At 39.5% G+C, this 104446-nt stretch overlaps 4 protein-coding genes across 12 annotated transcripts; 3 read left to right on the top strand and 1 right to left on the bottom strand.

Annotated features, from left to right (window-relative positions):
• The first annotated feature begins 7320 nt into the window (after window positions 1–7320).
• On the top strand, window positions 7321–45297 carry TBC1D23 (TBC1 domain family member 23). 3 transcript variants are annotated; one of them, XR_013956488.1, is made up of 20 exons: window positions 7321–7447; window positions 15385–15496; window positions 15738–15843; window positions 20174–20378; window positions 22512–22635; window positions 24867–24991; window positions 25104–25147; window positions 26109–26212; window positions 27016–27138; window positions 30532–30624; window positions 33093–33263; window positions 33482–33524; window positions 34248–34357; window positions 35012–35154; window positions 36256–36300; window positions 39243–39331; window positions 40861–40996; window positions 41588–41782; window positions 42965–43096; window positions 44414–45297. XR_013956488.1 is itself a non-coding variant. In XM_080614184.1 (19 exons), exons 1-19 carry the CDS (start codon window positions 7413–7415, stop codon window positions 43044–43046), a joined length of 2085 nt encoding a protein of 694 aa, XP_080470310.1. In that variant the 5' UTR covers window positions 7321–7412; the 3' UTR covers window positions 43047–45297. The 3 variants fall into 3 exon arrangements, 2 of the variants coding, with proteins under 2 accessions (XP_080470310.1, XP_080470311.1); XM_080614184.1 differs by having other exon boundaries at window positions 42965–45297; XM_080614185.1 differs by lacking the exon at window positions 41588–41782 and having other exon boundaries at window positions 42965–45297.
• Window positions 45298–46600: 1303 nt separating this feature from the next.
• On the top strand, window positions 46601–60836 carry NIT2 (nitrilase family member 2). 7 transcript variants are annotated; one of them, XM_080613045.1, is made up of 12 exons: window positions 46601–46635; window positions 48244–48362; window positions 51218–51338; window positions 51460–51548; window positions 52065–52158; window positions 52996–53070; window positions 53495–53573; window positions 54190–54288; window positions 55393–55448; window positions 55803–55887; window positions 58837–58980; window positions 59270–59750. In XM_080613045.1, the coding sequence occupies exons 1-11, from the start codon at window positions 46608–46610 to the stop codon at window positions 58976–58978; spliced, it is 987 nt and encodes a 328-aa protein (XP_080469171.1). In that variant the 5' UTR covers window positions 46601–46607; the 3' UTR covers window positions 58979–58980; window positions 59270–59750. The 7 variants fall into 7 exon arrangements, 6 of the variants coding, with proteins under 6 accessions (XP_080469171.1, XP_080469175.1, XP_080469170.1 ...); XM_080613044.1 differs by having other exon boundaries at window positions 46618–46659; window positions 59270–60834; XM_080613046.1 differs by lacking the exon at window positions 52996–53070 and having other exon boundaries at window positions 46618–46659; window positions 59270–60836.
• Window positions 60837–60845: 9 nt separating this feature from the next.
• TOMM70 (translocase of outer mitochondrial membrane 70) lies at window positions 60846–86022 on the bottom strand (the record flags this gene model as incomplete). The annotated part of the gene is made up of 12 exons (XM_080613043.1): window positions 60846–61117; window positions 62246–62368; window positions 62857–62954; window positions 63795–63911; window positions 64613–64720; window positions 65896–66030; window positions 66478–66685; window positions 67847–67995; window positions 69828–69937; window positions 71961–72087; window positions 73317–73490; window positions 85780–86022. The coding sequence occupies 12 exons, from the start codon at window positions 86020–86022 to the stop codon at window positions 60964–60966; spliced, it is 1746 nt and encodes a 581-aa protein (XP_080469169.1). The 3' UTR covers window positions 60846–60963.
• A 2739-nt stretch (window positions 86023–88761) lies between these two features.
• LNP1 (leukemia NUP98 fusion partner 1) lies at window positions 88762–98677 on the top strand (the record flags this gene model as incomplete). The annotated part of the gene is made up of 3 exons (XM_080613492.1): window positions 88762–88911; window positions 96189–96434; window positions 98480–98677. The coding sequence occupies 3 exons, from the start codon at window positions 88762–88764 to the stop codon at window positions 98675–98677; spliced, it is 594 nt and encodes a 197-aa protein (XP_080469618.1).
• Between the last annotated feature and the right edge of the window lie 5769 nt (window positions 98678–104446).

Raw genomic sequence — 104446 nt, 5'->3', positions numbered from 1 at the left:
GAGATGACATAATTACCTATGAGAGACATAGCCAACACAAACTTTTACTTAAGAACCTAAACAGATAAATGAGGATACTACACTCTTACAGGATTAAGGAAGACACAGAAAGCCTGCAGAATGAAAGACAAGGAGTGGTAACATAAAAGCAAGAAACTCGAAGTTCTGAAAAACAGAAGTGCATCCTCTCCCTCAAACAGTTTGGGAGATGCGGCATGCTGGCTATGGGCAAGATACGGACAATTGCAGTACTGTGAGAAGTGCTCTTTCTGTTCATGGAGAGAAGATTAAAAAGTTGGTGTCTTTCACCAACACTACACAATGTCCTTAGTATTTCCTAACATCTCCCTTATAGTTCTAAATGCAATATAAAAATCACATTCAAGACTGGACATAGTTGTGATATGAACTGGAAAAAGGGAGGGGAGGAAACCCTGCAGTTAAATGACTTTGGACATATGTAACACTAAACACTGGTAAGTAGACAATAATCCCTAACCACTCTCTCCATAGATCTCCTCTCAAAGTTAAAGGTTTGCTGATGAAGTTATTGGGCAAGGTTCTTTAGTTTGTGTCAAGTGACAAGGAAAATAGAAGGCTAATCCCTTCAGGGTTTTTTTCGGTTGGGTTTTGGGTTGGGGTTTTTCTGTTGTTTTGTTTCTTGGGGGTGTTTTACATCTATAAACCACATGCAGCAGGGTAAACATTCATGTCTCAAAGTGAGAGTAACTACCTTTAATCTTTAATATGCATTCTAAAATAGTGATTGGCCAAAAGCAAATTAAGAATTACTTTTTTATATATATATATAAGGATATCTATTTTGTGGTTTCATACCCTTTAAGTGAGCCTGAACATCTTTCATGCACTTCATCTTAAAAGCAGCCTCTTCTAACTACAAGTTGCTAAAATCTAAGACACTTTTGAGGGCTGAATTATTAGGAAGAATATTCCATTGGCCAGGACTTCTTCTAGGGCTAGTCTTAAAAGACTTGGCAAAAGATCAGTACCTAGAAAGTACATTTTGAATTCTGCTTTGTACTTACAGCTGTGGCAGAGATGCTTTTTTAAAATAGGTCAGCAGTAGTTGGATAGTAAACTTTTTTTTTTATGAAACGTGATGTTTCACAGAAATAAACTTGATCAACTCTGTCAAAAGTGCTCACTAATGGGCAATTATTTTTGTGTATTGCTGCTTATATTGTACATTGTAAACCCTGATTTCCTACTTTATGCCAACTGATTTTAAAGCATTTTATAGTATGCATAAGATGTGGTACAAATTAACCTTTGATTTTACATCCGTTGTATGTGAAAAATAGCTACACAAAATAAAAGTAACAGATGTTCTTCTTACTTTACTCACAGCTTGTGTCAACTTAATACAGTAACAGCCTCCACATAAAGAACCTGCCAAGAAGTTTACAAAGGTGGGATATGTGGATCAGAGTACATGGTCTGCACAACACTCGCCTGTAATCATTACTTGCAAAACATTCAAAGAATGTTCTTGGAGTAGTGTATATAGCACTTTTAATACAGGTCTGGATTAGACACAGCCTCATCTCAAAGTCAGCTGGTTTATCTACCATGTCAAAAGTTTATCATCCCAGTCCTAATTTGTATCCTGTTTCTAAAGGAAAGCTGCCAGCATTATAAAAATCAGCTGACACTGATCACTCAGCTTGAAACTTCTGGCTGGCAGAATGTGCAGGCTTTTAAGATATTCAGGACTCTTGACATTATATTGAAGGAAAACCCCCTCCAAAACATATTAACAATCAAATAATCAATAAAATAAGGTACTATAAAGCCTTAAAACTAATTTTAGTTGTCTTGCTCTACCACACTAAATTCCACTACCTAGTTTTCCACAGTAAATCTCAACATGCAACCACAGGCTGTAAGCCAGGTATAGGAGCCATATAGGCAAAGAGACAAATCAGCCATAGCAGCGTGCTCCGAAGAGCAATGGCTGGACAAAAGCTGTTTAACTCCTGCTCTTTGACAGTAACACATGGCAAAGGTGAAGTTAAGACACCCCAGTGAGCACATGGGTGATGCTTTTCAAGTACCACAGGTACTTCTTCCCTCCAAAGGCCTTTTAGAACTGTAAGTAACTTAACATCGGCAACAGCAATCAACACACAGTATACAACACCCTTTCACCAAAGAAACCTGGTTTGGAAGAAAACACAATTTAGAAGCTAAATGAATGCAGGGGACAACTGAACTCTGAACTCAGAGAAAGCGGTTTTCTTCATTTTACCCTGCATCCCGCCTTTTAAAATTCGCTTAGATGTATTTTTGTTGAGTGGGTTCCTGTTACTTAAGTACTTTTATTTTCGTTTGCCGCTTCATCCCATAAGTACCCCTCGTCTGAGGGTCAGAGATTAGACATCATCTGGATGCGGAGATTTTGTTTACGAGCAAAACCACCATCGGTACCAAGCAGGGGAAAAAAAAAGCAGGCACGGGAAGAAAAAAAGCGGGTGAGACGAAAACCAGGAGAAGTAAACTAAAAGCGGAGAAGGGAAAGACAGAGGACTGGAGGGAGCGAGAATTGAGAAGGAAGGGGAAAAAATAAAACAACCCCACAAAATCAAACAACGAAAAGGAATGAGCAGAACCAGGTAGAAGGGGACTGGCCCTCAGGAAGCCTGTTCCTAGCCCAGCATGAGGAGCAAGCTGCAGGAGGAATACCTGGACTATTACCTGCCACTGCCGGGGAATCCCACCACGGTTCATCCAGCGTGTCCCCCATGCTGCTGCCGCTATTACCGCCACGCGGGGAGCGTGAGGCGGGGCAGCGCGAGGCGGAGCAGCGCGCGGATACCGCGCCTGCGCACTGGCACAGCCCGCCCGGCGGGAAGGCGGGACCACTGACAGGGGAATCGTCCGTGCAACCCTTTGCCCTACCCGGCGAACCCGTTTCGCCACTTGTGGCATCCCGAAAGTAATCGGTTAATACGAGCTCCCTCCCCTTAGGACCAGCGACCAAGCTCGTGATACTCTTGTGCCGAATTAAGGTGAAATGACACCAACCAACCAGTTTTATGATTTATTAATACAGAATACAAGACATGTCGTTAGATATAGTAACGGAACAATGACTACTTTAACTCGATAAGCAAGTGTTGTGCCATGCGTTTTTACTTAGTTCTAGTCAATATTCGATAAAAAAGAGAGAAGAGGAGAAGCAGAGCTTACACTCGGTGAATCTGAGCACGGTGTCAGCCACTGGGCAGCTCCAGAGTCACCTAAGTAGGAAAAAGCTGGCACAACCCAGAATTTCAAACCAAGAATCTGGTATTCATTTTACATTTAGAATCCAGATTCCGACAGAAGTTCTTTTCAGAGGCATGGGAAGGCATTTACACCCCTCTAGACGTACACAAGCACACACAACTATTTATAACTATTTTTAGCAGGGCCTCTTGCAATAGGATGAAGGTAATGGTTTTAAACTAAAAGAGGGGAAGATTCAGGCTGGATGTGAGGAAAAATATTTTACGAGGGTAATCAAAACTGGCACAGGTTGCCCAGAGAGGTGGTGGGTGTGCTATCTCTGGAGACATTCAAGGCCAGGCTGGATGTGGTTCTGGGCAACCTGATTTAGTTGAAGATGTCCCTGCTCATTACAGGAGAGCTGCACTAGATGACCTTTGAAGGTCCTTTCCAACCAAAACCATTCCATGATTCTAAGAGAGAAAGGGAGAAAAAGAGAGAGAGAAGTATCACCACATGTGGATACAGCAATGTCTCACTGATCCTCTTCACCCAGTGTATTCTGAGTGGTGGGAGCTCACCCTCTGACCTAAGCCTTGCCCTTTTATGCTCATATTCTTTGGAGTGCTATCCATAATTTGCATACAATGTATAGAGTGGTGTTACTATGATAATGATGGGCATAGTTTAGTGAACACATACACAGTTCCAAAGTTGGAATTCTGTGAGGGTGATCGTTGTCCTTCATATTGTGGTGTCTACTATTTGACTCCATCCTTTGAGTTAGCTTGAGTTAAGCATTTTTCACACACCTTATGGTGGCTTATCAGCTTCAAAAAAAGGGGTCACACCAATCCTGTCTACGCAGTATCAAGAGCTAACATCCTTGATGTTTGCTTCATTTGTGCTAATTCTTGCAAGGCCTCCCATGGTTGAATGCAAATGGTGCCTGAGATAAGCTCAGTTTCCTGACTCTCACCCCAACCCATGGCTCAAACACTGCTGGGCTCAGTGCTGGATGTCTTTGTCCACAGTGATTATAGGTACGTATGATCAGAAGGAAGTACAGAAGGAGTAGAAAAAATACATAAAATCATATATCACACAGTAGCTATACCATTAACAATATCTTAACAAAAACATCCCTAAAGTTAATTCTACAAAACTGTCCTGGGTCCAGCTATAGCAGTCATTTTTCTTCTTCTCGGTAGCTGGTGCAGTGCTGTGTTTTTGGCTTTCATCCTGGGAACAACACTGGTAACACCAATGTTTTTAGTTGTTGCTAATTAATGTTTACTCTGACCAAGGACTTTGTGAGTCTCATGCTCTGCTAGGAAGGAGGGGAAACTGGGAGGAAACAGAGACAGGACACCTGACCCAGACTAGCCAAAGGGGTATTCCGTACCACAGCACATCATGCCCAGTATATAAACTGAGGGCAGTTACCCAGAAGGGCTAGATTGCTGCTCTGGTCGAGCTGGATATCGGTCGGCAGGTGATGAGTGGTTGTATTCCCTTCCCTTGTTATTTCTCTTATCATTATTATTATTGGTGGTAGCAGTAGTGGTTTGTGTTATACCTTAGTTACTGGACTGTTCTTATCTCAACCCATGGGAGTTACATTCTTTCGATTCTCCTCCCCACCCCTCCAGGAGCAGGAGGAGGAAGAAGTGGGAGGAGTGAGTGAGCAGCTGCGTGGTTCTGAGTTACCAGCTGGGCATAAACCACAAGAAAAAACAAATTGTGTCCCAGGCTAAGTTTGAGGACTATGGTGCTGGGAGATCAGAGGAAGGTATCTGTCCAAAATAGCAATCACAAGGCAAACAAACACATATTAAAATAGTAATTACAGCAATAACTAAAAGAATAATTGATCCAATATGAACTAACAGACTGTGTATGACATTTTGTCCTTTCTTATTGTGTCTCTTCTGGTGGTATAATTCACCAGTGGCTTCATTGTCTATGTGGTGACAGGGGAGTACCTTTTTGTGTTATTCCTGGGTCTCCAGCAACACAAAGATGGTCACAGTTGTCGACTGCAGCTCTTGTGGTCAATGCAGAGGCTGATGGCCATGCTTCCCTGGGCCACCAGGGCTGGGATTCACATATGCAGCAATTAAACAGATTTCCGCACCCTCATGTCAGTGAGGAACCTCCTCCAGGGGGACCTGGGAGGCACATGCATGGTTTGGGACCGAGTATTTTCCTGCCTTGCAGTTTGGCTGTTTTCTACCCAAGTTTCAAGTGGGTGTTCTGGTCACCTGGGAGGTGGCTCAATTATAGCATCATTATATGGTATTCCTTTTTCTAAAATGTCCCTGGCCCAAGCCTAGGGAATTAGAATTGCTGTGTATCTTGATTCCTGACACCCACCTGGTGTGACAGTTCCACAGAGTAAGGTGTACCCCATCATGGTACAGAGTACTTAGATTCATAAAAGGTTGGATAAAATAATGGATTTTCTGTAGGATTCCATGGCAAGGGTCTACAACTTACATTGGTTCTGAATGCATTGTTTCCCCCCAGGGTTTGGCATCTTTTCATCATTTAACTGATAAGTTTGCGAGGGAGCTTTGATGGTCAAGACCACAGAGATTCGGCCTCTGTGGTATACATACTGAATTCTGTCTTTTCCCACTCTGGGTGGTAGTAAGTTGCCCAAGATTCATTCATTAAATAGGGCATATATTCCCATATTGTGGTATTTTCATTATAAATAAAGGACAAATTTACCAAAGATATGAAAAATTTCAGCCCTTCCTCAGAAGATGGAAGATATGCAATACACAGGCCTTGGTCCAAAGAGTTCCACATTTAGGGCAAACCTTGAATCAGCTCCCATGCAAGATTAGGACTGCTACTTTGCAATCAATACTCCCAGGAGGAAAATGATCCCTCATGAACATTTTACAACTTTTTTTCCTAAGTAACAAAAGTAGCTGTTTAAAATGCTGGCTTTTTTGTTGCTTTGTTTATTTTTTAAAGTGAAAAATATCTATGAAGTGGGAAAAAGAAGAAAGGAATTAAAATTATTACCTTCTCCTTCACAGTATTTTTTTTTCAATTGCATGAATCTGGTTTTATACTGTAAAATACTTACTTTCTTGATCAGGATTATTCATAATCTTTTCTGAGACACAAATAAACATAATTTATTTTTTATTATATGTTACCTTTGAATGAATACTCTTGAATCTTCGGGAGCAGGGTCCTGCACGTTAAGCGGGCGTGTATCTTTTTCCACAGAAGCAGTCCCACTCGAAGTCCGGGCACTTAGGAACTGGAGCTGTGGTCCCCAGGCGAGCAGTGGAAGTCAAACAGACAAATGTAAGGACATGAATTTACCGTAAGGTGGCACTGTTATTCCACGTATAAATTACTTGGATCGTTTTCCTGAAGTTTCATAGAGCATGAGTTTTTTTTCCTTTCAGGGTGTAGACGGGTGAGGAACGTGTGTGAGCGAGGGCTTCAGTGTTGTGCTGCCCAGGGTGGCTAATGAATGCTACCACGTGATTTTTAGTCCTTGGAAGCTTGGGTCTGTGTAAAACTTGTGAATTTTCTCTGACTGGCCCAATACTGACTGTAGGGGAAAATAATTTAATAATCAAACCTATGCATAGCAAAGCAGTTCATCTTTACGAAAACCGAATATACTCAGATTTTTCACAGAATTGCTTCCCAGCCGCGGACGCCGATTTCCAAGCGTATTCTTGATGAAGGCTGCTGCTGCTGACCTGAACTGGCGTCGGGGCCATCCACCACCCGACGCGAGGCAGCACAAGACAGAGCGGGGAGCGCGGTCCCCCTCAGCACCTCCCGCCGCGGGGGAGCGGCAGCCCACCTCGCAGAGCTGCCCCGGGACCACGGAGGGGGCAGCTCTTACCGCCTGTAGGAAAGAGCCCCGTAACCATAGCCTCTACACAGTAACCGCTAAAAGCCATCTGATCTCTCTTCCCACAACAAACCCTACCCATCACATCCCAACTCCCGCCTCTTCTCCTCCGGTAAGCACCGCCTTCCTCGCATGCCAGGCTTTCGCACTTTACGGCCGGCGCCCTCACTTCACGATAGTACAGAGGAAGCCGGAACGGGAACCGGCGCGTAAGGAGGAGGGGTATTGGGGAAAAAAGCGCACCACCCGACTGCACTTTGCGGCCGGGCGAGGGGGCACGTCAACAGCGATGGAGGAAGAGGCGCCGCAGCCGTTGAGCAGCTGGTGAGTTACGGGGTGTCGGTGGCCTTACTCGCTCTCCCTTCTCTCCGCAGTGGGGCCGAGGGGCAGAAGGCGGGAGGGGCCGAAATACCCCCTGCCTGACGCCGCTTCTCCTCCGCCCTCTCCGGAGACCCGCCGCACTTGGGGTGTGGGGCTGGGGCTGCCCCTGGCGCGGTGAAGGAGGAGGCGGTGGTGGCTATGGCTGCGTTGCCGTCGGGCGCTCGGCGGGGATGTGGTGGCTTGGGGAGTTCCCCGGGACAGGGACGGCCCCCTCTGCCCCCACCTGCCGGCCGGGACCGGCGATCCTAGGGCAATGGGAGCCTGAGGCGAGCCCCGGGGCAAGCGCCTCTGGGCGCTCAGTAGCTACATGGTCCCGAAAGAGGAAGGGCCGCCGTAAAAACAAGGGACAGACGGGTCTCTGGCCGAGCCCAGCCTGGAGCGAGGCGGTTGGTCCAGTTTAAGATTACAGGTTTAGTAGGCGGTAGGAGCTACTCGATGTGTGTGCCTGTCTTTCTGGAGTGGAGTTGGTTTGTTCAGTTTAGCTTCCCCTTTCTCTGTGTACCCACTCAAGCACGGGTGACAGCAGTAGGTTCCGACTTGTTTTCTGAATGATTTTGCTTGCCACCCTCCTCTAGTGCAGCTATTACTTATAATGGGTTTTACATTGAGCCTCTAGGATGAGAATAAGCACTATTTCTGGAGCGTGTATAGGATCATTTTGATGGTAACAGTGACGTGATTTTAGTATTCGTTGTATGCGTGTTTACTCAGGATTGCTGAGATTTAAATAAACACTGTGTTTTAAACACTGAAGCTGTTCTTACAGTACCCCACATCTCCATTTCTGTGTTTCTTCACTTTGTTTTTCTCTCTGCACTTCTGCACTGCATGTGATTTTCTTTTTCTGTGGCTCTGTGACACAACATTGCTCTTTGTCCTTTCCAAGTACACACTTTTTAAAACAATTATCTTACAGATTTGCTTTTTATGGTCATTTCCAATCTGGTGGTTTTGCTTTTTGGATTTATTTCATGTGGCGAATTCAAAGTTTTTTGCTAACTATGTTCAATCTTCTTTGCACTTAGATAGCTAACTACAAAAAAGCCAGAATTGACACAGATGCAGGTTGTATTTATTTGTTCTTTGTCTAGGTTGGTTCTACAAATACACCTCTTGGATAAAACAATTAAGTATCATTTACTAACAAATGAAAGTGAATTGGTGTAGTTTTTTAGCCTTTTTTGCTTTCAATTACAGCTTCAGAATTTATGAAGCACTTTCTACAGGTACAGAGTTGCATAAGCATTATTTTTAAATACAGATCTGACTGCTGGGACACGTGATTAAGTTAAGGGCAGACTCATTGACGGTGCAGTCTTGACACTTTGAAATATAACCGTGGATATCTAATAAGAGCTGTGTTGAAATATCTCTGAAAAATACTTCAAACCTCTTTCATGACTAATGTGGAATGTTAGGATCCCGTATCACAACAAACTGCCAAAATTTCTGTTGAGAATGCAGCACAGTGCTGTTTCCAGGCATATTTCAAGGATCACTGTGCAGTGTTGCCATTCTGACTGGCAGCTTCAAAATGTAGCTATAGTAAACTTGATATGCTGCTACTACTAGAAAAGGCAAACTGGAAGGCATTCCTTAGAAGTTTTGGAAGTCTTTATGGGAACAGTTCAAGAAGTTGATGCTTAAATACTACATTAATATGCCAGAATACGTCCTGTTACTAGAGCTGTACCCTGTGAATAATGAGCATAAAGTTGAATTTCCTGTTGCTTAAGAGCTTTGCATGGTTCTTTAGTTCTGTTGTGTTTGGGGTTTTTTTGTTTTGGTTTGGTTTTTGGGGTGGGTTTTTTGTTTGTTTTTGTTATTTTGCTTGCTTGGTTTTTGTTTCTAAGCCAGTTTCAGTGGAATACTTTCTTTTTCATTTATTGATTTAAACTCTGGTCTTGTGTACATACCTGAATGTTGTTGAATGGTTGTTTTTCTAGGTATGGTATGTATCATTTGAATGAACTTTTTAGTGTAAATTACTGTATTGTCATAGTTTTATATATAGGACTCTGCAATAACATTTCACATTAAAAAAAAAAATAAAAAAATAAAAAAAAAAATAAAAAAATAAAAATAAAAAAAAAACCAAAAAAACAGCCAAAACATAAAATGATGTGTATGTATATCTGAACTCCTTTGGGAACAAAACTGGCAGTGCTGATTCCTTGTCCTCTATGCAATTCCTTAGGGGGATCCAAAGGCAGATGTAATTTTGTGTTCAGAGACTGTGACAGCACCTTGAGCATGTAGAATCTAGATATGCTTATTAACATAAAATGCCCTTTTTGTGTTTCCTGGGTCAACATGCATGTGCTGGTGGAAGTGAGTTGGGGGCACACACAAACTGATGATAAATTAAACCCCTCAACATCTGTACTGACTGCTTGGTGGTTTTGTTCAGCAAAAACCAGGAAGATCTGCCGCAGTACAATACAATTCAAAATGAACCAACCCCCTCTACACCATCATCCCAAATTTATGTATGGAGTTATTGAAACATGAGATTATAATCTTTTTTGCTTCAGTAAACACTGGAATTTAGCAACAGTTTTGATTTTAAAATAAGAAAAAATCTCAGACCTTAGTGTTGGGGTTTTAGCTATTTGGCATATTCTTAAAAAATTAATTTGAGAAATTGCTGGTGATATTTGCTGAAAAACGTATCTGTGTGCAAAACTAAGAATGCTGGGAAACACAGAGGAAACAGGTTCAGGTTCTTGTTCAGGTTCTCAAACAGATAAAGATATAAACAGTAACGGATTAATTTCTAAAACCTTTCTGCAGATGTTTCTTTAATACTTGAACTTCAGGGAACTTGATCAAGTAGTATTTTTTTACTTTAAGATCTGTACTTGAAAGTCAAGACCTGAACTAACTAAATATAGCTATAACCACAGATGGGCTTTTCCTGTGCATTTAACTTTGCATTGGAGTAATTCATCTCATAGGTCCCAAAATACACTCCAACTGCTTCAGACAACAGGGTGACAAAACAAGTTACATATATATCTTTTCTGTGCTCAGTATCAGGATTATTAGTGCTTCAAGTCATCATATTTCTTCTGAAAGTACATGAACAAAAAAATTCTTTGCCGTTAAGCATGCGATTAACACACTTAGAGGGGAAAAAAAATAGAAGATGTCATTAGATTAATGTTTTTCTTCAAAATTCCATTAGAAGGAAAAGAATATTCAGTGGTGTTCTGAATACAATAGATATTTTGAGTGAATGTGAGGGATTGACTTTTTGTTTGTTTGTTTTCCGGAGAGAACAAATACTCATTAGTTTTTATTTAATACAGCTCTTCTTGAGACTTTTTTCCAGTAGTCAGGAGAATCCTCAATTAAAAGTAGGAACCTGAGTAACCAGATTATACAAAGTGTATTTCCGGGAGTGGGAGGAAGAAGGTTTTATACAAATAGTTTCCTATGGTGGGAAGTTGTCTTCTTTGCTGTGGGAAGGTTGTATGATGACTATAAAAATAAACTAATATTAGCAATTGACTTTGAAAATTTTCATGAGCCCTGTTCACTTGCCTGGTTTTCTTTTAAGTAAAGGTTTTTTGCTGTTACTGTATGTTAAAACCATGTATGTTATTGTGAGCTTTTTCAAGTAAAGTACTTTGCTTAAAATGGAGCTTAGTTCAGCCTTAGTGACAAAAATAATAAAAATATATTAGAATAAATTAGTCCAATCAGGCACTAATGTGGATACATACAGTCAGTCCTTATAATTGTGATGGCAACATTGTGATATACGTGCCTGTCTTTGTGTGCTACACTTATCAGAAGAACATGAAAACTTGCAGACTGGGTACGTTTGATGTGCTAGGAGACAGTAACATTGTAGAAACTAAAATTGATGGTAAGTCTTGGTAAGGAGTCAACTGACAGCAGCCTTGCTTCTGATTTAGGGAAAACAGGAATAACGTGTGGAGATGTTTAAGGCTACTTCTCACACTGGAAGTGGTGCTGGCCTACTAAAGCATCTAATGAGCAGCTATGATGAGTGTGTCACTTGAGGAGTGTTGAAAAAGATGATCAAAGAAGTTTTTCAAGTGTTACATCAACATCAGATAGTGGTCAGAATATGAGAAGCAGTTTGGTAAACTGTAAGTGGGAGTGTTTGTTTTAACCCTCTTTTAGGCCACTGACTAATATCTTTCACAGCCAATAGTAAATTCAATGTATATGAAAAAAGGGTGATCATCTTGTTTTGAACTGATAAGTGTGGTTTAGGTAATGATTTTGGTACATGTAGAAGATACCCATTGAGCTGTGAAAAAGACACATTAGTATTACAAGTGTGCCCATCAGAAATTAAAACTTTAAACTAGTAGTATTTTATTTTGTAGTATTTTTTCCTCAAAAATGTACTTTGGCTTGGAGGAAGCAGCTCAAAGGGACCTCTCTTTCCTAATAGCAAATGAGCAGATGTAATGGACTTTAGCAGGTATGTTTCAGGCGTTGTAATCTATAGTTTTCTTAATACTAAATGCCTTTTCACATGTATTTGTAGTTTATTGAAACGCTTCCTTCTGTCTGGCTGTTCACATCCCCACAATTTTTAGTCCCTTGATTAGTATCTATAAGTGATTGTTATGAAGTACCTCCTATATAAGTAAAAGAAATAATACTTTTTTTTAAAAAAAAAAGGTGGCTGAAACTGAATTTCCAATAGTCGATAATTTTTATTATCTCCATCTTTCTCTCACATTGTAAGTGCTTCAGCTAAAAATAAAGTAATGGTGAATATCCATGATGTTTGTTACCTGTTGATTATAATATGTCACCAGAATGGCATGAATTTCAGGGATACTTCTGTAAGTATGGAAATTTACTCCAGATAAACTAATAGCAACTTTGTGTATTTTGGCATTTAGAACAGTATGTCTTATGGGAGCTAAACTTTCAGACAATGGCTTGGATATAGGCTGGAATGCTATGCATCTAACCAAAATTTTGAATACCGTGTAGAAATAGGGAGTGTATCCATGATAGAGCAGAAAGTAGAGATGTTCTGGTCTGGAGGAATTTGCCCATAAAGAGAAGTACTGCATTTATTCCAAAGTAAGTGTAATAATTGTCCATAAGAACAGAAGACTTCCTAGCTGATCTTCACTCATGAAAGACAAGGATCCAGATTGCTAGCAGTTTATTGGAATATTTATAGCGCAACATTGAAATTTGGTGAAACACAGCTGGTGGACATGTGTTCAGGTATCAAAATCACTTTCATACTTTGTACTTTGCAAGTTAGCGTGAATAGAATGTTTCTTAGAAAAGATTTTTCTTAATCTTTGAAAAGTCCTTACTTCCCACTTGTAAGCAGTCTTGGGAGTTGACAGAGGAAAGGAGTAGCTAATTGAATTGCAATAGAATAATGCATTTTTCCACCCCTGCTGTTATTTCATTTAACTCAGTGTTGGTAATGCATCACGTCTCTTCATGTGGGAGAGGGGCTTATCGATTTCTTGCTTTTTAAGGTGAAGTAGGAGACATTTGCCTGTCATATGTACAGTGTACAAAGTGTGAATGACAGTACTTATGCAGATTTTGCAAATAGTAATATATTATCAGAGGAAGCACATGTTTTAACCCATGCACAGGTTTTTAACCTGTGAATATTAAGCACTAGAATTTGTACTCTTGGGCCTGTGAAACATTTTTTGCAGGTGTGTTTTTTGTAGTTTACATACATGTGGTTTTAAGTGTTGTTTCACATATATTAAATTATCTGTTCTTCCTCCCCATTCCTCCTTCCCCAAATAATTTTCTTTGGAGGATATAGGAGCAAAATTTAAGTATTGCCATTTAAGACCTTTCTACCTGAAATACAACGTGCATGCAGCTGTTGCATTCATCTCCACATGCCTGTTTAATTCTCGGATAATATTTGTAGCAACTAACTGTATTTTGTGTGCTATAATTCAAGACCTAGTAGTTGCTCTCTGGTTTGTCGTACATAGAGAGGTGCACAGAAACCTGTAATATATCTTATAAGAGCATCTAGCTCTCTTCAGCTGATGTTTGATGTTGTCTTCTGTTGAAGTTGGGTCATCCCAGAGTTCGTGAAATTCTTCTGAGTGCTAGGTCTTTTCACGTAAATGTCCTGGAAATACTTGATTTTTGTTCAGGTTGAACTGATTTGGTAGTTTAACTTCTCCAGCATTGATTGTTATGTACACAATTGACAACAGGATAGGTGATGTAACTGCAAGTGTGCATGGGTGCTCCCCTCCCCATTTCTGCCTCTGGAAAGGGGTAGTCATCTGTGCAGCCTGTAGTTCTAAAAGAAGCGAGCTTTGGGATTTTTCTGTAAAGTACTAAAAGTACAAGAAAATGAGGCAAGTCACGCTTTTTGTAAACTGTGTTTTCTTTCTTCCAGATCTTCAAAATTACTTGAAGAAAATAGACTTAGTTGTGCCCCAGTGTATATTTGAAATATGCTTTTAAAATGCCTCCAAAAAGCACTGGCAAAGAAACTGGCTGATATAATGCAAGCAAAAATGCTTGCTCTTTGAACTTGTAAATATTTTGAGAAGTCTGAAGTAAGGCTGTAGCTTCTGGCTTATTGTTAAGTATATGCATACATTCTTACAGAATGGCGATTTTAATCTTTTGAACAGAAAGGGTGATACGTAGGAAATCAGCAATGAGTGTCTTAAGCTCTCAAGAGACCAAACTTGAGAAGCTTCCTATCAAGAAGTCAGTTGTGGATATATGCAAATTAAAGAAGTAGCCAAGATCTCCACAGCTGACATTCTTTTTCCATGGTAATTTGGAATTGACTACTTAGTGTGTAATGTGGAGTAATTGAGAATTATACTGATAACCCTTTAATATCTGTTACTCCATGTGTATAAATAGGTGTGTTATTCACAAGGAATGTATCTTCATACTTGAATGTCTGTCCTGAATAAGCAGTCATGCTCTTGTGTTTTGCTCAGGCTGTAAACCTTCTGGATGTGTGTTTAACTTCTCAAGTATATGAAGCAAAGCCTTTCTTAAGGCATATGTCAGAGCTAGTAGATAACAGATAAGAAAATATAGAAAGGGAGAAGTTTGCCTGTGGGACCTCTGTATCACTGCCACTGCTGTTTCTCCAGTGAACCTCGTGTTTTGCCACTGCTCTGCTACATGATATTGAAATTCCTGAAATCATCAGATGTGGTTGTCTCATTGACAGCATGGAACCGTTGAAACAGTCTGCAGAAGCTATCAGAGAAATTGAAAGTAATAATTTCTGAATGTGTTCATTGTCTATGAAGTGTATGACCTTCTGTTGTTTACTATGGCAAGTTAAATGTCATTACTGTTTGACTGTCTTGTGAATTTGTGTATTTTGCTTTCTACACTATTATTAACATTTTTTGTATGTTTTAATTCAATCTTGCGTGTATGCCCACACTTGCAGTACTAGAACTAGTTAACTAAATCTGAGTTTGACCAAAAGGCTCTTTCCCATTTTAGAGAAGGATGGGGCTAAAGCTGACGTTTGAAATAAGTTTTCTGGCTTCTAGGTCATCTAATTTACTTTAAAGAGCTCCACCATGTAATTTAGGTGTAATGTTTGCTTTGAATGCATTGTGTGTGAGTGAAAATTTGCTGTGTATCTCTTAAGTTGTACACTACAACTTCTTGTATAGAAACTGAATAGAATTAGGAGTTGAACAAGCAGCCTGAAAAATAAAGGACAAATAACATTTTGCAAATACTTATTTTTAGTAACTGCCAAATTGCCTTAATATATCTTTATGTATGTGTAGGTTTTGCCTGATAGTAGCTTCCAGTCTACGTCTGTTTAATAGATAAACATTGGAAAGTACTGTATAATTTATTTTTAATAAACGTAAAACATATTATTGTAGGGAAAAAGATCTTGCAGATGCTTTAGAAGAAGGTGGCTGTGATCTTGAAACTGTGAGAAACATTATTCAAGGAAGACAACTGCCTGCTGATCTGAGGGCCAAAGTCTGGAAGGTAAATATGATCTTAAATCAAGAAACGGAAAATACTTGAAGTTGTATTTGATTTGAAGTAAATTATTTAATTACTAGGCATCTCTATAAGAAGGGCTGTAGGACTGGAATTTTAATATGCGTGTATGTTGATTCAGTTTTAGAATATTCATCTTTATTGAGTTAAATTACGGAGTTCAGTAATTGGGTTAACTACAAAAGAACACTAAAATGTTTAGAGGGTTTTCTATTTTTGTTTTCAGATTGCGCTTAATGTTGTAGGAAAGGGGGACAGCCTGTCATCCTGGGATGGCTCTTTAGACCTACCTGAACAGAGTATAATTCATAAGGATTGCCAAGACCTAATTGGTAAGTTCAATTACGTTTAGATCACCTATGTGAAAACTTCTGTATTCTCAGTTGTCTTAGGACTTTGTTATTTGACTTAAATAATCTGAATTACGTGTACATTTTGGAGGAAGCTTTCAGGAGGAAGATGAGAGAGCGGAGAAAATCAGTAAGAAATCACAGAATCCCAAGGGTTGGAAGGGACCTCAAAAGATCATCTAGTTCAACCCCCCTGCAAGAGCAGGGTAACCTAGAGTACATCACACAGGAACTTGTCCAGCCGGGCCTTGAATATCTCCAACGTAGGAGAATCCTCAACCTCCCTGGGCAACCTGTTCCAGTGCTCTGTCACTTCCACATGGAACCTCTTAGGCTCCAGTTTACACCCATTGCCCCTTGTCCTATCACTGGACATCACTGAGAAAAACCTAGCTCCATCATCCTGACACTCACCCTTTACATGTTTATAAACATTGATGAGGTCATTAGAAAACAGTAGTTTCCTATCTGTACTCTGACTCTGGGATCACAGTATCACAGTATGCTAGAGATTGGAAGGGACCTCAAAAGATCATCTAGTCCAATCTCCCTGCCGGAGCAGGAACACCTAAATAAGGTTACACAGGAATGTGTCCAGGTGGGCCTTGAATGTCTCCAGAGAAGGAGACTCCAGAACCCCCCTGGGCAGCCTGTTCCAGTGTTCCGTCACCCTCACTGAGAAGAAGTTTCTTCTCAAGTTTAAGTGGAACCTCTTGTGTTCCAGTTTGTGCCCATTACCCCTTGTCCTATCATTGTTTGCCACTGAGAAGAGCCTGGCTCCATCCTCGTGACACTCCCCCTTTATATATTTATATACACTAATAAGGTCACCCCTCAGTCTCCTCTTCTCCAAACTATAAAGACCCAGCTCCCTCAGTCTTTCCTCATAAGGGAGATGCTCCACTCCCTTAATCATCTTAGTTGCCCTGCGCTGGACTCTCTCCAGCAGGTCCCTGTCCTTCTTGAACTGAGGGTCCCAGAACTGGACACAATATTCCAGATGCGGTCTCACCAGGGCAGAGTAGAGGGGAAGGAGGACCTCTCTTGACCTACTAACCACTCCCCTTCTAATACACCCCAGGATGCCATTGGCCTTCCTGGCCACAAGGGCACAGTGTTGGCTCATGGTCATCCTGCCGTCCACTAGGACCCCCAGGTCCCTCTCCCCTACACTGCTCTCTAACAGGTCGTTCCCCAACCTATACTGGAACCTGGGGTTGTTCCTGCCCAGATGCAGGACTCTACACTTTCCCTTGTTATATTTCATCAAGTTATTCCCTGCCCAACTCTCCAGCCTGTCCAGGTCTCACTGGATGGCAGCACAGCCTTCTGGTGTGTCAGCCACTCCTCCCAGCTTAGTGTCATCAGCAAACTTGCTGACAGTACACTCAATTCCCTCATCTAAATCGTTGATGAATATATTAAATAATACTGGTCCCAATACTGACCCTTGAGGCACTCCACTAGATACAGGCCTCCAACTAGACTCCGCCCCATAGACTACAACTCTCTGGCTTCTCTCCTTCAGCCAGTTTGCAGTCCACCTCACCACCTGATCATCCAGACCAAACTTCCTCAATTTAGCTATGAGGATGCTGTGGGAGACTGTGTCAAATGCTTTGCTGAAGTCAAGGTAGACCACATCCACCGCTCTGCCGTCATCCATCCACCATGTTATTTCCTCATAAAAGGCTAGGAGGTTGGTCAAGCATGACTTCCCCTTGGTAAAGCCATGTTGACTCCCCCTCATAACCCTCTTATCCTTGATATGCCTTAAGATGGCACCAAGGATAAGGTGTTCCATCACTTTTCCAGGGATGGAAGTGAGGCTGACCGGTCTATAGTTACCCAGATGAGTGATATTTTGGAAGTTTAGAGTGTTATCTTATTAGTATGTATGGTCAGGAGTCTTCAGGAGTTGAAAAATTTTGTAATTTTTTTCCAAGCCCCATCTTTTAAACCAGACACTTTCTTGATAGGGTCCTTCAAGGTTTTAATTGTCTAATGACTGATTCTTAATCTGAAAAGCAGATGTAGCACCAAAATGCTATAACCTTGAAAGGAAGAAATATACTAAACATTTTGGACTTAAAGACTATTTTTAAGGAAGATATTTTTTTAATAAAAATTCCAGCAAAAATGATAGGTTTTGGTTTTGAAAACAAGATGCTGGAAAGACATTGGAAATAATATTCCAGTATGTCTGTAAGGACCTGTCACAGGATCTGGTTGGCAGCCCATCACAAAAATGGCCAAATCCCTGATACCATGCAACAGTATTAATATCAGTGATGGAGTCAGTGCTGACTCATAAATAAGGATACTACTTCTTCTGGCATCAGTAAGAGAATCTTTTTTAATACTCATCATGCTTTAATTTATTCTTGCATAATTGAAAGTTAAGGCAGAGAGTGTAGTTATTGCATGCATACATGTCTGCCCCTTTTAAAATGCAGTTCTATGTTTTATAGCTCTAGAATGGGGGAATTCTAGAGAGAGGTGAATTCCCACTGTGTTACTGAACCACAGTGCCTTTTCAGGAATATGGAAAAATGTCCTGGTTAGTGTTTATAACATACAAAATTAAGCACTTCAATGTCTGTTAGTTTTCCTTTTGTCTTTATTGGCAAATACTTTGTCATATGTAACAATATTAAATGGATGAAACTAATAAAATTAAAGTTAGTTCAGAATGAAGATTCTCTAGAGATTTCAGTTTGGGGTTGGATTAAATCTCTCTATTTCAATGGTTTAGCAAAGCAAGTAGCATACAAATTCAAAGTAAATCTTCAGATGGCATTTGAGTTTTGTGTATTATTTTATTGTCCTGAGAGGTAGAGAAAAGGAAATGCCAGATATTGGTTTGTTTTGATGGGAAAGTATTAAAGACTTCTGAATTAAAAACTTTTTAAAAGTAGTGAGACTCATAGGCTTTTTGTAACTGAGGGGGAAAATGTTCACTGGGAGTTTAATGCTACTGCATTAATGTAGTGTAGACATCTGTCTGTTCCAGACATAACAAGGTTATTCCTTCTATTACTGTAAGTCAGTTTAGCTATAGTAAAATTGACATTATCTGAGTGGATTTAAACATAAATTTATTTGTGCAATAAATAATTTGTAAGAATATTTAATATTTGTCATTTAAAAATCTCAAGGTATTTAAATGTTAATGTGAAAATCCTATGAACTTACACTAGAGTCTGGTTTGTTTCACTAAAGTCTGTATAATAAATATCAGTGCATTTAACTGAAAGTAAGCTAAGTAGTTATTTCATCATATGAAGGAAGGCATAGTTTGGTGTATGGTACTGACATGTTTTAGTAAGTCTTTGATTCATTGCCTCAAGTGAGGTGGATGCCAGTACTTTTTCTGAAGTGTTGTCAGCGTTTTAAATAAAACTCTATGTAGGAAGATGCTTTGGAAGTAATTAAAACCTAAGCTTTGTGTATGTATTCAACTTAGTGATGACAGTATTTAAGAAGTGTTTAGCTTGTTACCTTAATTACATAACTAGTTTTGTATCATTTTTTTGGGTCAGTCTTCGTCCAAATGCAACAGTATAAATGAAGGGCTCAGAATTAGTCTGTCATTAAATAGGGGCCATCTTTGCCATAAACATTCATTTTATAAAATGTTTATCTTCTGATTAGCAACAGTACCAAGTCAAATTTAAAAGCCAGGTGTAGTTGTAAGTAATCAAATCCTTTCTCTTTTTCTAGTTACCCTAACAGCCCCAAGTTTAAAATATTGTTAGGAATATTACATTGAAATAGAGATTAAAAATGTGTTTTATATGCTAATACTAAAATTTAAGTCTGTAAGATGACCTGATTTCAAACTACTGGTTTTCATAAATTAGCATGTCGGTGGACTTCCGGGGTATTGGAAGTATGCATTGTGGGTTGATCTATGTTGAAATTCAAAGAGGTTGTTGTAGAGTCAAACAAAGTTATGTGCTTAACACATCAAATAGAGAGGCATTCTCTGCATTAAAAGAATCCACCTCTTTTGTTTCATATAGGTCCTGGAAACACCAAACTTCTTTCATCATGATGTTGTGATATTTAAATGCCTTATCATACTGGAGTTATAAAATCATTTGTATTTTAATGCCTTTTTGGAAGCCATTCTGTAAGCATTTAATTCAAGCTGCTTAGTTTTTGTTGGTCTTTTTTTTGCTGCCTTTTTTCTTTTTCTTTTTTTTTTTTCCCCAAGCAGTCCCTATTGGTACAATTGTGCTATGAAATAATCTCATTCAAGTTCTCTGAAAGGCCATTAATACAGTTTATATTGCTGTGCCTATTTCAGACCAGTTGTCAGTGCCAGAAGAGGAGAAGTCAGTACTACTTTTGGATATTGAGTCTGTTATTACTTTTTATTGTAAATCACGCAATGTTAAATACAGTTCTTGTCTCGGCTGGATTTATCTACTCAAACCTCTGGTGCACCTGCATTTGACACGCAGTGATTTGTACAACTGCTTTTATGCTATCATGAATAAATTCATTCCAAGGTAAAGCTCTCTTTCTTTTGTCTACGTACTGTTTTCATTGGCATTAAACCTATTTTCTGAAAGAGTGTGCATGTTGGTTTCAGCTAGAGCAGCACTGTTAGTAGCAAAGTTGACCAATCCCTTTATATGCTGATAAATTGAACCATTTTCAATACCTTACATTTTGAAGTCCAGGAGATACTGAGTTGGTTTAAGATGTAAAGAGCTAGCATGTGACTGATGTAGACTCAATGTGCTTTTTGAAGAACAACTGTTGTTTCATGCAATATCAAAAATAGTTGTTTAGGAACTATCTAATTCTTGTATGTTATATGAAAGCAATTTTCTTTCTTTTCACAGCATTTTTCCTATGTAAAATGCTTCTGTCTCTGTCACTGCAAAGTATTTCATAAGCACTAATTAAGTCTCACAATTTCTTTAGAAGAAGTAGTTAATATTTTCCCTGTTTTCTACTGACTTGGGACTGAAAATATTTCTTTTCTTAGGTTGTTAGATTGTTATTTTATGAATAAAAATGAAAATGGAGTGTCTCATGCTGTTGTATAGGTGCTTTCACTAAAATATTTTTTCATGTTGGAGTAGCACCACGACATTCCAGCAAGGCTACAGGGGCTTCTGGTTAAGATGTTGTGAAATAATATATGGATAGTCTGTAATTAAAGGTCTTTGGTATGAATCCTTGGAGAGGAGATTCTAGCCCAGCTGCTGGATGTGTGCCCATAGTATGGGAAGTGCACATTTAGTGCGGTGGCAGGAAGCATTTATCTGTCCTGTCACTTGACTCATTTAAAATACTATTGGGCTCTGTGAACTGTTTGAGGGTAGTGGCATTACGGTCAGTGGCATTATGATCAGGTAAATCTGATGTCTGTACTTTTTTAGAAGGCTTTCAGAGTGTTTAGTGTTTTGAGTTTCTCTGTAAGAATCTAGGTGGTGTTTCAGCAAGATGTAGGCTGGTTTCTCTTCCCTCCCTCTGCAAAATGACTGGAAGCAAAAGTGAAAGACATAGGAAAGCAATTTATAGTAGACTTGCAAATCTCCACTTAGGTCGATTTGGTCTCAATTTGATGTTTGACTGCTGGACCATGACTACTATTTGATAGAAGTTTCATTTTTAATTTCTTGTTGGTTTTGTTTTTTAAATTACTTTTTAAATTATTTTAAATTGTTTGCCTTGTTTTTAAACTGCGTGTTTGTTATGGGTGGTTTACTGTGGTAGGTACCAGAAGTAAAAAATTGAGGAAAACAGTTCAGAAAAATGTCTAAGGAAGGATGTTCAATTGTCAGTAGAAATTCAGAAATATTCTTTTTGAGTTATTTTTGGGTATATATCTATTGTTCATGTTAAAAGGTGGTAAAGAATGACTGACTGACTGGAATAATTGACCATAATGACCATTCAAACAAAGTAGTGTGCAAGTCTAGATAGGCTAAATTTTCTTCTTTTCACACTTTAACATTTTTTGTCCTGTTAATTTAATGGGAAGTCAGAGTTCTTGTGATAATTTCAGAAAAGAATCCCCATATATAATTTGCTGTGAATGTTTCCATTTCACCACCCTTGTTTAAGAAAGTTGATAATTGTGTTTGGAGATCTGTCTGTCAGGTTTCATATTAGTTTGCTTAAGTTTTTAAGCACTTGAGATTTGTTCCTAGTGTCTTTAAAAAGCCCTTTCTTAATTTTAAATACTGCTTATTTCCTGCTTAATGAATTGACATTTAATTGTTATTCATGTATGAAATAAGAAACTTTCTTATTTCCTTTGGCTGCTGTATTAGAATTATTTATATGGGGGTTTTAATTCTATTTTTAGTTAACAATGTTGATACCATGCAACTCTTGCTTACATATTTAGATCTGTTTAAAGTACTTTTGTATTATATACTCTTGTCAAGTAATGGTAGTGTTCCATTCTTTCTTCTACTTTATTAATATAGTGGGGATTTCAGTCTTCGTGGGTTTTTGGTTTGGTTTTTAACTTTTAGGCAAGTTAACTTCATGATCAGTCCCTGTGACTTACAAGAACAATATAGGAAATTACGTAATCACAACCAATAAAGAATTGCTACTGGAAGTCTGACAATTGAAATGTTACGGAGATATTTATGATTATTTTCACTGCTATTTTTTAGGGATTGTTTTATGAAGGGAAGACCATTTCATCTATTTAGACTGCTTCTTCAGTATCATGAGCCTGAACTCTGCTCCTTTCTTGATACTAAGAAGATGACTCCAGACTCATATGCACTCAACTGGGTAATAAAGTGAAAGTAGGGAAACATAATGAATAAAAACTTCTGTTAAAGTTTAGGTATATGTTACCAGTTTGTGCTAGAGTAGTACAGGAGATTAGAACTGCATATATTGAAATAATTTGCATGTTTTAATGTAGTGTGGGCTTTTTGTCTTCAGTCATTTAACATAAGGTATGAGGTCATGTTAAAGCCATATTTTTGTGGTTCTGGATGTTAATTGAGCCACTGATGTTAGTAACTACTTTGACTAAGGAAGAATGAGAGCAAATGACACACTTGAAAAGTAAGCAACTGTGATGTTAGTTTTTATAGTCGGCAGCTGTATGGTTTTATATATGGATAAACATGAGCCTAACAGGTCTTTTAATGCTAAATTACAAATAATTTTAAAAACCTCCCTGCTAATGGATATATTTGAGTGCATTATATGGTGCTATGGCTTTTAGGATATAGGCACATATATTTTGCAGCTCTTCATTTCCTCCTCGCTGCCTCAAGTTGGGTTAGTTATAAAATTGCTTACCTCAATCTTTCTTTTTTCTTTTTTTTTTTTTTACAATAAAGTTTGGATAGCAGCTACAACATAGAGCAGCAAAAGTTTCATGTTTTAATGCTCCTTAGTATATGCAATATAAAATCATGATACAGTGCTTGCAGAGGCAAAGTCTGTAAATAAATCAAGACTTTGACTCAAGAACTTTTCTAGGCATTTCGTTCATACCTATTGGCTTTGTAAAATTTTTTGTAACTCCATGTACTTTCAGTTTAAGAAGTAAGACTGAAATAAATGAATAAACTGCAAGGTCCCTATTTGTGGGGGTTTTTTATTATTGGTTTTGAGGGTTTTTTAAGATTTTTTTTTTTTGGGCTGCTACCAATTTTAATATAAAAATGTCTCCAGGAAGAATTTCCATTTTCTCAAAATCTGCCTTTTGCCAATCATCAGCCTTTAAAAGAGGAATTGGTTCACTTTTATTACTGAATCTCCCCTTTCTTTATATATATGTATATATATATATACACACATACACAGTTTTCCTTAGCGAATATGAACTTATTAAAAGTTCAATGATTCAGTAGGAAAAAAAAATCTTCCCTTTGAAAGGCAGGTAGGCAAATGAGCTAGTGCAGCTGCCAGACCACAATGTCAGGCTTTCTGGTGTGCAATCTTAGGAAAAAAAAAAAAAAAGAAAAGAAAAATCTTAAGCCTTGTTTAATGAGATTACATTAAAATTCCTTGTTTTATCTGCCAAAAAACTTAATCTATATAGAGGTATTTCTAATGTGTAGCAAAATAGAAGCAACATTCAGAGACTTGTCATTGCCTCATTGTTCAGGGACATTTTGTCTTCAGTTGCGTTTCACTCAGATTTGGATAGATCTTCTTACCTTTTGTTATGGAAGTATACTAGGAAGTGCTGAAATATTCCATGATAGTGTTTAAAAACACATACCAAGCTTTTGAAAGCTGTAGCTCTTTCGATACGGAATTAGTATGCATCACCACATTCGGTAAGACCTCTGAGGCCAGCTAGTATGCATTTGAGTTAGGTATGATTGCAGATATTATCTGGCATGTATGAAAAGAAGTTCCTACCTTTTTTTATCCAGTTTGAACTCTGCATATCAGAGAAGGTGTATTTTTAATTGGGAACATGGGAACAGGCAAACAGTTTATTAAATGATAATGAAAATTTTCTGTCGCAAATGTTTAATTACTCAGCCATAAAGTATCATAATGTAATGTTGAGCAAGTGACATTGTCAAACTAGTGTGCCACCATGTTCAATTAGCTTGATTATACTGTGAAAAATAATGTTGTTGACAGGATCATTTCTAAGTCGTATTTGCTAAGCTGGTTGAATAAATGCATTTTTTTTATTATTGTCTCATTGGAATAGTTGGTATTTAGCAGTGGCTATGAGCTAAACTGTATTCCAGCCTAATTGTGATATCTCTGGTTGAATTTGCAGGGCTGACAGTATACATATGAGTTTGCCTTCACACTGAGTATATTTATTGACAGATAATCTGTAGTATTACTGCAGTTTTTCCATAAAAATTGGTTTTGAGGGTAGGACCATCTTTCAGTACATTGCGCAAATGTATGGTTTAGCATAATGTTGTTGGCTTTGTTTTCCTTTAGATATCTTCTATCTCTGTTTAAAATGTTATCCCAATAAGATTGTTCCTGGTTATTGCTTTTTCTCACGCTATTTTCTGAATTTTTAGCTTGGAAGCCTCTTCTCATATTACTGTTCAGCAGAAGTCACTCAGGCAATATGGGATGGATATCTACAACAAGCAGATCCATTCTTTATTTATTTCTTAATGTTAATTATCCTTGTCAATGCAAAGTAAGTGTATAGTTAATTCTTTGGAACATTCCTTGCTGACACATTTTAATACACTTTTGTTTCATTTTGGTTTTACTGACTTAATCTATGCCTGTGATTTCACTGTTTTCAGGGACGTTATCATAGCACAAGAATCAGATAAAGAAGAAATGATAAGTAAGTACCTCTCTTATGTAATAGCTTCTCTTATTCAGCTGCTAGTGAAATATTTACCACATAGTACAATCCCCATTATTATTTTTAATTACTAAATAACGGAATTATTTATTTCCCTGTGATTTTTCTCATTAATGAATCCACTCACCTACTAATTCCTGTCTTACTATTCCTTTGCTGCATCATATTTACCCTGCCTTTAATATTCCTTTCTTGTGTTTCATTTTAGTACTCCCACACCTAGTTTTATACTTCAGTTTGGAGCACTTGAATCTGACATTTTAAGTCCAGAGCAGCAGTTTTCAAATCTTTCTTTAAATCTACTGCACTTGGTGCATTTTTCCAGATTATCTTTGTATGCAGTTGATTTGAGCCTAAGTCATTGTTCTTGCCTTACCCTCTTCAGGTTTTTTATAGAAATTGCACTAAATTTCTTGTGAGACTATTTCACCTGCCTTTGGGTTTGTTGGTTGGTTTGGTTTTTACATGGCATAATACAATATAATTAATAATCTCTAGTAGTTAAAAACGATCATGCTTGGAATTTTGCATCTTTACCATGTACTGCAGAACTATACCCTAACCATCCTGGATCCATATAACAGTACTGATTAAGTGCTGTGCTTTAGGGGATTCTCTTGGTCAGTTCTCTTTAGAAAAAGCAGTTGACTTGGTATTACAACTGAAAACTAAACCTGTACAGATGTAATAGCATGGTAAAAGATAATTTGCATAGAAGGTTTGAACTTCTAGCAAATAGCATAGGTTTCCTATGGACAAGGGGTATTTCCTCTATCTTCTCTTTCTACCTGGAGAGTGAATCAACATTGATGTTTAATCAAAAAACTCAATTGGGTTATGTCTTGTTAAAAATTAAGTTATTTTATGATGTGAAAATATGTATGGTGCTTCTTTTCTATATATGAAATAATGGTGCATTTATGTTGTTTGTATATCTCAGAGTTCTTAGAAACTTCACCAGCCAATCTTGATTTAGAAGATATAGAAGATCTCTTCTCTTTGGCACAATATTACTGTAGCAGAACTCCAGCTTCTTTCAGGAAGGTAATAAGAAAGTAGTTTTGAAATTCTTTTCTTTTTGGAGTCTGTTTAAGTTTCTGCTGACAATAACTTTGAATATTTCATTGTGATGTTATTTTAATTTTTTTTTTCCTTTTTCATGTTACTCTGGTGGTATTTAATGTTAGGATCTTTGAGAGATAAGAAGGTCAAGTGAAACAATTTAGAGGGAAGCTTCCCCGCAATATTCTCACTTTGTGACTGATGACCTTGTTTTGCAAACTGGGTTCTTGTAAGAACTGATGTAGAGAAAATGCCATACTGACACAACTGCTCTGTAGTAGACTGCACAGCAGTCCTAGCTGTACTTGGAACAGCAAACAGTCCCTTTCTAGAGATAAACCAGTGATCACCTGTGCTGTTCTTGCAGTTCTTCCTTACTCAAGATATCTGACTTCAGTGAATTCATTAAATGAAAGTAATTGATAGTTATTGTCATTCTGTGTACTTTCTCTGATATGTATAGACAGTTATATGAGATCTTTTGGGGGATGAAAAAAATAAAAACAACCAACCAAAGAAACCCAAAAACCAGAGGTATTTCATCATGTTGGTAATGTCACTACCATGCTTGTGAACAAGTGTGTTTGTGATGGAAGGTCAGCCCTTGACATGATTTAAAAAAAAAAATTAAATCAGTTGATGAAATTTTTTATGATTTTCTGAACTAGATACATGTGTACCTGCTTTAGTATTTGTGACATGGTGGATATAGTTTTGCTTTAAGCCCTCACATCTGAAGACAATGGCTTCAGTTAACTTTTTTTTTTTTTTCCTTGCCTTATTAGGACAACCACAGTCTTTTTGGCAGCACCTTGCTGGGCCTCAAAGATGATGACACAGACTTGAGCCAAGCTCTCTGTCTAGCAGTTTCTGTCTCAGAAATTCTTCAAGCAAATCAGCAACAAGGAGTTAGTGTATTGAATTACTATTACACTTTCCTCTCCCCCCCCCCTTCTTATTTGTGTATTAAAAAATATATTTTAAGTGCTAATAGCACGCATGAATATTTGCTATTTCAGGAAAAAGTATTCTTGTCTTGAAGTTGTCTCCCTTGTAAATGATCTGCATACTGCAATGCATTTATACTATAGTAACTAGAGCACAGGGAGCTTCATACAGCTGATTTGAATCTAAGGAGTGGGAGCTTGAAGTAATATCTCACTAATTTGATTTCCTTTCCTAATGTAGTTATTGTAGAGGAAAATTTAAAACCCATTATTTGTAGAATCATAGAACAGTTAGGGTTGGGAAGGACCTTAAGATCATCTAGTTCAACCCCCCTGCCATGGGCAGGGCCACCTCACATTAAACCATGTCACCCAAGGCTCTGGCCAACCTGGCCTTGAACACCGCCAAGGATGGAGCATTCACAACTTCCCTGGGCAACCCATTCCTGTGCCTCGCCATCCTTACAGTAAAGAACTTCATCCTTATATCCAATCTAAACTTCTTCTGTTTAAGTTTGAACCTGTTACCCTTTGTCTTATCACTACAGTCCCTGATGAAGAGTTCCTTCCCAGCATCCTTATAGCCCCCCTTCAGATACGGGAAGGCTGCTATGAGGTCTCCACACAGCCTTCTCTTCTCCAGGCTGAACAGCCCCAACTTTGTCAGCCTATCTTCATACGGGAGGTGCTCCAGTCCCCTCATCATCCTCGTGGCCCTCCTCTGGACTTGTTCCAACAGTTCCATGTCCTTTTTATGTTTTGGACACCAGAACTGTACATAATACTCCAAGTGAGGTCTCACAAGAGCAGAGTAGAGGGGCAGGATCACCTCCCTTGACTGGCTTGTCACACTCCTTTTGATGCAGCCCAGGATACGGTTGGCTTTCTGGACTGCAGGCACACACTGCCAGCTCATGTTCATTTTCTCATCGACCAACACCCCCAAGTCCTTCTCTGCAGGGCTGCTCTGAACCTCTTCTCTGCCCAGCCTGTAGCTGTGCCTGGGATTGCTCCGACCCAGGTGTAGGACCTTGCACTTGGCATGGTTAAACTTCATCAGGTTGGCATCAGCCCACCTCACAAGCGTGTCAAGGTCCCTCTGGATGGCATCCCTTCCCTCCAGAGTATCAACCAAACCACACAGTTTGGTGTCATCGGCAAACTTGCTGAAGGCGCACTCAATCCCACTGTCCATGTCACCAACAAAGATGTTGAACAAGACCGGTCCCAATACTGATCCCTGAGGGACACCACTCGTTACTGGTCTCCATCTGGACATTGAGCCATTGACCACAACTCTTTGTGTGTGGCCATCCAGCTAGTTCTTTTTCCACCAAGTGGTCCATCTATCAAATTGATGTCTCTCCAATTTAGAGACAAGGATGTCATGCGGGACAGCGTCAGACCTTCGCACAAGTCCAGGTAGATGACATCAACTGCACTACCCCATGTAGGGTAGGTCCCATGGACTTGTGCACATTCAGGTTCGTAAGATGATCTTGAGCCAGATCCTCTCCTACAGTGGGCCTAAGGTGTTCATTCTCACAGTCCCTGTGTCTGCCTTCCAGGACTTGAGTGGTGTGGTCAGAGCATTTGCCAGTGAAGACTGAGGCAAAGTAGTCATTAAGAACCTCAGCCTTCTCCGAATCCAGTTCTCCTGATAGCTTCTGGAGAGAGCCCACATTGTCCCTAGTCTGTCTTTTATTTGCAATATACCTATAGAATCTCTTCCTGTTACCCTTCACATCCCTAGCCAAGTTTAATTCTAACTGGGCCTTAGCTTTCCTAACTTGGTCCTTAGCTTCTCAGACAACATCCCTATATTTTTCCCAGGCCCCCTGTCCTTGCTTCCACCCTTTATAAGCCTCTTTTTTCCCTTGAAGTTTCCTCAGCAGCTCCTTATCCGTCCACAGAGGTCTCCTGGCTCTCCTGCTGCACTTCCTTCTAGTTGGGATGCAACACTCCTGAGCTTTGTAGCAGGTGATCCTTGAATATCAACCAACAGTCTCGGGCCCCCATGCCCTCTAGGGCTATATGCCATGGAAGCTTACTAAGCAGGTTCCTGAAGAAGCCAAAGTCTGCTCTCTTGAAGTCCAGGGCAGTGAGCTTGCTGCACACTCTTCTCACTGTCCTGAGGATCTCAAACTTGACCATCTCGTGATCGCTACAGCCAAGACTTCCCAGGAGCATCACATTTCCAACCAGCCCTTCCCTGTTGGTTAGCATGGTTCATCTCCTTGTTGGCTCCTCTGTTATTTGCAGAAGGAAGACAACTGTCTTCCACACAAACGAGGAACCTTCTGGATTGCTTGTGCTGGGCGTACCATCCCTTCAACAGATACCAGGATGGTTGAAATCCCCCATGAGTACAAGGGCCTGCAAGCGTGAGGCTGTTCCTGCCTGTGTATAGAGCGCTTCATCCACAGATTCCTCTTGATCTGGTGGTCTGTAATAGACCCCATAGTAATGTCCCCCATCGCTGTTCTCCCTTTAACCTTGACCCACAAACTCTCTGTTAACTGATCACCTGTTCCCAGACAGAGTTCATACTCTCCCACCTATCCCCTAACATAAATAGCAACTCCCCTTCCCGGTCTGCTGGGCCTGGCTTTTCTAAAGAGTCTAAATTCAGTACCTTTGAGAATAATGCTATTATGAAATTATCTGTCTTCTGTCAATGATAGGTTTAAACAAACAAACAAAAAAAAATAAAGATTCGCGCTATTTCTGTGATAGTTAATTGCAGACATACTTAGATGCAGGGGCTTCACTTTGAGTATTTGAGACCAATAGATGGAGTAATCTAGCATAGCTAGATTACAATGTTTCTTATTGACTACTGGCTTTTTGTAGCAGTTTCCAGGCCTCTTTCATTATGCATGTTCTTCCCCTCTGCTCCCAGTCCAAGTCAAGTTAAGCATCTGTTTATATCCTGTTTAACTCAGTGGGATATAAAGCTATCCTTATGTGCTGTGTTAAGTAGTAATGAGATGTTGGATTGGCACTTCAGAGTTGTCCCTTCTGATGTTTTGTTGATGTGTGCCCTAATACCCACTATATTTCTTCTCAATAGAGGTGAAATAATTAAACTGTATGTATTGCACTTGAGTGATCCTTTATGATGTGCAAGCTGATGTATTAATGGGAAATTGCTATTGGAATACTGTTGGTGGTCCAGTAACTGCAGAAGTTCAGATTAATCACATGAAATAAGGTTTTTCAGTAAATGTTAGCCCCTTTGAGTGGTTCCTGTAGTATTGGAATTAGTATTAAAATATATTTGAATTATGTGCTTTCCCATCAATAATCACATGATTCTACAATTCTGTAATGGACAAAATCCTTCTCTTTCAGGAAGGAGTAAGGTTCTTCGTAGTGGATTGTCGTCCTGCAGAGCAATACAATGCTGGCCATTTATCAACAGCATTTCATTTAGACTCAGATTTGGTATGTATGCTTTTTATTTCCTTACTAGTTTTTAAATCCTGAGTTAAACATAAGGAGAAAGAAATGTCTGTGTTGAAAAAATAAACTATCTTTAGTTTAGTCTCTGTACTGCAGGGTCTAGCTGTGTGCTGAGGTTTCAAAAGTTAGCTTCCCTAAAGGAGCTTGGTAAAACCATCATTTTACTGAATAGTTTAGTCCTTAATTGCATTAGAATTTGGGATTCCAGACTTCCTGTTTTTTAGTTAGAAGTGGAAACCCATACTGCATGAAGCCTAGACATTGCTTGGAGGAGAAATCTCTTTTTAGCATTGTAATTTCTAGTGAAAGGTGTCATTAATTTTAACAAGTAGTGGGTTTTAATTTTTTTTTTTTCCCCAGCCAGTCTTACTATAGCCTGCTTGTAAGGAGCATGTCTTAAAAAGAATTTTGTTGCTCCTTTAAAATTTTTGCAGTACAATATGAGAGAGGAAGTGCATTAATTTGTGAACTGAGAGGTACTACAGACTAATTACTTCAGTAACAACTTTGCTGTAATTTTCATTTGATTATTAATTCTTAACATTCAATCATGTTTTTCTTTATTCTTTTTTTCCCCTAAATCATTTATGCTTCAGCTGTCTTACAGTGTATTCTTCACTTCTAGATTAACCCTCTACTACTCCATTTCAAGCAGCCTGTGGATGCTGCGTGCAATTATTTCAATGCATATATCCATAAAAGGCTTTTTTAACTTTCTTAGTTAAGAAACTCAGTTCTGCATCTATTATCTTTATCTCTCTAATTAAAATAATGCATTATTCAATATTCTTTGCACAAGTATAATTATATAGTAGAGAAAAAGAGGCTCAGGGGAAACCTTACTGCTCTCTACAGCTACCTGAAAGGAGGTTGTAGCGAGATAGCTGCCTCAAGTTGCACCGAGGTTTATATTTACATTGGATATTAGGAAAAATTTCTTCACTGAAAGAGTTGTCAAGCATTGGAACAGGCTTCCCAGGGAAGTGGTTAAGTCACCACCCCTGGAGGTATTTAAAAGACTTGTAGATGTGGCACTTGGGGCATGAATTAGTGGTGGAGAGTTGGCACTGTTAGGTTTACAGTCGCACTCGATGATCTTAAGGTTCTTTTCCAACCTAAATGATTCTATGATACAATGTTCCAGGTTTTAACATAGATCAAAAATTATTTTGGAAGAAACTTTCCCTGTGGTATGTGGGTGTCCTGCTAGCCTTAATTGAACATCATATTCAATAAAGTGGAAATGAGTAATATAAATTACTAAATAGTTTAAAAATATAGTAATACATGAAAGTCCATGAAGACAATTCTTCAATTGGATATGATTAGTTCATATATATTTAAATTACATATTGGAATTAACTTCTGCAGTGTGTGAGTTGGTGTGGTTAGGATCCTTCATGAACCATGCTGGATGAATGTCACCAGGTTCATCTCTAGTTTTAGAAGTTTAATGCCAGGAAAACATTGTAGGGGGAATAATCTTTGAGATAAAAAGTCATTAATGGAACTTCAGTGCATTTTATACACTTGTATATGTGAAGTATATACAACTTACTTTAAGGGAAGGCAATGGGGAAAGCACTTTGGAATCCGTCTCATTTAAAGGTAGTCTTAGATGAAGTAGTGAGATTTAGCACCTGTGCAATAAAGCATTAGCATTTGGCTCTAGGAAAACCCCACTTAAAATTCAGTTTGACTTACTAATGGCTAGATTGTGTATTTGTTACTTTGTATTTAGTCATTTGATGTGGTGTAAAGGGAAAGTAATGCGAATTCCTCTCTTCCTTTTCCCTCCTCCAAATCCAGTTACAGGTCAATATTTCTGTATTAATTTAAAATAGCCCTTCAGGACACCACAGCCTTGACTTGTTGGGAGAGCTAAGAATCCCAGCTATTTATTTGTACTCCTGATTGTAGTTTTATTTTTTCCAAATCTTGATAAGTAAATGAGAAAAATACTTAGCAGTTAGATGACAAGAGGAGGACCTTCCTGGCACCTAGAAATTCTACGTATTTTTAAGGATTTCAAAACTGCAGAGTTTGAATGTGTTGTACCCAAGCGTACGAAACAAGGAAATCGATCCCTCCTGCCATATTGCCAACCTAATGCAACATGGAAGTTGCAAAGACTTTTTTTACTAATATTTGGTGTAAAAAATATTTACTAATATTTGGTGCAAAAATACACTAAAAAATTAGTTAGCTACATTTCTTTCCTGGGGAGAGCAAGGTAGAGTGAGGGGGGGAAGAAAAGGACCATTCTCACTGCTCTTCATCTAACATGAGGTCTCAGTCAGGCTTTTTTGTGCGCGTGTATCTTATACAATGCTGGTATTGCCTTCTTTGTGCTCAACAAATTATAACAATTTTTAATGTCTCTATCTTTTCACAAGTGGTGTTACAGTATTCTGGTGTCAAGCAGCACTTTTGGTTTGTTCGTTCCACAGATGCTTCAAAACCCATCAGAATTTGCACAATCTGTAAAATCCCTATTAGAAGCACAAAAACAATCTATTGAGTCTGGCTCCATAGCTGGTGGAGAACATCTCTGCTTCATGGGAAGTGGCAGGGAAGAAGAAGATATGTATATGAACATGGTGCTAGCACACTTCTTACAGGTACAACTAAATTGCTGTTGATTTTAATAGCTGAAATAAAGCATGTCCGCACATAACATCAGTACTAAATGGCAAAATACTTTCCCCTTAAAATCTTAAGTGTTTTTACATAACTCAAGGTTACAGTTTTTATGAAATGAACCCATGTGTCATTACCATGCTTGCAAAACTCATTTCACAGGTGTTTGCTTCAACCAAAAATATCTTTTCTGTTGCAGAAAAATAAGGAGTATGTAAGCATTGCCAAAGGAGGATTTATGGGTAAGATTATTAATAATGAGCTTTGGCTTGAGAAAACTTGATGTATTAATGCTGTTGATATTTTTATTAGGCTTTGGCTAAAAATCAGCTAAAGGAATAACAAATAGTTCTCATTTGTCAGTTTTTTGCTTTGTGCAAATCAACACTGTGCACTTGCACGTTTGTGGTTAACTGTTATGGCTTACCCACATTTCTGAATGGAGAAAAATTTAATACAGGATGTGAGGGAATGCCCTCGTTCTAACTTCTTGTCCTTGATGTTTAGTCTCTGTAGATTGCAGATCTGTATGAAGATGTTACTTCATAATTACTATTAACTTGTTTTTTCTTAAACCATCAGTTCATAATTCTGCAGTTTATGTTTCTGGAGTCAATCAGGTTCTATAACCTGATTGTGGAGAGATTTGTGCTACAATATAAGTATAGAGACATTACTAGACAATATGTGCACTGTCATAGCAGTTATCTTTAGGATCAAAGCAGTGATTCATTTTTAGTTGCTGCTGTATTTTAACTATTTTCTTTACTAAAATAAAGATTATCCTAATGCCATTTCACTACTGAAAGAAAAGCCAGGGATTATTATAGTAGTATCTGGATTTATCTGCTTTATTAAATCATGTGAAGCAAAAATTGCTACTGATTAGTCTTGGATATACAGCATTTTCATCAACAGACTAGTTTCAGTGTAGTTCTGAATGTTTTTTAATGGTCTTTTAACAGCCCTCCAGCAGCACTTAGCAGATATCAATGTGGAAGGACCAGAAAATGGATATGGCCACTGGATTGCTAGTACCTCAGGCTCAAGAAGTAGCATAAACTCCTCTGTTGATGTAAGTGAATTTTAAGCTTAAGTGGTATAGTGGGATGGGAGCTGCGGGTGTACTGAGTTTTTTTATATTCTTCATTTTGTTCTGTAAAATTAGATCGCTGCAAGTCATTGTTTTCAATTATGTATTTAATTTCCAACTATATTCACTGTCTAGGTGGAAGTGACCAAAACACTTTTATCTTCTTGAGAGGAAAAGCTTGCTGTAGTCATTATCCAGCAGAATATGTAATGGACAATTCTTTTTCGTGTCTCCTCTTCACTCTGAGAATAAATTACTATAAAACTAGCATTCAGTTTCATGGGAAAGCTCAAAATTGTCTCTTTTCTACAGCTGATATGTTGTATGTAGAATTTGGCTTTTAATTTGGATAAAATTTATTGTTAATAGAATTCCTTCCTTTCTAGGTTTTTGTAGCAGAGTGCTTAGTAATAAGGTTTATTAAGCTTGCTTTACTTTACTGGATCATCTTTAGCTCAGACATGTATTATTGCTGTCATTTGATAGAACTCTAAAATAATACTTACTGCTGTAATTAATGCTGTACTCAGTACCAGAAAGTAGGTTACTATTTTATAGCCTGTTTCCTTTCTTAACAAACTAGAGATGATATATCATTATTTTTATATGATTATCTGAGAGGAGTTACTTTTACAGGGTGATTCTCCTAATGGTTCAAGTGATGGAAAAGGAGTAAAGTCCCTGGTGAATAAAATGACAGTTGCTTTAAAGACTAAATCTGTGAACGTGAAAGAAAAAGTTATTAGTTTTATTGAAAATACATCTACTCCAGTGGACAGGTATGTCGTTAATATCTCACTGTGAATTAGCAATGAGGAATGGCTTCCTGTTTCAGGTGGCTGATTTGTAAATGTGAAAACTGTGCTAATTAGGAAAAAAAGTTCTCTTCCAGTTTCAGCATTTAGATTTCCTATCTTCCTCACAATTTTATCATGACACAATAAGGCTACTGTGCTGCCTTAGTATTGAAAAGCCACTGTAAGGAGCCTTTTCTCTTAAATGTGCATCTGGAATTTGTCACTGCATGGTAGTTTGACTTCTTACAATGTGTCAGTTCTGTATTCAGTCTAAAAGTCAAGAATGATTTCATTTTCATTTCAGTTCCTCTTCATCCTTGACTCTTAATGGGTGCATAACAGAAAGATTTTGGATGGAGGTTTTTTTGGTTGCTTGGGTTTGTTTTGTTTTGGGGGTTTTACTGCCCCATCGTGTCAAGTTCTAGTTAACTTTTTTGAAGATCTTGGTTGTTTTTTTTTTTCAAGTCTTGATGTAAAGCTGCTTTTCAAACCTAAAATCCACTCTTGTTCATTTTTTGTATCTTCAAATAAAGCTGGGAAGAAGAATGTGCAAGCGTGTTAAAAGACACTCTCAAAGTCGGAAGTCATCATTGCAAATACTTAGTAACAGCTTTCATCTGACAAAGCTTTACTTGAATAGCCTGTTTTAGAGTTCTTTAAAATGCAGCCTTTGGAGGTTTATGTTGCTAAGACATTGGTATGCAAGAATCTTGCAGAGCTGGTGTAGGTACAAATTACTGCCTCTTTTTGTGTTGAAAAAGGATTTTTTTAAAATTACTCCACAACTAGAGGCAAAAATTCTTAAATAGCACTCAGTAGTAGTTTTTGTTATGCAGAGAATTCAAGTAAGGCTTATATGTAAGCCATACATAGCATGAAGAACACATCTTTTAGTGGAACTTTTACAGATGTTTCTCAACCTCATGAAGCTTTTATTTACAAGCATCCTCCTTGAAGAAGACACATTGCCAATATAGAGCCTTTCAATTATTTATCTAGATTTTTTCCTTTATTTTTTTTGTTTGTTTGTTTTGTTTTTTGTTTTAATTCTTCTGTTTTGTCCTCTGCCCCAATGTACTGTAGAATACCTTTCAATATTCCCTGGCCAGACAGAGCAAGCCTGGAGCGGTAAGCTTGATAATTAAGCAGTCTGACTAAACCCACCTTTGTCGTACTTAGCATGGCATTGCAATATCTGTAAGCATTGGTTACACTGACAAAATTGCTCACATATTTTTATGTTAATTTAGGGGGGTTGGGTATATTAAAGCTATCAGGTTTTACAAGTACTGGTCAGGGGACTAGAGGTAGAAAAAGAATGTATTGGCAGTGCTTTCTTTTCTTAGTTTCTGCTTTGTTATTCCTGTTCCTTACTATTGCTTTTTATGAATTTTTTTTTGTTTTACTTGTCATTTACCCATATACATTTTGTTAGTGACTTGTATTGGTGAAAGATACCAGGAGCAATCATTGAACAAATTATGGCTTAAGGTCTTAGCAAGTGAGACTACAGCTACGAAAAAGACTTGCTATAAACTGTTCATAATGCATCATCAGAACCTAGATATAACAGGGAACCCATACATAAATTCTGTCTGGAAATCTTAAAATTATATGGTTCTCATCACATGGTGATAGAAACAGAGGTTCTCATTACTGGAAAGATAGAAGTGCTGAGTTAATAGTATGCCTTGCAACTCTCCCTCATCTTATTCATATAACTACTGCATTTTCACAGAAATGTGGAGTCTCTTCACATTCATATGAGACTTACTGCCTTATAATTATTTCAGAAATACAAACTGTGACTTGAGTTTATATAAAATTACTTAGCTTTTGACTCTTACAGACTGAAAAGCATGAAGATTGGTGCTGGAAAAATTAATGAAAGTTTTAAATTTTGTTTGAGTTTTCAAGGATTTTGGACCAATTCTTTCAAGTAGTTTGCACATAATTTGACATAGGATTTACCCATATGCATGACAGAATAGTGTGAGCAAAACCAACAGTAATAGTGTTAACCAGTATTCTTAAAAAAAGCGGGAATACCCCAGTATCACATGTTTTGTTAATTTAGAAATCCTAAAGATTATGGGGATTTCCTCCCACATTTTATTGATCAGTTCTTAGAATATGGTTAACTTAAAACACTTGGTGAGTGTATTCTATAACTGAAAGACACTTGAATCTGTATCTGTAGCCAAGAAGTTTTGATATACTGAGATTTTTATTTCAGTTATTTTACTTGCTACTCTCACTCACATAGCTTATCTTCTCTCCTTGGGAAAAGGAATATAGATCATAGATCAGTAGACTGTTCTCTTAAAACTGAAGCTCTTGAAAACCCGGAATGGCATTCTTTTCCCATCCATTCAATTAGATCCACTTTGTGTTTATCACCAGTATATTTCATTTTGAAGGTTTGCCACTAAAAGAAACTGCATTCAATTTATAACAATGTAATGATGGCATTCCATGTAAACAGGTTAAAGGAAATTTCTAGTTTGAAATGTTACCGGATTTTTATAAAATAGCTTTTTACTTTCTCTTGTCTTGACTAACTTTGACTTGTAAACACCAATCAGATCTTCTCTTAAATCCTCTCTGTGTAATTCAATAAAACACTATTTAGTTGTGCTTTCTTACTCAATTCATTATGTATTACTAAAGCCTATTTACAAAAGCCTCCATACAGAAGCACTGCCCTTTTGAATTGTCAGTGTCATTGATGCTTATTGTCTTCAACACTAATGAGCATGGTTTTGTATGTTTAGTTTTTGTTTCATTGTAGAATGCATTTCTGATTTGGGTTTAGGTGGGGCTTTTCTTCTCCTGTTAAATGTTTCTTTGGTTTTATCTACATCAGTAAAAACAAAGGTTTCTTTCTTGACTTGCAAATATGCTCTCACGTGTAAATAAGTACTAGGATTCGTATTACTGTGGTGGTTCTACAGTAGCATGTAAACTGGAGTTTTTTGAATATACGTAAAACAGGAACTAGGGCACATAGTTTATAGGAAATATGAATAAGCATTATGGGGCAGAAGGTTATAGGATTGAAATGGGAGGCAGGGACAGATGTGTTTTGGTTTTGTTTGTTTGGGGTTGGTTTTGTTGTTTTTTGGTTTTTTTTAAACTACAACATATTGCCAGTTCTAGAGGCTAAAATAATTTAGCCTTTAGTAATTCTTTTTTTTTTTTTTTTTTTTCAGCAATCACCTTGTTTATGGCTCTCTGAACCTTTAGATTTTCTCATATTCTTTAGGTTTTCCCAGCAACTGAGGGCCAGAACTTTTAACCTCACAGCTGTGACCATGTAATCGCAGCACTGAGTTGAAGCATTAAAATATCTCAAGCTTTGGAACTGTTAATGACAAACACTAAGACTCAGTTGTGCTTTTGTGTCATTTAATACAATTTATAGAAATAGATTTAAGTGTGACTTTTGAGGTCAGTATCTATGCAGAAATGTAGGAATTTGGCACATGCTGGAGCAAGTAATGGACAGGAAATCAGAATTCACAATACTAGGTAGGGTTTATAATAACCCCACTTTGAAGTGCTTAAGGTATTTTGTTATCTTCTGAGGAATGAAAAATGAGCTTCTAGACATGTTAGTTAATAGTTTTCATTTTCTTCTCCATCCCAATTTGGAATCCTTGTAAAGTTGTCCTGACTGTCCAGAAATGTTTCAGTTTAATGCTAGAAACTTCATAGCATGTTGTCAGTTTTCAGGTCTCTAATGTGTTTTGTCAGAAGTTGGGTTCTGGAGGGTTTGTTTTGGTTGGTTGGTTTGTTTGTTTTAAACAAAAAAGTATTTATTTTCATGTTCTTTATTACAACAGTCAGCCTTGTTAAGTAACTGAAAACACACTTTCACTAACCAAATCGCTTGTTGGGTCAGTCACAGCTTCCTTGCAGGCAGCTGCACAAAATTCTCTCATCCTTCTCAGCTGCACAGTTGTGTTTCTGTTTTGCTAATATGTTATTGTATGTGTCATACCATCAGTTTGCAACTTGCTTTTCTTCTCTTATCCCATGTTCTCTCCTGCCCATTTCACTGCCAACAGACATGTAAGCAGCAGTGACAGAGTAGGAAAACCCTACCGTGGTGTGAAACCAGTATTCAGCATCGGAGATGAAGAGGAGTATGATACTGGTACAGTAGAAGATTTTCGTTTTACTTAGAATAGCTTATTTAGACAAAGTTATTAGATTTGAGAGATAAGAAGAGCATTTTACAACTGTCTTACAACTTGATATTTTTCTGTCATCTTGGATTGTGTTTGTTATGGCTGTGCCTAGGGCACTATACTGAAAGCATAGTTGGAGCTAGACTTTAGATGGCTAATGTGTACGCACCTCTCCAGTGTTTTGGACTTTGCTTTTTAGCACTGAATCTATTAATAATTGATTCGTCTCTTGATATGCATGTAAAATACTGTGGGAAAAACACGCAAATTTTGTTGGTTGGTTGGTTTGTTTGTTTGTTTATCTAGTTAAAAAATTACAAAAAGGACACAACAAGACAAAACAGGAATTTCACACTTTTCACAAAGAGGAGGTTATTTCTGAGAACAGTGCTAACGTTAAAGTGGCACAGGCCTAGTGCTGTCCTGGTTTGTTCTGTTAGCATTAGCTCACTCCCAGCCATCGTCATCTCACAAGTAACTGTTCTGTGCCGAAAAGGCGTAGTCGGTTTCTGTGTGAGAAACAAACAACTAGACTAAGAATCTTTGACTTGCAAAAGAAATAGTTTAGGAAGATAAATGAGAGATATTCTTAGGATCTCGAGCTGTTTAAATAAGAGTGATGACAAACAGCTGATCATTGTTCTAAAGTCTATGCGGATTCAGAAAACTACATCCTCAAAGACCTGCCTAGAACATGTTTTCAGTAATGGTGTTTGGTAATTTCTATTTACATTTGCTTTTAAAAGCACTATTAGTAAGTAAGCAGAATCACTGCAGTGATTTGAATAAGCAAAACCAATGTATATGAAGTAAAGTTCATGTTATTTTGGTACAGAAGAATGCAAAAAGTGAGCCTGTTTCTGGATAATTGTTTTTGTGAAGTTTAGTGGGGTTTTTTTTTTGTAGTAAATAATTGCAATTTGCTGTAAAAACTGAAGCCTGCTCTAGGTGGCCCTGCTTTGAGTCGGAGAGTTAGACCAGGTGACTTCCAGAGGTCCCTTCCATCCTCAACCATTCTGTGATTATGCAAAATGAGAATGGGCTTTATTCCATTCACTTAAATTTAATATTTTTTTTTGTGAAAATCTTTTGAAAAGTGTGGCTTTAATTCTGAATTGCTTTGAAATAAATAGTTTAACAAAGTGTAGAAAACTGAGTACTATGCACCCATGTAGTGGACATGGTTCTGGTAGTCCTTGCCAAAACTTGTTGGTGTTGTAGATACAAAAAGTTCACATGGCTGCAAGGCAAGTCTGGACTGCAAGTGTAAGAAATCCCCTGAGTTAAAAATAGTTGTCTGCTGAGAGAGAATTAAAAGATAAGATATGTGTGCCCTTTTCTTTCTTCCCTCTGAACAATTGTTTATGGCTAGGTAGGCATTGGCTTGAACCAGTGTAGCTGCAGTGGGTTTAAGTGAGTTGAAAAATTGTCTGATGTTGTGTTTGAAAATATTTTTGTTTTTATTTTTCACTTCTACCTCTTCCCTTCAAAACAGATGAAATTGATAGCTCTTCGATGTCAGATGATGATCGAAAAGAGGTTGTCAACATCCAAACATGGATAAATAAACCTGATGTGAAGTATAACTTCCCCTGTAATGAAGTAAAAGAAAATGGACATATGTTTCCTAGGTACTGGAATTAGTTCTAAGCTTCATCAAAATGTCTGTTGTGATACATATTTAATATATGTATATCAGCCAATTAAGTTATTCTTTATATTAAACTAGAAAATAAAGGTGTAAAACAACCTAGAACAAAATGTTAACACTATATTTGCATTCTTGTATTTGCAGTGTTACAGAATGGTAATTATGTACAAAGCCTAGTATGAAGTCTTGCTTTGGAAAACAAGATAGTAAGAGAAGTATTCTCAGTATACATAGGCTTATTTTTCAAGACCAGGTAGACCCAAGTACCTGTGGCTCCTGTGTTTTTTCTCTTGTCTACTTGTTTGTGGCTTGTAGTAACGCACCCATCTTGCCCCTAAGATTTAGTGACCTTGTTAATCCTGCAAGAGCAGAACATGCTTTGGCTTCCCCAAAGAGTACAAACCTTGTTGAATCTGGGTAGCAGAAAATGATGGTGGACTTTCTCTTGGTCATGGTCAGATTTGGGAACTTCTGTCTGTCTCTAAGTAGCTTATTTGTAAAATTTAGCTTTCTAAATAGCTGATATTTAGTTCATTAGCAAATTTAATGTGTATTTTTCTTTTCCTTAAAGTCATCTCCTAGTAACAGCAACTCATATGTACTGTTTGAGAGAGATTCCATCACGAAAGGGACTGGCTTACATACAGTCTCGACAGGCACTCAACTCTGTAGTGAAAATCACATCTAAGAAGAAACATCCAGAACTGATCACCTTTAAATATGGAAATAGCAATACTTCAGGCATAGAAATTCTGGCAGTGGAAAGGTAAGCCATTTCAGTAGCAGAGATGTTAACGATATCCAGAACACTGTCAACAGGAAATCAGGGGCATGCTATAATTCCCATAATTGAGCTGAAAAGTGATAGTTTTTATTTAGAAATAGATAATTCAAATGTGAATGAGAAAAAAGTCAGCAGAATGAGTAGAGTTTACAAGACCCAGCAGAGAGGAACTCCATGGTCTGCAATGACAGTTGCTGGGGATGGGATGCGTGCAACTGGTTTGGATTTTTGTTGTACGTCTTAAATGAAAACAAAGTGGACAGTACTGCAGCCAAAAGTGTGGATTTGTGAAAAGTGGCATTCAAGAAAGTGGTGTTTCTTCTGTGTCGTCTTTTCTGGGACATCAAATTCTTCCTATGTACTGCACAAGGAGTCCAGAAGCCTAACCTGATAACTCTGAACCCCTGAAACCTGGTTCCTTAAAGTTAGGTATTGCCATGTGCAGCATTTGTGTGCTCAAGCTGGAGGAAGTCAGAAGAATGGATATGTAGGGCTTGTTTTTTGCTGGTGTAGCCTGTTGTTTCTTGGCACTAACAAAGTTGGTGACACCAGTTGGATATTTTCTCATCCTTTTTTTGGGGGGAGAACAGTGTGCAGGGGTGCTCTAGTTTTACAAGAAGTGGAACTGAGTTTCCTAGGTAACTAGAGAAGTTTTTTTATGCCTGTTGACCTCTTAGAATGAAATTAGTTGGGTAGTAGGTCAGACACAGATAAACGAAAAGAGAACTTTGCTGCTTGTTGAATTACTTCATCACCGCCTTGTTGACTGGAGCAAATCCAGAAGAGAGAGGATCATAAATAATCTAGAGCTATCTATGAGAAATAAAATAAGAATATGAGGGCTGCTGTGCTTCAGTCAGACAGTGCTATCTGTAGAGATCTTAACCTCTCTGATCTATGCTACTGTCAATTAATGAACTTTTCCTTTCCAGGATGGCCTGTGAAGTACTCCTCAACAGTTCCAAGTTCACAAATGAAAGCATTTCATAGTATAAATGGGAATTAAATGTTACTTCCTCAGGAATTTTTCATCTCAATGTATTCCCCTCCTGCTTCCTCCTAGGTTATGCCAGAAAAAAAATCAAATCAAGAATTATGGAATTAATGCTCAATAATTTTAAAATGGACTAATGATGGCTTTTTTTTTTTTTTTTTTTTTTTAAGGTATTTGATTCCAAATGCAGGTGACGCTACCAAAGCCATAAAACAACAGATCATGAAAGTATTGGATGCCTTGGAGAGTTAATAACTAAAGACTTTGTAGAGAATGGTTTATAAAGAAGCAACCAAGATACTGTATGTGGACACAAGCTGACTGTTTCCTAACTGAATACTAACTTAAGAGAATTTTTCTGTTTGCTGATGGGAGTGCCTGTGAGTAGCAGGCTTAAGATAGGGTAAATTATTATCAACTTCTGAATGGGATTTTTAATTTTTTAATTATATTGGTTTTGTTTTCAAGAAATGTTTATTATAAAGGTCAGTTTGTTTCATTTTTAATGCAGCTTTAATATGAGTCATCTGCATCTGCAAGAGAAAATGCAGCTAGGCTTGCATTGAGTGTGTTAAAGCAAAGCACTGCCAGATACAGAGAAGCAGTTGAAAACAGAATGTGTTTTAAATTACTGTGGCTTGAAAGTAAAATCTCTCCATTACATACAGTATATAAATTTGACTTTGCCTACTGGGTAGTATCAAGGACTGATTGATATTTGGATTTATGAGCAGAACATAAAGATCCTAGCAGTACTGGATCCTTCTCATTAGAAATGGTTAAGTCCAGCTTGGGCTGCAGATAAATGGAAAAAATGCAAGCAATTTGTAAAATTGACTTTTTTAAAAGTCTTATCCACTACTATGTTAAATAATTTGAAATGTTGGTAGGATATTTTTAAATCCTAAAACTAAGTGTGGACAATAGGCTTTTACTACAGAGTTGTGAATTTTTCTTTTTTTAATGATGCAAAATTTTACATTTCATAGGTTGAGGCTGTTTCTCTTGTAAAGATGAATGTGTGCATTGAAATGGAAGTTAATGCTTCTTGACAGAATGTGACAGTTGAAAATAAGTTACCCTGCTCCTCAGAAACAGAATGTCTAAGATAATAATTAGACCTTTAACAGCCTTCAGTTCAGCATGGAAGTATGTGCTGATTTGAAGGTGTGTTCAGCAAGAAAATGAGCGCACACAAAGTGAAGAGATTCAAGCACTATATGGCTGTGATAAATGTATTCATTACCTGTTGCCTTCATTGTTTCAAGCATTTTAACTAACATCATCTAAACTAGTAAATGTTTCAGAGATAGCAACTGTGTGATTGCTTATCAGCAGCCTTCCACTTGTTCCAAGAACTGCTCTCTTGTTAAATAAGTTCAGTACAGGAATGTCCTTATGGCTGAGGCATAGCATCTTTAGAGGCTGATGTGGAAATTACCAAAATGAAAACCTGTGAATTGGTACAGCATTGGGAGGTAAAATAAATGAAACTGATCTTTATAAAAAAACAGTCATTCTAAGTTATTTTACTTGGAATCAAGCTGGGGCACCTTAATTCTGGGACTAACTCCTTCTTTTTTTTTTTTTTTTTTTTTTTTTTTCCCCCCTCATCTTAGTATCTGAGTACACACCAATAGAACTTGAACTGTTGAAGATATTTGCATGAATTGCACCTGGGCCAGTGCTCACATATTTATAGTTTTGCCCAGAAGCTGTTGTATTACAATTTCCTCTTCCTACTCCCTTCTGAAAATTTCCTGAAGAGTCTCTGACTCTGTGCCTACTTTAGCAATGAGGTTTTTTTTCATGTAAAGATGTTTGTGCTACTGTTTATAAACTACAGTTGTAAATAAACCAGTACAATTTGAACATAACTTGTTCTGCCTGAAAGCATTTAGTTGCATACTGTTCGAGTTCTCTGAATCAACAGTTTTTCCTAAAGGTATTTTGTAAATGGAAGTGAATTTGATCTTTGGAGTGGAAGAAACTGATTATGGATCATAGGGAGCTACTTTCAGTGACATCTTAATGTAAGTATTTTGGAATTCAGACTTTGACTAATTTCCCTAAATACTTGTGGGTGAGCCATAGTAAACATTCATAGAAAGGTCAAAATGAGGTAACAAATGGTCAAATAGAAATGGTTGCTGCGTAAATTCCAGGCTTCCCAGCATGATATTTTTAGATTATAAAAATGTTGGTAAAATGATACAACACATTCTACTAGTCATTGGCAGGGTGGTATGTGGAAAGTACACTCAGTTGTTAAACAGGTGTATCTAGGTATTAAATATGGAAAGTGGGTAACATGCATGCTTCTCTGAGGACAACAAATACAGACCTTTTTAGATCTACAGAAAGTAAAGCTACAGTAAGTCAGTTCTTGAATCTCTTCTGTGTAGAAATGTATAATCCAAGCCTAATTATTTGTAATTTTGTGAGACAGTCTGCAAGTTATCAACAGACTCCTGATCTTACAAAGCTCAGTCCAAACTATGAATAATTTCAATTTAAAGGCTAACTCTTGCCTCATAGCATATGTATCTGTAGTAAGTATGTCTGTTACAAAACTTGTATTGCTAAGCAGAAATTCCAATTATAGTACTGGAGTGACTGCTTCTGAAAAGAAAAAGCTCTTCTACTTCCTGTCCATCTTGGAGGAATTTTTTTTTTTTTAATTGTTTTGTCAGAGGTTTGCAGCCTCTTGTTTTATGTTGCATGCGTGCTGTCTGTGGTGGTGAGTGTGAGATGACAGCTGCAGTGTTGCTGGGGGCTTAATTTTTATTTTAATCTGTTTTGGTTATAGAAATAAGGTCTGTAACAGGAAAAATCCACTCTTCTCAGAGTAAGCTCTCTTCCCAAATGGGAGCTGTTTTGTGTTTTGTAGCCAGGATCAGTGCTTCTGTGTTCACTGATGGCTCCTCAGTTCTCACAAATCCTTGTAGATTCTGATCCACGTGTATTACCCACCAAAAATACTTGTGACTCTGGAGGTGCAGTTTTATTTACACTGCCTTCTCCAGATGTAAGTGAAGATTACTTGCTGTTCTTGCAGTTTAGATCCTGTTAGGCCTTACATGTGGGTTTTACACATGCGTAAGATATGGATCACTCTGGGTTGCTCATTTTATCTTTGCCCCTTCTGCTCTCATCTATTTTCAACTCATGGAGATACTGCCTCTATGCAACATGAACCTGCAGTTCTACTAACTGGGTTTTAAAAAGCTCAAGATTGTAACATAAATAGATGAGGCAGCAGTGCTCTGTATTGAGTAATACAGCTTTAAACTCAGTGTTTAAAGCTAGTAATAAAAACAGCATGGCAGTTAGCATTTTGAGTAGTAGCTTAGGAGATGCTGTTCTCGTAAAGGAAGATGGTGATTCCCAGGTGAATCAGTTAGCTGTAAACTCGTACAGACCTTTTGGAACGAGCCTTTAGCAAACATTAACACGTGCTAGGGCTGGCACACCAGCTCTGTGGAGCACCAAGAAGCCGGGATGCTCCGCGGTGTTTTTACCAGGAGCTGATTTGGCACCATAGCAGTACTCCCAGCAAAGCCTCAGCGGCACTTAGGCCCCGAGATACTTCATCCCCTGAACCTTCCTGCACCGCTGCCTGACAAAGCTGCCGTGGGCAAGTGCTGCGAAATCGGGTCGAGGAACGAGGCGGACTTCTCAAGGCAGGATAAGGTTGGGTTTTGCACCGGTACTGTGGAGGAAGTGCGCCTGCGTCTTTCCCGCCGGGACACTGTCGGACTACACTTCCCGGCAGGCTCGGCGCTGTGAGGGGAGGAGTCGGGACGCTCGGGGATGCAGGCGGTGTGCGGAGCCATGGCCAGTGAGTGGTGGTGCGCGTGGAGGAGTGGGTGTTGTTTTCCTTCTCTTTACGCTCCCGCCCGCTCCTCCCTACCGGCGGGGTCCCCGCACCGGCCTGCGACGTTGAGAAGGGCCGGGGAGGCATTGAACCTGCCTCTCCGGCGGGGCTTTGGCCTACCGTCACAGGCCTCAGCCGGTCAGAAGCGCCGCTGCCTGGTGCCGGCTTCCCCGCTGGCCCCAGAGCTCTCCGCGGAGCCACCACTTCTCTCCAGCCCGCTGGGGCCGTCCCCAGCCGCTGCCGGCGCCTTCTTGTCCCCACTGGGTCCTCACCTTCCTCTGACTGGACGCAACCAGGCCGCCGCAGACCTGGCCGATGTTTCCGAAGCTTAGTCCTGGGGCTCAGTGCTGGGCGCTGCCCCTCAGCCTTGTTGGGGTGGGAAATAACCAGCCAGAGAGAGCTGCCCGCCTTGCTACGGGTCAGTCCTGGAGCCGCTGGCGGTGCATCACCCGGCACTGGTGTATTGACCAGCTTGTCGAGGAATGCCATCTGAAACAAGCGAAAGGAGCGTAGCTGCTGATGTTTTTAAAAACCTTGCTTCATGGTGATACAAATACGAACTATTCTTTGATACACTTTCACCTGGTTGTGCTTATCCTAAGAATTGCTTTTAAAGAAGTTTCTGAGGCAGCTTAGCAAGGCTGGAAGGAGAGGTCTTGGGCCTCCGCAGCGCTGTTGAACATTTCTCTGTATTTGTTACTTCTACATCTGATCATTTTTAAACAAAATTATGGACACAAAAACATGTATTCTGTTGTGGCTGAGCTTTAATTTTGCACTTTCAACAAACTCCAAAACTGAGGGGTAGGGAAAATAAGTTTAATGGCTTCCTGGTGTTTTAAACATTATGAGAAGGAAGTTAAGATTTTTCTTAGTAGATGTTTTTTGGTTTTTTTTTGTTTTGTTTGTGGTTTTGTTTTGTGCTTGTTTGTTTTCAGAAGTGAATTTATGCTAAAATGTAAATCTTTTTGGTGTCAGATTTCTCTGAACATGTGCAACAAATATGGGAAAGTTTTAGACACATTCCGAGTGTGGTTATCTAGGTCTAGAAGCCAACGGTGATTACATCTATTCAAAATCTCAGTGAAGCTTTGTTTAGTCAATAAGACAAATGCTGAGAGTCTCGCTTGAATCAGTTCTTCCTGTTTACCTGACCAGCGAGGCTGTGTGTTGCTTGCAGCTTTTTCTTTATATTACAGTGATCTCTGAGTGCATCACATGGGAGTTCTCCAGGGAAGAGAGGTGCTAGGAAACTGAGGTACTTCTCTTTATGAAGCCTTTCATTAAAAAAAAAAAAAAAAAAATAGGAAAATGCTAGCAGCATTTTATAACACGCAGTGCTCATCAAGGATAGGCACAACAAAAAGGCTCATGAAATATGTGGCATGTTCTCCCTGTGTTAAGAGACTGTTTTCAGAGTCATAGGTGGACTGCAAAATGAGTTGGAAGTGGTTTATGCATATGTCAATATATAAGTAAATTATTTTGTTAAATGCTCATTAGTGAATTGAAATTTTGAAGATTTTTTGCTGGGGGAATTCTGCTGACCAAGTTTTTCTTTTCTGCCACTAGACTTCTGCCTAGCTCTTATTCAGCTCCATGTATCTGCTGCTAAATCAGAGAACCTTCGGCGAGCCTGTGGGCTGGTGAGAGAAGCATCAGCTAAAGGAGCTAAAGTTGTAGCTCTTCCTGTGAGTACAGATCATGGTCTACATAGTACTTATAACTCAAACCCTTGGAAACCCCTTTCTAGTGTTACTAATGTATTATGTATTCCTGTTTCTCTCTGGATAGCTTAGATGCTTGTATGAGGCTCCAAAATAAGAAAACCAAAAAAGAGCAGGGTTTCTGTCTAGAGGCATACTTAAGAGGGAGGGAGGAAGAAGAAGAAAGTACTGTCTTTTTTCTTGTGGTATAAGAATCTGTTTAAGTTTTTGCTGGTTTAAATCCCAGGCATTTCTGTTACTGGTATGTTCTGGTTTCACCAAAGTGGCACTGTGGTTTGAGTCTTTGCAGAAGCCTTCTATGCTACAAGTGTAAGAAAAGGCAATTTTCAGCTAAAGTATGGTGGTATGAAGATGAAAGAGAACAGGTATACAGTGACTCTTTTTGCTGTAATTGTTCCAGATTAGATAGTACATGAGAAACACGATAGACGTTTCTAACAGGTAATTTGTGGCTGAATTATGATTAAAAACCATTTCTCTTGTGACTTCCTTTTGTGGGATCATAAATAGTCACTTAAAATTACTGATAATTTCTGATTCACTTTCTGGACTTCAGTCAGGCTCACCTTGCTGAATTTTCACACAGATGAGGGTGCTGGCGGGGAGGCAACCTTCCCAGTGCAGCTTGGAGCTTTTTCCTCTCTTCCTGGGGGTACATGCGTTACCTCTGTGACCTGCAGCATCTGACTTAGAAGTGCAAAGTTCTTCTCTGGGTGAACTTTTAGTCTGAATGCTTTACAGTCAGAATGTTTTCCCTCTGCTGTCACAGGCAAGACAAACCTTCACAGTTCCAGTGTGCTAACAGTTCTTGTGTTGCAAATGTGACTTTTGATTATTCTGGCAGAGCCAGAATAACCAAAGAGATTATCTATTATTTGCTAGTTTCATCATGTGTACAAACATTGAGTTTTCCAGACCTTTTTAGTTGAGATACTCACTTTGCCAATGATAATCTATGCTTGTAGAGTAAAACCTGTAAAACAAGGGCAAGCTTTTCACAGGCTTTTGGGAGGTAAATTTTGTTCTGGCATTAGGATGTGGGCATGAAATATTCTCTCCACATTTTTTTTAAGTCACACTATAGAAAGAAGTAACTTGCACTGACTATATAATCAACACTTCTGCAGAGGCATGTGGCAGTTTTCCTGTGACATGTTAGCCTTGATGTGTTGAATTTTTTTTTCATTTCTGAGGCAGGAAAAATTTGTGAGAGAAAAACAATTTGTAATGCATACGGATAGAGAAATAAAAACAGAATACATTTGAATCTAGAAATTGATAGAAAGCCATTCAAAGATCTGTCCCTGTATTCTTACCACTTTGGAGAGCACAGAATTGGGTCATCTGTTCAGACATTCTACAGTTTTGTTCCAGCATCAGCTTAGGAGCAACCTCATGCACTGCTGGTACAAGCTTGCACAGAGCTCTGCCTGTCCTCTTGAGCCCATGGTTTCAGTACCACCCTCACTGACGCTGCAAGGGGCTAGATGCAGGTGGGGGCAGCTGGCATTGCTTTCGCTTCCTTGGAGTTCAGTCCTGCATTTTCAAAAGCCTGGGAAGCTCATTTGACAGCCTGCAGAGACTTCCCTTCTGCCCCTCCTGTGTACAAACTCTGCTGTGGGTTAGCTCGTATGTTGCTTGGCCTGGTGACTGTATATGGGGCAAAAAAGTCCATCCAATTTTGATTTATTTATTCAGCTTAGTAGAATCCTCTGCAGTTATTAGGAAGTTTGCCTGAGTGGTTAAGGCATAAATTTTTATTGTGCTATTCACAGCTTGATTTTTGATTAATTTTTTTTTTTTTTAATTTTTTAGGGGGCAGGTAGTGGTATGTGATGTGTTTTGTTACAACTTCCAGTGTGCAGAGATAATAATTGAGGCAGATGCGTGGCCTGAGAATTGCCTACTGAAGAGTAGGTGCTGGTACTGTTTGATAGCCTACCTGTGGCCTTCAGCTGTACTCCCTTAGGAGACAAAAAGGTGTTGGGGGGTGTCACACATCCTCACAGAGCTGCTAAATATAGTGCAGAGTAAAAGTTCTGGATATCTTGGACATCTCAAATAGCTTTTAGCCATGTAGTTTAGACATCTAAACGGCTCTGTTAATCTTACTGTCTAAAGATTACATGCCTGGTTCTGAGGGACAGCAAATCTTTAACTTGAGCCCAGGATAGAAGATGCTGTTCAGTTGTGAGGAAATGGTGTTTGAAGGATTTTTGGATTTTTTTTTTTTTTTTTTTTTTTAGCAAAAGAATAAGTAATTTTGAGAAATGCATGCTTTTGCATAAGTCTTTTTATAAATGAAGACATCATTGGCTGTGGATGAACACAAGCATCTCAGTTTTGAGAGGATTTATATAGCTTGTAACTTATTTGATAAGTTAGGTGGAACTTGGCTCATTGTTCTGATGAGAACATCCCTTGTGATTTTGCTAAGTCTAGACTGATAAATGTGCTAGTCTTGTTACTTGCAGCTTGCCCGATGCTCTTAACTCACGTTCTGTTTGGCATGCAGTCACACCAACACACCTACTGCATTTTCTCTAATTGTTAAAGGTCTCTCTGGCCTCCTGGGTATCTCCAGGAGAGATACTGGATTTCTGGTTTGCTTATTGAGCTCCTGTAAACTAAACTCCTGTAACTAAAGTTTGAATGAGAACACTGATAAAGAAGAGTTAAAAAGATCAAAAGAGTTAAAAAAGATCAAAGAGTTAAAAAGAGTTAAAAAGAAGAGTTAAAAGGTCACGTATATCTCTTTGCAGTGGTGTTATTGGATTTTTGTATTTTAACTGGTTGGTTTTTTTTCCCCTGAATTCCAGGAATGCTTTAATTCTCCCTATGGAACCCAGTACTTTAAGGAGTATGCAGAGAAGATCCCTGGGGAATCAACACAAAAGCTCTCAGAAGTTGCAAAGGAGTGCAGCATATATCTTGTTGGAGGTAGTTTACTCTTGGTAACCTATCTCACTGAGGGGGAAAAATGGGCCATGTCTATTAATGCCACTGGATCATAATTCCATATAATACATGGGGTGGAATCTTTGTTCTCGTCTTTATAAAGGATCCATTCCAGAAGAGGAGGGTGGAAAACTGTATAATACATGTGCTGTCTTTGGGCCTGATGGTGCAATGTTGGCAAAGCACAGGAAGGTAAGATGGCAGAATGTTGTCATTAGAAGGTTTCTCAGCAGTGTTACACAAATTATTGTATTTGTGCCTGAAGGTGATGGGCAATAGTAGAATCTTGCATTAATAATAAGCTGCGTACTGTCAGTAAAACTGCATGTGAATTTTATTTGGGACGTGTAAACACCCCTTCCAAAGGCAGTCATAAATTTGTTCTGGGTAAGGATGACAAAATGCAGAAGGCATAACTGGCTTTTCCCAGATGCTGGGAAAACTGGGTTGGGTTTGTTTTGGAGGGTGGGGGGTGGTTGGGGAGGGTTGGGGTTTTTTTCTCCCCAGATACCTTCAGACATATATATATTTCTGTAAAGAAAAACTTGCTTTAAATCATCTTTAGCAGATTTCACAATCTTAAGCAATGTTTAGTTGAGATCCTGACAAAAGAGAAGTCTGGATAATGATAATAGAAAACACATGCCCAACAGAAAGAGGCTGAAGTACCAAGAACAGAAATTGTTATTAATCATACTATAATTACAGGTTCATTTGTTTGACATTAATGTTCCTGGGAAGATACAGTTCAAAGAGTCTGAAACACTGAGTCCAGGGAATAGTTTCTCCATGTTTGATACTCGTGAGTATAAGACAAGCCCTTTCTGTAAGGACTTCTACTACAGAAACACCACAGGAGTTCTCTTTCCTGTCATGGATTCACCGTCAACCCAGCAATGGATTTTTAGACTAACAAACAGATTTATATCAGGCATTTGAAAACCATGGCAAATACAGTTTAAGTTTGTTCCAAGTGTGTAGGTCACTTCTAAACTTTTAGAAAGGCAATGTTGTTTGGAGCAAGTGATTGCTGAGGGACAGAGTAGAAAGGGTTGAAGCATATATCATGGCACTTCTGTTAATAAATAACAGTCCTATTGACTTGCCAAAGAGAAGTTACTGTATTTTTTTTTTTTTAATAGCAGTTATATCTTTAAAATGGTTCCTATAGAACATGCCTTGAAAGAGAATATATGTAGCAAACAGCTACACTGGCAAATTGTTTCATGTGAGGATGATATAATAATGGAGACTGTAAATCCCATTCCAACATTCTTGAATCAGCTACATTCTTTAGTCCATGAAGAGCAGTGAGTGCTTTTCTTCTTGAGAAGAAAACAAATGGAAAACCTGCAGCTAAATCAGAGAGGAATGCATTACACACAGACCTGCATTAACATGATTTTGTGGAAATGGCTGGTTTTGAAGGACAGATTGCTTCTCACAGTTTTCCTGTCATCATGAAGCATCAATTCTCCCCCACAAATAGCCAATGCTTGTTACAGATAAGGATACACATTTAAATATAGCTTCTCTTTTTACTGTAAGACATGTAAAATAACAACTGGCAGGGAGTGTTGATTGCTTTCATGTACTTCTGATAGTAATATGACTGTTGTCTCTTGTATTTTGAGAACAGCATACTGTAAAGTGGGCCTGGGCATCTGCTATGATATCAGATTTGCTGAGATGGCTCAAGTCTACGGACAGAAAGGTGAGGCTGGGTCACCTAATGGAGCACGGTTAGCCATAAGGCCTGAACTGTGCCGAGCCATTTCAGGGTGGTACATACTGTATGTGATCAGGCACTGTTACCCGCACCCAGTAACACCGAATGTTTCTTATTGCTGAGGGTTTGTTATTAAAATGGGTGTCTGTTCTCCTTGAGCAAATTAACCATCATTTCCTGATACACGTTTGCCAATGGAGCGTTGGAGATGGGGATATCCCCACTTTCAGTAATGCATCACAGGGCTTTGCTGATGTAAGTAATTACTTGTGTAAACATGGACAGGCTCTGGTTCCATTTTGGGCGATACTGTAAGAAACCTTGCCTTGAGTCTCAATGTGAAGGACCACTCTAGGGTACATCATCTTCCCCTTAATCATGGCTGGGTTCTAATTTTCTTTTACTAAAGGTTGCCAGCTGCTGATCTATCCGGGGGCTTTTAACCTGACAACAGGACCAGCCCATTGGGAACTGCTACAAAGGGGGCGGTAAGAACAAGTAACAGCATATCCTCCTGTTCCAGAGGGAGCTTTAGCACACAGAACCCAACTCTTCTTGTGTTCCAAATCACACTATGCACCAGGAGTGGTGCTGCAGGGCCACTCTGCTGTCAGATCTCTGCCGTTCCTCAAGCCTTGCATGGGACACCAAAATGATTTTGCTGTCAAGGAGAAAAGCAGTAAATCCTTATCCTTCACTCCTGTCAGCCTCTATGCAGTTACACCCTTTCATGGGCGTTTTCCCCATGACTCTGTAAGCACCCCTCACAGACAAATTCTAGACCGAAGAGCTGATAACAGTTTGATAACTGGTCTAACTACAGATAGAAATAGACTCTGAGATTACCAAATGCAGTATTACTTATTCGTTTGGTCAGCTTCAATCAACTTTGCTACATTCTACCCACTTAACTCTGGAGCAGGTGCTAGAGTCTTCAGCTTTCTCTGACCATTATATCAATTACAATATTGCTACTCCTTAAAAGGATGTATAGCTTGTCCTTCAGAGTGAATTATTTCTCTTCTGCTTAATGAATTGGTGGTATTTAAAAAAAAAATCTGCTCGCTTTTTTCTCCCCTTTCCATTATTTTCCTGTGAACACAGAGCTGTTGATAATCAAGTCTATGTAGCTGCTGTATCTCCTGCTAGAGATGAAAAAGCATCCTACGTTGCCTGGGGACACAGCACTGTAGTAAATCCATGGTGAGTTCAGAAAACAAAACAGAAACAAAACCCCACCTTTTCTTGTTTAAAAGGTAGGTTTTACCTGGCTGTAACACTTCAGTCCCACATTTCCAGCTACTCTTCAAAATGTCAAGTTCTTGGTAAGAAGTACTTAAGACTTAAGCCTATATTTTCAAAAGCACGCTTTAAAACTAACTGGAAAATGAGAAGGAAACCAAAACTAGTTTAACAGTATGTATTCTTTTTGGTAGCAAGAAAGCTACTTAATTCTAGCATTTAGCATTAATTAAGCTGCTGGCCTTTTCAACTTGTCCCTGAAGTTCAGTCCGTTATGTACTATGCATTATGGTAATTCTCTGTGCAGAACTTAACCATCTTAAATGACTTACTTACACAAAACTATTCCATTTCTTCAAATAACACTGCTTTGACATAAAAAAGAACAAGAAGAATGTCTTCAGCTAGGCAAGAAACATATTCTGACTTAAGCAGAAGTCACACAGGTGCCCAGGAGGTAGAAGTGACCAAATCTTCAAGCAGTTACTTCTCTTTCAAAGAAATCCACTGATGATTTATTCTCTCCAGATGATTGCAAAGTAAGAAAAGCTTTATCTGTGTTTGAACTTTTAACTTCATATGATGAAAGCAGTCACAGAACACCTAGTGGGAGATAGAATAAATAATGTTCAGTAGCTTATGCAGAGTAAAAGTATATATACTCCTCTTAAAAGCCCTCAGGATCTGAAAGGAAAAGAGGTTAGTCTTTGCCACATGCGGTTGTCCCTGGTGAATTTGTTTCTTGCCCCTTGAAGTATATTGCATGCTGACATGCACAGGGTCTTATAGTTGCCTTTATAATGATTCCTGATGCCTGGAAACACCCTTGTGTTACGTGAAGTATGCATGTGTCACATATAATATGTATCACATAAAGCCTGGAAGCCATTTCTGTCATGCCAGGCTTACAAATTATGATGCTATTTCTAGGACAGCCTATCTTTAGACATCAAGGGAAGCTGTAGACATCAAGGGAAGAAACTCCACTTTGTACAAACAGCACCAACTGGACTGATGCTTTGAGCCCTCTTTTAATGCTGTGAACAAATGTGCTTCATTTTGCAGGGGTGAAGTCATAGCCAAAGCTGGGGCTGAGGAAACAGTTTTATACACAGATATAGGTAAGGGTAAAGGGTTTGGGTTTTGTTCTTTTTTTATTTCCCTGCTTTTTTTCTTGAGCACAGGTCATGAGACTAAGGAGTGATGATACAGTGTCTGATGCCTTCTCTGTTGCTAGATGAAAGCAAGAACAAGCAGCCCTTGACTACCCTCTTCCCATTTCCTTCCTTATGAGGAAGCTGCCACCTCAGGAAAGAGCAAAGTTGAGGTTTCCTTCAGTCCTTGCTGCCTAGCTGCAGTGCTCTGCAGGCCCATTCTCCATGAAAGCTGCTCTTTTCCCTGCCTTACCCCAGAGCAAGTCAGGAGTTATCCTTTTTGACTGTTGTTCTAATAGCTCTTTCTCTCCTCCCCTGCAGATCTGAAGAAACTTGCAGAAATACGTCAACAGATTCCTATTTTAAGCCAGAAGCGTTGTGATCTCTATGGCACAGAGATGAAAAAGTGAAGCTGGGTGAATGGGAGGCTGAAGTTGGCAAAATGGCTGTTGCTTTCATCTTTGGAAAGCTTCCTTTACTAGCTGTTCCACAATCTACTGCTAAATGTGCCAGTTAATTTAAAAATTAAAAAAAAAAAAAAAAAAAAAAAGCCAAAAAGAAACACACCACAAAAAACCCCACAAGCACCAAAACCAGCCCAAAAAACCAACCAGCCAACACAAAAAATTTGCTGGTGTAATTCTAAAATTGATTCAAATACAACTTTTCTATCTCCTCTCGTACTCTAGTATTTCATAGTAGTTTACAGCTATGCTAAAGATGGAGGTAAAATCAGTTCAACACAGTAGTAATTAATACTGCTTTTTACATATCACAGTGTTTTAGTTAGCTTTTGGGGAGTTTTCGTGTGGAACATAGAAATGGGAACCTTGTCCTCTGAAGTCAGTCAGCTTTGATATTATGAACATTTCAGTGAATTATCAAATAATCTGGAAGCATGATTCTTCCACCTCTCTCCTTAGCTGTATGTGCCTTAAAGTTCCCTGAATGCCTAACATCTATACTTGGAAAGCTTAAAATTTCATACACTAAGCAAAACAGGCCAAATCCTGCCCTGCATGATTTAGGGGTAACAATCCAAGAAGCTGCCAGACTGGAGTACTACTATAGAAGAATCTGTAACAGGGTTTGGCTCATGTCTTACCTCAAATATATGTATTAAATTCTCCTTACTGCAATTCTTGTTTGTTGCTGAAGTGGTGCAGGTTACTGTTTTGTTAAAGCAGTTCACATGCTGGCACACCTTTGCTTTGTATGCTTCTTCTTTAATACAATGTCTGACTAGGTTTTAATTCTGCTGCCTGGCAATCTTTACCTGAAAAGGGTGAGAGGAGTCAGTCAAAGGGTTAGAAAACTTACTGCACTGAATGAAGTCTTTCTGCCCACCATCTTTGAGAAGACAGATACTTTAACTGCTCAGTGTTTAAATGCATTATTGCTACCAAGGGCCAGCTCCCATGAGTTGCATGGGAAACATTCCTCACATCATTGCTCTTGCTGAAGAGACTTAAACTGATTACTAAAGGTGGCTTTAAATGTTTAAAACCAGCCTTTACCACTAGGCTTTTAGTTTTCCATCAGCAAAAATGGTAAAGCAGTAAGGCTAAAGGAGATTTCAGAATGAAAACGGGAGAAGAGAAGGTTCTGTCTTGCTGTAGCTAACTGCCAGTTTCCCTCAAAACCACCTTACCTTTTTATGTTTAGTCATCCTCCTCTTCCCACAGCTGCTCTCCTGATCTATTTTTTTCATGTTCTTTTGGCTTCTCTGGAACAAGTTAAGGCTGTGTTTTATAGAGGAAAATTAATGGTTAAATTAAGCCAAACCCTGAGGCTTCTTTCCCTTCAAAAAACAGGTCGCACCATTCCTACGCCACGGCATTATCTATTCCAGCAGGCATTGTTTGGTCTGTATTTTTTTGCTGCATTTTGGTGTACATACTGTATTGGAACTCTTAAGAAACAAGCCACAGAGCATAAAGTGAAATGAAGATTTATTTGTTGAAAAATAAATATTAAAAAAGCAACATTTACCATTTGAGTCAAGTTTCCTGCATTAGATTAGTGCCTCCCACATTCTCAGCCAGTAGCATCCATGATGGCCATCACTGGGCTCCAACTTCTGAATCATAGCAACTATTACACATCCCTGTTTCTGAGCTACTCCATCTGTCTTCCCCTTCCCTCCCCTCTCTATAGTAGTTTAACATGCAGCAAAGCAGGAGCTAAGTACTACCTTTGGAGAATTATAGTGCAGAATTCTCATGGGCTGACCACTGAATTTTAAAAATGCAAAGTGCAGTCTGCACAAGCAACAGAATCCTTGGCCTGTGCCCTCCTCCCCTGGAGTCTCCAGGGGAGAGTGCCTGAGAATCTGTAGGGAGCTACTTCAGTGAACTTGTCTGAAGAGGAGATGAGCTCAATCCTCTTCAGCCTGTCAGAACAGCTTCTAAGCACCTTAAGTTTAGCAGGACGTTTTACAGGATCTCAGAAGCAATACAGATGGGACTGTGAATTTTGTGGGGTTCAATGAAAAATGTACACTATCCACTATCAGCTAGGTAATACTTCAAGCAGTCCCTACTTAATCTCTGTGTTGGTAGAAAACAGGCACTTTAACATCTGTATTATAAATATGCACCAATATTCTGTAAGTATAGAAAAACAGCCAGTAACAAACCTGAAATAGCTCCAGAATTTCAGCCTGCAAGAATTTAAAGTCTTTTTAAAGAAACAACAGAAAACACAGTAATGCCTATTATATCAGGCAGTGTTATTACCAGTGCAGGTGGCAGCATTGGTCAAAGCTCCACCTAAGCTGCTCTCAATAGTTCCAAAATAAGTTACAGTACAGCTCCCTAGTATACGTTAGTTCCCTCTTCACTTTCAATCTACAACTAGATACTAGTAATTCAAGTCACAACTTCTAATCTCTGCTTTGGCAAAGCTGTCTCCAAGATGAACAGGGATTTTATATGATCAGAATTAAGACACAAGGTAACTATGTGTAGAAGTGACTTCCCAGAGTGCCTGGACTACACCAGGTTTATCCAAGCTTTCGCCACCAGCTTCCTATGTTTCAATGGATTTATTTTCTTTAAATAGCAGCAATACTTGTTTCACTTTAGCTCTCAATCCCTACTAAAGGAAGCTTTGCCTGCAGTTGCCATGCACACCTGGCTTCAAGTAAACCCTTAACTGTATCAGCCATTCACTAAAGGGATTCACTGGCATACACAGATTAATGGGGTGTCAGCCACCAGACTCCCAGCATTCCTGGCTGGATTTCCTTTTTCCCTGTAATATTCAGCTCTCAAAAATAATTTCTCTGTGGGTGACAGATGCAGTCACAGAGAAAAGACTTGTTAATTCCATGTCTCTTCATTTTTTCTTGAAGGTTGAAGTGGAAGAGGATGAGAGGGAGTCAGTCATCATTATTCTTCCCATCATCAGAACAACCTCAAATAAGAACAGAGAGCAGCACTGCAGAACGCTTTCATCAAAACCTGTTCTTATACATGTCAGAGAGAGATACTTGAAGGTAATATTTATTTTCTCAGTTTACAGGTAATACATCATTTACAAAAAAAAAATTACAGACAATGCATCCTTTCAGTGCAGTTTCAAACTAGTTCAAGAACAGGCAAAAGTCTGTGATGATTTGGAATGCTAGTGTTCAACGGCACATGCTTTTTTCCCTTGATTGATTGGGTGGGGTAAGGAATGGGGTACAGGTGGGGTGAGGAGGAAAAATGCCAATGTAAGTAAGGCCATGCGAATAAAAACTCCTCAGGAGAACACAAGTCAGTCTGGCGTATTTTTATTCTCAGGTCATCAATGCAGAGATTGGAAGTTCCAGAAGACAGCTGACACTCATTATGTGCAGTGTCCCTACAAGCCGCCAGTACCTTCCACTGACTTCAATTCTACACCAGTGCTGTGATTTCAGATCACCTACTGAGCTAGTTAAAATATAATGACTAAATCTTCATGTCTACTCTCCACCATTTGAATTCTCATTGTAGTTACTGAGAGAAAGCAAGGTCAAGCTGAAAATACAAGCTGCTGCTATGTGGTGGCACAAGTAAAGAACAACAGTTTGACCACAGTATGGTTCATTTCTTTAAAAGCTGAAATACAGTAGACAATTCAGCACAAGCAAACCTACGATTTCAGGATGGAAAGAAGCCCAAATTAGCATATAATAAATTAAGCTACATCAGTTAAGTACTGGCATGAGGTTGATCCAACCACATCAATCCAGGGAGAGGCGAGATGGACTGACTGGCTTCCACAGATCCAAACATCAAAAGCAGGAGAGCCCTCTGTGAAGTTCCCAGCTGGAGGGAAACAGTTTATACCGGTATTTAATGATTTCCTGATCTGCCACTTGCATAACAGTTGCTTCCTCTCTACAGTATTTGTCATCTTGGACAAGACAGATCCTAAGGAACAAGAAAACCAGTACAGATTCTAGATCCAGTATTTGAAGTTTTAGCCTATGCTTTGTTCCTTATCTCACTTAATCCTGCAAAGGATCTGTTATAAGGAGCAGATCAGAACACCACAGTCTCTAGACTGAAGAGAATTCAGACAGTGGATTAGCTGTTACATTTAAGCAGAAGCGTCAGAGATTACAAAGATTATATGCAAGCAAGACCTTATCTTGGGCCAATACACCCAGCAGTGCTTGCTGTTCTTTAAAGTCCCTCTGAACCCTCCAGAACAATTTCCTGTGTCATTCAAGTAAGGACCACAGCACAGGAACACAGCCTTTCTTCCAGTAAAACCTGCACTGGAGCAATGTTACCTGACCTCTTTCCCCAGCCAACCTATTTACTTGCTCTCCAATATAGTATGCTAGGGCTTTCTGGGGTGAGCATAAGGACTATCAAATTAATTCCCTAATAGCTGCCACAGGACTATTTCTAAGTAAGGTGTGCAGAGGGTGGGAGAGGCTTTAAGGGAAGATTGTGCATGCTTGCATATATTTACAGGGATTCTCTCCACATCTGACTTAAAAAACCCCTATTATTAAACAGTTTGAAAATTTTTTTTTCCTGTTTGCAATATTAAAATCAACCCTCAAAGATTAACTGCATATAAAAAAGAAACCTATTTTACAGCACTGACTAGTATTACCCTTAAAATCAACAGGAAAACCCCCAACATGCTGTTATATTGGTTGATAAAGCAAAAATTGCCCACAACATAATCACCCAAAGTGAACCAGTGTGAAGTTTTTATTTGCATGGCCAAAGTATCTTCCTTTTGTTCCCCTACAACTTCATTTCCCTTAACAAGCGCCTTAAGGATTTTACTGCAGAAGGAACAAGATGCAACACTGCATACTTCCTTGAACAACCAATCCCACAACACCTAAACATTTAACAGATGTAGCAAATGACAACACCACAAACGGGAAAAAACTAAGTTCCACCATTCAACATGGTCTGCAACAGCATCTTTAGGGATGGCCAAAGTGGGCAACTTCACTTTAGAAGGTCATTTCCTCCTTGTTTCTTTACAGTGTTGGTGGTTTCAATCCATACTTCTTTGCAACTTCTGTCTGGGCATAGGCAGCATCACAGAGTGAGTAGAGGTGCGCCATCTCCATTTCAGATTTGGCCAGGTTGATAGCTTTGTTGAACATTTCAATGGCTTTATCCAGATTACCCCTGAAATAAACCAAAATGTAGTCCAATTAAGACCAGCATAACAAACATTTCATCCCTACAGCATCTTTTTTTCCTCTTACACTCTCCACTAACAGTTTAAAATGACTTTGGGAGGAACCACCACAAGAACTTGTGATCATGATGAGCAAACTGAGAGAAGTTGTTACCAAGCCTAAGCAACCACGACAGCTGTTATACAACTTTCCTCTTGAGAGCCCCCATGGGTGGTACTGTGGGATAAAATGTTCTCTACAGGACACCAAGTTTACAAAAAATACTGATGGGACAACTAAATGAACTCTCATCCCCCTTGAAAAAAGAGTTTGTATACTTTAGAGGAAAACTAGCACACAGACAAGAGCTCATATTATTTGATTAGGAAACGCTTGCAAAATGTCTCACAGAAACAGTTTAAGTGGCTGTCCTTTTGATGGCTAGACATGTAAAAAAACCAGACTCAACTATACTCTCAGCTACACCCCAAACTTATGCCTAACTGTAATCCTCTGTTACAGAATAGTGCATTAGTCTTTCCTCTTTACCCTGTGAATTTGCGAACTGCAGTCCTGTTGGAATTAAACCCAAATTGTCAGACTTGAGAGTATAGCTCAGGATCCTCAGTACAAATGGTACACTAAGATTGTGTTTAAACACTACATGAGGCATACAGGAAGCCTAATAATGATTAAGGAAGTCACTTTAAATGCAGGAGGTTATGTATTTAAACATACACAGAGTCATCTGCATGAAAACAGTGAACATGGGAACTTGTCAGATCACAAGGCATAGAGAAAGGAAGGCTTTACTCAAGAGTTACAGAACAGAAATCAGGACTCCAGATAAGAGCTGGCCTTGCACAGCACTCAAGATCTTCTATGATTCTGTCTTCTCCCAAGTTGGAAGAGATCCATAAGGCTCATTGAGTCCAAATCCCTGCTCCTTGAAGGACTACCTAAAACTAAACCATGACTAAAAGCATTGTCCACATGCTCCTTGAACTCTAACAAGCTTGGTACTGTGACCGCTTCCTTGGGGAGCCTGTTCAACTTAAAATTCATAAGGATATCTAAAGGACTACTGTAAATTCAAAAACAACTAAGAACTCTTAACATTCCAATTCAACATTACCTTTGCACTTCAATAGTTCCCATGGTTTCATATGCAAAATCACATTTGTTATCGATTTCAATTGCCTTGCTTATGAGTTCTAACCCTTTGTCTAAATCTTGCTTCCACTGGAGCTGAAGTAAACTAGAAGAGAAAGGAAACTCAGAACAAAGTTCACATACTCTTCCCAAACCCCTCATCATATAAGCAAAAATAAAACCCCAACTGTATTTAAATTCTAATGCAGGGTAACAGTAATTTTGTGGCTTTTAAAAACATGTATGTGAAAGTCAATTTCAATAGGTGATGTCACCAGTTCAATGACTCTAAAGAAAGGCTAATCCCTCTCAAGAAGACTGGTTACAAGTTAATTTATGAAAGAGAAAACTTCAAGTACAAAGTGAAATTAAGATAGGGCTAAAGTAGAAGCCAGATATACTTCAAGTAGATATGTAATTAGGAATGAAACTAATGAAACTTTCCTGAAACTTATATCCAGTTCAGTCAAGAGAAACTATAGAAATAAATTTAACAACACTAAGTTGTTTTCATAACAAAACATTCAGTTCAGGTTGATTCATCTAAACATGCCAACTGGCCTTGACCAAAAGGACTGCAAACTCAATACATACCCTTTGTGAACATATGTAGTGGCATTGTCTGGCTCAAGGTCAATGCATTTATCATACATTTCATCAGCCTTGCCAAACTGCTGTTGATCAGTTAGTGCCTGCATCAGAACAGAAACTTGTATGTCAAAAAGCAGCCAAAACATGCAGTCTGTGGTAGGCTAATTCTAATTAAAACCATATTGACAATGCGAGAGTAGAGACAGCTCTCTATCATTAAGCAGGCCAGGCACATCAGTTACCAGAGTTAAGTTTCAAAATTCAGTGCCTAGCTTTAAGTGCACAAATTACTGACCACAGTACCACCTGTAATGTTACACAAGCAACATGCTAAGTGTACTGAAAGTAAAACCATTCTGAAAATCTGTACCTGCAAGTCTCAACTTCTTCCTTTCTCAAACACAACTGCTTCAAAAGGAAGTGCATCCATACTTGCCTATCTACTTAAACTTGGAAGATCGCATGCTCCATACTAGAACAGAAGTATGTTTTCTTATTGAAGAAATTAGTCTCCAATACAAGTGGACTCTGAACATTTGTACTGAACTCTGCTTGATCAGTACATGTCACTCACAGCAGACTGAAACTGTTATCTTAGCATCACACATTTAATTCACAAATTACCTAGACAATCCCTGACATCCATCAAGTGAGATGCCACACACATGCAGGAATTCAAGGAGAAGTGTATGCCAGACTTCTTGTCTCCTAATAACCACCCTTGACTCTCATCACTTATATTCTGCTCCACTGATTCCCCCTCTACTCCCTATACCCCCAAACACCCACACCCATAGGTTCAGGTAGCTTATTAAAGCAGCATGTATTATCCCAGAACTTATTTGTAAAAATCTTCATGCATTATTTGAAGAAATGTATGTTATCAAAGATAAAAGGTTCAAGAGAATGTAGCATTTTCTTTAAGACAGAGACAAATATACCTGAGCATAGAGTGCATAACCTTCAGCACACTTTGGAAATTTTTTAATGACATCTTCGAAGCCCTTCATGGCTACTTGCACAGGCAAAGCATTACTTCCTGTATAAGCCTGGCGATACTATTCAAAAGAAAATAAAAAAAGAAGGAAAAAATGAAACACCACCACAAAAACCAGGCTCATCAGACCTCTACCCGCTCTCCCATGAGGTGCATGCATCATAGCAAGTTCCAGAAAATGACATGCCTGTACATCTAACAAATCTGGTTTCAGGAACCTACCACATATCCAAGTCTGGTATACTGGACTTGGAGAGGAGAAAGGGTGAAAGAAGGAAGCCATTAGACCTGATAGTTTTCAACAGCCTCCCTCTATTTCAAAAGCCTAGAAATTCCAAACCTAACATTCCTCCTTGTTCACACCATGCAAAGCTGTCCTCAGAAGATTCCTGCACACAGAGGTACTGTACTAGCTTGAAATAGGGTTGTTTTGGGGTTTTTTTTCCCAATTTCTTGAAGATGACTATTTTCCACATTAACACTTTATTTAGATTTCATGTGATACAATTAGAATCATCTACAATTAGAATGATCTACCGCAAAACTGAAAAAATTATCTACCCTTTGAATAATGAACAGTTCAAAATGAAAGCAGCAAACCCTTACTCCAACTGAAGAAACTGCTGCATATTTTCCGTACTTTATTAAAAATATATTCAGATGTTTGTTGCCCTATTTTTCTGTTAAGTTGTAATAAAGCAGAGAAACACAGTATGTTTTACAGAAAATAAAAAGCACCCAGATAACCAGCATGTTACCTACCAGAGCAAAACACTTCTGTGCTTGAGCCAAGGCAGAATCGGGTCGCAATCGGATACATTCATCAAAGTCTTCCACAGCTTCTTCAATTTGGTCAAGCAGGATTTTCAGCTAGCCAGAATGAAAGAAAATCCTATTTCTGCATTTAATCTGTGCTTCATACACTTAAGTGATAATTCAATTATCATTAGTTACTCTTTTCGTCTCCAGTTCAGGTGCAGAACTGCCTAGAAACCTACAAAAACCATGACTAAAAATCACTGCCATAAAGTAACACAGCCACCAGTGAAACCAGCTTCATACACAAAAAGGCAATGTGCACGTGCAGGAATTGATAATGCATTTTAGGCTGTTGCCATTACTGCTTTAGCATTATGTCCAGTTTCCAAAACTATGCCGTATTTTCCCAAGTCGCTTTGCCTCACTATAGTTAGTGCCCACAGACTATTTGTATGTCACAACATTTTTGCCTTCCCAGCTTGCATTTCAACTGTTTTGTTGGGGGTTTTTTTGACATTCTCATTCCTCCACAAGGGAGGAGCTCACCTCATCATTCTTTCACTTCACTGTCAAGCTCCTGCAAAACACCAATTTGCAATCTGCAGAAAACTTTCAATCCCCTCAATTACCACATAACACCATTATTATTTCTGAGCATTAAAGAGATCTAATGAATTCATGGAGAGAGGCACTCGAGCCATAGAAGTCTTCCTTATGAATACGACTTAGCACATCTGCATATGGGAGCATTTCCTCTTTTATTCCATCACCTTTTACATTACACTTCTGTGGAAGCGGGCCTCTCTGTGTTCAGAAGTTAGTCAAAGACACAGCAGCATTACAAGCCAGAGAGGGACGAGCTGAACAGATGCAAGTCTAGGCCACAGTGCTAGAGACGCTGAGTTATCAAAGAACACGTTACATCTGCTCTTAACAAAGCTTCTATGCAGATGCTGCTCTGACACGTCAGGCCCCTTCACTGGGCAACTTATATCTGCTGTAAATATATATAAGGCCTAGAACTTTTCAGTCAGTTTGTATTGATAGAGGGCTGAAGCTCTGTTACTCTGCATTTTTCCTACAGCTACAGGAGTAAACTGTTTCTGCCTGACCAGAACCAGCAAATAAGACTATGTGTTTATTCTGCAACAGTCTCAAATTAGGAGTTAATGGTTTTCTGCCACAAATAGTATAAAGTGTCTCCAATGATACACAGATCTTTATTTTTTATTTTAGTATATATTGAAATATTCAGGTACTGGGACAAGATCTCTAATGTGCCTTACTTGTCCTCGATGGTGGTAAACATCTGCATTCTGAGGATCAATATCAGCAGCCATGTTGAAATCTTGAGTGGACAACACAGGTTGCTGCTGCTGCATATACATACTTCCTCGTTTGATCAGAGCATTAGCTCGGAGCTGTAAAACAAGTTCAAAGAAACATCAGCCACTCCAGCACTCCCCCAGATTTAAGGCTTTGTTACAATTACAGTAAATTTTTCATTTGACTCATTTCTCACTCATTCTAAGCAGGAGTAAATTTCATATTGAATCTAAATGAATCAACTCCCTTGCTTAATTTCAAATATGTTCTCTTATCTATGAACCACTATTTTGGGCTAGGTAAGCCTCCAGTTCATTCAACTTCCTCTGTTCTTTTGTTTGTACTACTTAGCACAGCTGTCTCAGAAAAATCAACAACTCTTTTGAAAAAAATAAGATAAAACAGTAAATAAACCAGAACACTCTCATTAAAGTATTCGAAAATACTTTGAAAAACAACTTCTTGCACTACAGTGGAAGTTTATCATCTAACTTCTACATTTTCTCAACCCAAACTATAATCCAGATGTGAAAGATTCTTACCTTCACATTTGCATCTTCCATGTTGATGACCTGATCTAGGTCTGGTTTGGCAGCATTTGCATTGCCAATAAGTAAGTAGAAAGTAGCTCGCAGAAGCAAAGCTTCTGCCATGTATTTTCCTTTTGCTTCAATTTCTTTTGTGCTTTCACTGATAATTTTGTCATAGTTCTCTTCTTCCATATATTGTTTTGCTCTCAAATAGCCAGAGCTGTAAATGATGTCAGAACAGTTGTGTGTGTGTATATATATACATTCACTGCAATTTCAGTTCAGATTTTTCATTTAATCACAACAAATACTAACTTTTGCTATACTCTGTTACAACACCAATATAATAAAATTACAAAAATTCTTGGACGAACCATCATAGACTGAAAACAATTCAGACAAAGAATGGCCAAATTACATTTGAAATACTAAATAAAAAATGTTTTAAAGCTCTTGAGCTTCATTTGTCCCCTGAAATTTTATTTCATATTAAGGGCAGTGATAACCTGCTCTAAAACAAGAGGGCTGGAACGGAATTCCAGGGCAGAAAAGTGAAACATCAAACCATAGCAATGTGCTATTTATACAAGGAAGGAAGGATTTAACAGCAAAATTTATGGTAAGCACTGTCTTGTCCTCAGCTAAGTGTTCTGTATTCAGTGAATCTGCCTGTAGATAGGGACATTCTATCTTATTTCAAAAAAAAAAAAAAAAAAAAAAGAAAAACAAACCTAACACTGTTTGTAAGGGTTTCCATACTGACAGCAGTGATATCTTCCAAAATTAAACTGGAAAGCAGCATACTAAGTTAAAGCATCATTCACAAAGCCCTCAAGTGCCACTCAAAAAACTAACAAACTCAGCTTTTCTTTGTCAGAACAAACCTCTCATTTATGTGCGTTTTGATTCCAGACAGTTAAATGCCCTTTTAGCCCAGCTGCTGTAAGTTCACAGTTTTAATTAACAAAGACCCTTTTCCTAGCTTGTCTTCTCCCTTCAATCCAAACACTAACTTGCTCTCTTCCTTGGAAAGTCTCCTTCAGGATAAAGCACTCCTTTCTCCAGAAGCATCATTCATCACTCTTTAGTCCTCCCATCTCCTAAAATTTACTATGATACTGTTGTAAGTATTTACTATTGTAAGTATTTAGTATATCTCCCCAATCTCATTGTCCAAAGTAGAGCTTTGGAAGTAACCAGTCAGCTTTCATAAAAGTTTTATTTTTAACACTGATCTCATTTCATAGGCTCACTTTATTACCACAGGATTTCCCATGACAAGTACTATAAGAACAACAGCAAGTTACACTGAGCAGAATGTAAAAATCCCTGCAAACTTAATTCCAATACCAAACAACTCCCAACTGTACTGTACACTCACTTTTCTTTTACTTCAGAAGCCTCTCCCTCCTTATCCTTATCTTCATCTGATTTCTCACCCTTAAGCAAAGGTTGGGAGATTATATCATCTGTGAAAGAACTGAAGTAGGATTTAATGAACTGTGGTGAAGGCATCAGAGGCTCACGATTCTGAAACAGAGAAATGTAATTTCAAGTCATTAGATGGTAAGATCAGATGGTAAATATATGGCAATGGATAAACAAATATGATTATAAAAATATGATTCATGAAAGAACCAGTGTTTGACTTTCTACTATCTCATTTGATAGTCTGATACTTTTGATTTGACATTTAGCAATTATTTAAACTTCAGATCACAACACAACACCCATCACCACTAGAAATAAAGTGAAGATATTCAAGAGGAGGGAGATAGTAAATTTCTGCATGTGTGCCAGAAATTAAGACTCTTAAGGCATCATAAGACACTGGGTAGATATACTAAAGCAGTATGTGTGCACATAAATTAGGTGAAAAATGTGAACTGGTGATTTAAGTATGAGCCTAAATTCAAGTAGGTTCTGAATGAAATTTGCCCTTTTTCTCCAACTTGCCCAAGAGAAGCTGCTGTCTATCGTTGCTATGAAGACTAATGAGGCAATATCCTAATTTTATATGTAGACTGGCCCAGATACCACACATTTTACTTGAAGTCCCAGAAGTAACACCTCTTAGGTACAAAATCCTTTCTACAGCCAATAAACATTCCTTGCTCAAAACAAACACTGCACATGAGAATTACAATTCAGTCTCTCCTGCAAGAAAAGTCTTAATGCAGTCTTCTCTATTAGTTCTATCATAATCCTGTCTATCTGAAGCACGCCTATTTTGTGATGCTACCACAACACACTAATAGCACAATTTGTTGTTACCTCAACAGCACACATTTCTGTGAGTTTCTATAGGAAAGAAATTCAGCATCTCAAACACAACATGGATTTTGGTATTTCAACTACCAGCACAGAAAACCAAGCAAGAATATTTTAATAATAAGCGAGAATGTTTTAATACCTATTCCAACTTTTTTGTAAACCTACAGCCACTTAAAATGACTGCTCCTTGCTACCCCTGTATTTGTATAGTTCTCTTTTCTGCAGTTTCCAAACATCAACACACACACATCTGAGTGCCAAAATAGAAAAGTACAGGTATGAGGACCTATTCACAGAAATGAAACAGAAACAAGTGACAGACTTGGACAAACTGAATGTCAGAAGTAATATGTAGTAGTCAAGAAATGAAGGCGTATTTCTTAAGACAGAATCGGGAAGTCTGACCACTACTAAATAGATATGACTTCACACTACATTTTTTCTTAAGCAATGCTTTTCTTCCTCTTTTAGAAAAGCCACCACCCCCCTTAAAAGAATGTTATTTTACCACTTTCTAAAAGGTAGGAATTCTGCTGTCAATCTTTCCTACATGAAATTTCTATTTATTAAACCAAGAATAACCTGGGGGGAAAAGTCCTCAATCATAATTCTTCTCATTTTAAGTTATTCCTTACATATGGAACCAGCATTTTTATGAATTTTTTATTATGATGTATAAACCTTCTTATCTCAACAACATCCCTAACTCAGCCACCTGATACGCAACTGAACATTTGACTGCTGCTGTTCCAACATACCCTGTTTCCATTATGTTGCAAGTCTGGAAAAGCCCCACATTGGGCAGCACATCAACTTAGGGTGTGCTGAATGTCATAATAAATTTGATTATAAAGGAAAACAGTTATTAGGAATAGACATCTCTACTGAGGTTTAAAAAACTCTGGACAGGTCCCAAAAGAAAACGACATTGATACAATAGTAGCCTTGTACAAAACTGTGTTGATTCTTACTCTTCAACAGATGAAGACAGTGACTTGCTTATACAGCACGGACAGAATGCCAACAAACAACATTTCAACAACCAGTCAGGTGAAATCAGAATTTGTTAGCAATATCACAAGACCTACCTTATATTTCTCTTTGGCCTTTTCTTTTCCAAGAAGTTTAAGAACTTTATCAGCTAATAACATGCTCTGCTGGTTTTGGAAGGCTTCTAAAATGCAGACTGCAGTGACATCTAGGAAACAAACAAAAAAAAAAAATCACAAAAGTGAGATTAAAGATAAATTCTGATAGTCACTGGAGTACACTAAAATGTGCCACTGTTAAAATGAGTCTGCCAAACTTAATACATGTCCTGTTCCAGGGTAAAAGCCTCTGCTTCCAATTTGCTGTATTTACCGTGTTTTCCAAGATATAAATTTGTAACCAAAATGATTTTGTGATAAAAGGACTTCATGACAGTGAATTAAAGAAACAGCATTTATTTTTATCTTACTGGTTTTATCTAGAGACAAACACACTTAGATGAACAGTGAAAATGTGTACCTCCAGCTGAGGCTCTCCCCATTCTGAAACTCTGAGGACAGTAATTATGCTCATCTCATGCTCGTGTTAAAAGTGCTAACACAGCTTCTCTTCTGGGACTGGTCCTAACTGTCTACTCTTAAAATTCATACTCAGTCCCATCTTGCTTCTTCCTCAGTTTAAGAAATCTTCCCATATTATATCTCTCTTTCCCCCTCCCCCCATTCTCTTCCATGTCTTTGGAATGGACCAAGTTTAAGAGAGCCTTGCTGGCTGGTTTAAAGTGCTAGGCCATATCACATAATTTTCAGTCACATATAGAAGCCTCCACAAATGTTAACCCATTGTTACCTGAATCATGCTTTGCAGTGTGAAATGTGCTCTTATGGTACATTAACATTATTTCTCTGGATCCCCAAGTTAATGCAATACTACCACTGATTTTTCCTATTCAATTTTCACTTAAACATCAGTGAAGACGAACGGAGTTTGGACTTGAAATTCAAAAAGCATATTGTCTGAGTACATTTGAAAAACAAGTGTCTTATTCTGGAGTTTTAGTATAGTTCCTGTAATTCTAGGCTGCTATACTATTATGCCATCATTTACACATAAACTCCCCGCACCTCTGGCACAGACAAGAAGCACACTGCAGTCCCCAGGAAAACACACTGCACTCATAAAGAGTGCAGTGACCTAAGTAGTCCTTTTTTCTCACTATGGTCTTACGGGGCAGAATGGCATTATGCCAGCAGATAAATAAATAAATAAATAGATAAATAAAATGTCCACATCTTATTTACCTTCTAATTTAGCAAACCTGATTCTTAGCTCTTGCACATACTTAACAGATCTGACAGCCAGAGCACTGCCTTATTTTCTGTCCTTTCATAGTGAGCACAGATGAAAATTTCATTTGCCTTTTAACCTTACAACAGCAGGAATGACTTCACTGGATGAAATTTAAATGGGTCCTTTCAAGCAGTGTCCCTTAGTTTAAAAGGGCCTTCAGACAACACACCTGACCTGTAGCTCTCCTTAATTTTCATGGCTTCTCAGTCACAGTTTCCTGACAGTTCAAAATGTATTCTGTTAGGAATAGTATCTGGAAGGCTTTGACACAGTTTCTGCCAAATACATAGTGTTAATATTAAAATAAAATAAAACAAAATAAAATAAAGCAAAACAAAATAAAATAAAATGTTACATCTGTTCCAGTTTTCATCAGTTATATATCAAAACAAAATGCTAATTAAACTGTTTTCCCTTTAATACCTGCCAATGCATCTAAATGACTATAATACTCTTGTTTCTGACCATATATCTCCACTTGCAAAACCACCTTGGTTTCTGTAATATTGTTTCACTAAAATAAATAGGGAAAAAAGTTTGCTTACTGTACGAAAGTAAACAACTGCTGTCTGCATTATCCACTAAGCATGTTAGATGAATTCTATTCTAAAGTATAGGAGTATCCTCAAAAATAAGACCTTGAGTGGCAACAGTAACATCAATTTCTCAGCAGCTATTTCAGATATAAGCAGAGGAGAGCTTGAAAACTGTGAAAAGGTTTCTACTGACAAGCAAATAAAATCTATTTGCAGTAGCTATGAATGGTTTTAAATAAATAATTCTGTATTACTGTAATTACAGAAGTAAAACCATCCCAGAACTTACCTCCAAAGCACCTGAGCTAATTCCACTTTCAAGTATACACATGAAGAGACACTCACCTTCTAAACATTCCTTCTTATTGTCTAGCTTCTCATGAGCCTTTGCACGTCTGAAGAGAGCTTTTACATATTTAGGATTAAGCTCAACAGCCTTTGTGCAGTCTTGTGCCACCTCTGTCCATTTTTGCTGTGGGTAGAAAAACACCACAGTGAGAGGCCCCACTCAGCTGCATTATATTAGCTTTCTACTACCAACTCCAGGGTCATGCCACCTGATAGTGGCATCAATTCCCAGGGCCCTGGTTCTACCTGCTTGCTTCTATTTCTACAGGTTTCTCAGTAAGAAACTGCCAGGCACCACTGCAAGGCACCTGCACCAGAACAGCCACAAAACAGAAAAGGAATTCCTACAGAAAAACAAATCTAGGCAGTTGTACAAAGCATACGGGAGAAGACAATGAGCCTATTTGAAGAAAAAAGATTTAAACATAATGAAAACCAACAAACAAGTTCAACAAAGTGCTAAACCACTCTAAAAAAAAAACAAAAACAACACCAAAACCCTTGTTATTTCAATTTACTACGCTATGTTACTATAAAAGGATGACAAATGAATATGTAGGAGTAGAACTGATCAAGGATATTAAGAATTAAAATTTCATTTATCTGCAAAATTGATTATTAAAGCAGGCTTTTCTAATAACTTAAAAAAAAAGCAACCACATACACTTGGGATTCATTATGGCATGGATTAGTTATAAGTAGTAGTTGATTAGACAAGATCTGTTTTGTCTCTCCTGTAACTTTCAAGACTATATTTCTGTAATCACACAGTCTCTTACTTGATACTTCATACTTCACAAAGCCAACTTTTCCACTCCATTATACAAATCACCAACTTGACCTAATAAGCAAATCTAACAACACTGGCTGACTTCTAAAACTAATATCAAGTATACTTAGCTATCAAGTAAACGTTACTTCCACAGATGCAAAACTTAAGTCTTAGACTTTAGCAGAATTTCTGGGATATTTGTTTAATTTTTGAAGTAGCATCCACTCAAATATTTGGCCTTTCACCTAACTTTTAACCTAAGTTAAAGAAACACCCTAGTATAGAGAAGCAAAATTAACTTGTATGCAAGAAAACTGTTCCAGAGGATAAGAAATTAAAAGCTTGTCTTACAAGAAAGGGACACATAAGAATTACATAACATAGATTGAGAATAGTTAACAGAAGAGTTTTACTTGTATGTGAAAAAGCATGATGAGCTAGTGAAAAATAACTGCAAGCAAGAGCATCTTGTGAAGGCAGCAGATATCACCATCTGGGATCTTTCAGTGGACAAAACTGACAAAATACACAATTTACATTGAATTTTTTAAAAATAAACACAATTATCTTCAATTTCTTACCAGTTGTTCATATGCAGCAGCTCTATTTTGATAGAAGGTAGAAAGATCAAGGTTTTTCTCAGGAGGGCACAGGCTGATAGCCTCAGTATAACACTGAATAGCTTGCTCATACTTTCCTGCTTTAAAGTATTTGTTTCCTTTGTTCTTAGCAGCTTGGGCTCTATCAAGAGGGCTCTGAAAAAGGAAGTAATAAGATGGTTCAAATAAGAAAAGCATCACTGCACACAAGCTATACACTGATCTTCAAAGATACACAATGGATCTGAGCAGTAAACTCTAGCCTAGACTGCTGAAAATCTCACTCTTTCCATTTCCTGGAAAAACACAACCCATTTTCTTTTGCAAGTGTATCAGATAGGAGGCATCAACTTTTCAAAAGATTCATTATAACGGTATTAAACAATGCAGTAATTCCTTTTTGGAAAGCTAAACAGGTTTTAATCTTACATTACTGGTGATCAGTAGAACCAATAAACATATGTTATTTTTCCAAAGACTAAATATGCGAAGACATATTTAAAACCCTCCAAGTAATTCAAATAGGAAAAGTTTCCTACTCAAATACACAGAGCTTGTGAGACCAGAGCTGGCTGAGAAGACTATGAATTAAACACAGAAAACACTCTGTGGAAAACCTACTGAGCAAGAAAAATAAAACCTCTAAGGAAAACAAAGCTGTTCTGCCTTCTATACACGAGACAAACTAACTTTACAGCTAACTCCTCCACAGCTTCATACAACTGCTAATACAAAGTGCTGGACCATCACAGTCATTCTTAGTTGTGGATGGAAAACTTTGCTAACTGGCCTATGATCCTGCTAAACGAATCTTTACATTCTGCACTGCCTGTTGATCATCCACTTTTCTGCAGAAACTAACACTGCTACCTGTAACCCCTAGATTTACAGAACAGTTATCAAATATTGTGGCTTATATGGAATTAGATGGAAAAACTTCTCTTTATCAAAGGGGTGTGAGCCACACTCCAGAAATATAGAGCTGCAAAACCACCTAATATATACCTTCTGGATTTCGCCTCCTCTTTGATAGCCTAGATTTAAGGATCAACATTTTGGGGCGGTTCAGGCTAACATGCCAGACCAAAATGAACAGAGGTATGAACACACGTGTCATCTTATCAACCCCTCTGAGGGAAAGAATACAAACTGGGGGCAGTAACACCTTAAATAGCTGCAGAATTCACTATATCTCACCTGTTGAATGACATCCACTGAAAAGATCATCTCTAACTTGCTGGCAATTGCCAATCCTGCTCGTTAACCATACTTCTGCTCCTCTCTCACCTCATCCACTGCCAGCATCAAACTACACCCAGATTACTATAAGACAAACCTGAAAGCATCTTTGCATTTCATCAGCCTGTTTATCTTAAAAGTCCACTCATTTCATGCCAGCCTGATCATTTTTAGCATCTAAATGATTTTTAAAACTGAAAACCTGAATGAAACCCAGGAGTTGCTGTACAACCCCTCTTTTAAGGACTAGTTTCCAATCATGGAATGAGAGAATCAGATAACAGGTACAAGCGTTAGTTTTTAAATAAAAATAGGCATTCAAATAGAACAAAGGCACTCTTGAGGAGAGACAAGTGAAACCGTGTAAGGGAGGGAATTTCTGAAATATCCCTACTGCCAGAAAAGCTTTTCTCACATGGGTTACCAATCACTGGGCTTGTAGGAAGTCAGTCTGCACATCTCCGTTGTTTACAGAACAAGATACCCAGCATGGCTTTTAGATTTTTTGGGGGGGTTAAATGATTTGGATTCAAACTGATAAAAGATTATTTACTTCACCTGTTTTCACACACTGTGTGTAACTCTATGGATACACAGATCAGAATTAGAGTGCAAATATTTTTACTGACAGCCAAGTAACTATGTATTTGACAAGCTGTTTCTTTAAAACATAACTCAAGTCTGAAAAGGTTACACCTATTTCAGTACGACCTAAATTTAGCTCCTTATACAAACAATGCTTCTCTTTTAACTAAGGGAAGGGTTAAGCATATGCAGCAAACTTAAATTCATGAAAGTCAGCTTTATTTTTCCTTCTGCATTTCTACGGCAAACCACATTAGCAATGTCCTTCTACAATAATATACAAAATTCTGTGCTGTTCAAACTTACTCGCTACCAAAAATTAAAAACACAGGATGTGGGCCATGTTGCAACATTCATACATGTGTTCTCAGTATGCAAATTATTTAAGACTGCAGAGATTAAGCCTACAGTACAACTAGATTACTACTTTATGATCACTGCCAATTCCTTTAGCCCAGAGATATGTTACCCCTACACGTGCCTCAGCCTGACCAGTCCATCGTCTTCACCCTGTGCACTTTGACAGCCCTGCATTACAATTCCTGCATAAACACACATGCTACAGATGACAACTACTGGATAATATCCAAATGCAATGGCTCCTCCAGTGTCAGGTATGGGATAGGAACTGTAACTGGAAGCAAGAGATCTGTAGTTCTAGGGCTGTCACTGGTGCTCTGCTAACTCTTGGGGAGCCTGAAGTCTTCAAACTATTCTATGTACATGCAACAAAGACCAAAAACTTAACAGAGTACAGGCATGGTGCCACAGGAAAGCCAATTAAAACTAGTAACTGTTATCACAGTAAGCTTTGAGTAACAGTAGTAGGACACAGACCACACAACCAACTATACAGAACTGAATCATCAAATAGATGCTAGCTCCATGTTACTCTGCCTCATGCCTTGTACTTGAGGGTAAAAAGTCAAGAGTTGGAGCACAAAATGCTATCATGTAATAAAGTTACATGGGGAGGCTGCAGTGCAATGCTCAGTGTAGAGAGTGCCTGCACTGGTCTCCTGAGGGAACGGTGCCAAATGGGCAGGGCTGCACTCGGTGCTCCCTGGTGGAGGCCCTCCTGCAGCAGGTGGCTGAGCTGTGGGATGCTGTTAATAGGCTGCAAGATATCAGGGAAGCTGAGAGGAAGCAGGACTGCTTGCTCCAGGCCCAAACTGTGCAGGGGCCTCAGGTGTCCCCTGAAACTCATGGAGGAGTGGAGGAGGCTGTCAACCCTGGAAGCTGGGAAATAGTAACAACAAAAAACAACAAAAAAAAGAGGAAGAGGACAATTAAAAACAAGGGGCTTCCTCCTAAAGGTGTTGTCCCCACCCAGAACCGCTTTGCTGTCCTGCAGGGTGCTAAGGAGGAAGGGCACTTGCACCAGAAACAACTGGCTGGTGCACCAGTAAAGAAGATCACTACTGGTGCTGCCAGGAAAAAGAGATGGGTCATAGTGGTAGGGGACTCTACTTTGAAAGGGACAGAGGCACTCATCTGTCGGCCTGACCTGGTCTCGAGGGAGGTGTGTTGCCTACCTGGGGCACGGATCAGGGATGTTACAGAGAGGCTGCCTACTCTAGTGAGTCCCACGGACTATTACCCACTTTTGGTGATCCATGTGGGTGCTAGTGATGTTGATAGCAGTAGGCTGGAGAACATAAAGGACTACAGAGCCCTGGGAGAGGTGGTTAGGGGCTCTGGAGCTCAGATTGTCTTTTCATCAATTCTCCAGGATACAGGGGAGGACCTTAAAAAAGCTAGGAGGATTGGCCAAGATAATAAATGGTTAAAAGGATGATGCCATAGTCAGGGGTTTGGGTGTTTTGAATACGGAACCCAAGTTAGTAGCCGAGGTCTACTGGGGGCTGGTAGAGCTGATCTGACAAAGAAGAGGAAGAGTGGTTTTGGTAGGAGGCTTGCCAGGCTGGTCAAGGTTGCTTTAAACTAGATGTGTTGGGGGAGGGGGGCATTGTTTCATCTCATCACACCCAGCCAGTTGCCAGCACCTACAATAAATACTCGGAGCGATGCAGAGATATTCCAGCCACTCCAGCCAATGAGCCGGCTTCATTTGGAGCTCGGCTCAGATGCCTCTATACAAACACCCGTAGCATGGGGAACAAACAAGAGGAATTAGAGATGTGTGCACGACTGCAGGAGTATGATATAGTAGGCATCACAGAAACATGGTGGGATGGCTCCTGTGACTGGAGTGTTGGAATGGAAGGTTACAGGCTCTTTAGAAAAGACAGGCCTGGCAGGCGGGGAGGGGAAGTTGCTATTTATGTTAGAGATAGGCTGGAGAGCATGGAACTCTGTCTGGGGATGGGTGAGCAGTCAATAGAGAGTTTGTGGGTCAAGGTTAAAGGGAGAACAGCGATGGGGGACATTACTGTGGGGATCTGTTACAGACCGCCTGATCAAGAGGACTCTGTGGATGAAGTGCTCTATAGGCAGATAGGAACAGCCTCACGCTCACAGGCCCTTGTTCTCATGGGGGACTTCAACCACCCTGACGTCTGTTGGAGTGAAGGTACAGCCCGGCACAAGCAATCCAGGAGGTTCCTCGATTGTGTGGAAGACAACTTCCTTCTGCAAGTAATAGAGGAGCCGACAAGGAGAGGTGCCATGCTTGATCTCGTGCTCACCAACAGGGAAGGGCTCCTTGGAAATGTGACGCTCCAGGGCAGTCTTGGTTGCAGTGACCACGAGATGGTCCAATTTGAGATCCTCGGGACAGTGAGAAGAGCGTGCAGCAAGCTCACTGCCCTGGACTTCAAGAGAGCAGACCTTGGCCTCTTCAGGAACCTGCTTAGTAAGGTTCCACGGGACACAGCCCTAGAGGGCAGGGGGGCCCAAGACTCTTGGTTGTTATTCAAGGATCACCTGCTCCGAGCTCAGGAGTATTGCATCCCAACAAGAAGGAAGTGCAGCAGGAGGGCCAGGAGACCTCCTTGGATGGATAAGGAGCTGCTCAGGAAAATTCAAAGGAAAAAAGAGGCTTATAAAGGGTGGAAGCAGGGACAGGCGGCCTGGGAAGAATACAGGGATGCTGTCTGGGAAGCTACGGACCAGGTGAGGAAGGCTAAGGCCTAGTTAGAACTGAACTTGGCTAGGGATGTTAAGGATAACAGGAAGGGATTCTATAGGTACGTAGCGAGTAAAAGACAGACTAGGGACAACGTAGGCCCCCTTCAGAAGATATCGGGAGAACTGGCTACTCAGGATTTGGAGAAGGCTGAGGTTCTTAATGACTTCTTTGCCTCAGTCTTCACTGGCAAAGTCTCTGACCGCACCACCCAAGTCTTGGAAGGTGAACACAGGGACTGTGAGAATGAAGACCCTAGGCCCACTGTAGGAGAGGATCTGGTTCGAGACCATCTTAAAAACCTAAACATACACAAGTCCATGGGACCCGACGAAATCCATCCGCAGGTCCTGAAGGAGCTGGCGAATGAAGTTGCTAAGCCACTGGCCATCATATTCGAAAAATCATGGCAGTCAGGTGAAGTTCCCGACGACTGGAAGAAGGGAAATACAACCCCCATTTTCAAGAAGGGGAAAATGGATGACCTGGGGAATTACAGACCAGTCAGTCTCACCTCTGTGCCTGGCAAAATCTTGGAGCACATTCTCCTGGAAGGCATCCTAAGGCACATGAAAAACAAGGAGGTGCTTGGTGACAGCCAGCATGGCTTCCCTAAGGGGAAATCCTGCCTGACCAATTTGGTGGCTTTCTATGATGGGGCTACGAAACTGATGGACACGGGTTGAGCAGTTGACGTCATCTACCTGGACTTGTGCGAAGCGTTCGACACTGTCCCACATGACATCCTTGTCTCTAAATTGGAGAGACATCAACTTGATGGGTGGACCACTTGGTGGATAAAGAACTGGCTGGGTGGCCACACACAAAGGGTTGTGGTTAATGGCTCAATGTCCAGATGGAGACCAGTAACGAGTGGTGTCCCTCAGAGACTGGTGTTGGGACCGGTCTTGTTCAACATCTTTGTCGGTGACATGGACAGTGGGATTGAGTGCGCCCTCAGCAAGTTTGCCGATGACACCAAACTGTGTGGTTCGGTTGATACTCTGGAGGGAAGGGATGCCATCCAGAGGGACCTTGACACGCTTGTGAGGTGGGCTGATGCCAACCTGATGAAGTTTAACCATGCCAAGTGCAAGGTCCTACACCTGGGTCGGAGCAATCCCAGGCACAGCTACAGGCTGGGCAGAGAAGAGGTTCAGAGCAGCCCTGCAGAGAAGGACTTGGGGGTGTTGGTCAATGAGAAAATGAACATGAGCCGGCAGTGTGCGCTCGCAGCCCAGAAAGACAACTGTATCCTGGGCTGCATCAAAAGGAGCGTGACCAGCAGGTCGAACGAGGTGATCCTGTCCCTCTACTCTGCTCTTGTGAGACCTCACTTGGAGTACTGTGTGCAGTTCTGGTGTCCTCAACATAAAAAGGACATGGAACTGTTGGAACAAGTCCAGAGGAGGGCCATGAGGATGATCACGGGACTGGAGCACCTCCCGTATGAAGATAGGCTGAGAAAGTTGTGTCTGTTCAGCCTGGAGAAGAGAAGGCTGCGTAGAGACCTCATAGCAGCCTTCCCGTATCTGAAGGGGGCCTACAAGGATGCTGGGGAGGGACTATTCATCAGGGACTGTAGTGACAGGACAAGGGGTAACAGGTTCAAACTTACACAGGGGAAGTTTAGATTGGATATAAGGAAGAAATTCTTTGCTGAGAGGGTGGTGAGGCACTGGAATGGGTTGCCCAGGGAGGTTGTGAATGCTCCATCCTTGGTGGTGTTCAAGGCCAGGTTGGATGAGGCCTTGGGTGGCATGGTTTAGTGTGGGGTATCCCTGCCCATGGCAGGGGGGTTGGAACTAGATGATCTTAAGGTCCTTTCCAACCCTAACTATTCTATGATTCTATGAAAGTTAGCAGTAATGCCCATGGCAAGAAAGAAATCAATTGGGTTTTGTTTGTTTATGCTGCCTTAATGTAGACTCCTACCTCTTAGATGGTTTATCTCTGCAACCTTAGTCTGCGTGCAATACACTGTTGAATTGAATGGCCAACATTTTAAACTCAAAGGCTGATACAGCTCTATCTTCAATAAGCCTATTCTGATAAGGACTTACATGAAAAAGAGTCACTTAGCAGCTCATACCCATGACAAATGGATCCCACGCAGGCTGTACAGAATTTATGCATTTAAATTAACAAAATATTGTATCTATATCTTGAATCCCAAACGGTGATAAAACACAGGTTTTAAACTCTAATTTTAAATAATTATTCTGATGAGATTAATTTTCTTAACAATCATGAAACTCTTTAACCATAGAAAACATAGGAGAAAATAGTGGATCAATTTACAGCTCCGGTATAAAACTGATCAAATTAAGGAACAAAACCAAAACAAAGTTTTTATTTTAATTTTGTGAAATTTTAAAGAATATTCATAACCTCTCCCCCCACGCTTAAGGATTTCAGTTTAAGTGACATATTTCAACTTAACTATCTGGAGTATAACCTGATGAAGTTTGCTGAAACTCATTAGTGTCTTCCTTTGGTATGCTTTTGTTGCTTGTTGCTGGGTTTGGGGTTTTTAGCTGATGGCTTGGTTTGGCTTTTTAATTAAAGAACTCATGTCACATTATATGCTGCAATACCTATTCATAATAGCACAAATGGGAACACAAAAATTAATTCTTAGCAAAAGATCAGTTTCTGGAAGTTTTACAAGCCTTAGATTTAACTGACAAAATATTTTAGCCTGCTGCTTCTCATCCCTCCAGTCCTTCTCAGTTGCTGCATTGACAACGTACACAAATAAGAAATTGATTATGTATGCAAACTTGATGCACAAGTTTCTGCTTCCATTTTCTGGTAAATATAATAATACTTGACATTATTTTCCAACTTCACTGCTTCTCCTCACCTGACCCACGGCCTTTCTATGTGGTGCACTGGACATATTTTGTTCCTATGGTGAAAGTTAGACAAGAAAAATTCTCAGGTTGTCATCTTCTGGTCAAAAAATCTCTGCAACAAGCAAACCAGCTCAATAAAGTGAATGGAAGCCCACAATCAATTATAGCCAAGGCAGTATAAACAAAAACATCGGAAGTTACCCGCAGACACAAAAAATAACCTCTTAGGACCGCCTTCAGCAACAGTTCAGTAACTAGTCTTAAAACAGAGTTTAAGCCAAAGGACACTTGTGTACTTGAGAAGCCCTCCGTTATCAAGGTAACTAAATAAGCAGATTGCTAACTGTCTAAAGACTAGATAGCACTAACAAAAATTTCCTAACTGTTACTTTAACCTCAGCAAATGTGCTTTCCTCACAAAATATTCAGAAACTGCATGCAAACAACAGCAACTTAATAGCAACAGACTGCCATCTGGGAGAATAATAAAGCTTTACAGTAACCCTCAGCAACGCCAACATGGTTAAACTGGCAGTTCAGAACTTTATGTACTTGAGGGAGATTATTTTTTAAAACAGAACAAGAACTTTGCTGCTAGCCAATGACAAAAGTGATTCACAACAGAAGCCCAAGCAGAGAGTTTCAGCATTTTGTTTTGGGTGAAAAGGATTTGTATGAGCCCTTGTCTGACAGATGACATGGAAGAGGACTACACCTTCAGCCATCTTAACTCATCCACTTCCAAAGAAAAAATAGCCCAGTCTGAATCTCTTAATGAGATCAAGTAAAATCTTAAAAAAGGTGTTGTTTTGACTAACATTCATTTTTAATCTCATTTCTTATCTCAGACCTATACTACAAAGTCATTAAGAGAGTATAAATGGCTTTGAGATTCTCTTTAGCACTAAAACCACTATGAGAAAAAGTACATCCACGTAAGCTTAAGATGTAAATTCAGAGCCCAAGCAAGGATGTATATAATTAGAAATAATTAAGCTCAAGATTACAGTCACCTTGCTTTTAAATGAGTTTGCCATTCATGCCTACCACAAATAAGTGAGCTGCACATGAGCTACTCAGAGTCTAACAATTGTTCTACTGCTATGATATACACATTTAGGAGTTTTCTACACCTGTCCCCTACAGCTGGCATAGAAAATAGAAGACTTACAGTAAGTCAATAGTGAGATTGATTAGGCAACAGGTGCATGGTACAACAGAAATTAATTTCATATACTTTGCCTAGATCAATTCAGAATAAGTATCAACATAAATATATCAACACATAGAGGTTTAATTTGCTCATATACTGATCTACTGTCACAGCAGTGAGATAGGCAACATTTGGCAATTGCTGTTAAGACAGATAATGGAAAGAAGCCATACTAGTTGGCTGTTGATCCCAATGTAACACCATACAAGCCAAGGAGTTTGGCCAATTCACCCACCATTGCACTCAAGGACTATATCCAGCTCAGAAGAAAATGTGCAAAGAGAGTGAAAAGCTATGAACCCAAATGGCTTTGTCCGCAATACACAATGCTGACTAAACAATCCAAGAATCTCTGCTTGGTGCTTCCTCACATACCAAAACCACAGCATTGCCCTACGGAACTGGTGAAAGAGTAAAAGGGTTAGATATGGGCTATCACAGACTTGCAAAAGGAATTTATTTCAACTTAAGGAGAAAAAAAAAAAACACAGAACCAACCAACACATTGTTTCACTGACTAACCAGTGCATGCCCCTGTCAAGACAAGGAGGGTATAAACTTGCCAAGTTTATCATGGAGTAAGTAAAAAATACCATTAATCAACTGGGTATCAATTAATGCCATAAATGCAAAGCAGTTTACTACTCCAACAGGCTTAAGTTATGCAACATTCACTACAAACTAAGCAAGCATGTAAAAAACAACTGCTGTTACTGAGTAACTAAAACATTCCATCTAAATTATAAGAAACAATGACAGCTTCTGTAATTAACAGATGCAATTTGACTTCCCAACCTCTGTGAGTCATCCCTAGACACAGTTTTATCAGCAGCACTTAACTGGTCCAATAATACCAGTTGACTGTACTTTTGAAAACCTGTGCTTACAGGAAACAGAATCTGAAAAGTAATTCAGCTCTTCCCAATATAGCACCTACGCTAAGGGCTTCTGCCAACACATCAGTCACAGATCACACACTTGGTCAGTGCATCTATGCCAGGAGAATCCCTTACTGCAGGCACAGCCTGGGGAAAAATGTGAGACCTCTAAGACATATAAAAGAAAAGCTTGAACTGTATGCAAAACAATAATAAGTCTGAATAAAGAACAATCACAATTTTAGACCCTACGTATTTTCAAAACAAACAAACAAAAAAAAAAAAATCAAGGTTATGTCTTCAAAACTGTGAACAGAGCATCAAATGGATACAAAAGCTGATTTAATGAAATGCACAAAAATGTCTGAGCCCTAAGTTGTATTTATGAGTAAAGCATAGTCACCTGACACACACATAGACACAGCTGTTGGTAGCACATTCATTATTGACCTATATGTTTTATTCTAAGAGACTTCCCTCTTATGTTCAGACTGTGAATTAGTGGCTTTAGCCCACTGTACAGATTTGTATTTGAAATCCAAGTTTAAAAAAGTACCCCACGACATTAGGAAGGCAGACCAATACAATGCAGAGTTAAAAACGCATTTCAGGGGTGGCATTTTTGATCAACAGCCTTATTAATAATATCCATAGCTAATAAAATGTATGTGGAAAAACGAAATCTACATGGCACCACCACTCTGAGCATGAGGAATAGGAAGGCAATCATCCATACACACATAAAGCAGCCAAGGGAACTTGTAGCCACATTCGATTTCCTCCTGCAGCCATATTTTGACCAGCTAGACAATTATCTCATGTAACCAGGTAAATCTGATACATTCTTCTACAGTTTTCGTAAGTAATATCTCTCATTTCTTTATAGTATAAGCAATGACACTCTTCAAGGTACTCTGTATCATACACTCAACCATATCCATATTCTTAGATACGGAGTCTTCCAGTAATTTAATTTGTGGTCCAATGTGTGTGAGCTAGACACACAATACATCAAGTGCTATATAACTAGTTTAATTGTTTGAAGGTCCTGCTTTTGGTACAACTACAAAATTAGTACAAACCACTTGAAAGTACATACTGCAATTCAGAAACACAACCAAGAAACCCAGAGTTAACGCATTAATAGCAAAGTCACGGCAGCTACACAAAGGCCACGAGCAGCCTGCAAACCGGAGCTCACACGTAGCAAGCACACTGCCATAAATATGCCAGATGCTGTTTGCAGCCACAAGCCAAAGTTACCACAGTAAACAATGTCTGAATTTGTCCTCTGTACACCACTTCTCAGTACTGTTGCCCATGAAGGAACAAATCACTGCCTTCAAGTAACAGCCTCCGGGTCTAGCATAGCTTTTGCAGCTCACTAGGCTTCCAGGAATGCCTGAGAGTACCTATGAGTCACCAGCTGTGCAGCCCTCCTCACCACTCCTGCACTCCTGCTGCTGTTTGCCCACTTGGTAACACTAATCTCCATCAATTAAATGATCCAGGTTAAACCTGACCTTCTTCCAATCTCTCAAAGTTGTTTGGTTTTGGTTTTTTTTTTTTTTGTCTTCTGATCATTTCAGATGGGAACTTTTATGCCATGGTCTGACAGAGCATTTCAGATGCTACACAACAACAGGGAATACAATGCAGGTACATCCCAATGAGATTTTCTTATCAAAGCAAATCAGTTTGCCAAACCCATGTTTGTCAACTCTAACCTCACCTCAGTAACACAATGTGACTATCATGGTACACCTGTGACCACAGATGTGTGGAAGTGCATCTTTTGTATTTCCCTGGAAAATATTTCACTTTGAAAAGATTAGGACTGTGTTTTCTTAAAACTCTGCTGTATCCTCAGACTCACACACAACAAGACCACATATTTCCTTTTCAAAATACTATTTCTGGAAGCAACTTACTCATCACTATTCCACACCTCAGAAGCAGAAACACACTCACCCAACAGCAGCACGTTGTCAGACTCACACTCACCTGACTGATGTACACTTCATGACAAGATGTGTTCAGTAACGTGCTTTTCCAAGTACCAGTACCGGAACAAACACACATACACACTCTGAACAAAGTACTACCAACGGCAGCAAAACGAGAAAAAACCCGTGAATGTCGTTAACAGCCGGTGGCTAGAACCCCGCAGTTACACGGGACGCCCTCCCCCCTGTTTTACTCTGGCACGAAAAGCGTGCAGCCCGAGCTGCAGCATGGCTCTATCCCCTCACTGGAGTCCCGCAGGGCCTGTATCCCGACTCTTGACATCTGCTTTTTAAACAGGGCCAGTGGCCTGGCCTACCGGACTCTGCCGCCCGCTGACCGGAGACGGGTCACCCCCCGACCCCACAGCCGACGGAACACCCTTCCTCCAGCCCCCCGCGGCCCCAACCGGTGAGCTCAGCCCCGGACCCCCCATGCCCGCTGAGGGCGGCGGAGGCAAGCCCCGTCTCTGACGGTCAAAGCCCCGCTTTCTCCCCTCCCCGACAGCGAGGCTAACGGCCGCAGCGCGCGGCGTGATGTGGGGACCGGTTCGCGCCAGCGGCCGCCGGCACGCGCTCACCGTCTCTTCGTGGCCGGGCCCATCGGGCTGCCCGCCGCTGCCGCCGCAAGGCCCGGGACTCGCCCGCCCCTCAGGGGTCTTCCGCTCGCTCGCGCCCTTGCCCCCGCGGCGGGCCGCCCGCCGCCCCCACAGGTAGAGCGCGCCAGCGCCCAGCAGAATCGGCGCCCCCAGCACCAACGCCAGCTGCCAGCGAGACAGCCCCGCGCCGCCGCCCGCCGCCTCCACGGGCTTTGAGGCGGCCATGACGCGCTCAGACCGCCGCCCGCCAGAGGGGATGGGACGGGAGCGGAGGGAAAGGGTCACCGGACACCCGGAGCACGGCGGGAGGGCACGAGTCGGGCAAGCACTTCCGCCCGCCGCCCGGCCAGGCCCGGCATGGCAGCAGCCACCTGCTGGCGTGGCGGCGCCACCTGCAGGAGCGGCGGTGTACCTGCAGGGTGTACGGGTCAAAATCATCCTCATTATAAATGTCTCTCTTTTTAATTTATTAATTGAATCTGTCATTAAAATAACTTAATATGCAATACTGAAATTTTATATATGTTGTATATACACATGCATTATATATATGTGTGTGTACATGTATACACTTAGCATCCTTACTTGTAGGCAGAGGAAGCTTGTATTTCTGTCTCCATCTATTTCCCTAGAGTACTCAGCTGTGGATGAAGATGAGTCGTCTGATACTTTTTATACTCAGATAACTAGTCGTCTCAAGCCTAGAAATTTAATTGTAGGTGAGAGGGAAGTGGAAGGAATATGTGCAAAGACACATACTGCACTGAAGAAAAAAAAGGACTAACAAAAACAGTAGTAAGGTTGCAAAGCAAATACCTCAGCACCCCAACTAAGATTTGCCCTGCTGGACTTTGAGTCAACATACCTTGGTGCCTGGTAAACAGTTTGAGCTGCTTCTTCCTTAGTTTATGGGTTATTACTATTTACATAAACATATTTTGTTAAGCTGTGGGACAGCCTTTCTCTCACTTTTCCCTGTCATCCGTCTCAGCACAGCAGAAGTATTTCCTACTCCACACAACAAGGCTGCAGTTCTGTCTCACATGTCAGAAAAGAAGAAACTTGCACCATACAATAGGAAATACATATCAACAGGCTGATAGCTTGCTACTAGGACAGCCTAAATTCCATCCATGTGATGAGCTAAGAGCTAGTATAGACCTTCAGATGTACCTTGCCTGTACAGATTGGTAGCCTCAAGGACATCAGACAAATTTACACTGTCAGAACATGACCAGGAGTGCTCTTCTCTACCTTGAGAATCAGCCTACACGACATTTTTATTGCTTCAGATGTCTTTTTTGCTGTGCTGTTTTGCGTGTATTCCTCTTGCTTCTGTCCATCTGGGCCTCTGCCACAAAAGCAGCTGCTGCAGGTTTGGTTGTGTCTCCAAGCTCTGATACACAACATCTGAAGATATGCTGTCTGAACACCCATGTATTCCAGGTCCATCTGCTAATCACGGTCTCATCTGCCCTGGACAAGGTAAAAACCTGCACATCCATGACTAACTGGTCCTTTCACACCTGTTACTCAGAATGAAGAGTCCTACATGAGAGTATTGTATAAATACAATAAAACCTCACACCTACACCCACATGAATGAAACTAGAGTTTTGTTGCTACATCTGTACTAATAAATAGGCTGGGGACAAGGAGCAAGATTTAGTGCTGAATCATTGATTCTCTGTAATGTTAAATTGCCATCAAGGTTTTTGGCATACTTCTGGCCAAGGCCAACTAGCATCTCTACAGCAATGCCTAGGCACCAGAAGAACACCTAGACACCTAGCACAAACCAAGGACTGCTTCCAGTAAGAACTTAGATTTGGGTCTCTCCCTCCTCTGCAGTCTTCCAACACTATCCCAACAGGCTCTACAGCCTCAAAGCCCTCCATCTTTTCTTTCTGCCATGTGCCAAGGCATGTAACACATATTCCAGTTTCATACTATACAATCAACAGTTTCGTGGGCCACGACAGAGGTTTTTTTGCTATATCAGACATTTTGAAACAAAAAAAAGGACACAAAAATTACAACAAAGTGTTACAACCACAGTTTGTAAACACACAGCCTCAAGGAGACCCGCAGGACAAGTGCCATGTAGAGTAGATGTGACCAGTTTAGCCACTTGGTCTCAGGAAACAGTTCCCAGCCCTATTCTGTTTTGTGGTATAGACAGGGTCTATATGGCTTACATCCAGGGCTGGTGAGGTGAAATCAGATGAATTTTCACTGTGTGCCTCAAAGTGAGGCAGGGTCTCCCATAACTCTAGTATGGCAGTGAAAAGCAGATGATACAAGTTCACGTTGGCTGCCATAACCCAAAAATGATCATGTAGTTTCTTCAGGGGGGCTTTCTCCTACCTAGATAGACCACATTTGCAGAATACCAAAGAAAGAGCAGAGACAACAGAAGTCAAGAGAGAGGGTGGCATGGAAAGAATTTGTCCTTTTGTTTTGATTTGACAAATTTGCCATTTGTCCTTCCTCCCACAGCACTAGTTAGCTGTGTCCATTTCTGGCCACCATCAATATATCAGTTCTGCTTCTCAAAATCACAAGCCTACTTTTGGTTCATGTACACACCTCCCAGGCATGTAACTGCAGGCAATTCTCCATTGGTATTGACAGCACTCAACAGCAACACACAGCGAGCAGCCAACACATTTCCCTTCCCACCAGCCCCCTGTGGCAGTGTCATATTGGACATCACTGTAATGGAAAAGTTAAAAGGAACCTCATTGAAAAGAGATGAGAAAAGATTGACTTAATGTTTAAACAGTCCCAAGGGCTGCAATGGGTTGGGATTTTGGGGGATGGTGTGCAGAAAGACTAGTTGAAACTGCATCTCCATTTCTTCTTGTTGACAGAACAGTGTGAGGCTGTTGGCTCGTTGGCAGCATTTGACCTTGCTTTTCCCAGTCTGGTTGGGAGACCCCCCCAGGTTTGGAACACCTGTACATGGAATATGAAGAGGATGATGATATTTCCTTTGCAAAATGGATGAGCAGCTTCTGGGGTCACAACTTGATCGATGATAATGAGAAGGAGGGTAGAGGCCACAAGAAACATCAGACTCGACTCTTTAGTGAAAGAAGAGCCTCCCTTCCGGTAAGAGCTGCAAGAAGTTTTCTCTGTGTGTGTGTGGCTTATGTATAAATGTAAGTGCCATCCCCTGGAGCCTGGCTCTAGAGATGCATGAGAATGAGTGTGATACACCTTGCCAAGTAAGTTCAGTTCCTGCTGGCAGCAGTTAGTTGCATTTTGAACTTAGCTGCCTGCCAGGGTCAGGCCTCCAGTGATTTTGGAATACAAGAAAACTGTCAAACTCCAAGATAAGCAATGATAGAACCAGAAATGTAAGAAGGGTGTAATAACTGCCTAACTATGTATCACAGTCCTGTTCTGTCTGCTGAGCATGGCATGGCAGAGGTAAAAGCATTTTGGCAACTGGCATACATGAACGTTGTCTTTAATGAGTCTGTTCTCATGTATAAAACTGTATAACTCCATATGTGTTCTTAAGTCTTGGACCTAATTCTGCAACTATGCTGCCCCCAGGAAGTTGTATGCTTTAGTCCTGGGATTTAGCTGTTTGCAGGTGTGATTTAAACCAGAGAATGTGGTCCCTCCTGTTTTTAAATATCTGACTCAGAAAATAATGGTACAGCACATATGAAAGCTTATTATACTGTGAAGTACAATTCTAAGGTAGGAGCACATTCTTTATTCTTAAACAAACAAAATACCTGGGAAAGGGGCAGAGTTCACACGCGCAAGCAGGTTTTTAAGGCAACTCACAACTATCTAACTGATTATAAAAATGAAGTTAAACTAAAAACAGCTGTTCACAGGCTGCTCTTCACTGAAGACTGTTGCTTTTATTTCGGCTTGAAAAAAAATGTTTATGTTGTCCAAACCTGTCTCTTTTTTTTCCCAACTACATCTGTTGGCTTATCAATGATATTATGTTTCATTTCAAACAGTTTTTCACTTATATTCTTAAATTGTTATGGCTACAACAAAGCAAAAGCTATTATACTGGGGAAAAACAGCTAAACTTTTCCAAACTTCTTTCTCTCCCATGCTGTATTTTCATCTTGCAAGCTCTCCTCCACTGGATCTGCCACGTTCTAAGCTGTGGGATTTTTAATTTTCAAAAAATCTGGCTAAGAGAAACCAAACAGACCAAAGCCACCTCCCCACTCTTTGAATTCATAGATAGTCTGGAGAGGTAATCTTCATTCATTAGTTTTGGATTGATCAGTCACATTTGTTATTACAGTTATATTTCACCTTGGTCACAGACTGCAACACAGACTGAGCTAAACCTTTGTTGATAGGTTCCATCAGAATGCCTGAAAACAGATTTATAAGTGTTTCTTTATTAATTAATTTTACTTATTTTAAATTTGTTCTTCAGAGATTGACACATACGTGATTTCTTTAGTCCCCAATACAGACTGAAGTGTAAGAATGTACTTTAAATCACTTTCCATTTGGCAAGCTGCTGACCACATCTTTGTATATATTTGTGTGTGTATTTGCACGTGCACACATATATTTCATTTGAAGCATGTTCTTTTCTTCTGTTTGTTCAAAAGCTATTTATATACTTAGCTAATAGCTATTCAAATACTTTGCTATAGCTGCATCTGTGAATCCATACCTAGAACTTGGATTAAGTTAGCTGACAGAAAAAATTGTGAATTTTGACATTACTATTCAACGAGCTAAAGTTATCCTGTACACTTAATTGTGTCTTACCTTTACATTAATGCCCCACACAGATTTGTCTTGCTCCAGTAGTATTATACATGAGATATAAATTTCAACTACTTAATATCTCAGTGCCAGAAACTGACCGGAGGAATGAGAAGGGAAACATTCTTTAGGGATTTTATGATTTAAGGATAAAGTTTGAGATGAATTGTTTAAATTGGAAATCTCTGACTAGTTGGTAGTAAAGAGCACTAAAACATGTTGTCTTAAACCAAACCTAGAAGTTAGACAATTAGGCACTAGTAATTCATTAGAAATATCTTCAGAAAGAGCATCTCCTTGTTGAGAGCAACAACTTGCTATTGCTATTGCACCTGCATGTGTGTGGTTTTTACACAGCTATTATAAATTATAACTACTGTGAGGTTCAAAACACAGTACTGTTAGTTAAATATTGTCTGCATTTTATCAGAACAGGGCTATTAATCATGAGGAATAATAACTGAAGTTAGAATGCATCTCTTCCGTAAGTTAGTATATCTGCAGCAGATCACATTATACCCTTTCTTCTGTCTCAACATTGTAAATGATAAGTGCTGTCTGGATGAAAATCAAGTCAGCAGGTTCTGACTGATACAGCTGTTGGCAGAAGTTCCTTGTGCAGATACAATGGTACTGCCAAAGCAGCACTTTCAGCACACTTTGACTCCTATCCAGGGCAGGTATATGGTGCGTCAGCAATAGCGCAGTCCTGCCCACATGAACTGCATCCGCACCAGGAGTGTTTTGGTATGACATAGCAAAATGCTAGCAGTATAGTGTAAAAGGTGGTTTTGCATAATGCTGGAAATCACTTTCAGCTCCAGATTGGTATGTCGGTCTTTATAGCTTTTACTGTGCTGTAGAAAGACATTCAAGCCACTGCTCTCACCTCAAACACAATGTTAAACTCCTGTGGCATCTTATTAAGATAGACCTCCCCATAACATGGATAAAGCTTTGTAGAATAACTCCCAAATTAACAATACTTTTACTTATTTTTACGCAATATCCCAGTATAACTCACAAACATTACTAAGATGAGCTTTGGAAAATGTTTTTGCTGTTGTCATTGTCATTTTACGGAAGGAAACACAAAATTATATTTATCTTCACTGGGTCTCTGGCAAGACAGGCTGAAACTTTCAACTCCACTCTCCTGAAAAAGGTCAGAGTTGTATATGTTGCTGTGGGCCAACACTGAAAGAAAACTGCCTGAGGAGAACTAAGTCATGTGTTTCCATCTCCTTTAGTTAGTTTGTTCCCCTGGCAAACTTTAGACACTGTGTATGCAGCATTAACTGTGATACCCTTTCTGAAGTCTCCAGCTATGACTTTGCTTGACACGTTTTAGTTATCCTGCATCATTTTGGTTCAGGACAGTTTCTTAAATCCCAGACAATTTGTTGTGTGGAAAAGGTAGGAGGCAAAGGAGAACTGATAAGAGCTTTACAGCCCTATAAATGTATTCACCTTCAATTAGACACTGCTGCTCACAGGAGAAAATCTAATAAGAAACAGCTGAAAGAGGGAACAGAACAACTGACTGCTGTTGAAGTTTGATTTAAACATATGTTTTAAACTGAAGTCGGATAGAACATTTACCACCGTATCGTAACTACAGATCAGCTGGAGCCTAGGCCAAAACATTTTTTAGGAATATATGCTTGGCTATAAGCTTCTTGGAAGGAAAGGAAGCATCTGAATGTCAGATATTCCGAAATATCCCTAAAGTACTGGGATCACTGTGTAAACTTCAGCTAACAATGAACACTGGTGCAGACACAGTGAAGATTAATTTTCTTTACTGACGGCTCTGCAAGTCCTCAAATCAAGACCAAAAGATGGAAGCAATTATCTTGCCTCCAACAGAAACTGGGAAAGAGAATGGGAAATTATATTGATGTCAATTTAATGAAATATTTTGTTTATATACTTCTTGTGTGGTTTAGATGGGCACTTAGGAAAAGATAAGCTGTTGTGTAAGTAGATACACCAAGCATGACTGGCCTTTACACAAAGGCTCAAGCAGAAAAAGCAGGTATTAAAGGGAGTGAGAAACAACCCCTGAGAATACAATTGGTATTTCTGGCTTTCCTAGTTGACATTGTTTGACCCCATCCAGCAACTAGGCACCACACAGCCTGGGTGGGATGGGGGAAAGAACTGGAAGGGTGAAAGTGAGAAAACTTTTGGGTTGAGATAAAGACAGTTTAAAAGGTAAAGCAAAAGCTGCATGCACATGCAAAGCAAAACAGGAATCCATTCACCATTTCCCGTGGCAGGCTGGTGTTCAGCCATGGGAACGAATAGCAGGAAGGTTCAGCTCCAGGAAAGCAGGGCTCCATCACACATAATGGTGATTTGGGAAGACAAGCACCATCACTTTTAAGGTCCCTCCCATCCTTCTTCTTCCCCCAGCTTTACATGCTTGGCATGACACCATATGGTCTGGAATATCCCTGTGGACATTTGGGGTCAGCTGTCCCGGCTGTGTCCCCTCACAACTTCTTGTGCAACCCCAGCTACTTGTTGGTGGGGTGAGAGGCAGAAAAGGCCTTCACACTGTGCAAGCACTGCTCAGCAGTAACTAAAACATCCCTGTGTGATCCACACTATTTCCAGCACAAATCCAAAACATAGCCCCATGCTAGTTAGTATGAAGAAAATTAACTCTCTCGCTGCCAAAACTAGCACACCACCACTGGCAAAAATTACCGATTTTGATATAAAGGAGTATTCATCATTCTTCCTTCCCATGCCTTTTCCCTTGTTTCACTTCCTCCCCACTTCTCCAGTTTAAAAACTAGTCAAGGTCTGATCTTAGGTGATAGAGATCAAGGGGGATTGCTAAACAGGCACCAGATATAGGCACAGGGCAGCTGCTAAGGCAAGGACAGGAGCAGATACTGGGGTTTGGAGACTTTTGGCAAGGGTGGACAGCAGCAGTGGGTGGACACCAGAATGTGCAGATACAGAGGTGATCTCTGTTGCTAGCAGCTGCTGAGATGGGAAGCATAGATTAAAGCAGTCTTTAGCAGCTCCTATTTACAATGTTATTAGGCAATCAATTTGGCACCAAACATACGTATTAAATGCATGTATTAAATCCAAGGAACAGGAAGAAACCTGGATGGATTTTATGTAAAGTCAATGCCAGACCTGCTTCATCACTGAGTTTCATTTTATGACTCTTTCAGTTCTCCACACACTCAGTCTTCAGTAAGACTACTGTACTGTGCTAGTTATAAGCCATGCAATGCTCATGCTTGAGCAGCTGTGTTAAGGCTCTAGTCCTCTGTAGGGCTGTGTCTGTAAGACAGCAACATGCTGACATGCACAAGCATGCTGTCCTCCTAGCTATGGTGGTATGTATCAAGCAAAGGCACTGTGAGAGGAAGCACAACCACAGTAATGTGACTGCATAGATCTGTATGTGTAGCTTTACCCTTGGTCCACTAAGGCAGATCAGAGGAAGACCTGTGTCTTTTCCGGACCATTGCTGCCACGTCAGTATGTGAACTGCAGTCTTTTTGTTAAGAACTTAACTATAAGACTATCTGTGAAGGGAAATTAAAAAGCAATGTCTTAGTAAAATGAAACATTGACAAATATTGCAGAAACAGAATTGACAGAATACCATCCCCCATTTCAGTTGTCCTGCCGGATTTGTTTATTTTTCATTTCCTCAAATACTCTAGGGACAAATAGCAGTGATTTTTAGGGAGAAACAATTTTTATTTCCAGGAAACAATATTTGTGGATGTCACTAAAATGACACAGAATACATTTAGGTTGTTGAACTTGACATGGCATGTGTCTTGCTGCCCCTCAAGCACAATGTGATTGCTTCGATGCTTTTTAAAATAACAATACAATATGGCCTTACAGAAATTACAGCTGTATTGATTGGTTTGAAACCAAAGCAAAAATAGTATGGCAGAAATCATTACCAGTACTCTTGGAGGCAGTCCATAATACTAGTTACTGAAGTAAGCTTATATCTGGAAAAGAAATTGAACCTGTATTGTATGATCTGAAAACCCTTTGGTATTTGGTGCTTCTGTGAAGTGTAAGATTTACTATTTTAAGCACCTCTCATCAAGCCTGTCTAATGTGATGTAGTCACCAGCATATGGATACACAGCCTTACTATCCAAAGAAAGGCTGCATAGGTCCCTGTTATGCTGGTAAACTTATAATAGCAGCTGGACCAGAGTAAATGGAAATGTATACAAGAGATGTTTCAGGTCCCTTGCAGTCCGAAGTCTGTAGATTCATGTGGCCACTATATCAAGTCGGTTTAGTTTTACGCTGTTGTTTGTTAAAAAATAAACAAAACAAAAAACCACCCAACTCCAAACAAGTTCCCTCTAATACCCTACTGTGAGTGTAGGGTTTTCTCCTGGGTTTTCTTAGAAAGCATTTCAGGATCTATGGGACAGATCTTTAGTTGTTACAAACAATCACAGGTCCCTTGAAGCTAGGAGAGCTTTTCAGGGTTACTCAGTAGCTGGCAGCTTAGCACCAGGCTTATACAAAACATATATGCCTTCAAACATGTATGCAGCAGCTGGGTGCCTGGAGTGCCCTAACCTGACACCTGTGGGATCCTCATTTTTGATACCTCCCACCTCTCTCCCACAATTTTCACTACCTGTATCTTGTCAGTGGTCAACTACTCACCCAAAAAAGCACCAACAGCTGGCAGGGTTTGGGGCATGCCTGGCTGTATGTGATGGCCTTCTCACACACTTCTTCTACAGGTCTATTTCTAAACCTCCCAATACATGACTCCACAGGACACAGCAGTTCAGTATCAGTTTAATCTCCCTTACAGACATTCAATTAAACACAGCTGATGCAGATCAATAGTTTTTATCTGCATGTCAGGCCAAGGAAAATTGAACCACATGGAAACTAAACAACTATCTACTCCTTCACCACTTTAGCCCTACAAGTGTAATTACAAGAAGTCTCTTTTCTACCATTTCTGTGATTGGGATGCATCCTGCAGTGCCCTGAAGGTGCTCCCTCACCAGTTCAGGACAAATGTGCCCAAGAAACCATCAGAATATTCGGACCTGGACAATAAAGGATCTTGTCTGCCTATAGGCCATGCTGAAAATTTGATTTGACACAACTGGGCTAGAAATGGTCACTTTCACACTCAAATGAACTGAAGCATTTTATAAGACATGGAGCACCTGTGGGTCAGACCCTGAATCAGGCTAATTTGGCAACAAAAGACTGGATCTTTGGTTTCTGAGAGTCCTGCCTAGAACCTGCTGCCAGATATAAGACCTGAGTTTCTGAGGTCATGAAGGGTCCCAGTTTCTTTCAGTGTCAGTGGGCACTAAGAGAACCCAGCATATTTTACATTTTTAAGTGTTCATTTGGGTGCCAAAGCTTAGATACTCAAAAACAGGAATAAAAGCAAACTCCACTGCTGCCTCTAGAAAACAAGGTTTTGGCAGTGTGATTCTCTTTAAAAGGAAAGATACAGAAGTCTAGGCAAGGTCCTTCATTCTGCACCATTGTTTGAAGAGTACTTGGTGGCAAAAAGAATCTGCCCTGTGTGCTCTGTTTTAATATTCAATAATCAACACAGACCTCTTGTTTTTCAGGCCAGGCTTTCCTCCGTCCACACAACACGACTTCATGCTTCTACCAAAGGCTCATCTTCAGGCCATCTCAAGGGCTCCAAGGAATTTCAAGAAGACCACGATGTCAAATGCCACTGTCACAGGAAGGCAAGCAGAACACCTTCAGGAGACAGCTCATGCCCAGAGACAAGATCAAACTCCATCCAGGAATTTGCAGAGTCCTTTGAAAAACAATTGCATCTCAAAAGCAAACGCTCAGTTTCTTTGGTAGGTAACAACCAACTTAAGATCACTTCAGAACTAAAAAAACCAACCAAGTAACAAGCAGGCCAGCTTTATCCCTGGTGTAATTCCTATGGCTTTCTTGGAGAAAGAGCAGTGATAAACTTGAATTAGAATTTCTCAAATTACAGTAGAGCAAACATGTTTAAAGTGGTAGTATCATTTGCAAGAGAATTCTTGATGTAGTGCTAGCATCTAAACTTACTAAAAAATTTTTATCTTCAAAAAGAGACACCACATTGGCTGTGGCAATATTTTCAGGGGTTTCTACAGCTGTGCCCCTAAAACATGACAATATAAACCCAGGTTTTCTTCACTTTTGCCAAAGACCTAGCTCTCTTTCTCACTGCTGCCTACCTGGTTTAACCAAATACAGTGTTATCTGTAAGTGATGTTTGAAAGGATTCTCTTTTACCCTTTGGGACTCCATCTGTTTGCTTTTGTTGGCGTCACCACACAGCTGCAGCAGCAGCCATTGCTATAAGTAGCTGAACACATTTATATATGAACACACATATGAACATGTAAGAGCATGCAGCCATCAGGGGATTATCCCCACATTTCATCCTTCTCCCATCATTCTGTCCTGAGAAAAGCATGTTCTACATGGTTTGTGTTGATGAAGTAGCCAATAAAAGCCCTCTGTCTATGACACTTCAACACACTTTTAGTACTACAATATATAGTATCTGGTGTGTCATACAACGGAATGAAGAGTATTAAACCCTAAGTCACTTTCATGTTTCTGAAGAGCACTATCAAATTCAGTCACCCTATTGAAAAAGCTGTACTTGAATAACACTTGACTTTAGCACCAAATAACAACAAAAGGAAATATTTTTTTTTCAGTTTGTTGACACTGACAGTTTGCATGGGAGAGTAGTTTTAAGCTCTCTTCACAGATCTTCTGTTCAGCAAGAAGAGAAAATAAAAACCTCTCTTCAATAAGTAGCATCATTACATGATCAATCCCACAATTACAGTCTTTCCATGACCGGTCCTAAGAATATGCAGAATTATGGTGATGACAACTCTGTTATGCCATTGTTAAGATTTGAAGTTCATTCTCTAATCTCATTTTTCCCTTTAGGAACTACTCAGAATTTATTTCATTTGGAACTTCACATTGCCTCATATGCCAACCCTCACCAGTGGTTGCCTGGCTTATAATTTATCATTTATTAAAAGTGCCTATGGCTAGAAAGTCTGTGAGTGTGTAATAATTGTACAACAGATATAGTGAGTGTAAATATATCTTCAGTTCCGGTTCAAAACATAGATTCTGGTACCCTTCTGTAATCTGCAGTGAGGTGTGCTGGACTGTATTTTATTTACCTTTCAAGTAGACCAAATTGTTGTCATTCCCTGAGTCATCATTGACATCTGGAAGATGTGAAGGACTTAAGAATCTTGAAGAACTGAGGTGTTAAGAGATCTGAAAGGAAATTTGGGAGTGGTCTTAAGCTTTTATCTCAAAATGGAGCATTTTTTTGCTTTCAGGGATCTGTAGGTGCAATTCATTCACCATGACCACACAGGTAAGGGAAAAGTTGGGGAAAGGTAATCTGATTTTATCTCCTTCCCTCCAGATTGCTTTTTTCTTACAAACCTGGCTTGGAGGACACTTCATGACCTTCAGCACTTGTTTTCAATGAGATCTTTGCAGCTAGCACTGAACAGCCTTCAGGTACATAAAGATGGATCATGTGAAAGGACAGAAACAATGATTCTGGGCTGAAATCTCAAAGCTCCTCACTTTTTACCTCGTGTCTGCTCTCCCCTTCAAGTCCTCTGAGCAGGTGACCCTCCTACTAAACGTAGAGCATAAACAAAAGCATGTTGTCTCTTGCTGAGTTTAGGGGTGACTTGCTGGGACTTTGAATTTGAACCCATCATGTTAAAGATGATCTTACTGAGGTGGGTGACTGGAATATTTTATTATTCATTAGTGGTGAAATAAAATAATGATTTTTATTTTGTTCACGTTGAAATCGCTTGTAATTCCCTGCTATTTTTATCCTGTCTTTTAGCAACCTGAAGGTGTGAAGGAGAGAAGAGAAAGATTGCATTTGAAAAAAAGCAAGTCTCATAAGATAATGGGAGAGAAATCAGAGCGAAGGAGAGAGCAGGAAGAAGATGAAGGTTCAGAAGCTGGACCTGCAAAACACAACAATCAATTTCCATCACAAGCAAGCACTGAGAAAGGATACTTGTGCATGGGGAGCTAGAATGTGTTAAGATAACGAATTTTAACACTCCCCCTGAAGAGCAGAGAGAGCATTCTTGTTTTACTTTGACTAGAAGCGGCCTGTTAGGTAGAATAAACCCTAACCTGTAAAATAAAAGTAAAATTCAACTGCATCATTGACACCATGTTAATACCTTCCTGTCTTTACTTTTGCCATTAGAAATGTGAACCTTGTCATAGGAGGAGTGTAGCGAGATCCAAGTTGGCAATTAACCACTGTAAGAGAGTTTCAGGCAAATTTAATATTGTGTCAGGACGGTGATGCATGTTTAGTACATATATATTAAAAGTACATATATACTACAAGCCATGCCAAGTCATCCAAAGCCTTGTTCATGTTTTAACAGAAAACACTCTTATTGCTAGGTTTGGAAAGCAAAAATTACACATAAATGGCCACCTGCTTCCTGCCCCTAACATTAACTTAGGTTTGTCTTGGAAACAGGTATCTTTTTGCTTTGACAATCTCCTGACTCCAATTTTATGGAAGTAATAAAAGAGAAGCCTACATGTTCTCTTCTATATCTCACTTCTTTCTGCTTGCCCTATCACTGTGCAATATGACTCTTATTTCTCTTGTATCCCCTAAGCCCTCTCCCATGTCCTCAGTCTCATTTCCCCAGTCACACAACTAGTTCTTTCTCTCAGCTTTTAATCTCATCCTCCTGCTTTTGTGGCCTTTCCCCTCTCCATTTACTACTTCACAGTCCTGCCTTGTATCTACCAACCTCTTTTGCTACATGTTTGTTTTGCTTCATCAGAATTTGATCTTTGCTGAAAGTTCTCCAGTAAGAACAGAGATGTTCTGCCTATCATACTTCTGTATAATCTCTTCAAGGGATTTCCACACATTCACGGTAAGCATTGCAACCCTTTTCTCTTTTTCTCTTTTCTAGAACTAGGGCCAAACCAAGGGAATAAGAACTTGCTCTGACTATGCTAAGCAGGACTTAGGATAACTGTTTCCTCTGGCTGAAGATCCCTTGAACTCTGGTGTAAATCTCACCAACTATAAGTTAGATTTCCTCATTCGGGGACATCCACCTCCACATGCTCATAAATGCATACACATCCCCACAACCTCCCCATGCCCCCTTTCAACATGTAAGTCTTCCCTGCAGAGAAGAATCCTGCCCTCTTTGGGAATAATTTCCCCAGGCCTAGGTCACAGAAAGCCTGCTTTGGATAATACAGTTAGAGTTAAGACTAATGAGGTCATGAGCAAAACTAGAAGTTTGCTGGGTGTTCTTCCTGTGATTTTCTATAATTAATGAAGATCTTACTATTTTACTTTAGAGTCTTAATTTTGAATGTTCAACCTTTTAAAAGTTTAGGGCATCCTTAAAACTTTGTAACGCTTATTTCTATTAAAGGATTGTTTTTCTTTTTAAGTAGGTCTTTGGGGAATATATAAGAAAGCAAATTGAATTGCTGATGTTTGTAAATTGCTGCTAATTGGTAACTTATAAACTAATAAATGATGTTATAAACTGAAAAATGGTGTTCCTATGCATAGTTCCTGTCCTCCCCAATCCAGATTGAATTTTCATTAAGTTCTTCTGTCAGCCAAAACTTCTGTGCAGATGGCTTTCTTTTTGTAGCCCTAATTTGAAGACTGCATTGCAATAGACCTGGGTAGAAAAGAATATGGCCAGCGGTGTTTGACTTGCTCAGATAGAACATCTCACATACACCCCTTTATGTAGCAACCTGCCCTTACATCTCATGACAGCTAAATGCCATGTCTGCCCCAGCTTTTTATGGATTTCAGAGCATCAGCTTCTCCCTCCTCCTGTTTTCCAGCCAGATTAACTCAACAACCCCAGCTGTATCCCAGCAGAATTTCAAAACACTTGTATTCATGAGACTAGCATGCTGGTTGCACACCACACCTGATGAAAAGAAACACCAAAAAGAGCTAAAATAGAAACCCCACGTGTGCCTGTCTCTGACTTGCTTTTTACCATCTCTATTGAAGCACAGGCAACCTTATTGCCATAGGCCTAGTAGGTCTGCCTCTAAACAGCTCCCGTGTTTATCACTGAACCCCATCTCTCAAATGGGGGAGTCTGTAAGTGTTTATACCCTGTCAGACTCTGGAAAAAAAAAGCTTTCAAGTAATGTCCTCAACTGTCCTTAAATTGCTAAAAAATGTTTACTCAAAAGTGCTTAAAAGTGTTTTCTCTTGCTTCACATCATGTCTCATTGGACCAGCAGTCCTTTTCAGTTTAGTCCCGTGTAGTCTGACACAATAGCATTACTTAAACTGAAATTTGCATAATGGAATGAAATCATTCTCTGCATAAGTTGACAACTATTATATAATGAATCAGGCATTTGGGAAGAAAGTTAATCATCCAAAGAGGAATGCGATTGCAATGGCATGGCTGATATTTCCATTTCCACCAAAAGTGGAATTGGAATTTTCCAGTAGTCAGAAAGACTCCAGAGGGTTTTCATTTTCACAGTAAGTCACAAGCTTGGTTGTGACCTTTGGTTTTCATGTCAAGACTGACATGAAAAATAGCCATTGCTCTGATTCCCATCCCCAGTTCTCAGAGCAGCAGGGATGGCTGTGAGCATTTTCTGCACATGTGCCCATTCCTCCGCATATGTTGTTTGCTCTTTCTGGTCTTTCCAAGAATGGGATGGCTGAAGTTGGATCAGAGTCCAAACCTTGGAGACAAAGGAGGTCACTTAGTGGGAAGCAAAGACAAAGGGACCAAAAAACACCTTTTCCAAAATGCTCATTAAGAGGTAATTTTAAAACCCTGGAACAGTTTTACAAGAGAGGGAGCCAGCAGATAGAAGTACACTGACACTCCCACTGCAGGCTGGCTGTTGAAAGCTGATGTGACTCAGAGGCCTGTGAAGGACATTTTAAACTTGCTGTGTCTCATGGGTGATGTACTTGGTAAAATGCTCCCCTCTGGGGATCTTTTCCAGTGCATCAGGCTAACTAGGAAGTGCTCCTGTGGGAAGCATTTCAAGAGCATGATCCAGTTATACCCCAGTGTTTTCTGAGAGGGCTAAGAAGAGAATGTCAAGTGTGGTCACCTCATCTTCTAGGTGGCATTCCCAAAGCAAGATATTTATGCTTGCATACTTCTGAGGTATTATTTAATTGCAGCATGGTTTTGACTGATTAAGTTTTGGATACTTTTTAACATATCACACACTAATATATAAAATGAAGCAATATCTATATTTATGTGCATACCCACAACAATTCTTTCTAGGAAAAAAAGAAATATTTCAATGCATAAATAAAATAAAACAACCACGATGTATAGGTGAACAAGGGTACAATACCCATTAAAAAAGAAACCTAATATTACATATGAAAAAAATGAAAATGTTAATGTGTACTTTTTTGTTCTTTAGCACAAAAGAAGGTATTTGGATAAACACAGCTCTGGAGCTCTGGCTTTGAATGAACAGGATAAAAATCACACAGAGATATAATCAAACCAGATAGCCAAAGTTATTCACAATGAAATTAATAATCATAATCACAGGACCTTGAGTTTATACAGGCATCTGCCAAAACCATAGAAAAAAAAGAAGTCTTGAAATATGTCCAGAAAGATATTGCAGCCAAAATCTAGCCATTCACTGAGAGAAATGAATAGTGAAATCCAACAAACTCCATAGATAATGCCCTGCCTGCACTTGTTCTGCCAGAGCTTTCTGTAACTGTGTACGAACAAATGTTAAAATAGACCCACTCATCATAGAAAACATTGCTTGTAGGGTGTTGATTTTCTTTTACCCTGTTGGTTTAGATTGGATTGACATATGATATTCCTCCTATTGGGAGGATCCCTCTGAATCCTAGCCCAGTCTTTCCTGTACTTTGGAAAAGGATAACTTCTCTCAGCTCTGTCTTGTCTCTGAGGCCAGACAGAAAAATAAGAGAAAGAAGTGATACAAGGAGTATCAAAGACTAATATTGTCACATTTAATTCATTCTTGTCCTTTTTATGTTTGTCAAAATGCTTCAGTTAATGCAATTTCTAAACTAATTGATTGTTTTGCTGTACTGAGAAGGCTCACCAAAATCTGTGACAGTTATATATGATTTTTCATTAAAAACCAATGGAGTCCTTTTAGAGAGTCCTCAGCCTAGTGAATTAGTCCTATTTTGATACTGAAGTATCAAAAAGAATTAGTCCTATTTTGATACTGAAGTATCAAAAAGAATTAGTCCTATTTTGATACTGAAGTATCAAAAAGGAGCCCTTTTTTGCTACAAAGCTTGAACAGAAGGATTCAGAGACACCGTTCCCCTGGGCTTCCCTGCAACCATATCCTGTTATATAAGACGGACACTAAGATTTTCACCCTTTGGGAAGCAGCCCTTCCTGGATCTTTATGTAATGGATCTCAGTTGATGTTCTAGTCTTCCTATATGCACAAAACAAATGTTGAATGTCTTTCATAAGCATTTTAAACCTATTCCTAGAGGACTCCTATACAGAGAATTTTGGCTGTCAGAAAGCAGCTAGAGTGTTTTTAGGTTAGCCTTCCCACAGCTCGCACAAAGTTATGCCTGAGAGAGAGGAATGGTTAGGGCGTTCCTTTGCACTGATGGTCCCGGCAGCAGTCAGGGTGAACAAAGTAACTTTGTGCTGCTCTCACCTTTGCAGAATTTTGTCAATCACAGGTTAGACCAGAACTTATAATGAAAAAAAAAAAAAAAATCATAAACTCCTCCTCATTGTACCAAGTTCATTCAGAGTTGGAGGATACTCCAGACAACAGATTTTCCATACCTTTAACACCTTCTGCATGGAACAAATGTAGACGCACAGTAGCATAATCCAGGTCGCTACTGTATGGTCAACATACATCAACCATAATGTCCATCACACATTCATGGTATCATGATGATCATCATGGAATCATTACGATCTGATTACCTAATGAAGAGCAATTCTGAGTTGATGTTGTTTAAGACTGATAAAAGTTTCCTTTCACTTGAAGGAGCAAGATTTGTGTGTTATTTGTGTGTTATTTGTCATGATGACTTGGAGACTGGCAGCAGCACAGAACCTTTACTGCATGCACAGCTTTCACAGAGAGGTATCATGAGAAACTCTTAGGGCCTTATTTTCTGTTACTTTTAATGCAGAGGATAGAGAAAGGGGATCATATACCAAATTATTCAGATCTTGACTAAACCTTAAATGCTGGTGACTGAAAGAGATATGTCTGTATATTGAAACTGCTGCAGTAATCTTATGTTATCAGATGCTACAAAGAAGCTGTGAGAACCCTCAGCATCAGTATTGCTTTTAGCAAAGTTTTATACTGATGACCAAAGGTAGAAGATGATGAGCCACATTGGAGCTGTTGCATCATTCTTTAAATAACTGTATTAGTGGAAAAGCGGAACACTAGTGTTTTGAGGGAGCTGCAAGCAGCTGGGTGTTTCAATATCTGCAGTTCAGAGCTGGCACTGCAGTGAAGGGGTAAACAGTTCTCCTAATTCACAGTGTGCACTCGCAGCCCAGAAAGACAACTGTATCCTGGGCTGCATCTAAAGGAGCATGACCAGCAGGTCAAAGGAGGTGATCCTGCCCCTCTACTCTGCTCTCGTGAGACCTCACTTGGAGTATTGTGTGCAGTTCTGGTGTCCTCAACATAAAAAGGACATGGAACTGTTGGAACAAGTCCAGAGGAGGGCCACGAGGATGATCAGGGGACTGGAGCACCTCCCATATGAAGATAGGCTGAGAAAGTTGTG

This window comes from Psittacula echo, assembly GCF_963264785.1.
Source record: "Psittacula echo genome assembly, chromosome: 3".
In the NCBI taxonomy this organism is placed as follows: Eukaryota; Metazoa; Chordata; class Aves; order Psittaciformes; family Psittacidae; genus Psittacula; species Psittacula echo.
Note: the sequence above shows the minus strand (reverse complement) of the source record. Positions and strands in the feature narration are given on the sequence as shown.

Excerpts from the sequence above, each read along its gene's own strand:
- TBC1D23 (XM_080614184.1), top strand. The coding sequence starts at position 7,413 with ATGGAGGAAGAGGCGCCGCAGCCGTTGAGCAGCTG. Across the intron at positions 25,148-26,108 it reads AGATAAAGAAGAAATGATAA|AGTTCTTAGAAACTTCACCA; the intron begins GTAAGTACCTCT and ends TGTATATCTCAG. Across the intron at positions 33,264-33,481 it reads TGCTAGCACACTTCTTACAG|AAAAATAAGGAGTATGTAAG; the intron begins GTACAACTAAAT and ends TTTCTGTTGCAG.
- NIT2 (XM_080613044.1), top strand. The coding sequence starts at position 46,629 with ATGGCCAGTGAGTGGTGGTGCGCGTGGAGGA. Across the intron at positions 52,159-52,995 it reads TTTCTCCATGTTTGATACTC|CATACTGTAAAGTGGGCCTG; the intron begins GTGAGTATAAGA and ends TTTTGAGAACAG. Across the intron at positions 53,574-54,189 it reads GAACTGCTACAAAGGGGGCG|AGCTGTTGATAATCAAGTCT; the intron begins GTAAGAACAAGT and ends CTGTGAACACAG.